This window comes from Choristoneura fumiferana, chromosome 14, assembly GCF_025370935.1.
Source record: "Choristoneura fumiferana chromosome 14, NRCan_CFum_1, whole genome shotgun sequence".
NCBI lineage: Eukaryota > Metazoa > Arthropoda > Insecta > Lepidoptera > Tortricidae > Choristoneura > Choristoneura fumiferana.
In genome coordinates, this window is record NC_133485.1 from 4,146,628 (window position 1) to 4,268,523 (window position 121,896).

Here is a 121,896-nt window from a genome sequence, read left to right on the forward strand (position 1 = left end):
TGGTTCGGATAAACCTCTGTTGAGAAGAATCCGGCAAGAAACTCAACGCGGTATATACCGGGTGTGGCCTGTAATACGAGCAAATAATTAAAACATAGATCATACTCGTCAAACTGAACAACATTAGTTCAGCGACTTTTAAAAATAATGGAGTCTTTAGATTTTCCTTTTTTCATACAAATTAAATACTGCTATCAATGTACGCCATCCTAGAATACAACTGACGTCGCCTGTCACCATGCAAAGCATTTTGCTTTACATTGCTTCTTCGAATAAACTTTAAAATTAAAAAAATAATTATTTTTAAAAGTCGCTGAACTAATGTTGTTCAGTTTGAGGAGTATGATCTATGTTTTAATTATTTGCTCATATTACAGGCCACACCCGGTACCTACCTATATATTTTTTAACAGATTTACAACCTTGTTTAAAGATTACAAGTATTTAGCACAACGAATTTTTTTTAACACCGTACATTCTGTAGCAGTATGCCTTTAATATTCAAAACTGTCTAGGCATAAAAAATATCCCACAAAAGTAATAAAAATGGCCAACATTAAATTATCTAAATAAAATGTAACTTCGCTAAGATATACGACTATACTTGACTTATGTTGCATTTGTAAACTTTTAGATCTGGCTCGTAGAAGAGGGACTTAACTGGTTTAAGTGATAACAGTCACCAGCATTAATATCTGCCACAGCGGAGCGTGAAAAAATATCTGAAACGTCCTTCCGGCCCTAGAAATAGCTGAGTCGTATCAGATATTTATGCACGCTTGTTGTGTCAGATATTGGTGCTGGTGACTGTACCTAGGTATGGTGTAAATGATTCTCCTCTCGATTCTGTACGAACTACATACGGGTTTATAATCATTAAATGTGTAGTACAACAATAATTCTTGTGTGACTATGAGTAAATAAATAACATTGAATTAACGCGCGAGTGATACTTCGGGTGTTGCAAGCGTTCCTAGGCGGCGGTAATTGCTTAACATCAGGCGGGCCGCATGCCTGTTTTCCACCGACGTGGTATAAAATGAAATAAAAACTTGTATATCGTATACAGCGTGTATTTTTGATACTACCCGAAACTTTAAGGGCAGTTAGTAAAGGCCCTAATAATCACATTTTACTATGTTTTAGTATAAAAATTAGACTTTTATTTTCCTTACAAAATTAATTAGCATAGCACGCAATGTATCACTACGCGATACTACTTTGTTTTTATTCAAAACGTCGCACTTGTTGACGTGACAGCTGTCACAGAACGCTTCTCTCTCGTATCAAATTATTGTACGCATTACATTGCTGCTCGAAAATATTTCAAAAATTAATTACGCCCTGGTAGTTAATTATAAATTAACAATTTGCTTTGATATTGGTTCACAGCACTTAAATCTTCGTCTGGTTATAGTTTGAGGTAGTATCAAAAATACACGCTGTATATGCGCGTACGCATCAAAGTCGCGGGCAACAGCACAACAATCACGCCGACGCTGACGATGTAGTAGAATATACCAGTGCCATCTACGAAGACTTTGATTTTGTCAAAATTAGACATTATATACATTGTAATAAGAACCATGGCACGCGTCATCGTGAATGACTCTACCTATAAAAGTATTGAAATAACTTTTGCTAACCTCTACCTAACTCTATCCTCCGAAATGACATTTCATATTAAACAAGACCGCGTGATCCTGAATGATTTGTAGAAAGTAAACTATTATAACCCAAATTATTAACCGAATCCCCCATAATAAATGACAATAAGCTCCAATATATCACTTGCAATCAAAGTTCGATTAGCATTGTGCCGCGGGGTTGTGTGCAGTTCGCACGGCGCACGCGCAGGGTGACCATTTAAAGTAGTCGTTCGGAACCTAGGGCATAGTAGGGTACCCTGATATTGGTAAAACCAGGATTTTTGGCCACTCAAGCAGAGGATCGTGAGTTCAAATCCGGACTCACGCCTTTGAGTTTTTGGAAATTCATATTCATTCATTCATGTCATATTACCACGATCGATACGATATCGATGCAAGTTGAATTAAAAGATTAAAATTAAAAAGTTTATACACACACAAATAGTAATAGGTAATAGATAATTGAATAGGTGGAATGCATCTATTATGTCAAAAAGAAAATGAATAGTAATAAAGCATATATTTTTATTTCTCTACTCAATAGGTGTTAAACAGTATGTATAATGCCCTGGCAATTTAATTATTTGAATTGTTGTTATCAAATTGCTATCTGATATTCGTCATTTTTCATAATGCCCGGGGATTATTTATAATGACCGATTTATCACTTAACATATACATTTGTGGGCCAGATTTTTTGCCGTTTCGTAAGTATATTTTTCGCAAAGGTACACACATCGAGAAGCCTTGGGAAATGAAATGAAATTATTTATTTTGCTGGAACATCACAGGTGTTACTTTGTTACATATTCGGTGTGGGATACTCATTATTCCTTGACAAATTTGATCTTTTGACTCGGTAGTAATAAGCTTGTATTGAAAGGGTCAAAGCTGTCTAGGGATAAAAAATATCTGACAATCAAAACATTTCTGACGCAGGATAAAACTAGTAGGTATCTACATATATATATAGTAGTTAGGTTTAATTTATGTTGCAATGCCCTACTACATGACCCTCAAATAATGCAACAGCACCTAGGTAGTTTTGTATGTAGAGTGGGCCAAATTTTGTGCCGCTGGGTATATTTTTAATTTTTGTTTATGATCATAGTACGTACCTATGAAAGCAATGATTAAATGATCACAAAAATCCACGACAAAAACCAATATTCTAGCCCCGTAATGTCAATATTAAATTTCTGTAAGGGCTTGTTTACACCCTAATCATAATCAGTGTAGTGTGAACGAGCGTTTGATGTATCCGGCACGTGACTGAGTAATCAATCGACGCCTTTTTATTAGTTGCACACACTTACATACTTGGCTCGAGTGCGTAGGTACCTAATGAAACTTATTGGCTGTACCTACTAACAACGTATCTATAAACAACTAATGTTTACCCGCGGTTCGCACGCGTAATCCAGTAGATCCAGCAGTAAAAAAAATATCCCCTCCGGTAAATATTAAAATAGAGATACTAACAAGCTTTCGCATTTTATCATATTATCAGAACTAGCCTGTAAACAATTATGGCAACCCTAAATTATTAGTTATGTGACAACATGACAACGCTCAGCTTACTATTTAAATGGATTTTGATGTCATTACGCGTAACTTAAATAAATAATAATTAATAATTTTACTTTGGTTATCTATACCTATAAATACTCGTATAAAGTATCGAAATATTCACACAAAGAAAAAAGCAAGAAACAAAAGACCTAACACTCAATATAGTTACCTCCTTCGACACAGCAAAGTCAAGTGAGAACTGTGAATAGTCCGTAACTACACATTACCTCCTTTGCCGACTACAAACAGCTGTCTGCCTTAATCTCACTTGTACGGCGCTCAAAGTCTACTTGAAAATGTGTAAGGCACTATTTTCATATGAGTGTAACGTAGCCTCAAAATTGTGGCATTTGTGAGCCCGAAAATACACCCTACTAATGCCTTAATATATATACCGACAAGTACCGCACTGGGCCCGCGTGGGAACTACTGCCCAAGCTCTCTCATTCTGAGAGGAGGCCTGTGCCCAGCAGTGGGACGTATGTAGGCTGGGATGATGATGATGATGATGATGACGCGCCGACAAAGTACCGGCGTCCGACACGTCTTCCAAACCGATACCGAGCGCACAGAAAGCATTCAAGAGCGGCACCGACAACAAGGTACCTTTCTTACTAAACTTTAAGGGATGTTTTAAGTCATAAAAAAATGTTTTAAAAACTTGTGTCTCTGTCAAATTAAAATTTAGACCCTGCTTATATAAAGAGTAAAAAAAAGAAAAAATGATTTTTTTCGACATTTTACTTTAAACGCGATTATCTCGGAAACTAGAACCAACAACAAGGTACCTTTTCCCAGATAACGCCACATATATATATATATATTAAACCTGTTAGCGACGTGCTCATTAGGGTCCTTGTCCTTGATTTAGTTTTAAGTTTTTTGTATTAAAACATATGGCAGGTAGGTTACGGGCAGTCGTCCTCATCCGACCGCGCGCGACACACACGTACTTACGCCCTTTCTTATTTGTAAGTGGTGGTGGTTATTTCGCGATTAAAAGTTAAAGATTAAGATTAAAATTCTAGTTTTCTCGAATTCTATCTGCGTGTTTTTGTTACGGAACATCTACATCCCGAACAAAACCAATGAGGGCTATCGCGTATGAATTCGCCGCTAGAGGCGCTAGCGTAGCGTGAGGTCTCCGAAATGTCAAATCTCATAGTTTTTGGGTGAGCTACGCGAGTTTATTTATAATGAGAATAATTTTGTGAATATTTTACAATATCTGAAATTAATTATGGCAAATATGCGTTCCGGGGCAATGAATGTCTGTGTTTTGAGACAGTTTTGTCTTTCGAAAACCTTTGTCCTCCCTTTTTTCCGAACAAAACGGGGACTACGGAACACTGTGGCATGCTCGATATTTTTTGGTACGGTTTTAAGGTGTATTACATATGATTTTAATCTAAACTTTGTTTTCACGCCCGTAATAACAGACTTTGAAAGCCATACTTAAAAACCTCACGCAACAGTGCGCCCTAGTGAGACAAAAAACGATAGCCCTCATAAAGCTACTAAAATAAAACTTAAGTTAAACATTGACCAATAATGCCACTATTAAATAGCGTGCTTAGCCCTAATATGCCTTATTAGGGATAAGGTCGCCTTTGTACTGTATTTTTATTTTTTACTAGCTGTTACTCGCGGATCCGTCCGTGTAGAATTCGTTTATCGCTATCACGCGGGAACTTTGCAATATTTTAGGATAAAAACTATTCATGTCCGTCTCTGGGACTCAAACTATCTGTATACCTTATTTCATCTGAATCAGTGCAGCGGTTTAGACAGGAAGAGTTAACAAACAAACAGACTTACAGACGCATTTAAAACATTAGTGGGATATTAGTGGGAAGTGCAATAAAGAGTTTACTTACATACTTATTATTTGCGGTCCACAATTTTCCAGACCGACTGTATAGCCACGTTGTAGTAGTAGGTACTCGTAGTAGAGATCAGGTTTATTTGCGCTTATATTGTGTGGACACAATACTCGGGGAGATCATGTCACCGACTGTACTGTTTGCCGTGCGCTTACGTAAGTTATGTACTATTTTAGATAGGAAGTTGAAAAGAATCTTAGGGTCGAGTAGCAGTTATGTACTAACTGCTTCTCGACTCTACGATTCTTTTACTTTTTAATACAACAACAAGTTTATAAAAGCCAAAAAAAGTATATTTCCGAGTGAGGATCCTTGTGGAATACCTATACTTATTAGGGATGGGCCGAATATTCGTTTCATATTCGGTTATCGGCATATTCGGCAGATTTACCGAATATTCGTATTCGGCAATATTATTAGGCTAAATCACCGAATGTTCGGCAAAGTGGTACTCAAAATTTTTACTGTGTTAAGCCATTGTATGAGTTGAGTGTTAAGTGTGTTATTTTTATGAGGTACAGTGAGGCTTTATGTTTTTGTTGACACTGTAGGTTTATTTCCAATAACAGCAGATAAAAAAGATGATTATTAACAAAAATCTAAATAAGAGTAACACTTTTATAATAAAATATATATATTTCTTTTTAAATAGCCCATATAGAGTCCCACTCCTGGTCAAAGGCCTCCCCTTTCTTCTTCCACTCGTCTCTGGCTTAATATAATATTTATATATTATATTAATATAATCGATCAGGTCTTTATTGTGAGAAATTAAGCAAGTTTTTTTTTGTTTTAATAAAGAGTTAAATTAAATTGATTGAATTAAAACATTTAAAAAATGAAAAATGAATCATATTTCTAGTTTCTATGGCAAAATATTCGCAATCAAATGACAGTTTTTGTATGAGAAATCTGTCATTTGATTGCGATCGCGAGCGCCAGAAACGTTTGGCAATACGGTCTCAGGTTTGATTTAACCTCCGTGCGAATATCAAGGTGCCTCTTGAATCCGCCATCGATTTCCATACATAAAGCAAATCGTCTAAAACTATAAGCAACTTCCCTTGTTTGGTGAAAGGCTCTAACCTGCCTGAGCGGGACGGCAAACAGGGGGCGCTTTGTGCTTTGGGGAAAAGTAATTTTGGTCAGGAATTATTTTAAAACTCAATGCTAGGAACCAGAGACGTTTTAAGTTGTTTACTTAAAGATTTATAGGTACACTAGTGTTTAAAATGAACTAAAAGAATTTCCTTGCTCACCCGCGACCTTACGATAGCTAAGCTTATGCAACTTCACTGTAATGATGAGCTCGAGTTGAGTTCGAAACGCATCAGTGTAGTGTGATAGATGGGTTTGTGTAATTTGTGTGTGTTCTTACAGTGTAGAGGTGGAGGAACTGCATGAACACACATATTTTGCATAAGCTTAGCTATCGTAAGGTCGCGGGTGAGCAAGGAAATTCTTTTAGTTCATTGATATGGATTTCCGCAAAATAACGCCTGATTCAATAAATTAATAGTGTTTAAATTACAAAAATAAAACGTCTCAACTCACGATTTGAACTTACTAAGCTGTTGCTTTAGACTGTCCGCGTAGAATTCGCTAATCGCTACCCCGTGGGAACTATGCAATTTTCCGGGATAAAAACTATCCTATGTCCTTTGCCGGAACTCAAATTAGCTATATACCGAATTTCATCTTAAGTTTTCACGTGATGCGCGGTCAAATAAACAGAAAAACAGGCAAAAATTCTAAAAATTGTTGGAATGTGTTTTGTTATCGATTCTAATTATCTCTAGCCAACTTTTTTCGAATAATCTTTCATTTAGGTACAGATTTTCGACCCTCTTCAGCTTTATTATATTATGTAGGTATAGAATAGATATACCTACGTCAGGAATAGTCTGTCCATGAAAAAACATTGTATTATCTACCTACACCTAGAAAAATAAATTTCAAATGTAATTCCGCACATGAATTTCCAAATACTCAGAGGTGCGAGCCGGGGTTTGAACCCACAACAATTTGCTTGAGAGGCGATAGGTCAAACAACTAGGCTACCACGGCTAACCTATAAAATTCGTGAGAATTTATTCAAATACGAAAGATTAAGTAGGTAAGTTATATTAGTATAATATTTCGTACTTAAGTAATCTTTCGTATTTCGCAGTGTTTACTCGGAATTGCGCACGCGTAAATTATTAGATCCAGCATAGTAGTTGAATTGGAATTACAAGCTTTTACTAAAAAAAACTTTTTTGAACATTACGCGTGTTGCAGCAGCAACAACAGCAATAGTCGAGCTAAACTCGATTTAAGACGTGAGCTATCCGGATTTATTTCATTAAATAATATGTTAAGTACTAAATTACTGCGGGGATTCCTAATAATTTTCTTGTTAGTTTTGTGACTTTTTTTCATACAGTTTATATGGTTCTTTACGAAATAGACACAAAAATTGGGACATTTTCTTTCTTTGTCAAAATCAATAGTGCTCGTGATTCAGAGTAACGAGAACCCAGAATTACCTAATTCTGAAAAAAAAATTGCGCCATTTAAAGTGAATTTTCACTTTTTCACTTTTTTTTTGGGCATTTGCCCAAAGAGTATCATGTTTCTTTTTCAACCTGTTTACGGCGTATTTATTAATTCTAAAATCGTCCAACGTTTGCCTATTTCTAATTCGCGCCCCTCCCTTTGTATCCTAGAGCCCCACGGCACTCATTCAAATCGTATTTGTAGTTTTTAGTTTGCAAAGTCAACAGTTTCGCCGTTCATTTGTTTGAGCAGCGCGTTGACAGAAATTTGCCCAAAGGGGATATGATAAACGCCTTTGATTTAAGGATGGATCACGCCGCAGGGTTTACATTAAAAAAATCAACCACTTGACGCTAGTAGATAACACGCACATTAAAACTTTGTTACATTTTTGAATTCAATCTAAATAATTTTTCACGACACTGCTCGAAAATGTGGCCATAGATAACCTAAATCCAGTGGGAACACCCAAATACCTACTCCGAAATATTCAATTCCGAATTTTCTACTTCCGATTTTCAAAACTCCGATTTTCACAATTCCTAAGGCATATAAATCCGATTACTTAAAAACACGAAATTTACTTTTTCGATTTGCAAACAATTTTTTAAATCCGATTTTTAAAACTCCGAAGAATGAAAAACACGAAATGTTATTGGCCCGAAGTACAGTATTCCAATTATCAAATTTCATTGCTAATTCGGAAATATGACATTCGGAAAAATAAACTTCCTGGTTTTAATAATCGGAATCTTGAATTTCGAACCTCGAACTAATATCAATCAATTTAGATAATTGAACTGCATAGGTTAGGTTAGGTTAGAATTGCGCCTTAACTGCGCGGATTGATGAAAATGAATAACAGTTATTACTTTTTTAGACTAATCTAACCTCCATAGCTTACGTTTAGAAGTCGGGATTTATTATTCGGAATTTTGAAAATCGGTATTTTAGTAATCGGACAGATGACATTTCGGATTATTATTGAGTCGGACTTCTTATTGTTCGGTGTATTAAAAATCGGAATTTTGAAAATCATAATTTTAAACCTTCGATATTTTTAATTTTCGGATTTATAAAAATCGAATTTATAAAGAATCGGAATAGTCATATTGCAAGTTTTATAACATTCCGAATTATAAAAATCGGTATTTTGAAGTTCGTGACTACAACTTTCGGAATTTCGTTTTTCGTGTTTCGTGTTTATGTAGTGTGTCCCAAATCCAGTACCATGTACATTTAACTGCTGACTCATTTATGGCTCTTTATCTGGCTTTTTATCGCCAACCAAAGTAAGAAAAAGTAATGAATTACTCAATGCCTTTTTTGAGTGTCCTTTAAAAATGCGGTAGTGTCTTCCACCCAATCACACAGTGTTCACGGTGTTTTCGCCCAAACAATCGGTCGTTTTACGAAACGGCTGGCTGAGTCGATTGGGGGTTTGCTCACTCGAGCGTTGCGAGCCCCACCGGCAAAATATTTATTTCATTACTCCTATTCATTGGCTCTAATCTGTGCTGCGGTGGTTTTGGGGAATCGGCCGGCTTGGGAAATGACTGGGATTATAAAATTCCTTAGCCTGAATCTTAGAGTCTTCCCTCTTGCGGCTGACGTGGTTCAGAATCGGTAGACAGAAATATAACGTATTTTTAAACAGAAACGTTAACCGACTTCAAATGGAAGCAACTTTTGTTTTTTTGCACGACTCAAATTTATGTATTCCTAAAGTCAGCAATAAGTTGTTAAAAACGAACACAAGTGTAATAAATGATTTACATGTCTACATTTTATTTTTATTTATACCTATCACATGGAACACCTCTCATTTACACATTATCGAATGAAATATAAATGCAAATTTTCACACAAACAAATTTATACTTCATACTGATACCCTTTATGTTGACCTTTCAAGTAAGTATTGTAACGCTTTGGTTTCTACGTGCAACCACGCAACTTATAAAAAGTCACATCCTATAATTTTTTTAACAAAAAAACAGTCAAAACAAGAAATGACCGACTGTCCTAATTCCTAACTTCCAGCAACTAGACAGCAGGAACAGATCATAGCTTACTTGGCGGGGCGTCACATTTAAGGGTAGGATTTTTTCGACCCCCATGGCGACATTATCACACCCTATCACCACAACCGACCTTGTTTTACTAGCAATAAGGCACAGAGTTCATTGAGCACAATTTGTCAACGTTGCTTCAATGCAAAGCACTATAGGGGATAATGCCACGTTTAAAGTAGGTAGTCTATTGTCAACTCGCTCATGGAGAAGTGAACTTTAACTTGAGTTTTTAGGGTAGTTTTTAGGTTGTCTGGTTGTATAGTTTAGTGATGTCAAATAAGGGGTAAGTGAGATTCATTTAATTCGTCTAGATTGTCAGTGGAACTCTTAATTTTCATTGTAATATGGGGGTGTCTCCGACTTAGGGATGTGTGATTAAACATCTGCAAGGATGGGACAAGATAAAACGCTTGGCACTTACGGAAGGGCGGATAAGTGTTTGGACATGCATTTGATTTATATTAGACTAGCTTTCGCCCGCGACTTCGTACGCGTAGATAATAATGTAAAGTCGCGTATCTATCCACTATAGAGGCAGCCTCGGGCCGAGCGGCTGCCTCGCTCGGAAGCCGCGCAAGTGGAGACACTGCCTCGACCAGCAGGGCTACTACGAAACTCGAAACTCGAAGTTCGTATCATACCGTCCCTCTCGCTCTCGTATTAAATAGTATAAGTGTCAGAGGGACCGCACGACAGTGCTGAGGCGCGTCGCGACACGAGGCAAATTCGTCGCCGCGATCCGAGCCATATTTTGTCGGTTTTTTTTGCCGTGCTCAAAGGAGCCTCAGTCCGAGCCGTGTATTTGATGGAGAAGGGCGTGTCTGGCTCGCACGTTGCGGAACAAGACGAGGCCTGTTGCCTCGGCTTGATCCGCAACGTGCCTCGAGCTTATGCATCAGAGCGAGCATCCTCAAATTGAGGCTGTTTGCTTCAAGTCGAGGCAGCTCGGCCTGAGGCTGCTCTGATGGATACGCAGCTTAAGTAATACTTACTACCTTGGTTTTTTAATGGGTTATTACTTTTTTAATGGGTTATTTAATGCTAGCATGGTAGCAGATAAATGAGGTAAAAAGTTTGTAAGTACTTAGTTCATTTATAATTGTAAGCTTACAGCGAGATAAAAGTGAACTCTAAACACATCCAAGCCGTTCTTTCTCCATGTCAAACATGTCTCTAGAACATTGACACAGACGGACACCATTATGTATACATAGAAGGGATAAAACCCTCTTCTGTCCCCTGAGATCTAATAAACCCGCACCGGACATTCAAACAATTTACAGAGGATATAAGTACGTGCGTGTAGGCATATGTGACGGTATCGACTGACTTTATAGTATACCTTTTTAACCCGCGCGTTATGGGCAATTACAATGCAAATATTTTTGGTCTTACAAAAATACATATACAATTTTACTCACAAATGTGATGAAAAACATTGCATGTCGCCCGGGCGGTAGGTACTGGAATTACGAAAATCGACTAATTTAAGTTCTCAGTCTTCGACTTCGGGCTGCTAATAGACTCTCGTTCGTAATTCCTTATTTACCGCCCTTAAGACACACTATTATTGCACAGTAGGTTTTTACGCATTATCTTGAAATTGAAAATACCACAGCATGTTTAAATTATAGTGCACCGACCAAATGTAAAATGTATTTTATTTTATTTTTTGTGACAATTTCAATTCTACAATAGTGCATTATGATAGTGCTTCAACCGCGGATTCAATAAGCGTCGAATCGCATGTGTTCAAGTGCATCCACTCTCGCGCACCCGTCATAATATGGAGATGGAGTGTATGCCGGCTGCCATACAAATAGAATACAAATGTAATTAAAAATATTAAAGAACGTATACGAACGGTGATCAAGGTAGTAGGAGTAGAATCTGTACTAAAAGTGTCAATGAATATTAAAAAACTTTTCATTCACAATTGGGCCTCATTAACTTGTAAAATTAAATTGACTTCTTGAGAAACAAATTCCAGTGCTGTTAAATGTATCACCAGGTCTTCCTTACATATTTGATTTAAAAAGAAAAAGATGCTTTCAAAAATAATACATTATTCCATTAAATTTGTATGACCGAGCGGTTTTAAAATCCTGGTCTTAACAATCCAAAAATTCATACAGTTATACAAAATCCGACTTAAGGTCATAGTATTAACAGCTCTAACGAACGCACAAGTTCAAGAGCCTTATTGACGATTGATATGGAAAATTCATGGGGGCAGCCCAGCGGGTGATTTGTTCCTTTTTGTGTGTCGAAGCGAGTCAATGAATAGAAAGCAAACTTGGTAGCAAACTGAAACTTGCATCATAGAGGCAAATTCATATCTACAGCGTATTTTTATACAAATTGTCTATATTTGTTGGTTTTAGTTCTATGAAGTAATATTGCAATAAATTTCAAAATCAAAATCTTAATTAATATTATTGTACTAGCTTTTGCCCGCGGCTTCGCCTGCGTAGGATTCGGTGAACGCGCGCTGCCAGTTCCCTCAGGAACTGTGCATTTTTCCGGGATAAAAAGTAGCCTATGTCGCTCTCTGGCCCATAAACTATCTCTATGCCAAAAATCACGTCACTCCGTTGCTCCGTTTCAACGTGAAAGACGGACAAACATACAAACACACACACTTTCGCATTTATAATATTAAGTATGGATTTATGTTAAAAATTTAATTGAGGTACAAATTATAATAGAGCAAGCGTTACATTACATACATATTTTTGAAAGATAAGACACATACTGACGTAAACAATAAACGTTTTGAGCGTAATTCTACGGATCTGTTCGCTCCGAGATGCGACGTTACTTTTTTCATTGCATCATCATCACAGCCTATATACGTCCCACTTAAACCGTAGTTCTCACGCGGGTCCCGTGCATACTGGGAACTTCATTAAAGTAGCTTCATTAAAAATGAGATAAAATAAAATCAGTAAAACGGGCTGAGTCAAGTCACATTACTTCGCATCGCGTCTCAGTATGAACAAACCCTTATTCTCTTTTTAGGGCTGTGACATCAAGCGTTAACGCTTGTAGGCATCTTCTATCAGCGCAAATCTCATTCGTATCTGCATTTAACTATTCTATAAAAATCGTGCTTCAAACAGTTCGGCTTACAAACCTATTGTAAAAATTAACCAATGCGTGTTTTATTTTGCGTAAGCAATTGAGCATGTGACGAGGATGTTTTTTTGTGTAATTTCTGTTTGTTGAATTGAATTCAATGAAACTTTTTGTCATCGGTAAATAGAAATCTTCTAATTACCCTTGCTTCTCCGCTAAAACCGTTAGTATTAAGTGTATTTCATTGATATGGGCCTCCGTAAAGTAACACCCGAATCAATCAATTGAAATAAACCATAGAAATTCCATTGAAATTCCAAAATTTTAGAAAACTTCCGTGTGAGTTCCCAAAAGTTATGTCGTGGGAAGTATTCATTGACATTGTACTAAAAAAACCGTTTCAATATTAAAAACTTAAAGATTTGTAAAAATGCCTGGTATAATCAACTAAAGACCAAAAGGCCGGCAGCTATCTCTCCCAAAGAAATAGCATAGAACTATTCAATGAGGAAACGCTGCCAGCCCTTTTTGGTACAATGCCACGGGCATTTCTATATTTCATTTAATTTTAAGGAACTAAATGTTATTTTACTCTTTATTTATGTAATTTCTTCTTTGTTATTTAATCCAATATTTTATATTTTGATATCAATTTAAATGTTATTTACTTTACTTATCTCAGCGGATCGCATTTGCGGCCAGCGTCATGGCAACCCTGCCACAGGCAGATCGTTTAGACAGGTTTTTCTTGTCATAATTTTATTGATAGGTGCATATTTAGTTAAATTGTGTTAGGTTCGGTTTTTTTTGTTACCTATATAAAATGTGTTAATTGTCAATTAAATATAAATATTTCTTTGTTGTTTGTCCGAAATCAACTAAATTTAACTTGCTGTTACTTTTTATAGAAAGATACCTATTGTAAAAGTCACAGTCGTGTCCGATTTTCATTCAAACGGCAAAAAAAGAAAGTACGGAAGCGTGAGCTTGTGAAATCAAGTATCGATATAAATAGTCGAGGATCTTTGGTAGAGTAGACAATTTTATCGAGCGTTATGGCTATTGTGACAGGGATTATATCGGTTTAGAAACTACAATACAATAAAAGCTTGACACACTGTCCCAGTTTGGGAATATTTGTACAATGTTTTTGTCGTATAAAAAACTGGTTCGTGCGAATCGGACTCGTGTATTGAAAGTTCCGTGTAAATTTAAAAGCTAAAATAAAATAAGTTTGTGTTTCATAGTAAGTACACTATATCGGGTGGGCCAATTAACAGGAGGAAATGATTAAAACGTAGATCTTACTTGTCAAACTGAACGATACCTTCGGCGACTTTTAAAAATAATAAGTTTTTTTTATTTCTATTACACGTAAAGTTTATTCGAAGAAGCAATGTACAGCAACATTTTTGATGTTTGTAACCTAAGTTTGTAAGTAACCTTAGATTATTTTGTAACGTAACAAGCCACGTCTCTTGGGCTCTAGGATGGCGTACAATGATAACTATTTAATTTGTATGAAAAATTAACGTCGTCGTTCTGTTTGAAGAGTATGATCTATGTTTAATTATTTGCTCCTGTCAAAGGACTCACCCGGTATAGCAGTTCAGAGAGGTAAATAATAATAATAATAATAGGTGACTGCTATGTGGGATGTTGACTCGACGATCATTGTCCCGATAGTCGTTTCGGCAAACGGCCTAATAGCGAAGAGTCTCGACCAACATCTCAAGAGACTCTCGCTAGATGGCTGGATCAAGGGCCAGATACAAAAGGCGGTACTTCTGGACACGGCACGCATCGTCCGGAGGTTCCTCACTCTGCGGCCCTGACCACCGGTAGCTTGGGCCCTGCCCCGTTACCGGCGGCAAACTAGGTTAGGTTTTTATAATATTTTTATTTTGTATGTACTTTTCTGTATTTTACTTCTTATAACTATTATAAAAACCTAATCCTTAGAATAAAAAAAGAAATAAAGATAATAATAATAAAAATCTTTATTCAATAAGACAAAATTGCACAAGATAGGAATGAACAATTACAAAGAAAAAGACAACTTAGGTTAAACATAGCACAATTAAATAAGTTGAATCCTGACTCACAAACTAGGCAAGGCCCGTTTCTTGCAAGTCAGTGTCCGTCACGTATGCGAGCTAATAGAGTAAACTAGCGGCCAGTGTCTTAGTCGATGCATGTGGAAAATCTCGACGTCTGTAAGTACTTAGTAGTTTTCAGTTTAGATTGTATTTAAGTTTTAGTGTTTAAGTGTAGGTTTTTATAATATTTTTATTGTAAACATTACGTAAATAAATACGGCCTACCAAAATAGAGCCGAGCCAATCTAACTCTGCAGAGAATAGTATGGTAACACTGCAAATGTAACGCATATTATGTACGTGATTTGACGTTAAAATACAGTGTTGCCAAATTATTCCGTTGCAGACTTAGCTTGGCCAGAATCTAAAGGTTTATGCGAGTTTTCAGCTTATTATCTTTCATTCCGAGAAGAAACTCCTATATGGCTGAGTGTTAGCAGAATGATTCTATAATTAATTACTTTTATTATAATGAGTAAAGGTTTTTCTTTTCTTTTCAAGGTAGTTCCGGAACCCTATGAACATAATGATAGACATTTTCCAATTGTGTAAGATTGTTGTTAATGTATTGAATCTGTCAGTGGGTGGTACTTAATGGCAGTAATGTATGGAAATTTAAAATGTAGCCAAGTGCGAAGTTAAAGATAAGTAATGCTCACGCAACTGAATATCTTTGATATAACTATTTGAGTAGATAGGCATCTACATTAAAATAGAACTGTTTCGTTTTTAAAAATTTAAGAGAATTAATCATACATTTTAATTTAGAACTTTCTACTATGGATCAAGAGTCAAGTGGTTTTATAGTGCGTGCCTGCGTGATAACTAAATAAAAATAATCTAAAAGAATACGGTATTTGACTATTTTGTATATGTTTTATAAATTAAAACTACACAATGCCTGTTATCGAATAGAAAAACAATTTTTAAGCTACCTTTACAAATAACAAAGTTATACAGGTTTGAAATTCAAGATTAGATAGAGAAAGACATACTAGCATGTGACGTCACACGCCAGTACCGCCATACTTGCTGCATAGAGAAAAGCGTTTGAGAAAGAGACAGGTATATAGATTTTTCAAAAAATCACTATAAATCCAATTTTCAACCGATTTAAATTTTCTCTTCGCTAAACACTATCTGTATATCTATATTTTCATAATAATATCGTCGCTTCGGAGGTAAAGATACTAAAGCGACACTTTGGGCCAAATTGAGTTATATATACCATCGGAATCAGCGAATTTTTCTGCATCGATCTATCTGGGTTTCGGGACGATCAGAGGACTTTTTTGGCGCTTTAGCCCCTGAAAAATCAGTGAAATTTGGGACACTTATTACTAATCCGACGCTTAAATTGAGTATTTTCTCTTTAGTGCTTTTACCTGTTTTAGTTTCTAAACGATTATATTGTTAAGTCATTTGTAATTTTTCACCTTTAAATACATTTGGCGTTTTAGTACTCTGTGCATATCAAGAAATATGATTCTTCGTCGCTTTAGTAAATTGTTCCAGTCTATTCTGAAGTTTTGGATGCGTTTAGTATTTTGGTTAAACTGATAAGAATATATTTAAGTCGTTTGAGTATTTAGTACAAAACAGTTAACAGAATTTGTGGTGTATTAGCGTCATTACAACATAGCAAAAGAAAGAAAATATTTAAATTAGTAAAAAAACATAATATTAAAGGATTATGTTTGGTCCAATAAGTCAATAATCTGTAATTTTATTGTCAAAAAAGAAGTGTTTATGTGTTTTTCTTTTACGAAAAATCAATTATATTGGTCAGTTAGTAAAAGTAGCCACGATATTTTCATACGAATTGTAGATATCATGCCAAAGTAATCTGGACTTTAATCTTAGGAATTTAAGTTACAATCACTTTACCAAGGATAGGTAAGGTACTATGCGCGTATTTTATATCAACGCAATAATAGAGCGTGTTGGAAACAAAACCTATAATAATTGATTGTGATTACGAAAGGTAAGTTTGTAAATGAATAATTATTTTGATTATGTGCACTAACTCTATTGACTGTTATTAGAGTTAGGTACGAAGGAACATGATAAAAAGGTAACCTTATTGTGAGACTTCTATGTATCGGAAATAGGGTATGATATAGAGATATGATGAATTGACATCTAGCTATTCTAAACGTCCAGGCTTTACTATATAAAAACAAATCTGCTGTGATCTAATTTGAAATAAAACATGCAACTTAAGAACTATATTAAAAAAAACAGACAGACAAGCAACTGTACGACGGTTCTTGAGGCTACGTAGCCTGTTCCTGATCAGCGGACTGTCACCGAAGAGTCTTCGGGCCCGGCGCTCCACCGCGGAATGCGGCTAATACTTGGCGAAACCGTCCCAAAGGCGACAGCAGTGTTCCATACAGGACCTTACTTGCGTTTTGTAAAGAGTAAAAAGCTGCTCTGGTGTGAAATACCGTTTCACCTTATATAGGACACTAAGTTTTTTAGCAGCTGTTTTCGCTCTGGACTCAATAGCCGCACCGAAGTTGAGACTAGATTGAAGGTCTAACCCAAGAACCTCAAGGTGGTATGTATGTATGTATGTATGTAAACTCTTTATTGTACAAAAAGAAAATTAACAAAATACAACTGACAAACTTTAAGATACTTGTACAAAGACGGACTTATCCCTTTTTTAGTGGTCTTTAGTTAGTAAGGATACCCTCCTCTGAACAGTAGGAGCCAAAGTGAACGGTCTCCGCTTAGCGGTAAACAGATACGCCTGTGTCTTGGCAGCACTGAACTGGACCAAGTTGGCCGAGCCCCAGTCGGACATGGCCTTCGAGGTCGAATTCGTCCGCTGTATCATAACCTCCCTGAGTGCCCGATCTTAACACCGCTGGCCCAGGCCCGGCCGTTAGAAAGGTACCTCTCTGCAATTTTGCGTCATCTGCGTACCCAAACACATCGGGTATGAGCAAATCGTTGATGTGCAGCAATAATAGAGTTGCAGATAGGACCAATCCCTGAGGCACCCCGGCATTGATTGCCATGAGATCAGATGAGCATTCGTCAATGACGACTCGTTTAGATCGGTTCCGCAGGAAATCAGAGATCCATGAGCATAGGACCGGAGGAATCCTGCTAAGAAGGCCTCTGTGCCAGACCCTATCGAATGCTTTGGAATAGAGACACAGCAAGAGCTTCACCATGCTTCTCAACAGGTTCACACCAAATGTGAGTAGCATATACCAGAAGGTCCCCTGTGGACCCATTTCGGCGGAACCCATATTGGCGGTCACTGAGGAGATCGTTACCTTCTAGATATACCTACCAGGAACTTAGCATTCAATACACGCTCCATTACCTTACATAGTATGGAGGTGATTGCGATAGGCCGATAGTTCGACGGGTCGGCACGACTGCCCTTTTTGGGTAGATACTGGCTGCACATTAGCAATCGTCCACGATACCGGGACCTGCCCCAACTTGAGGAAGAGCCTGAACAGACGTGTCAAAACCGGAGACAGTTCCGGAGCACAGGTGTTTAAAACAATTCCAGGTATAGTTTATTCCTAGTTTTTTTCACGTCCAGAGAACGCAGCGTTCTTAAAACCTCCATTTGGTGAATTTTGACCTCCTGCTTAAACGTACCACAGTGAGAAATGGAGGGAGGCGCTACACTACCATCATCAAGACGCAAATTTTCCGCAAACAGAGAGACAAACAGGTTTGCCTTCTCCGCTGCAGTGTGAGCTAGCGACTTATCCGACTTCAGCAGTGGTGGCAGTGACGGACGACAGAAATTGTACTCCACCGATTTGGCTAAGGACGAAAACGCTTAAGGAATGTATTTTCTTTCTTTCTTTTCTTTTTCTTTACTCTCAGAGGGGTAGGAAGCAAATTTGGCACCGATACAACCAACATGGAGGAATCGCGCTTTCCGTATGACCTTTTTGCAGGACATGGCAGCTTTGTTAAAGAGCTGTTTCTTAACGTGTACATCCGGTCCGGAGCTTTGCGACATCGAGCATCAGCCCACAGTAAGTTAGCAAATAGAGTGCTTAATAGCTTCAGCTTGAGCGCACTCAGCGTTAAACCATGGGCGAGATTTGCCACCAGTGGATACGTCAGAGAAAGGAATGAAATATTCCATACTCTGACGCAACACATCGGTAACAGCTTCTGCGCAGCTCGACGAATCGTTACTGGGAAAGCAAGTTTTCTGCCATGGATAGGAAGCAAAGAAATGACGCATCTCATCCCAATCTGCTTACTTGTATCGCCATACTCGCCGAGTACCGATTAAGCAATCGGTAGGAGAGTACTGCGACACAAATTTCACCAGACAATGGTCAGAAGTACCCAAAGGGGAAGACACCGACACATTGTACCTGTCTGGATCAGTCGTCAGCAGTGGGTCCAAGCATTTAGGCGTGTGCAAGGCAACATCCGGTATGCGAGTCGGTTGCTTAACCAGCTGGGCGAGATCTAGCTCTTCCTGCATGGTCCAAAGTCCCCCAAAAAAACCAACTACGCAAGCGGATACCGTTGCTGAACCACAAACCGTGCCGTAACACTGAAGTGATCAAAGACCCTGGTCGTCTCCAAGTCACCGCTGTGCGACCGATAGATCAGAGCGTAAACCGTTTGTTCAACACCAGTGTCCATCAGTAGCCAAAGAATGGAAAAGCTAGGATCCTCAAGGTTGCGGAGACGCTGAGTACAGATGTCATCACGAACGTCTAAGCAGACCCCAGCACGTGGCTTAAAAGTATGCTCCAGGCTGTACCCTGGGTAGTGTGGGTAGTCGGTGGGCAAGAGATTACCACCGCCCATATACATCTGCAACACCAGGGGTATTGCAGACGCGTTGCCAACCTAGAGGCCTAAGATGGGATACCTCACATGCCAGTAATTTTCACCAGAAGAAGGAGATGAGAAAGACAAAAGTGAACAGGTTAGAAAAGACGGCAGTTGACAAATAAATGATTATGATTATGATTATGATTATGAACAGACACAGTGCTGCTCATCCAGCAGCACACGAAAATGAGCCACAACACAAGGAGCTTGGTCTGGTGACTGCGGGGTCGCCCGAACCCCCCAAAGACTGCTTTCGGGTCCCCTCCACGGTCGCCAACCGGTAATACAGCACATCTTCGGGATTTTTCGCAAGTTAACGGGGCAGCCTTTCAAAGTTGGCGAAACCTCTACTTGGGCCCCCTACTAACTGCGGTCGGCCAGCGGAGCACCGTGCTTCGGATTCCGCTACCCTCCACGAACAGGCACCCGGTGCAGCAAACTGACGGCACCGAAACCGGTTTGCACGCAAGTCCCTGTCCAGACCCGTCCCTCCACATGGCTACTCCTAAGACCGTTTGGCAGAACTTAGTTAGGTGGGTGGTGACAAACCGCGGCCGAAGCCTACCACCAGAATGAGGTTGTTCATTTGGCGCTACCTAGGGGACACGTGTGGGTAACTAGAGCTAAAGCCCACGGACGCGAACAGCTTTATCCCCCAATAGTTGACGATAGGCAGATAACACGCTAACAAGAACCAATGTCAAATAAAACTTAAAAGTTTCTACGAGATCCTGTTTTTCCTTTGAATTTAGTAATATTGATTAAAGTCTGCAGGGCTAACTACGAAACTCGAAACTCAGAGTTCGTGTCGTGCGGTCCACTTACACTATTTAATAACAGAGCGAGAGGGACAGTACGATACGAACTTCGAGTTTCGAGTTTCGTAGTAGCCCTGCAGACGGTCCATTAGTGATCATTCGTTAAAGTAATCTAAAAATTAGTATGTTGTATATTAAAACATTCAACTTGCAAGTCTATTAAGTATTTGTAATGTTTTATGATTATCATTTAATGGTGCTTAAGCATTATGCAGTTGTAAAATAGTTTGATTATTGGTGAATAAGCATTAAACACAGTTTGATAAGAAATTGATTAACGCCATTAAGTAAATTGAAGATAAAAAAACTAGAATAAATATCCCGTTAGTCATCTGAAATTATGATATACATAACCAATTCTTACGTTTAGTCCTTTTACCTTATTGCGTTGTCTCAAAAAGTTGGAGACGAATGACTAAAGCGCCACCTATCTCCTGAACTATTGTACTTAGGTCAAAATTATACATTTCAGTTCATAGTATGGTGAATTGACTTTCATACAGTCTTAGAAATTCTAAAATGTGTTCACAAAGAAAAGAGTTATGAATTTTTTTCGTCAAAAAAAAACTTTAAATCGCTCTCCTGTAAAGTTGGTCAAATGTCGCTTTAGTATCTTTACCTCCGAAGCGACGATATTAAGATATGGCAAAATCAAGAGTTGTCAAATACCGTATTGCGGAAGAACCTTTGCACATCGCCTGATGTAATGTCACGTTTAAAAATAAATCAAGATAATTTATAATTGTAATAATAAAGACAATTAGATTTAATTAAACAATAGATATGTTGCACAAACACAAACGCTATCAGAGATCGCAGATCTGTGCAAACTATGCTAATTTTGTTATTGTACTTGTTACAATGTTGATGATTACTTTACGATTTATTTAAGAGAGATTGTGTTTTAAACCAATATTAGTATAGCAAATAGAGGAGAAAACTTTACCTCTGTTATCTAAGAAAGTTGGATTGGATCATGCTGTTACAGGCACGTATGTATGGTTACGTTGAGAAGTTCACATCGATCATTTATTTTTCTATGTTTTGTCATGCATGAGTGCCAAAGTTTTTTTTTATTCGACTGGATGGAAAACGAGCAAGTGGGTCTCCTGATGGTAAGTCTCCAGGGGTATTGCAGATGCGTTGCCAACCTAGAGGCCTAAGATAGAATACCTTAAGTGCCAGTAATTTCACCGGCTGTCTCACTCTCCACGCCGAAACACAATAGTGCAAGCACTGCTGCATCACGGCAGGATTAGCGAGCAAGATGGTGGTAGCAATCCGGGCGGACCTTATATAACAATTGTGAACAATTATTGGATTCTAAGAAAAAAGAGTTATGACAAACATTACATTCGGACTTCCAATAAGTACATATGCGAGCCGATATGGACCCCACAAAACCATTAACGAATCTATATTCACTAATGATAAATTATTCTAAACTAGAGTTTTCCTATTAATATTAGGTACCTATAAATGCGAAAGTTTGTGAGTATTTGTGTTTTTGCTGCTCCTTCACTCTAAAACTGCTGGACATTTAGAATAATAAACAGGTGCCTTTTTATCCAGGTATTTCCATCAGACCCATGTAAAGAAAGCAAACAATCAAATAAACAAACAAACAGGCTTATAATTTTTCACATTTATCATCATCAACTCAGCCTATATATGACCCACTGCTGGGCACAGGCCTCCTCTCAGAACAAGAGGGCTTGGGCTATAGTTCCCACGCGGGCCCAGTGCGGATTGGGAACTTCACACGCAACATTGAATTGCCTCGCAGGTTTGTGCTGGTTTCCTCGCGATGTTTTCTTTCACCGCAAAGCTCGTGGTAAACTTTAAATGTAATTCCGCACATGAATTTCGAAAACTCAGAGGTGCAAGCCGGGGTTTGAACCCACGATCCTCTGCTTGAGAGGCGATAGGTCAAACCACTAGGCCACCACGGCTTTTTATTATATATTTATATTAATATTTATCATATTAGTGGGATATATAGCGGCTGCTGCAACACGCGCACATGTCGAGCTAAACTCGATTTAAGACGTGAGTTATCCAGGTCATTATATTTAATATGAGTGAGTCTCACGGTAGTTTCATGTACAAAACACTGTTAATGTTATAATAATATAGTAACATACATTCGTACTCGTAATACCAAGTAATACTTTAATACTGTTCTTTTAACTGTCTGTATAAATTGCTGTCAGAAATCCATTGTTTGCTGAAACAGTCCCAGTTTGACGCTTATCAAAACGCAGCGACGTGTCACAACGTTTTTAAATGAGCCCAAAAAACTGTTTGTCTAACATAAATTACTCCCATTGGGTACAACCGAGCATAGAAGTGTAAAGAAGAACTACGGTGTTTCAGGATCAGAATCATTTAAAATAGAATAAGTATCGAATGTGTTAGAATCTTCTTGTCCAGTGACCAGTGCATCGAGCCTGTATGCAGGCGTGCAAATTATTAACATATTTAACTGTTTTACTAATAAGCATATTTTAACGAAACAAGACACTTTTCATATTTGATATGATAATCAAATCTATAGGGCTCGATTCTCATATCAAAGACAAGTACAGATGAATGATAAAATATACCTAACCAAGTCCCAAAAGCTGTATTATCAATCTAGTCACTAACTAATTAAGTTTTTAGATATACAGGACACCCCACGTCTATACTACGTAGAGGGAAAGTTTTTTTTAAATATTGTAGATAGGCAAGCATATCAAACTAATATGTCACTCTATTGCTACCTTCGTTACTTGTTCGCCTAATATTCTGGTTTTGGTCTGAACATCGGACCAATTTTCTTTTTGCAATGTTTGATCACACGTAATATTATGACCACTATAGAAGTAAACGTATATATACACAGGTGTGGCAATCAGCTCCGGCTCCAGCCCTTGATCAAGGTAGAATGAGACTGTCTACACCGGTTCCTCGGCTCTCAAAAGGCGTCATCATAATTTTGTTTTGCAGTGGAAACCGGAAAATTGCGCCCCTTGCCATCTGGCTCCTAAAGAGACCTCCTGTAATACCCCAGGGCCAGCGCTGGTGGCCATTGCCTTTCCGTAAACTGTTACTTTATGCAATGATCACAGAGCGGGTAGAGCAGAAAAAACATAGTAAAAGAAGACAAGTAGGCTCACTATGAACAAAAGTACATCGCGTGGCTTAAATGTGAGCGCGCCGGTTGGCGCTGGTACGCACGTATGTATGTATACAGTCACCATCACCATTCCGGTGAATTTATAAATATTATTTTGAAATTTAGTTTAATAATAATAATAATATAACGGCATAGAATCTGTCTGGTTTCTCTGGACACAGACATTAGACAATTTTAAGTTAACTTTCGTACTAAAATTATTTGCCGGTAGGTAATTAATCTAAAATAGACGTTGACAATCTTAAGCGTCCGCGCCGGAGTAGGCTTCTAAAGGGTCGGAGTGGAGATAGGAGGAGCATAGTCTGGCCGCAGGAATGGAAAGATCTGGAAGAAAAAGAGCTGGATGTTATAATCATGCTTTCGAGTTTAGGAACTTCGGCATCATATCGCACGCAATGCAGTATACAAAGGTCATCAGCGCTAGCTAGCTACTCGTGCATCGTAGTGAATCATCTCTTCAATCACCTACTAGGTGGCGCTAGGCGCAAAGAAAATTGCAAATAAATAATAGTGTAGGGACCACTACTATTTGTTTCCTACTTTTCTTTACGACGGTACCTCCACCAAATAAACAAAGGTATGTTTGTTCATCTAAACCTGAAGTTGATGTTTGCTCGCATCAAGTCTATCTTGTTGCGAAATGAGATTTTATTATTGTGAAATTGTTTTATTGATATTTGTAAGTTTGTAACTATTTGCGTGGTTTAGGTTAGGTTATTTTTACCGGGCCCGGTATCTGTCTGTCTGTAATCAAATCTCGGGAATCGAATTTGGCCCAAAGGTAGACTTAGACGTATGTAGTTAGAATAACAATGCTAGTAAGAGTGTGCAACAACAAGAAGGATACACACGCAAGCTTTCGCATCTATAATCTTATTTAGCAGGGTTGTCGGCGTCGAAGTTCCCTGGACCACCCATAAACCATGCTCGTGACGTAATTCGCGTCTCCTTATCACTGATAATCGTAATCCCGGGCTTTGCTCCCGGAGGTCTGGAGTCGTTTGTTTTACTTTACCTCACACGATGGTGTTCCGAGAGCAAAACTGTTCCATTACTGCTCAAAAGAAAAGGCTTGAGTTTCACTGGTAAAATGGAAAAAAAATAACCGACCATATAAAAACTATTAAAATAATTTTCTACCAGTCTGAAGTCGGTAGGTACCTCATTTTAATAGTTTTTATATAGTCGGTTAAATTTTTTGTTTAAATTTTTTTTTCACTCTTTTTCGTGTAAAAGATCTAAGATACAATAGTTTAATGTCGACTGCTCGTCACCTTTTACGATAAATTGCTTTTTTCGATGCAGAGACGTTCATTATTGAGGAGTCCTGGTGCTTCACCACCCGATACATTTCACCATATGCATTACGATGAGCTTAAATTGCTTAGCAACTGTGTTAAAGTAATTGAAATTCAACCCGCGAAGTACTTGTTATTGAGTAGTCGCTCCGATGGTCTAATGTGGTCTTCATCATCAGTTCCACTTCACCAAATGATGATTTTCAAGAGCAAATGCACGAGTTACTACTAAATATATCCAAATTACCATAGGTGTCCCTACAATATTTGAAGAGTTCCCTCGATTTCCTTAGGATCCAATCATCAGATCCTAGGTCCTCCTAAATTCCTCTAGCAATGAAAAAATATATTTTGAAATCGGTTCATAAATGACGGAGTTCTGAGGAAACACACATAAAAAAAGTACAACCGAATAGATAACTTCCTCCTTTTTGAAGTCGGTTAAAAAGGAGCTGAGTTATGCAAGAAGAATCGAACCTTGAATTTAAAGCGTCAGAGACAGCCTGTACCTAGATATTTTTACGTCTTGGTTACATAAGTACGTAAACCTATTTATGAACTTGACTGTAGTACAGTCACCAGCACCAATATCTAACACAATAAGCGTGCATAAATATCCGATACGACTCTATTTCTGGGACCAAAAGGACGAGTTAGATATTTTTGCACGCTCCGCTGTGGCAGATATTAATGCTGGTGACTGTACCACCCACCTTCTTCTTTTGTGAGGTATTATTTCTTGACAAATTTTGTCTCCCCCTGTCAACGGACACTATGCTTTTGATTGCTGGTTTTGTATGAAATCAGTGATGAGTCCTTAAGCCCTATAAAATACGTAAAAGCAATTTTTGTTTTCATTTGGTGACGATTAAATATATCTTTTGACAAGTTTAATGTAAATTCTTCTGAGCTGACGTCTTCACAGATAAGTAATTTATGATGCTAGTTATAATAAAATGAGTGATAAAGATAAATAAACTAAACTCAGCGGCACAAAATTTGGCCCCCTATACATACAGTAGACATTAGTAAAGATTGTCATTTTACTACTTTGACATTTCGCGATTTGGACCACCCGAGACTTGGACGTGGCACGACTTAGACGCTGTAAGACATGGACCTCTTACGATGTGGACGCAATTTCGACACTGGACATTTTACGACTTTGACGTAAGACGCCGGAGGGAAAATTACCTACCTATTGCTTGACACCTATTGTCCTTCAAATGAAGGACAAATTTTTTACCGCTCAGTATTATATTTTTTATATTAGGTATTAAGGATTTATTAAATTATATATTACATCAACATAAAAAAGGTATATTAGGTACAATAAAATTAAATAAGCTAAAAGTATAATAAATCTAAAAATGGACCCTGCGGCATGGTACCAAAGATGCTGGCAGCATTTCCCCGCTGGATCGCAAGACTGATGCGTTGAGCGAGGCAACTGCCAGCTCTTCAGTCTCCTGTGGTATCTCTGAGTCTCTTTGATAGATCTTTGAAGAGACTCAGAGCGCCAGGGCCCCACGGACCAAGGGTCTCGACGCTGAAAGGTACAAAATCATAAGGATTAAGTTTTCATTGATGAAAAAAAAATCGAAAGTTCTGTCTTATTATTTTATATTTTATATCTTAGAAATTAGTTAGTTACACAAATATATACTACAATTATGAAGTATATAATTACAAGTATTTTGGCGGGTGGTTCAGGAAACCAAAGTAGGTGTTTACCTACTTAAACTACGCTAGATATTGCATTATACCTACTTAAAAAATACAATTAAGAAATATTTACACTGCGGACCTACTTTGTACATGGAATGACTAGATTTTATTATTAAGTTATTTAGGCAACAAACTAATATAACAAAAATAGGCACCTTTTTGATTTATCTGTGACAAATAATTTATTTGAAGTGTTCAGAAAATTAATAACAAAATAATGACAGAATTATTTACAGTTAACGACACAAATGATATTTGTCATAAATACAATATTATATATGTTAATTTTTGGATGACACGGACGCGTAACAAAATAATTTTGTCAGTAGATTAATGATAATGAAATAGCTATACTTATGCACTCTTTTTTAAAAGATTGTAGCTTTTTGTAGAGCTCGTTGAAAATGTTCCTGTCATTTTATTGGACGGTCTACTTCTTTGTTACAGGTTATTGAACACAGCCCTACACCGACTAATTAAAATAAATAAATCCCTAAACCGACCTGTGCCACATTCTTAATAGGTATTAAATAGGTCACACGAAACATACCCGTCTTGACAAATTATTTTACAAACACTAAAGAACACTTCATGAGTCTTTAAAGTCAATTCACTGGCGAGGACGAAAGCCGACGGTTCTAGAACGGATTGGGTATCCCGCCGAAGAATGCTCATCTCCAGTCGTCGGGGGGGACGTTGCCTTGGTAGAGGGGGGAGAAGGCACTCCGTCGGGGTTCGGGAGAATCCTCCTGTGACCCTATAATAGACTCGATGGAAAACCCGTTGCGGGACCGCTTGCCTCGTGGCTCGGTCATCTCTGACACTCGCGGCGGAAGAGGAACTGGTCGAAGAGTCGCTGGGGGCGGCCGTGGTAGCGACAACAGCGGCGTCGGCGGAAGATAGCACGGCAAAGGCAACAGCGGAGCGTACGCCTCCCTCGCCAGCATAGCGACTACAGCGTGAGCGTGCTGCAGGGATGGCGCCGGACGCTTGTATCTCTTCCGCCGCCGCAAAAAACTTCCATTATCAAACATGTCCTCCGCCATAGGATCCAGTGTCCAATAATTTCCTTTTCCCGGATTCCCCGGCTCCCGCGGTATTTTGATGAAACAATCGTTCAAACTTAGGTTATGCCTGATAGAGTTTTGCCAGGCCGGGAACTTCTCACGGTAGTAAGGGAACCTAGTCATAATAAACTCACAGATGCCGCTCAGCGTCAGTTTCTTATGCGGTGACTGAAGGATTGCCATTGTGATGAGTGCTATGTAAGAGTACGGTGGCTTGATGAGTTGCGTCGATGATTTCTGCTTGGATTTCTTCGGCGAAGATGGTTTGGATTCGCTCGGGCTGGAGGCGTCGTACCGCTCGGAATCGCTGGACGGCGGCGGCAAGTCTGGAGTGTCCTCGTCTACGGAAACGTAGGTGTCATCTTGAGGGTATTCCTCGCGGTCGTCGCGGAGGTAGTGGGGTAGATAAAGGCGCGGTGGTGGCCGTAGGTCCAAGGGTAGGTCGCCTTCGATGATCATGTCGCGGTAGGGGCCTAAGTCGCAGTCCTCCATGCTCGGCACATGTCAGAAGTGCGTGTGGGCGCGAGGCGCGGCGCCGACTGCGGCCGGGCCCGGCGCTCCGGCTCCGCCCCGGGCCGCCCAACCTCCCCCCCCCTCGTTTACGTTCCAGTAAACACAACAATTGTCATTATTATTCCTGCGGGTCGCGCTTTGTGCATGAAATTTCAGGCCGTTGGCTAATAATAATTATTAGACCGCTCGCTTATCGATTCTTTGTAGCGGTGTCGCTATTTGTTTAAGTTTGAACGATTTATTTATTAATTGCGGTTTTGTATTTTATAGTTTGTTGGGTAAAGTTTTTATTTGTTTGAAATAGGTATTTGTAGGTATTTCTAATTGGGTAGTAGACTTAGTCTCACGTAAATTTATCAAGTAGAGCAGCTAAACGAAATGTACAATTTGTAAACTCAATTTGAGATAAATTATCGTTAGTCACTATTTACGAACCTATCTACCTATCTATAAAAATCTGTCATATAAGCTTTACACAATAACCTGAAAAGCAGCCCAAAGCTCAAAGAACGAGTGCCAAAGTAATATCATAAAATATAAAAAGATCCAACAAAACGAGCAAAGGAAACTGTTTACAGAGACATGTATGCGACGCGATCCTTTAATCCGGAGCTAAAGGACTCGAGATGTATTGAAAAAAATCTCATAAAGCGAATTCTAGCACTCCATTCAGGTAGACGTCTTCAAATAAGACGCGCGTAAAAAATATTCGCCGACGAAACGCCTCGACAATGCGCGCGAGGCTCCAGAAAACCCCGTATATGTTTCCTACCAAAACATTTACCCCTAGGGCGATGAGGGAAAAGCTACGCGCGGGAGCGAGTAAACTAACGCGACAGAGCGAGACAAAACACCCGACGAACCAATCGGTAAGAGGATTGGCATGGGCGGGGCCCCCCAAAGCTAACATGTCAGGGCGTGGCATAAGATCCCATTATTGTCTGGCAAGGCAAATAATATTTTGCACAATGTACACATTGGGTAAAGGGGGGATTTGGGGGGTTGCTAATTTATTCTCAACTTCGGTTACGGGTTGTTTTTCAGCTTTGCGAGCCTGTTATTTAAATTGGACGTCGTGAGTTATTTGTATGTAGCCTTCTGAAGCTATTGTCTCTTTAATGAAGGAATTTGTCGTTTGTCGCTTGGGATTTTCAGCGATTGTTACGGTTAACTGAGTGTATGTAGGTAGAGGTAGCTTTTTGTTGGGAAGAACAAAGGGTTGGCTACTGTTTGTTAACTCGTGGAACTATAGGTAGGTACAGGCAGTTATGGTTTAAGAAGCTTTATCCGTTACGTAGAGCCAATGATATTAAATACGATTTTAAGTCACATATTTACATTATTTTTAAAAGTTTTTTTTATATTTTACTTGTGATGTTTGTGTTCTGATAATTAGGTAAAATCTTGAAAGTCGGAAAAATCATTTTTTTTTATTAGGTACCTGTGAAAGTTTAGTTTAGGGCACATTTTCTGTATTTAAACGACAAATGGTAGAGCCGTCGCAAATTGGCATTTGCACTTATATAAAACCATGTTTTATTTAGGTATTTAAAGCGTGTTTTAGGGTTCCGTGCCTACCTCAAAAGGAGAAAAAGGAACACTTATAGGATTAACTCGTTGTCTGTACCTGTGTCCGTCTGTTTGTCACAGCAAATTTGCTCCGTAAGCATTGGATCAGTTGGGTTCATATTTGGTACACATAAACACATAATATATTTAAATCGGTGGAAACCAAAGACGTAACGTAACCGGTGTAACGTAAATAAATGAATTTCAAACGTAAGGACCAATTTTGGGAGGTAAATATCTTGCATAAACCATTTTACTCATTTTGTTAAAGACTATAATAAAATAATATTGCAACTCTATTATACCTACTTCATTTTATTAAAAATTAAAATAAGATTTCGAATAACGTTAAATAGATAATGACAAAAAAATACTGTGCAAGAAAATTATAATAAAGAATAGAGGGCGATTTATTATCTGTAGAGGTCAATCAAGCACCGCAATGTAATGCAACTTGCACGATTTTTCTTGCAGGTCTAAACAGGGCTTTAGCCCTAGGTAAGGACGGGAAGAATACGCCACAATTCCTAATCTAATATTATTATATAAAATTCTCGTGACACGTGTTTGTAACCAAAGTCCTCCGAAACGGCTTGACCGATTTTTATGAAATGTTTTCTGTAACTTATACTATACTTCTACCGTAAAAAATATAAAAAAAATATCAAAGTAAAAAGACTGTGCTAAAATGTCACCTTATCGTCCTGTACAATTTTATTCCCACTCTAAAGCGAATCTTTGAGGCGTGGGATCTTCAGTCACCCCCTCCGGGTAGTTAGTGCAAGTGGTCGCACTCTTTGTTGTTTTGTCTCTTTCTGACACTAGGATAGGAAAACGAGAAAAAAGTTTTATCTGTTTTTGATAACTTCCACAGATAATTTTAGTTCATTGTGTAACGAGGTTTGTTACAACTCGTTTCTTCCTAACTCTTTGTACTGTCTGGTTTAGCACACATTCTAAAAAATAATATTTACTTAAATTCAAATTTCCTTTTCTAAATTCCACACCTCTTCGATTTACCTCCGAGCTAAACAGATACCTGTCTTTTTGCCCTGGATCCTTTAATTTTCCTAAAACCCCTTAACTAGCTCATTACTACACCTATATGAAGGAAGGTTTATTTCCTTCCACAGTTTGAAATAGTTGTGCAGTGCGTTAGTGAAGTTTCATTAACTTGTGATACTGCTGAACTTCAGTAATTCTGATTTGTATAAAATAAAGATCTGGGCACGGAAACGTAAGTTGATTAACTATGTATTTTTATAATTGTTGATACAGTGTCAAAGCATACCTGTTTAGATATTTAAGTCCGCGTCTGTTTGTCCGCAGGTGCCCTTTTATTATTATCCTAAATATTCTTCATTCCATCACCAACTCCCTGGTCACTACTGCGTTACAATTGATAAAAACATAGAGTAATTTAATATATGGGAAACAGAACGCCCTCCACCAACATCTCACCTCGCTCAACACCTCGTTGAGTTTCTTGCCGGATTCTTCTCAGCAGAGGTTTTTCCGAACCGGTGGTAGTTTTTTTTTGACATTCATAAGTGCTTGTTATAGCCTAAATTGAATAAAGATATTGACTGATTGAATAAAGACTGACTTTGACTTTGACATCCACCAATGGGTCAAGGTGGATGCAGGCCGCTTCCAACCGAAGCAACTGGAAGTCCATGGGGGGGGCCTATCTCCAACAGTGGACGTCCTACGGCTGATAGGGGGTAGTAGTACGAGCGTTTGAACCGCTATCAGTTTCCTGTCGCATATATTGATGAAACTCATTTCATACCGTAAGCAAGAAATTTTAATGAATTGTTATTGTACCGTATGCACACCATAAAATAAAATAATAAAATTTTCTATTCTACCTGACTTCTTCACTATAACTGACAGCGATTGAAATGCTCGTAGAACTCCCCGTATGATAAAAAAAAGAAAAAAAAGACCTTATTTCAGATCACAAAAATCCATATTCTTTTAATCTAGTGTTAGTCGATAATGAGATGATGATGATGAGAACGCCCTCTACGATAAGTTATAATTTTCCTTGTATATTTGTATACTTATTTACTAGCATCCTGAATGTTTCAAATTTTTTCCACCCAACAGTTTAGATTTTAGAGGGGGACGCTCGATTTTAATGAAAATTTGCATTAAAGTTGCAACAGAAAACAGAAAAATAAGACCATGCAATGGGAATCGAACCCATCCAACGATACTTCACACTATAGGGTTACTCGAGAAATAAAATCACCCCACTTTACGTGGGAGGTAATTTTTTTTATTTATTTTTTTACCACTTTATCGATGTGACTGATAGTTAGGTATATTCATATCAAACTATATTTTTCTAGTATTAACGGTTTTTGAGCTTAGCCGCGGACGGACAGACATGGCGAAACTATAAGGGTTCCAAGTTGACTATGGAACCCTAAAAACTGTACCTATCAGAAATATTCGGCCATTTTTACAGAAAAGTGTCTAGAAAATGAGATGGTTGAAACGCTTGAATAATGATCCATAAATTCCCTGTTTTTTTTTCTTCAGATGCCTCTAACGCACTTTCTATTCAATTAAGGCATTTGTAGTATCACAACAACTGAACTTTGCGTAAAATAAAGTCGTGTGTGATTTAAATGTGTCAAGTTCTGGCACAAATCCTTCAGAACAACCCACAGGTAATCCGTGGTACGCGTAAACATTTCAACAAGATAAGTTGTTAAGCCAGCTGTACGGGGATTATCCGCCAGCTACTAGAAAGGCCAGTACTTGATATAGATAGGCTAACCAAGTTTACTCGCAATGGATGTTTAGGTGCAACTACAGAGGTATGAGCTGATATTAAGTGTCACCTGTCCTGCTTATAGTGGTCGGATTCACTTGGTGTAAATGAGTAGATTGGATGACAAGCGTTAGGCTAGAAAAACTCACTTCGCGAAACGTTCACTTTCTCTAAAAGTGCACTTTCTGCTAAATGTACACCCAAAAGGTACATTTTCCCAATTGGAGCGCTTTTTCTAAAGGTGCACTATTTCAAAAAGTGCTAAAATTGCTAAAGTGCCCTTATAACTTTTGAACCTATTGTGAAGGTTTGGCAACTACGGTACCTTATGTAGCGAGCTGCTGCTGTTGCACTGATTTTAGATTGAATAAAATGCACTGATTCGAAGGAAAACTGAATTTATTGAACAAACATTGAAAAAATGCGCTTTCGACTTTATTAAATTTAGAGATTTAACTAAAGATTGTTTATAATTTCAAAAGTGAACCTTCTGAGAAAATGTATCTTCTGAGAATGTGCTCTATCTGAGAAAATGCACTTTCCGAAAAAGTGCACCTTCTGAGAAAGTAAACCTATTGGGAAGTGCACTTTTAGAGACAGTGTACGTTTCGGTAATGACAATCCAAGCACGGACAACATTAAAATACAGCCAGCAAACAAAAGCTTATACCTACTACATCTTAAAAATACCATTTTGTGGTAAGGCTATTTTTCATTTTTTTTTTATCTCATTGAAATTAAATAAATTTGAATAAGCAAGCAAAGTTTCGCTTCTTTGCCGTATCCTATTGAGGATTTCCCTCCTGAATAGAGACGATCCTGGCTGGACCATTAAAATGGCCACAAACAAAGCTTGTATCTTAAAAATACCATTTTGTGGTAAGCTCATTGAAATTAAATAAATTTGAATAATCAAGCAAAGCCCCTATTATTTCCCTCCTGCCACTAGCCATATTACAGATTTACATAAGTACGCCAATATTCAACTCTATCCGGCCACTGTAAATAAGTTTTTGGTAAAAAAATCATTTTTAATACAAGCTTTTTTTGCTGGCTGTTCTTCTTATCGACTTTACTTGCATTGTCACCCAAAATACATTTGCATACCAATTATCAAGTCGATGCCATTAACCGTTGTAGAGTTCCGTCCTGCGGAGACGATCGCCTAGCCGGACTATAGGTAGGATGTCACTACCAGATTATTGTATTGTCACGCAAATTACACATAAGTATGCCAAATTTCAAGGCAATCCGACTACTGGAAGTTGGTCGAATACATGTCGAATATAACTTGCAAGATTTGACTACAGACAGACAGAGACAACGGGACAGGTGAAAACTAAATTTAGGCTTCTAATAGTATTAGTAGGGGAGACCGGGGACAAAAGTAACAGCGGGTTGAAAGTAACAACGGCTTTGTAGAGTTATGCAGTAATCAAAATACCACATGCAGTCGTCCAGAGCTAGAAAATGTCATTTCTCTGCTTGTAACCACATATCAATCCTATATATCTCAACCTCAAGTAAAATTACAGGTACCTACTAACATGATTTTGCACCCCTGAAGTAAAGTTTTAAGACTAATCTATTTGGCGCTTATTTATCATAAGTGCGATAATATCAACATGACTACTACTTATTGTAATTCTTTATATTTTTCTGCTTATAGAGTCTTTTAGTTTTTTTGCTAAGGACGTATGAAATGAGAAATCTGGGATGGGTACAAAAGTAACATAACGCCTGGGTTCGACCAAAAAAATCTGACAAATTGCATTGAGATCATAAGGTACGCCAAAAATCATTAACTTACACTCAATTCTCCCTCTAAATGTTCACAGGGATCGAGTTTAAATGGCGGCTAGGATTATGAAAAGTAGAAAGCATTTATATGCAGAAAAAATTAAGTATCTAAACTTACATGAAACAGAAAGAAGTGGTCATAGGTTATGCAGATCACTTCAGTAAAGTGATGTTTTATGGGTTTTACTTTCAATTCTAACCATGTTACTTTCGTCCTACCAGAAAAGTAACAATCGTCAATTATTTTTCAAAGCCTTGTAACTAAAAAAATCGATCTCTATTAAAAAAAAATACGCAGAGATTTTTTTTACTACTTTTTTTTTCAATATACTTAATCTCCCTCTCTCTCAAAATAATGCTTTTAGACCGTTAAAAAAATATTTTGGCTGCCGAAATGTTCCTGTACAGCCGCCTTCATTTCTTCATCACTGCCAAATCGCTTTCCCCTTAAATCTTTCTTCAAATTGCTGAATAGAAAATAATCGCTAGGGGCCAGATCTGGACTGTAGGGTGGATGATCAATTTCCTCGAAGCCAATTTCCTTCAGAGCAAGCTTGGCAACGAGCGGTGTGAACGGGGGCGTTTTCTTGTCTTGCATAAACAAAATGTCTTTGCTCAGTTTGCCCCTTCGTTTCTTGACTATGGCTTGTTGTCGCACCTTTCTTAATAGCTTTGCATAATAAACTGCATTTATTGTAGAGCCTTTTGTCAAATAGTCTATTAAAAGAATGCCTTCGCAATCCCAAAACACGGTGGCCATTAGCTGTTTAAAGACAGTAAAGTAGTTAAAAGCCGACACAAAAATAGAAACTTTAATAAGTACTAGCGCCATCTAACCATATCGTTGCTCTTCCTACGCAGCATGAAACTCAAGCAACATGAAACCTGTTGCAGTAAACGTCAGCAGATGGCACTAAAATCAAGTAGTGTAGCGCCCTCTAGTTATTTTCTTAAACAACTGTAGGAAGTCGTAATGGCTCGTCATTACGTGACGCGCTCATAATGAAGGTGGTACTGGTAGGTTGTAACTTACATAAGGTTTACGCGTGCTAGTTTAGTTTCTTGTCGTTAGATGGCGTTTTTCGTAGATATGTAGTATAGGTAGTGCCACGAGAGTTGAAGTTAATGATTTACACACGCAACTACCAACATTATGTCATGTAATTACACCAGAATTTTGACATTTACTCATTCATTTAATTCATTCTCCTTTAGTTATTTTTGTAGCTGTGTATGTAGTCATAATCATTCACTTAAAACTCTCATGGCAGAATGTAGGTTTTTTTCTTTAAATGACTTATTTTTCTAACAAATATTTTCTATGAGCTACCCGGACCGGAGAAAGTAGAACCATTTAGTACCTACCTACTTACTCGTCTAAGTAATGATTGATTTGTTACAACCATCCTTAAATTTTAATTTTATTTTTAACTGCGTTCATCCATACTAATATTATAAATGCGAAAGTGTGTTTATATGTTTGTGTGTTTGTCCGTCTTTCACGCCGTAACGGAGCGACGGGTCGACGTGATTTTTAGCATAGAGATAGGGGCCCGAGAGTGACATAGGCTACTTTTTATCCCGGAAAAATGCACAATTCCCGAGGGAACAGCGCGCGATACCGAATACCACGCGGGCGGAGCCGCGGGCAAAAGCTAGTAAACTCATAAATTTACCATTCCACACAGGTGTCATCAATAGCTACCGAATACCTCACATTACTACAGAGTCGGCATTCCTTTATCATTGTTAAAAATATCAAAAAAGAGTAAAAAAAAAAAAAACAGATTAGAGGGGTCCTTTGTCGCGTCCGAGCTTCATCGGTTTCATTCATACCACTGATGTACGTTATGCTAGCCGAGATTTATGTGCTCGTAGAGGTTGTGAGAACTCTCCCATTTTAGTTTGTACTTTGACTTTGTGTTAATTAAACCTCTGCGATATAAAAGCATAATTTTGCATGATTAATTTACGTGATATCGAATCACGGTTTTTTTTTTACTTACAGCTTTTTTCCGGTTTCACTTTATCAACAAACATTTACATTACCTAGCAGGAAGGTACAGGTCAAATTCAAATTCAAAATTCAAATGATTTATTCAGTAAATAGGCCGCAATGGGCACTTTTACACGTCATTTTTTAAACTACCAGCGCTTTCTAAGAAGAATGCGCCGCAAGAAACTTGGCAGAAAGTCATTTTTTCATAATAATATAATTACAAATAAAATACTTAAAACTCTATTATACAATTAAAGAAAAAAAATACAAATAATAATAATAATAAAAACACAGGGATGTATGGGGTCCCTTAGTTACAACACTAAACACTAACTATATCTACGTTCAGTGGAAGTGTAGAATGCGTCCACCGTCATAATTTTTAAAATAGTAGGGTAGGGTAGGCATCTAATTATTTAATATCTAGTTAGACAAGTAGGTTAAGTACTATACAAGTCCTAAGGTCTGTTGCTGTTCAGGTGTTGCACATTAAGGATCTCAATTGTTATGCTTGGCTATACGTCAAAAACTATTCGTTTACACGTTCGACATTTTTTAATGTCGTATGTTTAATGCGCAAGTTGTCTTCGCGTGGTTTCTGGAATTTTGCTATCAAGTTGCAAAAACTACAATCACCGTACAACGTGAAGAAGAAGAATATATTTATCTGTTATTTAACTGACATTGGCCCAAGCCTTAAGGCCGCCATTGAGGGGAATAATAATAATAATAATTCGTTGCTAAATTTCACGATGCTCAGTTATGTTCATGTGAGATGGGAGTTAGTAAAATAAGGTGTTTAGCCAAAACTAACAAATTTATTAAGCTAAATCAAACAAATCGTTTCGGGTGCTGGAACAACGTATTTTTGCTTATCTGTTATATTTGCAAAAGAATCCACAATGTTTACAAAAGAATCCAAGGTAAACCTTCACAGGTTTTCAATCACAAAATTTTATTTCATACCTACACAATTAACGATATTATGTTTAAACATGTATTTTGTTTTGTCATTTTGTTTCTATTTAATGAGTTATTCAGTCGGCTGAGTTTAAAAGTGTAGTGAACTCCATAAAGGCAGCGCGACGTTTCGTTCGCTCGCACTTACTCGACACACGCAGTCTGCGCGCGCATGCGTTTAGTGGTTGACGTATAGTCTGTCAAAAGTTCGAACCGATCGCACGGCTCGCGACGATTTCGTAACGATTTGTGCTAGTGAATATTATTATTTACCTTCTTTATTTAATTAAAATATACTTGTAATGGATTCAAATGAGCGTAAAGCAAATTCACGGAGCCACTCAATAACCATGAATCGTGATTCGAAGTTTATTTTGCGAAAAATCGTGATGGATTTCGTGATACTTTTTTGCAGTAAGTTTTTAATTTATTTTTCCTTAATTTGCGATACCTCAAAGCAACATAGTCGAATATCAGTATTGATAATTGTTATAAATTTGATTTTAATAAGCTTTTTCCGTGAAATTGAAGACATTAGTTGATGATTGAAAACGTCGTTATGTATCTAAACTCTGGTTAATTGAATAACAACTTTGTCGTTTAAACTAAAAGGTCGATTATCTGTATTGCGTAATAAAAGGTAAACTTTGTTTATTTGTTTGTAGTGGGGTATTTCTGAACAAGATTTTTTGAAATTTGGTTCACTATTATTTACCGTTTACAAAAATTCTTTCTATTATTATCACACAATTTAAAAATTAGAATATTTTTTTTTATCCTGAGAAAATGCAAAGTTCCCACGGGATGTAGACAAAGTTTTAGGAACAGCTAGTTATTTTATTTTACAAACCCATTCGTTGTTATGTATTTCTTATACTGTATATTCTCTTACACACAAAACACAAAAATATTATTAATTATAATATTATTATTATAATGTACCTACTTAACAAGTAACCTGCCATTTAAAATTTTAATGTACAAAACTGCCATTCATGTCATCTTCATACTTATAAATTTTAATTTAATACCTACTCAATATTTTTTCATTTTGATTTGTTAAAAACAAAGTCTTTTAGACACCTACCTTGATACCTTTATCAAAATAAATATTAACATAAACAATTACACTTTCCGCAAATATTGTATGCGAAGCACTTATCACATTACGTTAGCTCTGCACTAACATTGCACACATTGGTGCGTTGCCACACAGAGGGTGCTTATGTTCAACTGCACCCATTCATTGACTGACCCTGTCCATACATTCCAAGAAATGTATCATTGTTGATGTTGCTATCAAATGAAGTTTGTACTTAAAGAATTACAAAATTAAACGGTTTTAACTCACGGTTATAAGTCAGAAACGGTTGTAAACATTTTTGACTTATAATCTTGTCATCAGCATCAGCCTAAAGCAGTTCACTGCTGGACATAGGCCTCTTCCATTGCGCGCCACAACACTCTGTTCTCAGCCCGCCAGCAACCCTCTTAAGGGTGTCCGTCCACCGTGCCTCAGGACACCCTTAATCATGTTAAATTAAATATAATTTTGTAACAGACAAGAACTTGAGGCTCTTTTGTAAACTAAAATAGAAATATTATGACTTTTTGTCAGATTAAAATGGAAAAATAAGTGAATGTATAGGCCTTTCTGGGGCCCCCTGTGCTGGGGGCACTAGGCACTGTAGGCACGGGCCCCGTGTGCTCTTATGGTAAAGACAGTATTGATTAAGCCACTTTTATGTGTACATTTTTGTATCGACAACTTCTTCTTCTCACTAGTTAGTCAGGGTTTCTTAAACTGTTTGCAGTCACAGACCACTTTCACAATTTAAACAATTCCACGGACCCTTGTCAAAAAATGTTTTTGCAAATTTCCTAGTAAATAGGTTTACAGACTGACCCTTTATACAAACTCTCATCTATGGACTGACCTACTGTGGGACCCCTGATACACAGCTACGGACCCCTAAGGGCTCTTTGGACCCCACTTTAAGAAACCCTGAGTTAGGTAAAAACATATGCATACCTTGTCTTATAAATGGATACCCTATTATTTTCCTTTACTGATAAATTAAAAAAACATTAACACAGTAAGAAACGTTAACAGATAATTTGAAAAGGCCATGTTTTACAACATTTAATACTTATTAAACACTGTTAATTGTTTAACAAGTTGTTACTGCGCTTTACACATGAGTTAACTAACACTTGCGAAAATTGTATTTAAATGTTAAAATTTGCTGTATCTTAATTTTGATCAATACACATAGAAACATTGAGGCAAAGGAAACAAGTATGTAGTTAAATAATAAGTTATTAAATATGTATGAAAATTACAAAAGTGTCAAAGAGTGTTTGTGGATAATATCATTTCGACCTGTGAAAGCAATTTTTTTTTAATAATTTTCCTTCTATGACATGTAGCATAGCATCTACAAATAGAATAATTTCAGGCATCATGGTGAACCTATTGTAGTTATTACACAATGCTTTTCTTTTTGTCAATAGAAATCTAGTCAAAGGTGTCACTGTCTGTAATGCAAGTATTGTACCTAGTATTTTTTGCATAACAAACCCAATCTCAGAAAAGACCTTTGTTGTCAGTCAACCAATGCACCTGCCCAAAAAAGTGTAAGGTAGATAACACAGGCCATAGATAACCACCCGTGAATCCCTTAAAGACAACACCTACATTATCTTAAAGAACGGAACTTTAGGCTTTCCAAGTTTCCAAATAGACTTATTTCCGCTTTATAAAAATTCTCGGTCAAATTGAAACTCTAACGCCACTTCATAAGGAAGGTGTGTCTTGTGACTCTTTGGAAACTTTGGGATTATAATTTAGAACATGGGTTTCCAAACTTTTTCATTTCCCGGCACGGCGCCAATAACTCGCTTGTCACCGGGTTGCCCAATTGTTCTTCTTGCCAATTACGATAAATATTTCCAAATTTACTAACGGCAAGGTGAGGCCTATGTCCAACAGTGGACGTCCTACTGCCGATATGATGGTGAACAGCGAGGTGTTGCATTTAAAGACACCTAATTCACTCTTTTCTCATTTTCTGACGAAAATATTCACTCCACGGCACTCGTGAGGCATAATTTGGTCTTTGCTTCCACATTACGTAACGTTGTAAACTCTCCGATTGGCGTGTTGCCGGTCACAACATCAACAGTCGCTTTATCATGCCGCCTCACGTTTACGTCGGTCGGCTCTAAAATAACTAGAGGCTGCGTGCAGTTTCCATAGGAGGCGTACAGGGGAGTGATTCAACTGTCTAAATTACTAAATGCACCTCTTCCGCGGACACAGAGTTGTCGCTATGCACGGCAGACCACCATAACTTGACCCGTTCCCTTGTAGGGATTTTACAAACTCGGGTGTCTCCTTGACATTGAAAGAAAGAAAGAAAGAAAATACATTTATTCGGAACAGTGACAGAATAATTACATAAAAGTAAGACAAAGAAAACAGTGTTACTGTTCACGAAACGGACCCACCTCAGCATAATGCCGGCTCAAGAGCTGGCGCTGGTCTTCCGGTGGGACCGTGAGGCCGTCATTGCACGCTGCACGTTCACTCATTGGCCAATGTCAAGACACCTGAGGGGCTACTACGAAACTCGCAAATCGAAGTTCGTATCGCACCGTTCCTTTCACTCGCGTATTAAATGATAAATAAATGATGAATGATATAAGCGTCAGCGGGACGGCAACATACGAAGTTCGAGTTTTGCACTTCGTGGTATAGGGCCTGATTTATTATAATGCCTACGAGCGATCGGGTCTTACATACTTAGCTTCGGATCGGACGCCGTGTACGGGCAGACGCTGTAGGTAGGCCTGCGGCGTGAATCAGTAACCAATGCCGGGTCTCCCCAAACCTATCGATGTGTAACCGGTTCTAGCCGAACAAAAAACTCTTTATGTCCACGCAATAAGAGCGAAAAAGACGTCGATCGGCTCGGCCGACCCGTAACTACGTTTGCCGACGGGAAGACGCCTTTTTCGCTCTTATTGCATGGATATAAAGCGTTTTTTGGTCGGCTTAAGCCGATTCCGCGTCGATAGATGTGGGGAGACCCTAAGGAGAATATCAGAAAGCCTCGCGGCAATATGGGGCTCATGCCGCACAGTTTGAGAATCCCTGACTTAGAGTAAGACGTTATCAGTAGACAAGGTATAGTACAAATTACAGTGTGGCTTTTGTTTAGATTTTGTTACTGCAGGTTTTATGTACTATTTGGGTGGGCGTCAGGCGCCGAGGTAATAAATTGTCTTGAATTTTAGAGAGCTTTATAGAGCAAGCTTAATTTTCACTCATTATTTCTAATGCTTCATGCAGTTTAACACTGATGATAATGTATATTATATTACTTAGCAATGGCGTGGCGCCGTGACAACTCGATTCCCATCGGGTTGCCTGCATTTTTAACGTGCGTCAGTGATGTGATGACAAGTATGACAAAAGTTTTAATTTCTTCGGCTGTACCTAATTCACGCTTCTCTATTTTTCCTGGTACCTAGTCTAATGTCAAAATTTCACTCCACGCTCGCTACTGCACATTTTAGTATCTCGTACTACTGTAGTGTGGTAGCGGAGTAGAAAGGTAGTTCATTGATATTGATACATTATGCAACAACATAACGCCTTAATTCTACAATATTTCTGCAGTTTATGACTCAGTACTAGCTTCTGCCTGCCACTTCGTCTTTCGTTGTCTTTATCTGTCCGGGAAACGGCTGTATCTGAAAAATATTTTCCTATCAGTTTGTGAAGCATTTCCGTCGATTGCTACAATTATTCACGAGTATGGATGATTATATTAATCACCGGAAATATTCTAGAAACTGATAGCTAAATACAAGGTGTCTCAGAACAATAAATATGTCAATAGATTGTTGAATTAATTTGACTGTACGAACAGCCATGTAAACTTGGTCGGATTTTTTTAAATCCAAAATGAAGTCACCTCATTGACGTCGTACAAAATAAAATGTGTATGTGTTTAGTAAAACTGAACCATGTGCTGAAATATAGGTACTGGATGAATTTGAATACATAATAAAATAATGTAAAACCTATAATATAATATCATACCTAGGCAGGTACGGGCTTTCTTTAACCCCTCTTCGTCAGCGATTGGTGGAGTGTATCATTTATGTTAAACAACCCGGGGATTACCTAAAACAACCGTGTGATAAATGGGTACCTATCACCATCAGCCAAATAAGTGGTTTACTTATCAATTTTTAAACAAGTTCCTATTAAATGAATATGTCGCTAAAGTCGAACTTTCAAGTTGACAGACACGTCTGTTGGCATTATTGTTTTATGACATGCAAAAAACGATTATCAATTTTAGGGTTGGTAGACCATATATTTGGCTGATGATACGTAATAATTTGCCTATTGCAAGGTCCATGGGCGGCGGTGATCACTTACCATCAGGCGACCCGCCTGCTCATTTTCCAGCTGTATGTTAAAAAAAAAAACTTCGTAGGCCACACCACGCAGTTTGTGTACACAACCGTTCCCTTCCCATACTTGTCATCACTGAATTTAAAAAAAACTGGATACCCGGTGGAAATCGAGTTACCTGCGCCTTAGTAACTAGAAGGCCGGACTACTGGCTTTACACGTCTGTTCAATTTCACAATTACAGGTTTCAAATAACCAACGTAGCTTTAGCGCGAAATAGCGCCTTTTACTTTTTACGTCTTGTGCTATTGAAATTGAGAGAGGTCCGGTCGACCATGAAAACCAAATAGGTGCAAGCTTTGTGCATAGCTACTTGTACCTATAGAGACCACTGTTAATACCTGCTCTCAAGGAGGTTAAGCCATTGAGAATAATAGGTACCTATGTTAGTTGAAGTCTAGTACTTATGTTTCGCCCTGCTTCCTTTGTTTTAAGACCTGGATTTCAACTATTGTGCTTCGCGGCACGACTAATCATTGACCACCGAGTGTTGCCAGTGATGACTTATGAATCTGAAGTGTGGTTGCTCACTATTGATCTCAGAGGGCAATGGAGAGCTATGCTCGGAGTTATGCCCAATATCGAATCAGATATGAGTTAATTCGTCAAAACACCAAAGCAACGGGCATAGTCTCAAGAATTCGCAAACTTAAGCAGCAGTTGGTGTAGAACATTGCTCGAAGAACTGATGGCCGTATGTGTTCCGTTCCGAGACGAATGTGTTCTTGAGTAGCAACCACGTGCCGTGCGTATGCTTTCTACAGGGTAGACTAAGAGAGGCCGTGCTAAGGTCGGAGGAGTCAATTGGATGTGGGTTACCTTTACAGGGGTGTTTAATTTAATGAAACAGGCGTTACTTTGCGGAGGTCCATATTATCATGAACTGGAACAATTACTTTGCTCACCCGCGACCTTATGATAGCTACTAGAGGTGAGACGTACTAGGCAAAACGTGGACTGAGTCTTGCGAGTACGCGCCCACAAAAAGATTAGATCCAAGGACTAGGTCCACGAGTATCTACGAGTACTTAACTCAATTGACTCATTGCGTAAACAAAATGACTTCCGTAAATGCGCTGCTCCCGTGATTGCGTACACCGTACTAGTTTTAGTAGTTTTACGAATATCGAACTACCGAAAAGACATAAAAAAAACTGGACCTTTTTGTGTTCATGCTAAAAGTGTTATTTGAATGGTTGTTCTCAAGTTGGCGGAACGTTGTCAGCCGCCGTACTCCTAAATGCTCGTACGCTAAAATAATCGCGGGCGGGAACGCGTACTCACGCGTCCAAACCAAAACCTATTCCAGTATACGTCTCACCTCTATAATAGCTACGTTTACGCAAGAAATGTATGTTCATGCAGTTCCTTCACCTTCACACTCCGATGTCAGATGTGGGTGTTTAGTCAGTCTTATCCAACCAACTGCTGGAATATTTCACATTAGAGGGAAGCTAGTTAAATCGTTTGAGCTTTGTCCAGGTGGGATGCCCCCTAGCCTGTCCTATCCTAAATCCCGCAAGTCGTGTCAGCAGGATGTGAACGCGAGGTACACTAGGCCGCCAAACAAAGTGGCAGGTAATTGCGCTGTCAAAACATCCGACGCACCGCGACCTGTCAGATTAACCGTATCCGCTAAGGAGGCATACAAACCTGACAGGGATTAAATGTAGGTGTGGGTGTGAGAGATTAAAGGTTTTTTTTCGTTGTGTGATGTGAAAAATTAAATTGAAAAGCTCAAACTGACTGTCAAAAGAAGGCATTATAAGTTATGAGCAAAAGTCACGACGTGAGGGGTGAGATCGAAACTATCGTGTTACATCGCAAATATTTGAAAAAGCTAGCGGTGCCGATCGCATCGTTTGTTATTGCGGATTAATAGACTGTAATATAAATTTAATTTAAGGCTAATCATGGCATGCGGCGCTGATCAATCGCTGGTCAGTTTCGTTATATAAAAAATGTTATTATAAATATAAGTACAGTTGAACCATTTTGTTCGTAGCCTACCGTAGAACGTTCTTACAATAAGTGTCATAGTGATTTTCCTTGCTATGAAACATTTTTACAAGCTTTTATTTAGTTTCACCTGTCCCGTTGTCTGTCTTTAGTCAATTCTTGCAAGTTAGATTCGACCAGCTTCCAGTAGTCGGATTGACTTGAACTTTTGCCATACTTATGTAAATTGCGTGACAATACAATAATCTGGTAGTGACATCCTGGTAGTCCGGCCAGGATCATCTCCGCAGGACGGAACTCCTCAACAGTTAATGGCATCGACTTTAAATTTGGTATTCAAATGTAGTTTGGGTGACAATGCAAGTAAAGTTGTCAAAAAGTAGTCAACAAAAAACCTTGCATTTAAAATTTTTTTTTTACCAAAAACTTATTATGTATGTACAGTATATACTTACATACTTATTATCATCCATCATTCTTTCATTATGTGATCCAAGATGGGCATTGTCGTATTGCATCGAAAATCGTTGGGAGCTGAAACAACAGTAAGTTTAGACTTTTTTTAAATAATAAACTATTGGAGGAAAAAATATCACATCACAGAACTTATGCCATTAATGACTGTGATATTATAGAAAATATGAAATTTGATAAAGATTCGGTTAATCTTTTCTCGTTTAAATGGGTAGGGATGTTTAACGAGTTAAGTGCGGCGGCTTTGTTATCTTTATTATTCAAGCATGTTGCGTATGACAATTAACGACAAAATGTCTCTTCAGGCTAACGGCACAGAGTACAAACGGACACAGAGACTTACTAGTACGTCTATTGTCTAACTCAGCAGTTCATAACCTTTTTGGTTGGCGGCCAAAGTGCAAATAGGTTTTTGCCCGCGACTATTACTACTTCAAAGAAAAATATTAAAAAAGAAGGACAAATATTTTTTACGATATGTTTTATTCAGAGAATGACCGCGATCCATCCCAATAAGCTCGCGACCCGAGTTTGGATCGCGACCCGAAGTTAAGAAACGCTGATCTAACTAAAAGGCCCTATAATAATAATAATACCTATGTACGACTACCTTCGGATAACATTGCGATCCATATTTGGTAATTATGTAGTAGCAAAAATTATTTTTTATAAATCCACGTTGATGGTTTATCGGCGTAATTATATGTTTTCTTTTTTCCGCTACAAACATAAACATCGAGACTGCATGGAATGAAAAATATCTCATGCCAGTTTTTTTTAAGTAAACACCTCTCAACTTTATCTATCAAACCGACAGGTCTAAAATTAAAACTCTTAGTTTAAATGCTGAAGCACTTGTGTTTTTTAAAAAAAAAGTTCGCTTCTTTATTCTTTTTCTACTCTGTGACGAGTAGGTAATTCCTCGGGCGGCATAGACTAAAGAATAATTACCGGCGCAGCGCAGGCGCCATTCCCACGTGTACAATATTTGTACACATTATCACTCGTATCCTGCCCTCTAGTACTGGTTTTTACAACAGCTTAGAGTTTACGTTAAAAAGTTTCAATACGAGATTTTTTGCTGACTGTACTTGCATTGTCACCCAACCTAGGTAATGCATTTTAAGTCAAAATCCGACTACTTCAAGTGGGTTAAATTCGACTCGCGAAATTTGATTCATACACGAAAACATACTAATACGGTAAGTTAAATAAAAACTTTTAAATTAAGTGTATTTAAATGTGTCCATGTAGATATAGGAAAATATGCCTGAACAGCTTTATCCCGTGGCTTCACTTTTTTGGGATTTCCGAAAGTTTATATTTTGTACACCTTTAAGTCAAATGCAAGTGTAGCTCCTGTGATTTATTTTAGGCCGTGCCTGATCTGTCAGTCCGTCGCGTTGCTCTTTAAAAAATACAATATACAATACAATAACTCTTTATTGCACACCAACACATAGTAAGCAGTACAGAAAACACAGGTATGTATATGGATTTACCCAAGGTAATCAATAGGCGGCCTTATAGCTTCAGAGCGATCTTTTCCAGGCAACCTTTTCAATACAGAAAGGAAGGAATAAGTACATTTTCGCAGTTGGTGCAATATTATGTATTTTTATGTGTACCTATAATATACTATACAATATGTAATTAATCTTGAATCATTTAGCGTGTGGTGCACCAAGTTGCTACAATGATAACTGGAAATTAGACAGCTATTTTGACATTTGTTACTGTTAAAGTTATTCGAATACATTTGTGTCTTATTAATAAACACTTGAAACGCTAGACGTTGTCTTTGAAAGCATTAATGTTATAGCCATTTAACCATAATTCTCTATCCATTTGATATTAGAGCCACTATTCTTTTGTGTTACATACCAAAAGAAAAACTCTTGGATATTTGCCAACATCGATATGTTTTGTATCCCTACATTCGTCGCCGGAACAGGATGGGCCTGGCATAATAAATGCATTAAAATTTAAATTCGCGATATCGGGACAAAATTAGCTCTAGCATGACACAATGGCCGCATTCTAGTATCATTAAATTGTCGTTACCATGCCACGTCCTAAAAGGTTGGAACTTACCATTGAGCTGACTTTAAAAAACATTGAGAGTGCCAATAGATATATCACTAATTGTGCGCTTCAATAGTAAATTCAAGTAGTCTCTAAGGACTTAGATGAACTGATGAGTAGTGATTACGTTTCGAATGATAAATATATCAGATAAAAAAGTATGTGCTAGTATGTAGTATAGTGGCGGTAACAGTAAATTTCTGATTCATTTATGATAAAAACTCCAATCCATTAAACAATAAGACAATTTGAATTATAATCTAGCTACTTAGAAATTTAACCCAGTAGTTATATAACTATGAAATTCTTTACACAAAATATAATTACCTATCAGGTAAGGAACAATGGGGTTATTGTCGCAATTTTCTCCGTTAGATGTTTAATGTTTGTGAACCAGAATCGATTAAACAATCACAATATCCTAAGGAAGTCGCTAGTCCTAGTAAACTAAGCTAGCGATACGAAACACGATCCATCCACATTCGAGATTACAAATAAGCTCAATGCAATTGATCTATCATGATACTACCGACAACCACTATACGCTTTTACTTCAATTTCTCAAGGGACTCACGCAATGTCCCAAAAACACGCATCGGGGTGTTGGAGTTTCGAATTTTAATAAGATTATAAGCGAAATAACTTAGCACAATTGATAAGAAGAGTTTGAAAATGTTAACTTGGTGTTTTCCTAGCCGTATTGTTGGAGCCCTGGTCGCAGACTGCTAGATTTGTATACGGATTTTGAGATAAGTGAGTAGACAGATTTGTGGTAGACATTTGTTTGAGTACTGTTTAAGAGGATCCGTGCGTACATAGGTTTGCCACTCTGTGGCAGGACTGGCAGGGGTTCCGGTGGTATGGTTGGAGGACATGTCATGTCCCTCTTGGCACGAGTCGTTACTCATCTAAATCGTATGACTGTTGTGTTGTTTTTATAATTAAGGCCTTTTGGAACTGACATGTTCATTACGTTAGATCAAAGTTCCATAATAAATTAAGATAAAAAAAAATCTTAACTTCAGTCAGTAAGCATCTGAAATGACCCCACACTGTGTAAATTCTACATTTTGCCTAGAAGAGGAGCTCTGCTAACACTAAATATTCCTAAATACCTACAAACTTATACGGAACCCTCGGTACGCGAATCAGACTCCCACTTGTCAGGTTTCTTTTCGGTAAACCATCGGTTACTTATAATTGGTCATTGCTTCCTACCATCCTGACTTTATTGCTCTAAACGTATTTCCTGCGCACGATCATTTTGTCGAGTATCAGGTGCTTTTGTTTGACCCTGCACTGATCGATCATACATAGTTTTCATGCACGCGAGTCAGATTGTTCTCAATTGGACTCTACCGGAGAAGAATAAACGATGCCATCCTGTTTCAGGAATGTAGGCGAATGCTTGTTAAACTCAACAAACTTCATTTAAACTGTCTGGATCCCAATCAGCGTTAACTCAATGTTCAGAGTTATATTTAAAACTTTAACTGTATGCAGACTATATACATCAAAAGGCACTATAAATCGTCTAATGACGATAGCTAGATGTAAAAAAGCTGCCGACGTTACTTCAATTTCACACTCGATCGATAGCCCTGAAGCAAAAAACACCTTCCGATTGCCGCTTTACTAACTACCTGTGATCATGCCTTTGCTATGAGAAAATTGGCGTAGCGTACGTAATTCTGAACTGGCTACCAACGAGCTTCGTGGTGCATTACTGACGTATCATTATGGTTAGTACATCTATTGTTAGTGCATTTTTCACTGTAATTCACAGTGATGGTTTGACGTTAATATGATCGGAGGAAGCACAAAATTGATGCGTCCGTGCAAGCTTAATTGTGATGAGTGGAGAAATTGGAGATCAGAATTGCATGCTCTCAACGCTGGTGGTGTTAATTTTAGACTGACATAAAATAGGTAGACACAGGAAAAACCTTATTGTAGAAATGAAATAGAACATACTACCACTTAATCGATAATTGCACAACTTAAAATGACGTATGCTTAAGCATTATTTAAGTACATTAGGGCTATCGTTCTAAAATAGAATAGTCTTAGGGTGTATTTTGGGTAAGGATGGTATCCGTATCCATTGTCTAATGATGGAGCAGTCCGGCAGGCACTGGAACTCTAAGACTGAACAACTTAACCTAGCTGTGATTAGTTTTGTTAAATTGAGGTTTAGGGTTTATTATGATCAAAGGTAATTTCTGTGTTCCGAAAATGGAGCATTTAGGCAGTTACCATGAAGGTTTGGTTTTAAGTTTATAAAATATATTTATTTATTGTCATCTCTTAAATTGGTAGGTATTATTTGGGAAAGACTTATTTTAACTTCCCACTCACGAAAGACTATTAAGATTCTTGATTTATTTCCTAGATTTAAATATGTTTACTTTTGCATAGCGTAAAGCTTTTCTAAAATCGTTGTTGATTATTTTCATATCATTGAACCAACATTGAACGCAACCAGCTTGACGTTGTCAACTCCTGTCATAAAACCACCAGTGTAATGAACCAGGAAGAGCCATAAATTTCATAGCAGTTTTAATTGTCACTTCTGATTAAAGGAGGTGTCCAAAACAAATAAATTACCTTGCAAGCTCTATCTCACACTAATGAAATAAAATCATATGAAGCCGCCCGTGTTTCTCCAGATAAGAAATAATAATTAACCCCTGCTGAAGATTTATTACTTCTTAATGCTACACCCACGCGATTTGAAGTTATCGGGTTATCGCAATCATATCTCAACCCTCGACAGGTACCATAAGATCTGATCTTTCAATTCCAAAGCCACGATGAAACGAACCTTATGACTTTTGAAGTAAGATACCCACGGGAAATGGTAATGAATTTAGATGCCTTGTAAGGGTGCTTAAATTTGCTGTGCCGTCTCTCGTATGATGTATGGGTTCAGGCGGTGGAATAAATGAATGAGTATTAATAAATCGCGGCGCTTTGTTGCTGTCTAGAATTGAGTTGCGGAATGAATTTAAACACCAGTTAATTTCCTCGATAGTTAGACCATTTACCGCTCGGTACTTTATCTGCCCAGAACCTATAGCTTCAGTGAATTTTTGGGAATAAATAAAAATATCTTATGTCCTTAACTGAAGTCCCATCAAACACCAAAATACATTATTTTTGGCGTGAAAATATAACGGACAGGCAAAGCTGCCTGTCACATTTTTATTAGTGGTTAGAAGTAGACAGAGATGCACTAAACTTGAATCTAAGCGGATTAATTTACGATCAAGTGTCTGTTGGTGCGCCATGTAAGTTCCTTGCGTGTTGATGGATTCAATTGACTGCTGTTTAAGAGTCTTGTTGATATAATGAATGATCGAGGCCCAGTCGTGTATCTCCGTTTTTCGTCTAATGCCACATGAGTAGTGGAAACGGCCTATAGTAATAAATAAGAAGACATTGCACTTTCTGAACACGATCCCAGAAACTTTTAACGATGGGAGTCCTGTCTTTTTTAATAAAGCCAGAACAAAGCCTGGGCAAACAATAGCGCAGAATACTGGCGATATCTGTAGTATCATTGTTATAATTAATGACTGGGCTGATACTGGCACGCCTTCACCGCCTCCGCAAAGCGCTCACAATAAAGCCATGCAGCCCATTGAAATCATTGAAAGTAGAAAACACTCAGAAGAAATAAAAATGCTATTGAAGATTATGAACATGGAAAGACTTTTAAAGAAGCGACTGATTCTGTTATCTGTCAAAAAAAAAACAAAGGAAATGTTAATACTTACAGCAAAATTTGTTCGTAGTGATAGGAATTTAAATCACGCACTATGCCCTTTGCATATTTGGCAACCACCCATCCAACCAAATAAATATTGTTTTTATTCTAACAGACCTATTTGTTTTTTAAACGGTGATAACGGTGCGCTTAGCAACACTAACACTGTTATAAATATATAATCACGTTGAAGTTTATCCTCAGCGCGGCCGCATGTAAATAATGACTCATTAACGCATTGACCAATGTCAATGTCGCGCACCCACTTGTGATTGTAGTAAATTTTTATGATACCCGTAAACCACGGTGAAACCTGACCGTTAACTATTGTAAGATATTTTAATTGGTTCTTCTATAATATTGAATTGTCCACGGTTACCTGTGGTCACTTATGTTTTTATTGTTTTTATGAGCATGGAAGAGTACAGTTTCCATCGAATCGATTCTTTTTATATCAACTGCTAATAACCATAAACTATTTGTATTTATTTTGTGTTTAGTTTGGAGTTGTCTTTATTTAGATTTGTATGTTTCCCGAAAACGTGTTCCAGGTTCCTAATGTTTCTCTTGTTTAGAGATTCCGCAGAATTCAAACTTTTTGTTGGCCGTCTGTTTATATAATTAGCTGGGTTGTATTTTTAGTGCGCGCATAGTTCACCGCCAATTTAGTTTGAAAGCAATTATGTAGCCCTTCAAACATATTTGTTGGTCGATTGTTATCGTTGTAATGTCTTTAGTTGCATATATCTTCATACAGATTAAAAATCCAATTAAACTATAGAGCGGTAAAAAAAATGTAGGTGGCGGGGGCTCTCATATTCTATTTGTGTACATTTATGGCATCATCCGCATATTTTCAAGCTATTAAACTTTCTCACATTTCCATATTCTTTGTGCCCGGTACTAATTTCCTAACTCTTCCCTGTTAAAGTGCATCCTCTACAATTTCAACGTTGTCTTTAACAACTGCCTATAAGAGCATATAGCTAAGAAAAGATTTACGACAGTTTTTACTGTAGTGTGAATGGAAATGTCGAATTAAAGCTATTCTATGTGAAGCTGCGTGATATTTACGACTGCTTCTAGCTGGAGGCTTAAAGGATTGTATCGGGACAAGTAATAAATAGAAGAATTTAAAATTGAAGTGCATCTTGTTGAAGCTAATTGGTCGTATATTCAGACCGCCTTTTCATTATGCTCCTTTCACGAGAGTAAATAGGCTATTACTGGTACTCTTGTTTTCAAATAAGACGTAACACGCGAAGTTCTCTACACGCTACTAGTGCAGAATATAGGTTCAATATTTTACCAAGTACGCTTCAAACCATGTTTTTAATGATCGGCAAAAAAAAAGAAAATAAATGCATCCATTTCATTTCGATTAATATGAATGAGGCAAAAAGAAAACATTTATGAAGACAGATGTGAGTAAAGAAATTAGCGGCCAATAGCAATCAGCGAGGCGGTGCGGACTTCAGTTTGATTAATCGTTTTGTTTTAATAAAGCAATTACAAAGAAATTCCACTGACCCTATAGTCCTTGTTGTATAATAAAACACTAGAGCCACCAACAGTAGTCATATTTTCTTACCTAGTACTATTGTTCGTGCAAAGAAAGTGAATCTAAATCCATGAACTTGACAAACGCGTTCTTAATAAGCTGAATAAGGTAGTATACATAATTTGTTACTGACTTCACGAACCAGAAAAAGTAGTTTTAGCGCCTCTCTCGTGCTCTGCTGCAGTAAAAACATTAAAATTTCCGAGAAAGCCTGATCAGAGAGATAAAGTGTCTCACGTGTGATCGATTTGAGTGAGATTTCTCTGTAATGAGATGTTAGAAATGGCCATAAACAGCTTACCCACTTTGGGGTTAGATTGTCTGGATTTCATTAAAGTTTTGTCGTGAGCAGCAGAGCGTTGAACACTACTTTAACATTATTTAAATTGTTTGGTTTTATTACCATTATTACGTATTTTAGGTTATTCTGTGTCTTATCTGTGGCTGTAACTCTAATTTGTAATAGACCACAAACTGTTACATGTGACGTTTTTATTTTCGATACATGTCCCATCTTCCGCTTAATTTATTTTCATGTAGAATATTGTAATAATATTATCGGTTCGGGAAGAGAAAGCGACAAATTCTTTTCCTACTTAATCGCTAAGAGGCTAAATCAAGACTAATCCTATTACGGTTAGATTTAAATATTTTACAATAAAACTATTTACATTTACGAGTACTGATAACGTGTCTTCATTGTCATTTTAATGTATGTTAAACCGTCAAAGTGGGCTGCAGGTTTTGTTCGGTTTATTTGCTTAAAGACGGCCAAGACTTAATTCTTGTATATAGCGTTGGACCGTTGCTAAAGACCATTGCCTTCCATTTTTGTTTTTAGTCATTTCGCGCTCACGCTTTTCGTTTCATAGCTTTCGTCATGGGTTGGCGATTTTACGTCAAAAAGGAGAATTATTACTTTAGTTTACCTGTTTTACTGCACCAGCAAATTACTTAATGAAAACAATAGCCATTACGATTGTGACGAAGGTATTAATTTGTTTAACCATTGTATTGTAATCAAACTACGTCACCAAAAGACCGTGTAGTCATGTCTGTCTACCGTCAACATGCACCGTCACACATTTACATCTTTTATTTCTTTGCCTTTCTTTACTTGTACACTTTACGCTCTATAAGCTAACAAATTAACTTCCCTGCTTCTCTTAATTAGTGTTGTTGTATAATTATAGTCTTACATGATCTTTATGTTACCGTAAAACAAATGTTGTGGGTTCAGTTTTCGTCCCGCTGGGCTCGGATCGGGGTCAATGTGCGACTGGCTCCATTTAACGGCCAGCCGGGAATATTACATATCGGTTACGAGTTTTAATGTCGAAAATAATGAATGCCTCAGAAACAATATGTGTATCTGTTACGATGTTATTGTAGTCATACACTGCGAGATTCTTAGGATATACAATACATTCTAGTTTTTAATGGATTTATTTTTACCTGTCTTTTGTCACATTGCAAAATTTCAAATCAGAAAAACTAAATCCGACTATAAAGTTTCCATCTAAATTTTTTTTTTATTCGACTGGATGGAAAACGAGCAAGTGGGTCTCCTGATGATAAGAGATCACCACCAGGGGTATTGCAGATGCGTTGCCAACCTAGAGGCCTAAGATGGGATACCTCAAGTGCCAGTAATACCACGCACGAGCTGTTTCTGTGTGACCTTCTTTCCAATTCCAATATTGTAAAATCACAAAGCCTGACAAGGACAGTCGTCATTTCATTCACAGTAAAACCGTTCTTCGGTGAATCCAAATTCGAATGGTACAACCACGTGTATTAATCTGCCACAACCGACCGTGCAAAATTATCTGATATGTCTTACAGGCTCTAGAAATAGAGTCGTATTAGATATTGTCGCACGCTTTATTGAGTCAGATATTGGTGCTGATGACTGTACGACACTATCTTAAAAATCCGTCATAGAATCGCCTTATTATGTCAACTATTGTACGTTAGCTCCTATTCTATAAGCATGACAGGTGACAGATGACGCTGGCAATTCAGTCAAAATTTCGTAGCCAATTCTAAGCCCGGCTAAACATTGTTATTTCTGCTCACTCAGCAATGTATATCAAGTCAAGTCACTTGTCGTTTGTTGTTTATGAGAACATCTTGTCACGTATCAATACTTCTTCGGATCTGGGGAATCCGTTATGGACTGCAGTTTATCTACATTTAGGCCTCTTGTACCGGAAAATTTCGTTTCCAGGATGCTAGCTAACATACCGGTATCAGTCAGACCAGAATAATGATAACGAATGAATCTATGTTAATAATTATGAGTACTTATAAAAGATTATGTTTAAACCATCGGAATCTACATATAGCGACAAAGTAACCCCAAACCATTTTAAATTCTATTCTATTCCAACTTCAAACACTTAGATTAAATTACATTCTGCATTTAATCCATTAAAATCTTTGAAAAACCTGTCCTAACGTAATGACATACAGCATTTTTCCAGCATCATTTACTGCCAACAGGTTCTTTTTTGAAGAATATTTTATGCCCTAGCATGTAGTATAATTATGTAGTTATCACCAAAACTCCATTCAGGAAATGACTACCGCTTAAAAAATAGTCTCAAAATATTTACAATCAGAATGTAGCGTCTACCCACGAACTTGACCCTCGGTTCACCTTGATTTGTCATCACTACCTTGTAGTTGTAGACAGCCGTAGCCGTCCTACGCTCAGTTTCCTGATGCGAGGTCACCTCTCAATTCCTTAGAAATTTCTAGAAATATACTTAATTCAACAAATTAATGGGCTATAATATAATAACAGTGCTTGCATCTATGTCTCAAAACTTGCTGAAAAGGAATCAGGGTTTCAAAGTTTATTCCTGATCTCACTACTTACGCATACGTAGTAACCCACTTATGTTAACAGTGAGTTCATTCATGCATCAATGTTTTTATTTGAACTCTGCCACACAAACTCTGCACATTCACATTGTCGTCTGATCACATCCAGTATGTAAAGTATTCACGAATTCGTTAGTAAATCAGTAAGCTAGAAAATATCCACTGACATTTACGTGACCTTTTGCTTCACGTTGAGAAGTTACGTTTGGTTTGACATCAAAAACATATTCTTTATGATTTGTATTTATGGTCTTACTTATTTGTGTGGGTTTTAGTGTTGAATTATTGATAACGCACTGTAAGGTCGTCGGTATTGAAAGTGATTTTGTAACACTGAATTAAACTAAATCACAAGTTGCAATTGATACTTTGAAATATAATTCTTATTGTAAGACTTGGTTTACAACTTCGATTTTCACAGACTTTAAAATCGCTACTGTTTTCACTAATACATGTTTGACCCTAACACAAAAAACTTGATCTCCTAAAATTACTGTTTTTGTTTGGAATTGGCGTATATAATACAAAAAATCAGCAACTGTATAAGTTGTTTGTTTGTTGTTTTTATTCAGTTAGTAAAATACCGGGTTCAGTTTTGACACTCATAATCTCACTGACTAGTCTGATACAGTTAAGATGATACGGACGTTGTCTCCCGTCATATTTTATCATTCACACGACTAATGAGACGGCAGTAGTTACAGTTTTACTTGCATACCCTTCAATTAGTAACCATTGTAGTTTTGTACTATTTTCTTCAATACTTTTACCATTATTTAAACAACTGGAACTAGGTGTTCTCGTGTGAACACTAACTTCGCGCCATCATGCAAACACGCATCGCGTCGAGTACCGCATGCGCATACATTATGCATTCATATTTGCATTACCATCTCGGATGCGCTATTTGACGACCTTACGCAAGTTTTTTAACCAGCCAGTAGCTATTTGTTCAAAAATATGTCACATTCAAACTTTCACCGTTCCTCCTAACCTAACCTTTTAAAAGAGAAATGTGTGTAGGATGATTCGAAACGGATTATCTTACGTCCTCTGTAAAGTTTGTTGTACGACGACAATCGATTAATGTTTGTATTTCACACAACGCCTTCTTCCTTCATTTGATCAGATGTTCTTATTGTGATCTACAATATTAATTTTAGATTCATTTCATTAAATGGCCGTTAAGTAGAAACTTGCGCGTTATAAAATCATTTTTATTTCTTCCTCAGTACATAATAGGTATAATTACCTACTTCAATTTTTCATCCTTTGCTCGCTCGTTTTGTTTCTCTCGTCTTTTCTCTATTTCTTTCTTGCCTATTTGCAACTGTATGAAACAAAAAAAAATACACGCTGCTAAAGATATCCTTCCAAATGTTTTACAAACTGGCTCAATAGGTGGGCTCTTGGTGTTTTTCGTACTCTGATATTTTACGGAGTCAATGACCGCCTTACGACGTACCGCAACTATGGATCATGAAGTTGTTGATTTTATATTCCAGTTAAATAATTTTACGATAATTTCGCAGATATGGGAAACAATTTAACAAACGTTTTACCCACCTGCCAAAGAAACGTGTTTATTTTGCAATGAAAAGATAATTGAAAAGAAGCTTGTTGTAAGTAGCAGCCGATTTTTAGATTGCAAAAGGAGCGTTTTATATTGAATCTATGCAGGATTACAGAAGCGCAGCTTTTACAAACGATTAAATTTCTAATTTAATAACGAAACTAACACCAACCGTCAAACCACGAACTGACCCAAAAGCAAGATCTCAAATTCCACACTCGAGAATTAAGCAAGGTGTTAAGCTACCTGGTGTTTACGCTTGCTACCTCAGATTACCGCGTAATCCAAGATTATAGACCTTACGCAACAGGTCATTGGCCTAATTTGTTAAGACACTGTCGACGATGATTCATCACTGTTTATGGTTGTCTACTTGAGTGATGCTCCTGCGCAGGGTCGAACTGTGTGAAGTAACAGTACGCACGCTGTAAGTGCATGAGGCATGACAATAAACATCGGAGCGAGTTTAATTATTTATTTATGTTGTAAAAAGGTAAGAGAATCGGCAGCTGCTACTTATCTCCTAATGACTAAATATGCCAAGTTAGGTAATGCTTTCTTCTACTTTTAGGGTTCAGTTATCAATATTCCAAAAACGGAACCTTTTACAACCGGAACCAACAACCTAACTAACTATGTATATTAGAATAAAGCCAGTAAAATGGTAATATAAAAAAACACCTTAAGTTAGGATGTTTTTTTTTTCTTGTCTGTCCCATGGTTTGAACTGGCGTTGAATTTTGTTAATATTAGCCCTCCAAGCTAAAAGGTTGGTTTTAAATACCTATGTGAAAGAAAAAACGGCAGTAGTAGGTATAAGTATATAACGACTTAAAGGAAAACAATCACATTTTTATTAGGATAGCCTAACGAGTAACGGTCGACCAAAACTTTTTGTTGAATTGAATTTTGGCCGTATATTCGTGAATCCTACACTACACGTGGCCCGGCACACACTTGACCGGTGTTTAATCAAATATAACTATAGCTGCTACGTTTCCATTTCAGCTGCCAAGCGTGCCTTCACAATTAACAGTTAGCTGTGTTCTTAATTGCTGCAATTGTATAACAATGAATGCATTGGCGCTTTTATCACCCACCTTTGATTACTGATAAAAGGTAGCAGTTGGTAGCAGTGATTTCTTTATCAAGTAAAGTAACGAGTTCTACTCAATACCTACAATCCCGCTTGTTCAGTTTTCGAACTGCTTTGGTGACACTATCGTTTTACTTGAAAGATCAACAGAACCAGACCTTGATTGACTTTGAGTGATTCAATCAAGAAAGTTTAGTTTGAGTGTTGAGCCTACACTTTTATTAACCAAGTCCTTATTTGATTTTATAAATACTAATATCTGAAACAGTTTACAATCTTGAAGCACATTTCCACAAATTAGCAACGAGCAAGATGTTTCGTAATGTTCTTGAAAGGGTTTCGTTTATTTCTTCAAAAAATTATGAACCGCGTCTATGCATTAAAAATTACCCCAATCCACAGTTGTTTGTAAAGGCGGTCGTTACTCGATAATGGTACGGTCATAAAACTTGTGTTTGTTTGTACTACCAAGATCAATAGCAAAGGGCCCTTCTATGGATTAACTATAAATAACTACCGATATGTAGACGTCCTACACAATTTTAAGGAAGTTAACATTTGGGTCGACTCCAAAAAGATATCACATTCTTTTATATGTTTCGGAGTGTGCTTTACGTAATTTGCTTAGCCTAATTCAAGCGTAACCTTCTACTAAAAAGATCTATTAACTAGTATATCTATATCTAAGAACGTTCAATGGATTTTTTTTATTACATCTGTTTCTATTATGCACATGCAGAAGCTGTACTATTGTTGTTACCAGTTCAGTTCAGAACGTTTTTATTTCTCGTTCCCCATTGGTACCTGCTGTTTTTTGTCAGCCCATCTTTCTGTTTGGAGAAGAAACAGCCCGTGAAACAATAGTTAATTTGGTCTCAATAGGGTTGCATACGTCGGACCAATTTAAATTCCATCTTGACGAGTTTGGTGTATTTTAATGGCTTCCATAGTTTTTTGACGCCATGACACTTTGATTATGGGATTTTTGATTTATTAACTACTTTTTAGATGTGTTATGATGTGAGTGATCACAACCAATTAGGCTTCTTCGAGGTTTTGTTAACGAAATTTTTGACTGATGCTTGTTTTTTTTATATTTAACCGAAGGCTCTATTTGATGATCACCATTATTATTTACTCATATCTACATGTAATTGGTCTCAAAATTTCTTATCGTTTATACCAATATTGTTAGCTGTACCAACATTCTTAGTATTACAGGATCTGTACGTACAATCTTCCTAAAAGTTTTCATCTTTGTTACAGTTGGCTTTTGCATCCTCGTGTTCTACTTATGGGGCTTACCTTACCAACGAGGGTTCTTCTGCGATGATGACTCCTTAAGGCATCCCTACAAAGACTCCACTGTGACTAACATTATGCTGTACGTCGTTGGCTTAGGCCTTCCTATATTAACGGTAAGATATTTGGAATTTTTAATAATTTATACATATGTATTTTTAGAGATACTTTTCTTTCTATTTTAAAATTTTCTAATTCCCTGCGTGGTGTAAATATATCTCAAAAGATCTACTTCAATAACTAATTACGAAACAATATTTGGAAAATCACCCGCAAAGAATGATCCACTTTTGCCTTGTCGTTGACCGTGTAAAAGTTTGCAATGTTGTGTGTGAGTGATAATGATAACGTAAACATCAGGTTTACGATCTTTTGTAAACATTATCGGTTAGGGGACATCGATTATCCGTTTGCCCGTCCGTTTTTCACTATACGAATTCTTATCACGCCTTTATTTACTTAAAACTCCCATGTCAACAGAACTCATATGATTAGATTCTATAAGTTCTCGATAATAGCTAAGTAATATTTCAAATATTTTTCATCTTCAAATAAACGTGACGAATGTGCCGATTTTTTCCTGTTGTTCGAAATATTACTATTCGCAAGGCGTGGTGTGGTGAGGTGAATTGATAATATGATAAATAATTCATACACCTGCCGTCAGGTGTTCTATTTCTTCAATAAATGTCTTACCTTTAACATCAAATAACAAAACATCACCTGATGAGTGATGACATAAATTAACATAATTCACTCCTATCAGTGACATAATCAAGACGTCGAATTGCCTTTTAACTTTACGTAAAGCCAGTAAAACTTTGAATGGACTCAAAAAATCGAGATTCGAATCGAATTATTCTCCAGACTGGAACACGTGTGATGTGTTCCCACGAAGCTGCTCATTCTTATCGATCCAATATAAAGTGGATAATTTATTGCAATGCAATGCAATTGAGACGTCAGAAGAATTGCGATTGGCCTTAGTAACTGCGAACATAAACAGACTTGTTACAGCTACTTGTCAAGACCTAGATAATTTCTTGTTCTGACGTCGTTATTACCTAGCTTCTGTAATTATCTGTACGTATAATAAATGTGGTTAATTCTTGCCCATTAACAAGATTACAAGAAGTACAACAAAAGCTCTACTAATTATTCTGTAAATAATTGCTTCTGTCTCACTAAACAGTTACTTCAAATCCCATCTATCCTACTCTTTCAGTAAATAATTATGTTCTGTCTCAGTGAGCTTCAAACGGGATACTCGTTAGAGCTTTTCATTTGATCTATCTTCACCGGTATGACCGGTATCCGTTTCACTTTTTTTATATTCATCACGTTACGCTTAAGTTTGTAGACTATCGATTAAACGGGTGCTTCATTGAATTCCTCGATCGATATCGTAACGTGATCTATATTAGCGTTCGTTTTTTTAACGCTTTATAGTTTCTTTCTCGTTTTGCTCTTCGAGTTTCAGTTTTATCCTTATTCCATCTATATTCGTTTTAATAGTAGCCGTATCGTGTATCTTTTGGCACCGTTTTTTTATGAGTTGCCAGTCATTTTCTCCTTTTACAGACAATCCGCGTTTATGATTCTAATCTCACGACCAGTAGTGGGTAAATTCTTTCTCAAATCTCCAGTCTAAAGTGCCTTTAATTGTTTTTAATTAATTAGAAACGGCTAACGTTTTATGAAGTAGCTTAGTGCCGTCATTAGACAAATCACAAATGTTACGCTTTCGTGGTTGTCACCACGGTCGTATGTAGTTTCTTTCCACGAGGTGATTCCCTTAATTGTTTGGCGTGTGCTTTCCTTCTTAATTGTCTTTTGTACGCTCCTGTCTATCGCCTGTTGAAACTTATCATGTTTTGTTTCATGTGGAAGGTTAAAGTTAAAAAAAGATAGTGTGATCAGCTCAGAACTTACATTTTTTAAATGTACTTAACTTAAAATTGCGTAATAGGTATGGTTTTTCTATCGTGCGTGATTTGTTAACTTTCATTCAATAGTGTTTACAAAAAATGTATTCTTGGCATTTTGCCGGGCAGTATAAGTATGTACATGCTATACTCGACTGTTGCTAATTTTGATAACTAGTTTACGTAACGGCATTTTTATCGAGTGTTGTGTATTTTTAATATTAATTTTTTTTTTATTATTGAACTGAGACATTTTATTTGTGGAACTGTAACTGCTTGCTTAATCTTCAAACGCGTGTATCGTTGTTGTTTTTAATATAATAAAGATAATAGGTCTTACTTTTCCTTGTTTCTGTGAAATCGTATGTTTAATTATCATTCTTAGCGTAAATTTGTGTAGTTACAAGCAAAGACATAACAAGAATTTTAAAGGGCACTTATAGATAAAAAACGATGCCTCCATTTGCGAGTTTATCGTTATCTCACAAGAAATATGCAATTTCCCAAAATAAAAATAAACATTTCCTATGTCGTTCCAAAGTTTTGCAGGTGGTAGGACTGTGTGCAAGGTCCGCCCGGATTGCTACCACCATCTTGCTCGCTAATCCTGCCGTGAAGCAGCAGTGCTTGCACTGTTATGTTTCGGCGTGGAGAGTAAGACAGCCGGTGAAATTACTGGCACTTGAGGTATCCCATCTTAGGCCTCTAGGTTGGCAACGCATCTGCAATACCCCTGGTGTTGCAGATGTTTATGGGCAGTGGTGATCTCTTACCATCAGGAGACCCAGTTGCTCGTTTTCCACCCAGTCGAATAAAAAAAAAAAAAAGTCAAACTAACTAAATACCAAATTTCATGGTTCAACTACACAAACAGACAGACACTTTTGTATTTATAATATTAGTTTGGATATGGAGCATACACTTAGTCAGTCCCATTCATTTTTCATTGATGATAGTAAGGTAAGTTCAATTTACCAGAATCGTTATTTCCTAGTAGCAAAATTTCCATTCGCATTTTTTCCAATCACTTTTCTTTCCCAAAATGCTTTATAAATTGGAAAGTAACTATGTCTGTTTGTTACTACGTACATTTGGTGATATTTGGGATGGGGGTAGTTGTTTGAGACCCTAGAAACAACATAGGGTAGTTTCTAAAATTACATAGGATAGTGCGATAAAATAATTCTTCGTAGGAGTCACGGGTAACAGCTAGTAAACAAATGAATTATCATCCATTTTTAGGGTCCCGTACTTAGTTTTATTTAAACATTTTTCGATTACCTACCTACATTTTGCACTTTTACTCTTAATCATAAAATGACTGTGTGCTAAAAATAGCACAGACATACCACTTAGAGATATATATACATTCTCTACTTTTGTGGAATAGCAAGTACTCGGAAGTAACCATGTCATTGCCATTGTTCTAAATATAGACGGCGCATGCGGGCGTTTCAATGTTTTTCTATATTTATCAAATGAAATGTTAAAATTCGCTTCAAATTTATCCCAGACGCATCAGTTTTATGGTAGAGCTCGTAGGTATCTCTCTAGACTCTAGAGTTAATTCTGTATAGAGCTCATTTCAAATAAGTATAAGAAAGATAAGAAAAAAATACCTGAATAAAAATACTTTGAATAAATGTTTATTTAGGACTCTGTTAAGTAAATACTGTGTAGATTCAAGCGTTACTTTTAAGGAGGTACCATAATGTTTAAAATAAAATGGATAAACTTGATTTGCTCCTCTTAATGGCTCAAGTTATGTAAAATAGCTGCGCTTGCGTTGAGTAATAGTAGTCATGCAGTTAATTTTCTCGTTCTCCATCCGTTTGCAAAATAAAAATAAACATGGCAAACACAACTGCATTATCTACTGGAAATTTATGAGCCGGTCACGATTTTGAATGGGTCCAGTCCAGACTACTGAACTTTAAGTTAGGTAGGTACTGAGTTCTACTCTACTAAACTTGTTTAGGGTTCCGGAGCCAAAATGCCAAAAACGGAACCCTTATAGTTTCGCCATGTCTGTCTGTCTCTCTGTCCGTCCGTCCGCCTCTTTGATCAGGGACTATCAATGCTAGAAAGCTGTTATTTTGCACGGATATATATGTAAACTATGCCGACAAAATGGTGCAATAAAAAATAAAATAATATATTTTTTTATTGTAAGTACCTTCCAAGACTTAAAGAGGGGGTGATTTTTTTTCTCTCATCCAACCCTATAGTGTGGGGTATCGATGGATAGGTCTTTTAAAACCATTAGGGGTTTGCAAAGACGATTTTTCTATTCAGTGATTTGTTTGCGAAATATTCAACTTTAAAGTGCAAATTTTCATTAAAATCGAGCGTCCCCCCCCCCTCTACAATCTAAACCGGTGGGTGAAAATATTTGAAAAAATTCAGTATGGTAGTAAGTATATCAAACTTACAAGGAAAACTATAACGGTTAAGTTTTCTTGAGAATTATTAGTAGTTTAAGAGTAAATAGCAGCTTAAGGTATAAAATATACCTAAACTTGGAATATTCCGTACAAAATACGAAATCCTTAGAAAAATATTACTCAATTTTTTCGTAATGGCTACGGAACCTTAATTCGGGCGTGTCCGACACGCTCTTGGCCGTTTTTTTTTAATATCTCAATTTTGCCGCAGAAATTGTATTGTACTGATTATATACCATCGACAACATAAACACATACAGACACATATAGACAGACATAAACTAGGTACTCGCTTCATGAACTTATAGCAAGGAAATGATTTCGGTCATACATAACTGAAGTAAGGCAGCAATGGTTATTGTCTGTGCATCGATAAAACGACGTCTGGGCGCCGCATATTAGACTGATTGCAAGGAAACAGTTCTGGCGTCCACCTGAGGTAGGGCGGTGATGTTTAAAGCGGAAATAGCTCTCACTGATCTTCTGCATACAATCGAACAAAGGCACAGCTCCCAGCGCGTTCCATTTTCGCCCCTTTTCTTCAAACTTTGCTAAGAAAACATCGTTAGATTTAAAATTCAAATAACTAATTTTATGATCATCTAAATACCTTTAAACATATATACGGGTTTTAGCCTAGTTTGGTCACTGATGGATAATGTTAAAAAGTAGTAATATTTCTTATTGTCAATAAACGATTTTGTATTTTTTTTTTCGGGATGACAAATCGATCTAGCTTGGTCTTATTTCTGGAAAAACGTTTACTATCGATTTTTAGCCCGAGCAAAGCTCGGTCACCCAGGTACTAATATATTACATTAAAACCTCGTTAGAAGGCTCGCTGGATGCTCGCTAAAATACTTCTGATTATTTTGTGAGCTTTTACTTGTAGGTAATGTAACATTCGCTAGAATGCTCATTACAAGTGAATGCACAAATTTCATGAGCATCTAGATTTAGATTCGTGGCGTGATCAAAGAGTAGTATAATATACGGGGAAAAGAGAGCCCTCTCTCGTCTCATTCATGCAGACTGTTTTGAAGCGCCGTCTGCATTTCCTAACTAGTACCATTGATGTATATATCCATCCATACGTATAGCTATTAATAGTCACAGGTATTCTTTTACTTTACTGGATTTGCTTCCCAGCTCAAACCACATAAAAACTAAAAACAGGGCTGCAAAGAGAAGTGAGACCGCTTGAATTCAGTCTTCTTAAGTTTAAACCAGCCTCAATTTTCCGTTTGCAGCACTGTCTTTACTTTTTATGTGGACGATGTGCACGAGTTTCGATTGCAACGTAGCCATCTTGTTCCTTGTTGAGCGCGAATAGACGCCTGGCCTGACATAGAGGGTTGCTACACAAAAAATATTTGTAACGACTGAGCGGATACAATTATGTGACTTTTATATTAGAAATTACAATACGATTGTCAATTTCGAAAATAAAGTTCATTTTTGCGGTAATTATCAACGACAAAATATTTTTTAATAAATAAAATTTTGTGATCTCAAGCTTTCAGTGACATCTATCTGAAACAAACGACAACAATCTGTTTTATTTTAGGTTAGATAAAGGAGATGGCGGCGCTATCGACATGAATTAGTACGGTATAGGCGACTGTCCCCCCCTGGGCGTGATCCTAGATGTGATTAAAGGTGACAATGACGTCTTACAACCAACTTGTGCGTAATTTGAATGTACTGACGTGTATTGTGATTAGATGAAGGAAGGATTACGCTTGATAATTAATTACGCTCTATACCCTACTCTTCATCATAGATTAATTTACAAGCACCATTAATATTTGAAGATGTTTTAGCACGAGTATTATCTTATCTCTAATTCTGCTAATGGAATAGTAGGTACGTGATAGTACAAAAAACAGACTGCAATTAACGATGATGTTGCTTATCTCAAGGCTACCGATAAAATCTGATTTTTATTAGAAATTGATAAGAAAATATGCGGCATAGATCATACAATTTTCTACCAGATTCAAATGAACATTTTCTTAACCATTATTTCTACTTTATGTCACTTTATTTTATTACCGCTTCATTACTTACGGTTTCAGAATACGTAATATCTTTTATAGCCAGACTGCGCTCGTCTCTCTTAGCTTACAGAAATAGATCTCGTAAGTTATGTTGGCAACCAGTATCTTAATCCTTTCTTGTCTTAGCTTTATATGTATTAAGAAGGACAAGGATATTCTGTGACATCGACATTATATCTATTAATAGAATCTTTCCGACTTCGAGTAATTTCAAAGTGAGTATGATGTTCATTTGGTATGGCAGGAACTGTGTTTAGTTTCTATTAATGGCTATCTCTCTAAAGATAATAAGGGAAGTCTCTTGCACGGCCAGTTGTTCTACCAACTGGGCTGGATATTATGTTCGATGTTATAATAGAACTTTAAAGATTGTTTTCTAAATCATACCAAAACTAGAATTAAAATTGTACTTACTCAATTTGAAATACGAGCAGAGTAGCAGAAAATTACGCCTCTTATTCATTTTGTCAACTAGGAATAATATTGCAGGTGTAGTTTTGTAGCAATATCCATATGTTAACTACCTTGAAATTATAATTGAGTTGTATATGATTTGAAAAATAGGTACTTACTGTTCCTTGTGACTCCACGTGCTTCTATATCTTCACTAACTAACCAGAGCAGTTAATAATTCCGAGATAGTTATGTTTTTACTTAATTGGCTCATAAAATCAGTTAAATTCCAATAAGGTTAATGTACCGATAAACTGCTAGATTCTTTTGCTAATAGATCATCGGTGTAATCTTATTTGCTCTCTTAGGCGTATCATGCACTGACATGCATCTATCACCAGCTAAATTTGCATTTTAGTGCACATCGTTCTACTTAGCATTGCATGATAGGTGCCTATTCGATCCGACCGCTAAATCAGGAGCACAATAAATTCTAGTATCCGTGTCGTAAAGAAAGCGTATCTCTTATCTCTTTTCCACGATTGGTCCATTGCTTCTCTGGTATTTATAGTAAAAACACCGCGGGTCGATGCATTACGCACGACTACAGTTTATGCAATTCTCTCGCTAAGATAATTTGCATAAGAATAATTAATCAATACACGCTCTTGGTTAATTGCTGGCCATTTGTCTTATGCTCTGCTATATAAACAGCTAGTATCTATTATTGCTTATGACTTATTGCTTTTAAAACTGTCGGATGTATGGATTGTTTTTTTTTTATTTTATAATTTCTCAAGATTCAAGTTGTATTGTATTCTGCAAGGGAACACTCTTGTTATCAAGTGATCATCACTGTCAAGTGGTATATCAAATTCCGTATATGTGACGTAATGTGATTCCTGTATTCATTAGTCAGCTTCATACGCGTGGGTTTTCTTTTCACAGTACATGTATTGCTACTAGCAGTAGCTTGGAATAGTCAAATTATATTCTTTTGGAATTCTTTAAATCTTAATTTTTCTCTTGTTATTACAGTTATTATAGTAGCACTAGGTTCATTATAGGTTTCGGCTCTTTCAACTTTTTTTATGTGTCTATTTTTGTCTGGTGCCTGATAACCTTCGTTCAAATGTTAACTTAATTAGCTTTTATTACAAATGTTGGTCCTGTAGTCTGTTCTGTGGTGTACTGTAGTTATACACAAAAATTCAGATTTGGAGAATTTGGCGTCTCAATTTAATATTCTGTAGTTCGAATGTAGATGTATAAACGTTTAATGTGTCACACTTGATAAGAAGCAATGATGTACTACTTCCAGTAACATTGATTTTCGATGTGTAATTCTCTACTCTATTTTTAGACAGTAAGTTGTTCATTATTATCTTTAATAATAAGTTCACAGACATCTATTTCTGATAGGATAAAATTTCTGATTATTATTATGATTCAGCGATTGCTTTCAGCTTATTTTAGTATGTATGTATGTATGTAAACTCTCTATTGTACAAAATAAGTAAACAAACACAGATGACAAACAATGAAATATATGTACAAAGGCGAACTTATCCCTTTAAGGGATCTCTACCAGTCAACCTTTGAGTGTTTGTTTAGTTTACAGAAATGTGATGTATGTATGAAATATTATAATTTTACGATTTAAGCATGTTCCCGTATCACACATCGAACTAGGACTTATGGATTATGTTCTTAGTTCTTTGATTTGAATGGACTAGTGAGAGTTTTTTGTTTTTCGTCGTCGACAACAATTACTATTATTATTATCAATATTATCATCTTTAGACACGTCTATAAAATAATGTGTTCTCAACTAAAGATCTCAACAGTACATAACTCACCTTCTGTGTGCTACTAGTACTAATAAAATTTCTCTAAGATCACAATATTCTCCGTAATAACTTGTTTTGATATGATAACGCCACACCTATTGAAGCGATAGAATGATTTACGACACAAGGTATAGCAAAAAGTTAAATCATCAATAAATTGCTTATACTATCTGATTTACAGCTTCGAATTCCCGTTCATCGAACCGATCGAAGTCTTGTATACAAGCCTCTAAATCATTATGAAATATGATAGTCACTAGAATTTTTCTAGATTTCATTACTTTCTTCTGCGTCGTCACTCTTCGACTCATTACTGCCACGCCACTTCATTACTTCCTGTCAGGTGTGATTATGATCAAACACAAGCTACTTTTCAACATATGGTTTTTTATTAATTCAAAATATTTCAACATGCGATTGTATAATTTCTGAAGCAAAATTTATTCCTTTGACGCCCTACACTGAACATCGACCAATGCATGGACAGCAATGGCAATAAAAAAAAACTGAAAAAACTTTTGCAAGGGTGGGGTGTTTAGTCAAATTTACCCAACCACCTGCTGAAATATAACGTGTAAATTTTAAAAAACGTATAAAAATATGTTGTACAGCCGAAATCAAACATAAATCTTTACACTTTAATACTATGTCACTGTATGCCTTCTGACAATTTTATACAAAAGTTGAAACAAGAAGTGATAAAATGTAAAGATATCTTTACATGCCGGAACCTATAAATAATATTCGTAAATCGGAACCCATTAATGACGGAGAGGTCTTGATCTACCTCTTTTCCACTGACAATATAGTTAATCAGAGCGATATATTGATGTGCATAGCTTTGTATCAATTGCAGACAGACATCACGAAACGCAATGAGTGCGGAACGAGCGACAACTAGACATACACACGTTTAACTTCCTCTGGAGAAGTAATAATTTAAATCAATTTCAACATAAGAAGTTTTTCAATTTTATGACACCTTTTTATACAGTCGTATCTTAACTTGTTCTATTACTATTTTAACAGCAATTTGACGTTGAATCGTAGGCGTTCTCATATCTATTGTGAGCTGTACATTGTGTATCTTCTAAAATTCTTTTCCCATAACTTTAGTCGAATGAGCGTGTAAATTCAAAAATATGCAGTTAAAACTGACGCATGGAAATGTTTACTAACACAATGAATCATGACTGTGTACACAACCAGTCAGTACATTTAAACGTGCCTCTAACTGAATCCTATTGACTCTTGTTATTATCATGATTATTAAGTCAATTCTATGCTGAGAATACCTGCATCGTCATTTTCCTTGGTGTATGTAAATAAGATTTTGCATTTGTCTCTTTGGCTTCTTGTGTATTTGTTTTATTAACATTCCTTTTCTCTTTGATACCATCATCGACATATATCCGCGTCAGTACTTAATCACGAAAAACTTTTTCACGAAAACTTTTTCACGAACGACTTTATCACGAAAAACTTTATCACGAATGAACTTTATCACGAAAAGACCATATCACGAAAACTATTTCACGAAAACTTTTTCACGAACGACTTTATCACGAAAACTAAATCACGAATAGACTATATCACGAATAGACTTTATCACGAAAAAACTTTATCACGAAAACTATATCACGAATAGACTTTATCACGAATAGACTTTATCACGAAAAATGTTTGAAACTTCTTCACGCTGAAACGGCTGGAGGGATTTGGATGAAATTTGGCAAAAAGTTAGTTTATAATCTGGATTAAAACATAGGATACTTTTTATTCCGATATTCCCACGGGATAGGGATAAAATTTCGAAATAACAACCGCTGGGCTCAGAGTCAAGAAATTTGGTATGAAGGTAGCTGGATGTCTAGAATAACACATACGCTAGTATTTATCCGGACAATCCCACGGGATAGATTTGTAACTAATGGACCCCATACATCTCTGTATTATTATTATTATTTTGTAATATTTACTTTAATTGAATACTGTAGTTTTTAAGTATTTTGCGGTTTTCACAAGTTTCTTGCGGCGCCTTCTTCTTGGCAATGATGGTCTTTCTGAAAGCGCTGCTTGATTTGTACGAGCGAGCGAAGCGAGCGAGCAAGACGGTTCGGAGCAGAAGCGACTCGGATAGGTTAGGTTCAGAAGGCTAAGGCGGGAGCGAAGCGGAGCGTAGCTCCCGCCTTAGCCTTCGATGTTAGGTTTTTTTTTATAGCAGCCCGGATAATAAAGGAAATAGATACATTAGTAACAGAAAAAAGCAATTTTAATCAATAATCGCAATTTAAGTTGTCAATAACACTATTTAGTATGGATTATGTATTTAGATATTAAGTAAGTATTACATAAAGAAAACGGATGAACTAAAACAATTACCTACTTTTGCTCACCTGCAACCTTTATGATAGCTACGTTTATGCAAGAAATGTGTGTTCATGCAGTTCCTCCAACTTCACACTGTAAGAACACACACAAATCCATCTAACTCAAGCAGAGCTCATCTTCAAATTCAAATTAATTTATTTGCGAAACAGCAATTCATAGCTAAATATAGAACAAAAATTGGTCAAGTGCGAGTCGATTTTTCTAGTGTTAAAAACAATAGGCAAACATAGTGATGACAGTGCGGATTTGACGAGCGCTTTATTAAAGTTGGCTTCATTGAGGTCACTAATTGTACTATCGAACTTTTATAAAACATCATTAAAAACGCAAACCTAAAAGTAGGTAAATATTCAAACGATATAGCTAGCCGCTGCTAGGCGACTCGGCCGCCGACAGACAGACAGACAGACAGCGGAGTCTCAGTAATTGGGTCCCCGTTGGCACCCTTTAGGTACGGAAAAAAGAAGAAGGCAATAGGAAAACTGCAATGATGTCTCAAAAACCGTTGTTTTCACTTAAAAAAAATTGAAAAATGCGTGTTTTTGCAGGCGGATGGAAAGATCAGCAAAGTAGGTAGGCTTTACAAGTTAACGAGTAAGTCTTCGAATACGTTTTTTCTACTCGTGTAGGTACTTTAATCCGCACATTATAATTTCACAAACAAAATAACGAAGGCGCTTTTTAGGGCTGATTTAAAAGTCTATTGTCTCTGGTACTGGCTACTAATTATGCGCTAATTCACTGAATTTTTAAACTAATTTCAAACTAATTTTAACTCACCTACCTATACAATACAATTACTCTTTATTGTACAACAGAAATAGTAAGCTATACAGAAAACAGGTACAATGAGAGAAAAAAGTAATAGGCAGTCTTATCGCTTAAGAGCGGTCTCTTCATGGCAACCTTATTTCAGAATATTAAAACGCAACAAAAATACACCTACACATACATATATCGTACAATATAATACACCTCTAAAATGAATATAGGCGTGAGATAAACAGCCACATATAAATCCATACTAATATTATAAATGTGAAAGTGTGTGTGTTTGTATGTTTGATGATTGAAGATTTTATCCCTATCCCGTGGGAATATCGGGATAAAAAGTAACTTATTCCAGAGGTCCAGCTACCTACATACTAAATTTCAGGGCTCTACGCCCAGCGGTTGTTATTTTGGGATTTTATCCCTGGGTATCCCGTGGGAAAATCGGGTCAAAAAGTTATCTGTGTTATTCCAGACGTCCAACTATCTACATACCAAATTTCATGTATCTAAGCCTAGCGGTTGTTATTTCAAAATTTTATCCCTATCCCGTGGGAATATCGGAGTGAAAAATAACCTATGTGTTATTCCAGAGGTCCAGCTACCTACATATCAAATTTCATGGCTCGAACCCAGTGGTTGTTTTTTCGAGATTTTATCCCTGGGTATCCCGTGGGAATATCGGGTCAAAAGTTATCTACGTGTTATTCCAGACGTCCAACTATCTACATACCAAATTTCATGTATCTAAGCCTAGCGGTTGTTATTTCGAAATTTTATCCCTATCCCGTAGGAATATCGGAGTAAAAAATAACCTATGTGTTATTCTAAAGGTCCAGCTACCTACATACCAAATTTCATGGCTCTAAGCCCAGTGGTTGTTATTTTGAGATTTTATCCCTGGGTATCCCGTGGGAATATCGGGTCAAAAAGTTATCTACGTGTTATTCCAGATGTCCAACTATCTACATACCAAATTTCATGTATCTAAGCCTAGCGGTTGTTATTTCAAAATTTTATCCCTATCCCGTGGGAATGTCGGGATAAAAAGTATCCTATGTTTTAATCCAAATTATAAACTAACTTTTTGCCAAATTTCATCCAAATCCCTCCAGCCGTTTCAGCGTGAAGAAGTTTCAAACATTTTTCGTGATAAAGTCTATTCGTGGTAAAGTCTTTTCGTGATATAGTCTGTTCGTGATTAAGTTTTCGTGGTAAAGTTTTTTCGTGATATAGTCTGTTCGTGGTAAAGTCTTTTCGTGATATAGTCTGTTCGTGATTAAGTTTTCGTGATAAAGTCTTTAGTGGTAAAGTTTTCGTGAAAAAGTCTTTAGTGGTAAAGTCTATTCGTGATAAAGTTTTTCGTGATAAAGTTTTCGTGATAAAGTCGTTCGTGAAAAAGTTTTTCGTGAAATAATACTAGCGCCCATATATCAGCTAACCATGAAACTGAAATTTTCTCAATTTCTGTGAAAAAGTAGATTTTGCAAATGTCATCGATCCAGTGGTATATTATGCGTTGCGCGTGCGACCCGACCCTGTGCTGTGCTGATACGGCTAACAAGGCCATTGCAAATTGCAACACACGCGTATATGACAATTATCCTACTTGTAACGTGGCTTATATTTAGGTCAAAAACGCTATTTCATCTCTAGGTTGGCAACACATTTGCAATTCTGGGGGGCTACTACGAAATTCGAAAATCGAGTTTCTTATCGTACCGTCCCGCTGACGCTTATATTATTTAATACGTGAGTGAGAGGGACGGTACGACACGAACTTCGATTTTCGAATTTCGCAGTAGCCTTCCTTCATAGGATGTAAGTGAACTTCATCGATTTCAGAAATGATGGCTGACTTAAATTATTTCTTGGCCATCTTCAAACACAAGTTATTTTATCGTGTATGCAGCAATTTTGGTAATTTCCCGTATTTTTTTGATTTCGTAAATCTGTACGGTGGCATGATAAAAGTGATAAAAGCTGCATATAAAAAAATACATTGATATTAGTACAAATAATTAAGATAATAAACGTAGTTTATGAAATCCATTTATAGTCAGATAGCGATAAATATAACAGGTGTGAATAAGGTCATGCATTTTTTCGCAGAAGATAACTTACTAGACTTAGCTGCTTCCTATATTATCTTATTCTGTTAGTCTCCAATTTTTGAGCTACATCTGTTAGTCAATAATTTGATTTATTTTTGGCTTAAGGAAATAAAAACACGCAAATGCGTCTCTCTGAAATTGATGTAAATTAATTGCTGCCGTTAAACTCTGTGATTGGCTTTAACGACGTGAACAATCTAACGTGAAATAACTGCCCGCGTGAGCCTATACAGCTGGCGGATATGAGGTACAAAATTAATTTTTATTGTGTTATGTCACTTATGGTTCCCATTGTTTATTAGTCAGTAATTAACCATTGATTTATGCAGCTGTATGTTTGAAGGATGGTGGGATATTTCACGTTTTAGTTGTGCAAAGCCTCTCTTAAGTTAAAGCTTCATTTAGACGGCGCGAGAACTTGTATCGTGCTTGTATTGTTAGGCACACTTCTTTAAAAGCAACACTTTCGCAAAACGTGCAGTACACTTCAGATAGTGCACTTTTTAGGAGATCATTTTCTATATACATCACATTCTATGATGTACATCTTCTATACTGCCGTGTCATAAAATGTAGACTTTTAACCGACTTCAAAAAGGAGGAGGAGGTTTTTTTGTGATTGTTACGCGATAACTCCGCCAATTGTGGGCCGAATTTCAAAATTCTTTTTTAGTTCAAAAGGACATACTTCCGAGGTGGTCCCATTGACACCAAGTCAGAAATCTTAGAGAAATCGAAGGCCCTCGAATTTTTAAAGCACACCTATAGCGATTTTGGCATTTTTAACATCAAGTAACATTCAGAAAGTATCATTTGGTGAACTGGACCCTGATAAAGAAGACCGTAGATACCGGTACTCTATTATAAAATGATATAACTATACTGTGTTTGAGCTTAATGGAATCGTTGTGAGATGCACTTTGGCTACAAATCACTAAAAACTATGAAAAACAATTTTTATCAAAAAATGTACCTAACCGACTTCAAAAACCTTGAAAATAATTTTCTACTAGTTTGAAGTCGGTGCTTCTGTCCTTGGTGCAATTTTTTTGTTATGGAAATTGTTTTTTTTTTTGGGACGAGCTTAAGTCGAAACATGAATCAAAATATCAATAAAATAATTATCAGTCGATCATTGCTAAGACTATTAATCTTTCCGAAAGTGCTGGTAGTAGAGGGATAAATAAAGAGACATGTGAAAGATCCCGTTCCGGCTTGTTTATTCATCTCCATCACCACCACTTCCACGATGAAACACAGAGTTAACGTTTTAATTTTGATTTTGTTGTCCAGATGTGCCTTACCGAATGGTTGCGACTGCGGGACTACAAGAGCGGTCGCCCTCGGGAGATCTTCGGCAAGGAGATACCCGCTTGGGTCTGGGAGGCTTATCAGGTCATAGGCGTGTTCCTCTTCGGCGTCGCCTGTCAGCAACTCACCACCGACATCGCCAAATACACCATCGGGAGGTTGCGGCCGCATTTCTTTGATGTAAGTAACCGTTCGAATGAAATAATTTGAGGGATGTTTTCAGCTGTAGACACAAGTAGATAAAAAGAAGAATAAGAGAGTAGTATTTCTATTGTATTAGGCTACTGATGGCATTACGTTTTACAATGAAATATTTTGAAGGTGATCTTGGAGAGAACAGTACAATACAATACAAGCCTTGACGAGTAAGCTATTATAATGGGATTGTAACTAAAAGGTCGATCTCGAAGTATTGAGACTTATGTGATAACTGAATAAAGAAAACATTCAAATTCGGGAAATAGTTCTAAAATTAGGTAAAACATAGCTATGGTAGGTATCCGTTATTTTATTTACCCCCTGTTTCACCATCCACTGATTAAATTTATCTGACGGATAAATGTGATGCCGTCTCTGTTTGTTTTGTTCGAATAGACGGAGACGGCATCACATTTATCCCTCAAATAAAATTAATCAATGGGTGGTGAAGCAGCCCCTTAGTGTCGTAAAGTTTTTATTTTGACTTTGAGACAAATATTACGACTAAAGCCGCCTATACGTGAAAAAAAGTTAATTAATACAATACGCCCATCTTCCAAAAATAGTGCTATTTTTGCGTGTAAGTTTTGTTTCAAAGAAAAAGTATATAGTTTAGTACGCAATACGCTACAATTTTTTATGTTCTTGTTTAACACAGGAACAAACAAGATACCAATGAAGTTTGTCCATTAAGACAATCTAGACGTAAAAATAAGATTCCAGATAACGTTCCAGCTATCATAATACAGCGTTACGATTATCATTGAGCAAACTAGACGAAAACCAATAAAGAAACAATTACGCAACGTGCAAATAATCACGTGATTAGTTTTGCATTGGCTACAGTGGGAAGGTTTCCCTTTGTTTTACTGTGATAACATTCAACGTGCATAGAAATTACGTGAAGATTTTCACGTATACCCGTTTCTATTAAGTTATAAAGTATCGCTTTGTAATTAGAATTTGCAAAACATCATTGTAATAAAGCATCTTTTTTTATTGTTGAAATGTAGGTATCTAATCTACATATTGTTTATTAACTTTTTTAATAGATTTTGTAGCTCATAATAAATATGTTAAAATTTTGCATGTCTATGAGGCAGATCATAGTGTAGTTATATAATATAACTGGCTAATTGTGTTCTTGCAATAAAAATATTTAATTTGATTTCGGATAATAATTAACAGTTTAAATTTGACGACGTAGTAGAATTATAGTTCTTAATTACCCCCAGGGTACGAGACTTTTGATTAAACGGCGATTGTGTTTGGGAACATCATCAACGACATCTGAGTTTGATTCCATCGACTGAAATTTTGTTAGAAACATTTTGAACTATTCGTTTCTTAGCCTTCTGGTATTAAAATTCAGGGTTTTTACCTGTGCCGTTTCCTTCATCTTGTAATATCAGACTCGCAATATCAACGATATCATATTGCTTGTTCCTTTCATTTTCCTTAATCAATTCATCCGGGTTATCCAATGTTCCTTGTTCTTTTTTTTGTTGAATAAGTATTCTGACCTCAGGTCAGTTAAGGTCGTTTTGAGATGTCGTCATTATTATGCATTTTAGTTGCATTTGTACCTATGCTGTGCAGTTCGCAAGACTCGATTGACCTCTCTCTACATTAAATGTAATTGAATCTAATTGTCTTGACCTATTCCTGGTATCACGTCATTGGTAAACTTAAGTATTATAATCTCTGATATTTAATCTTAAATATTATAATAAATAATGTATTATAATGTCACTAATGTAAGTAATGTTGCTCCAATACTAGTCCTGGTGTGTTTGTCAGCTGCAAATTCTTTGCATTTTTATTAATGCAATCAGACCTTTTTTTGGCATGTAACTGGAATGATCTTTTTATGTGATGACTAATACCTAAGGTACTAATAATCTTCTAATACCTTAAACATTAAAAAACAAAAATTTTGTTGTGTGACACACACTTTCGGATTTTCCGTTAAGTCGTATCGTTAGCGAAACGAATAATTTAAAAAGATAATTAGGTAATTATATCATATATAATCTGCGTGTGTCCATCGATGCAAATTTTGGCAAGTCCATGTATGGATTCCGAAGTTTTTAGTAACTTAAAGAGAGCGATGTTTTTTTTAATGTTGGAGGAAATCATACATATTTTTTTAAGAAGGTCTCAAATCACCATACCTACCCGCTAAATATTGTTATACGTTGTCATGGCCTGGTGTCATTAATTTATCTATTCCATATCCTCCAATGTATTTTTAAGTAAATAAACGTAACATGCTCACAAAACAACCAAGAAACATGCCTCAAACTCCAAAAAAGCTTTTCCCTCCCGGTTTGAAAGGCCTAAAGCTGTCTTTTTCTTGTGGCGTGATTTTAGGCCAGAAAATATACCTTAATCCCCTTTTTACACCTAATTTTCGGCCCGTTAATTAACTTATCTACGTTTTTATACATAACATCATTGATATCCCCGAGATGCTTTGTGTGTTTAAGGATAGGTATTTCCAGCCAAGGATACGAGCCCGTTAATCTTTAGAGAGCGGTGCAAAACAAGAGCTATATTTACACGGACTATGTTAAGGTTTTAGGTGACGTTTTAGCGTCTGGGTGGCTCGTCTCGACCATCATTGTAAACTGTGACACACGGCTCAACATTTTACACATAGTCGCAAAGATAATAGATATTAAGTTCTTTAAAATTAATCTGAAATATTTCAGAAAGTGGTGGAGTTAGGTTGACAGAACACCGTAGTAGTTGTTTTTTTTTTTTTTTTTTTTTATAGTAGGTACTTAGTTGATAAAAGTTCCATAAGTTGATCGGTCTACATAATAGTGTACTGCATCAAAAGCTGCACTAAGAAGTGTCATACTTATCTTTCCTACTTAGATTCTTTGTCTTTTATTCATATTTCGATATGTGGCCATTGAAATTTGTAACTTTACGCCATCTTACGTTTGGTTTTTACGACCGCCGTTTCGTCAGCCGGTTTGCTTATAATCAAAATCATCACAAAAATCTCTTACCTGAATGAACTCAATATACTGTACGTTGGCTTGCATGTAAATAAATAGCATTAACCTACTAATTGTCATAAATCTAGATCAGATTCTGAACACAGGCGTTGCCTATTGGTTGTTGCTGTACTACACGTCATGCCCTATTTTTAAAATATTGGCGATAAAAGGTTAATAGCTCTAAAGGATATTAATGATTCTGTCAAAACCGCGGGCGCAGTCGTTAACCGTACGTCCCCACAGCAAAGAGGTGCAGCCGGTATAAATAATGTACGGCGATACACTTCGCCGCCTTCCATCTTGTAGTTTTGACTTATTAGTCCAACGGTAGCCTCAACATATGGTAGTTATACAGTATTTTTATTTCGTTTTTAACAAGTAAATGTTTTATTACTTAAAACGTAACATGACGAATATTTTAGACGAGGTATTTTTAGATCCCAAGTTTTATGATTTTAAGTCGCCTATAAAATGTACCTATCAACTATTTCGATTCTCAGCCGATGTCTGCTTTGTATTGAAACAATTTAAATTATATCGCCGTTAAGTTACCAGGGGAGCATGTCATTACGAGTTTAAAGGGTTGGTTCGAACAAAGGTGTGTTCAGTTCTGGTGAACGCTTGGCTAGTGGCCCGCGACCGCCAATTCAGTTTGCATTCTGCATGAACTGTGTCCTTGATGTTTGTATTCAAAGCATCAACATTTCCTTTTATAATTTCATTTATATTATTCAAATTCCCTTCGTTATCCATACAGTACAATTAAGAAACTTCATTGATCTCGGTATCGTATTATTATTTTTCATATCTGTCACGTACTGGCCATCTGTTCCATGAAGCCCTTTTAAACCGCTTGATGCGTGAACAAGTAGCACTGTTTGCTTTTTACCGCTTCAAAAATATACTGCTTATAGTAAACCGGCATTTCTGTATTGTCATCTCTACCAACACTTCTTTTAAATAAGTTCACTCGTTTGTATTTTAAAAGCGCTTTCGAGTGTATTTACGTGACAATGAGTAAGTTTTGAAATTAGTCTTGTCATTGCGATCATTTGCGTTTTATTTATGTCAAGCGGATGAATTGTAGAATCAGTGCGTCGGCGAACAATGTGTTTTATAATGTAGAAAAAATATTCAGGAATAACTTTAGCCTAATTTCATTTTTGTTAAACGTATTTCAGATTTCTCATTGTCATGTTCCTTATACTTACAGTATCTGATCTTGTTTCCTGTGGAGTGTCATCTCAAGTATTCTCATCCTTTTGTAATCATTTTGGCTCGTTTCGTTCCTTTGCATCGCTTTGCGACCGGATACGATCAACTGTCTTGTGTCTTCCAATTCTTTTTATTTCGTCTTTATCCCGTCCAGCGCCGCGCGGCTTGTAAGTGATTTAGTCTTTCTGTTTTATTATCGCAAACTTATTTTCGGAAGACTGTTACAAATTACATGACGTTGAAATGTTTATAATGTCCAAGTTCATTTGTTTCTTTATGCGATTTCAGGAAGATGGGATTTTGTGTTATATTCAAACTGACAGTTTAAATACAGTAAAGGTACTGCAGTAGATATGTAAATACTGCTCAATGGCGGCCTAATTTTTTTTTCATTTTAACTGACGTTAGTATTAAGCGTTAAACTTCTTAGTATTTACGAGTAAGTATGTGATAAAATAAATTACGATTTCTACATCTTCTGCGATTGTATTTTTTTTTTTGGGTAAACTGCCATAAACTTGTCCTGCTACAACCTTGCTATATGCCGTTATTTTGTAGTCGTCAAAGATGCTACTGGAGTTTTATTATGAAAAAAGGTAGTTGGTCGAGCTTACTTGCTGAGTTTTTCTGCTTCTATTTTTTCCCGGCCGCAAATCAAAATCAGAATCAGAAAATGTTTCAATATTTTATGAAACATTATACAATTTTTTACATACTTAACGCTAAAATTACTTTTTTATCACTACACTTGAACTGTAGGTTATCTTTTTCTTGTATCCAATATTTTTAATCGTCAGCAATGGTGCTAGCGAGGCAAAGGTCACTTTTATCATCCACTGATACACACTTTGGCTTGTGATGGTCAACCGTGATATTAAATCTGTTATCGAAGGTTTATACGTCATTTTACGATTTCGGTGACCTGATTTATTCGTCAGTGTCACGTAGTTCCAAGTGATGTAATTATTTTAATAGTGTTTTAAAATTAGCACTTACACGTGTTACGTTATTTTAGCACTGTGGTTAGGTTTCACGAATATAATCTTCTATTGCTTCTAAAAGACAAACATTATTAAAATGTGGTGCTAGATAGATTTGAGGTGTTGTAGTACGTCTAGACGTATTTTATGCTGGAGGTAGACATCAATTATCTTTAATGAGGTCCCGATATTACGGCGTTAGTATTCAGGCGTTCAGTACTTAAAACGTCACCTTTTCACGTACACGCCAACGCCTCTGGCGACAAAATGATAGCACTAAATTGACAATGTGTCAAACGTGACTGAAAAAGTCTGTCCGCCATTTGACGGATGTAAGTACTGTCTTAGTATTACATTGCTATTTTGAAGTGACCACCATAAACTGTTGAGCGATGTAATGCAACTTGCGCAATTTTCTTACAGGTCTTAACTGGGCTTTATAGACGTCCATGTTTGTGTTATGTCAGAGTTCTTCAGCTAGCTACCAATAGCGCTTGTTACCATACATGCAAAGACCATAGAGTTCACCTATATTGGTACTAATACTCTTTGGGTCCGTTTGACGTTTGCTCGTGAATGGTTAAAAAACTAACGCCATTTATAAAAAAGAGCCAATCGCAAGCAAACGTCACACGTCAAATGGACCTCACGATACTAACGCCATCTAGCGATATTTCATCTTTGTGAAAACCCTCATTGCAGATTCACTGCAACCGCGCTGACCACCCTTACATTTCAGTTGCATCTGGCTTGCAGTGTGCATGCTGTTTTTAACCCCCAACGCAAAAAGAGGGGTGTTATAAGTTTGACCGCTATTGTGTCTGCGTGTCTGTCTGTGGCTCCGTAGCTCTTAAACGGGATGACCGATTTGAACGCGGTTTTTTCATTTGATAGAAGGTTTTCTAGTGATGGTTCTTTGACATGTTTGATTAAATTTTTTTTTTGGTTTATTTGTGTAAATTTAGCTGCATATGCGCGTCTTCTGTGTTAGTGAATAAATAAAAATAAAATAAAAATACTTTATTTCAGATCAGACCAAACAAAAGTCTATAGTTTTTTGTTGTAGTTTTTGTTTTTGCGTCTTCTTTCTTTCTTTCAAAATCAATTAATCCGTTTTTGATATATTGAACTTTGAAGTGACAATGTCGGGGGTTTTCCAACTTTTTATTGGTTAGGTTAGTGCTGACTTCATTGGAACTGCAATCAGAAATGTATGAGCAATTGGCAGTTAATTGCCCTTGGAATATCTATAACAGCTCTTAATAATTAATTACCAATTGACTGCAGGTACCTATATATTATTATGAAACGGTTATTAGGAATATTTTGAAGTTTATCTTGCTTCTACAATCTACAAACGACTTCTCATAATAGCTTAAATCATGTCTTAATCTCGACGTGGTGTACAATTTCTCAATTAACATTTTTCTAAAAGGCTTTTCCGTCGCGGGGTCATCGACATGTAGATCGGATTTATTGCGCATACGCATTAGCGGCGTGTTACAAACGACCAATTAGCGCTATCGGCAGTGACGATTGAAACGCCTACCAAATGTGATTCCGGCGCCAAACGGAGACTGAAGCGGTAGCGATGAGCGATTGCTGGCTCGTGATTAAGAAATAGAGTAGATCGATCGTTTATCCCCGCATGATATTCTACTAATATTACAAATATGAGAAAAAACGGCACATAAATAGTTCACAACCCAGATTAAGACACAGCGTACTGTCGTACCGGAAAATTGAATTGTTCCTACGAGATAGTAATAAGCGAATTCTTCGCAGACAGTCCTGGGCAACAGCTAGTTTCGCAACAGAACCAAAGTGTTTTATTATTGCAATGATGTAAGTACATGAGTGAGATACTACATTACATCTGCTGTTTGTTTCGCTTTTTAATGCTACTTACTCGTATTATGTATCGATTAGAAAGCATATTGATGTGTTAAATCTAATCGATACATAACTTAGTTTTTATTTCACAGATCATCTACAAGTTCTAAGTATCAATACTATCTTATTTTATTAATTTATCTCCCTCCCTTCTGTTAAGATTAGTTTCCAGATGCGCAGTTAAGTAGGTAGTCCTACTTAACTGCGTCTTATGCCTTATCTAAACTGCGTATAATTCTGATATGCAATAATTTCATTTGATAAATCGCTACCGCTTATAACTCGTGTCGAAACAGTCCAAACTGATATATTTGTTTTGTACCTAATGAAATTGAATTGAAAGAGGCAAGATTGAACGGTGAACCAAATTCTGTATCAATGGTGCTTCGTTATACCCACAATCTGTGACTTGTCGTGCTGTGCCTTTTTATTTACACAACGCCTATGAAAATATTGTTGTCTCTTAGATTTCTGTCAAATGATTTTCACTCTGGTGCTTAACTACCTTTGACTATTTACTTGAATTACTTTGCTACTTGTTACTTCGCTTTGATTGCGAATTGCGGAGTAGTAAGGTGAGAAAGGTTGCAGTTCATTCAGGAGCTCCGCAAAGTAACACCTGAATTACTCAATGACATGTATTGGCTATTTGTAGTCAACCTAAGAGATCAATAAGGTCTAGTATTGATCTGAGTTACGTAACTTTTACTACCGAGTTCGCAAGCAATCTCTGGTATAAAATTGTTTCATGATTTATAGAACAATTTTATTTGTTTTTCAGTTAAATCTGTTTCATTGTAGCATTGTTTCTTTGGAAACGCTTTTGAATATTATGGCTTCTCATTGCAGTGAACCTTTTGAAGTCGCCTATGCCGTTGACCTCGAGGTACAGTCGTAAAAATATTTATTGTCGTTAACTTTAAAGCAATTTCTCTTTTATTGTTCACGCACAAAGCGGCTCCTAGTTTTTAATGTAACAATTGTTTTTGTTGTAAAATAACTACTGGAGTAAACTTTTTATGATTCAAATTTTTGTTGAATCTGCTTATTGCAGGTCGTAACATTTTTTGGGGATGGTTGAAAAAAACGCGACAGTATTTTTAACATCTTTGTTATATAAGTTACTTATAGTGACTTGAAATGAACGAAATGAACATATTTAATTAAAATACCACAAACGGGACTTATCTATCACGCTAAACACACGAGTAGTATTTACCTCGACGTTTCGACTACATTACTAGTAGAGTAAGCTGCCACGGCCACTGCAATGTGGTCGAAACGTCTTGGTAAATATAACTCGTGTGTTTGGCGTGATAAGTTCAGTTTACTTTTGGTATTTTAATTATGAGTGAACATCACGAAAGTTTTTAACATTATATGAATGTATTTGTTAGACAAGCGGGAGCTGGGAATGTTCTGTTTTTTTTTTAATTATTTTCGCAAATATACAGATTTTTTTTTATAAGCTATCTGCCATACTGCTTCACACATCGCTAGCTACTGCTAACCTTTGTTATACTCGTATTTGTCATCTGGAATCGTGTTGTTACGGCGCCAAACTACTACAAGCTAGACTTAATAAAACATTATTCTAGTTTTCCCTGAAACGATCTAGCTGCAAACTGCACAACACTAACCAAACAAACGAAATATTATTTAAGAGAAATACCTAATTAATCATTGCCACCGAAAGTTTATGTGAAAGGTTATTTTCGTGTGTTTTCCTGCTTATTTTATCATATCATTAACGTCTGTGACGGACGTTAATTGGCTTATAAAAGAGTGTAATCGTGTATCTTCGTTTTGAAAATTTAATTCTGGCGGTAAATTAAACCAGCTGGTTTGGTAGGAAACACAGATGGTCACTTCACTGGTAACGAGTAAATATGAAGTTACATTTTTGAAAACCAGCAAAATTGAGTGTAACACCAACCCTGTTGAAAATATAGACCTGAACATTTTTCTGAGATTCTTTTTCGTAACTTAATACTTGCAAATATGTATTAACCTTGTTTAAAATAAAACTAAGCGATCGTTATAAAAAGTTACTCCCATCAAATATTTTCAATATTAACAACAATAATACAACTTAGACTAACAGTTTACAGCTTATTTATGACCTTCCAAATCAATACGCGTAACAACATTTCTCTCATTTATTTTATAACAGTCCATTCTCCGTCACCCAATCAATTACACACCATCCATAGAAACGCCATCGTTCCCTTTCACACTTATTTCAATTTCGACAGTTACCCCAACTAAATGTTCCATATTAATTAAAACTTATGACGCATCACCGTTGCCCCTACGAAAGTCGACACACGGCACCGCACCAGTAATACGTTGATTTGTTGCTCGCCCCTCTATTCTACCATGACCTGTGCCATCCATTGTATCCTGATCTACAACAGCTTTATTAAATCCTCCATCCAAGCAAGTCACATGGTTCTTTGTTGTTTGGTATCGCAAGTCTTTACAATTCATCTGTCCACATGAATGAATGCCGAGCTTCATCCTATCTCTTTTTCTCCTTTTGTTAACCAAGTGTTGGAAGGTAGCGGATTAGTAGCTACAAGGTTAAAGTGTTTTTTGTTAGGCTTATAAATCTAATCGATGTCGCTAGGTTATTCGTCTGTGAAATCATCTTATTATTTACGGTTTGGTCATTTCCCACATGAGAATATCTCCATGCACGTGCATATAAATAAAGGCGTCTTCAAGTCCCATAATTGTCATGTCAGCCCGTTCTTTTATATTATCTTGAGACATAAAAGCCACGAAACTCAATTCAAGTGCGTTGGTTAAAACAAAACGTCAACCAACAGCTGGTCCCTTTTGATTGAGTGATTGTTGGGTTCGGTTTCATTTTATTAAAAGCAATTGATCGTGATTACACACTCTGTGAGGAAGTCAAATAAAGCATCGAAGATAAGTAAAGCAATAAAAATGCATCAATAATACTGCAAGGCTAAATTATGTGCTGTTTACGAGAGATTGTTGCACTAGCAAGTTATTTTGTATAAACTTCTCTAAGTCTTCGATTTTCATTATTGTTTTACTAGCTTTTGCCCGCGGCTTCGCCTGCGTGGAATTCGGTTATCGCGCGCTGTTCCCTCGGGAACTGTGCATTTTTTCCGGGATAAAAAGTAGCCTATGTCACTCTCGGGCCCATAAACATCTCTATGCCAAAAATCACGTCGATCCGTCGCTCCGTTACGGCGTGAAAGACGGACAAACATACACACAAACACACACACTTTCGCATTTATAATATTAGTATGGATAAGTATAAGTATGGATATGGATTAATTCGTGTTTGTTTGGATCCACTTCCAGCAGTCGGAGTGACTTGAAATTTGGTATATACCTACATTAGGTTCGATGACAATGCAGGTGTAGTCGCCAATCTGATTCTATCTATTTTATTTACATTAAACAAAGGATTATATTACATTCTTACTAATATTATAAATGCGAAAAGCGATTTAAATATGAAATTAGTTATGAAAAGGGTTTGAGAACCTGGCAAGGACATAGCATCGTTTTATCCCGGAAAATTGCGTATAACGGTAAACAAAGTCTTCGCAGCCGAAGTCGCGGGGATGAGCTAATACAAATATAATTGTCGAAGGACCTAACAGCAATCAGTATGGATTTACAGCTGTCCAGCCAATAGTGTTAAGTGTGATCTGTCGGCACCGCGGCCTAATTGCCTGCGACACTGCTGGCTGCTGCACTAACTGTTGACAAAGCGGTGCCTCGCAAACATAACAAATGGACGTGTTTGTACAGTGATCCGATTTTTAGATGAACTTGCCTTACTTTTTTTGTTTCACTCCGAGCTATTGTTTTTATTGACCACATACGCCAAAACTTGTAACTCGACATTGTTCAAGAACAACCCTAGGTACACTGTACGTATTGCTTAGAAGCAGAGCTCTGCTAACATAATTTTCTTATAGATACGGCCATTTATAGCGTATACTTTGACATACCTATTTAAAAAATGTAGGTAAGTATGTAATACAGCTATTGCCCGCGACCCCGTCTGCTTATTATTTTTTCCGGGATAAAACTACCCTATGTCCTTCCCAGGGTCTCATACCTACTAGCTCCAAACCAAATTTAACCTAGATCGGTTCAGCGGTCAACCTGAAGATGTAAAAGGCAGACAGATAGATACACCGACAGAGTTATCTACTTTCGCATTTATAATATTGTCTTTTTCTGTCGAAACATTGTTCAGGAAGAGATAGCTCTGGACCGATTAGGCCTCTTAGTGCTTACCTTGTAATTTTCTCTCTATTTACCTACCTGTTTTCCTTATCCCTTCCTGAGTCAATGTATGTATTGTATTGTAATGCAAGACCGGTGGATGCAAGTGGCGAGATGTCGTTCGTTGTGGCGTTCTAAGGGCAGGCCTTTGTTCAGAAGTGGATGTCTTCCAACTGATGATGGTGACGATGATGATGATGTACTGTATGTACAGAATCCTCGGTGCACGAGTCCGACTCGCACTTAGTCGGTTTTTGTGATATGCTAAGGACCTAAAAGCATATTCTTAGACAAAACAAATGATCTCACAGACACTGTTATCAACTGTTTTTCTACTGGAAGGTTTTAAGTCACGCTGCGGTGTCATTAGGGACCAAGAGCCCGCGACAGCCAGACCTACGTTATTGTATAAAGGCTGAATTTTTTATAAGTACAGGTATTTATTTATCGTCTGGAGATTACACACTGGTTAAAACATTTTAATATAATTCTGAAAAAAATGTAAGTGTATAAATTGGGTTTTATACTATAACGAATTTGAGACAGGGCTTCAAATACCGGTAAAAAGTTGGTAACGTTTTAACGTTAAATCGTAATTAACGTTAAAGGATTTACCGTTACTTTTACATTTTTTACCGGTATAAAAAAATATCGTTATAAGCTGTTCACATAAAGTTAACGTTAATTTAAAAATATCGTTAAAAGATTACTTCTCACTTTTACATTATAGCGGCGTCCCTGGTCATCATTCTGCTAAATCAGAACATTTGTTTATGCTATTAAATCTACTCAACACGATATGTATGTGCTTGTATATAATTCGTATCACAAAATAATTAAGAATTGCTATTTTTTACGGATTATATTATGATGCATTCACGATTATAATTTTGATCCCGACATTTTGAGTCCATTTCAAGTCTCAAGGTCACGGAAAAACTAAAAACAAAAATTACCGATTGAAGTAATGATACTTTTTTAACGTTATAATATTGTGAATTGGGTAACGTTAACAAGCCCTGATTTGAGATGATTTTTTATCTTAAGACGTGATATTTAATACCAAATTTCATAGTTGAGGTTTGTTTTTACCTGTGTTAGTACCGTATATAAAAACACTTTCAGCCTTTATACAATAACTAAGGCCTGGCTGTCGCGGGCTCTTGCTCTATTTAGTGACCAGCGTTTCTCTTTATACGGCAAACTACACGCAATAACGATAATAAGCGCATTTACTTGCAAATTATAACAAAGGTTTTGCAGGAAACGGCAGACGTCGCTGGAATAATAAAAGAGCTGATTAAACAGTAATCTGTTATGATAAGATAATATTAGTATGATGCCACCATGAATCTAAATTCAAAGCACTGTTTTACAATATTCTAGGATATAGCGAATTTCAAACTATACTTACAGGGTGAAATGTTTTACGCGATACAAGTTTTGTATTTCTAGCTCAGTTATGCTGGCTCATTTTGTAAAACGTAAAATCAGCGGATATCGGCGTCTCATTCTTGGAGCTATAGCATACGGGACATAATTCGACCGCGGCTCCGCTTCAACGATTCCGCCATACAGATGTGAATTCTCAATTTCGTAGTAGCATCCCTAATCTTGCATATACCTACCTATATTGAACAGAGAAAATGCTTACCGCGCCGCTGTCCGCCCCGCTACCTGCTGCCATCCAGTTCGTGGCGTACTCTAACTTATGTAATAAAATCGTGTACCTACGTTCTAAAACTTGTTAATCCCTTAGTGCCAATGCATATTTGTTCAGCAAAGGACGTGAAATTACTGAGCAAACACGCCTTAGCGATGTTTGCGGTAAGGCTGTTTAACCTTTTCATGAGCGGTTTTACGCAATGGAACATGATTAAAGCGAAATCCTTCGAGTGTTACGCAGCTTGGAGCATTTTCTTCTTATTATTAAAAGTTAGAAACGGAGACATTGGCTTAACCCATATATGCCCAGTGAGTCGTTTTTGAACCGTGCAAAAAACCCGCGAATTTGTAAACGAAAACGCTTATCTGTCACGTCTGGCGAATGAAAGATATTGTAGACTAAAAATAGTTCTGGGCATATATGGGTTAAAAAGGTAGAAGGTTGCACAAACATCTTTGGATTCGTTATCAAATGTGTGAGAGTTCTTGATATTTACCTTCTTTAAAAAGTCTCTGCTCATTTTACTTTACTGGCGTAAACTGCTAACATAGTTGAATTATTCGTATTAAGTTCCGCTACCTTCTTAAGATTCCGCTACATTAATTACAAATAAAGTACGTACACACCTATTTTAACATAGATGACATGATAATTAGAGGCCATCCATAAAGACCCCCCCCCCCCATCCCCCACACGAATTGCCATCAAAATTGCAAGTACTTTATGGATGACCCCTTAGATATCATGGTAATTTCAGATAACCTCTATTTTTCCGCTATCGTGATTTATTTATAACCTTTGCGTCATATCATAATACGAAAATCAGCAGTATCGACACCCACTATCGAATATAATGTATATGACATCCATCATGTATGTTTTGGATAGAAACACGTGTGTACCAAGTTTTGCTCAACATGCATGCTTGAAATGGAACGTGCAGGAAAGGCTCAAATAACTTTGCTTACAATAGAAATGTAGGTTACATCGTCAGGTAACAATGCAGAATTTGCTTATATTTTAACAGTATTGTTATGTAGGCTAACAATACAATACAACGACTCTTTATTTAACACCATCACATAGTCAGCTGTATGTATATAGAGAGAGATTTAAGGTAAGCAATATGCGGCCTTATCGCTTCAGAGCGATCTTCAAGGCAATCTTTACAACTAACTTTTTAAGCGAACCTTCTTATACGTTCTCATTATTTCTCTTTATTTAATCCAACATGCGTTTTATTCTTGTAACAGTCTTGTAACTCATTCAGTTCATTCGTGCCAGCTCTTGCGAATTGACCTATACGCGATTTAGTGTCTCCGACTGTACCTGCCATGTGACCTTGTTTCATGAAAGGCAGAGGATACCTTTTACAATATTTTAATGTTGTGTTCCTTAAAGTAATTTATCAATCTAGGTACATAAGATAACACTGCAGACGCGTACAATTCGTTGTGTTCGTATATTTACAAACAACATCTTTTTTCACTTATACATTTTTAAAGCTTCATTTCCATTCAAGTACCGTTCTCTCATTTTGTATTCCTAACAAAAACAACTGAGGAAACATCATCTGAGTAACGAAATGTCAAGCAGTGGGTGGTTTGTAATCGTGTATTGAAATTACACTCTCATATTGTCACTGAGACCGATAATTTTGATTGTTGTAGTTCCATACTAGTTCTGATCATCAATGAAGCCATATCGACTAGTTTATTCAACGCGTATTGTCTGTGTGTACGTCATGGCTGTCTCTTAAGGCTTGATATATGTTGGTTTGTTTTTTATGCGTTTTCTTTTTCAAAACACATTTGATTGCCGTTTATTTAGTTTTGTTTATCTAAATAATTCGTTATCTTCAATACACCGTCAAAATTTTGGTGCTTTCACTACCTTGAAATTAATTTCTGGACACTTAGTATGGATCTTCTACTAACTATTAAAATCAATATTTACCACCTTCCTCATTACTTCACTTAGTTTCTGCACAACGAAGCATCACAATCACAAGTATCATGTTCCACACAATTAGTACTAAATCTGCTTTACCCATGACGCCTTCTCTCATAACTATAGCTTCACTTATTTACTACTCTTCGTCGTAACTAAAGAGTTTTAGTTGAGTTCTTTATTCTGCGTTTCCTGAATCCACAATGTACACTCTCTTTAATTTCATTTTACTGTTTAAGGTCAACATTTTCTTGTAGACTAAATGACCTGGAATCCTGGAATCTTCATTCGATGCATGTTTGAAATTCATAACATGTGTAGTAAAGGCGAGTAGTTGGAACTTGGAAGGGCCAAGGTGGCAAAATGCAATTCTTGTATAATCGGAGGCGGGATTTTTCCTATACAATATAACTTTAATATGCACATAATTGAGTATGTAAGTAATAAGATGAGACGAATAACTTTGCACCTAATTTAATATATACCTAGTGAGCTTTATAATTTATCATTTAACGACAATCGTCAAGAATCAAGAGACCACACTCAGCAGAAAGCAATTTCGTTGGTGTAAACTGTAAAATAAACAATAAATGTGCCGGTGTTATTAGACCACCTTACGCGTCGCCGAGTGATTTGCATTTACGATCATGTTCTTATATCCATCCAGACAACATGATCTCAGGAATATTCTGTAATTGGATTTATCTTACTGAGATCTGGAACCAGTTTTATTTCTCGCCTGCCTATTAGATGTCGCTCGGGGAGTTTAGTTTATGGTCGGTTCTTGCTATCTTGTAAGGAAGACAGCAAGTATCTCGAGTAAAGTGCAGCTATAGAATAAACGGGCCATTTCACCAACCCACTTGAATTGTTCTGTCTCTACGCTTTATTATAAATGCCACAACATTTTTACAGTCCGTCGCGCTTGTCGGCAAATGGGATCAGGCGTTTTATTTCTCTTGATATTATTTGCTTATAATTGCGGTTCTTACTTCCAGTTTTATGATCTGGATAATTACTTGGTAGTTTGCTGATTCTGTTTGCGAAAATGAAGCCTCTGGTTATGAATACAATTTCTTTGAATTATATTCATTTATCTAATCGCGATAGTCTTTTAACCTTTTGTAGGTGTAACATTTTCTTTTAACCTCCACTAATAGTATATGCATTCAAACCTAAAGGAAACCTTTCCTGCGGGAATAGAGCCTATAATTCCCTGTCATCCTTATCATATCTCTAATTCAGTTTGACACGGTCCGGCACGAGTTTAATAACAGGATCCGATAGGATCGCAATCTTTACCATGTACCGACTATCTCATATCTGGGATTCTTAACAGCGAGGTGCCTCGGTGAATCAATTTAACATGGCCATACTCTACCGGACTATGGGTTACGGAATCTGATATAAAATCAGGTGTTGGAAATCTTCGGATTTTAAAGGTAACACTGAACACCTTTGTTGTGGTCTAGGAAAATACATCAAATATTTGTAAAATAAAAAAAAATGGTAAGATCCGGTAAATTTCAACTGTGAGTGAAACTACGAACGGATGCTACTTAGATGAGACATTATCCAAGTTTATACTTCTCAAACGGGAATATTAAATCGTTCGGAATGCTCTTACTCTATTGACTGCAATCAATTTGCCAATGTCAAGCAATTTGTTTGAAACTGACTTGATTTGTTTGTGCGCTTTCGCAGTAGGTAGGTACTATACTGTTCCCGTACAAATAAATTATGTTACCCGTCATTGCACGCCATTAGATTCATGCTGCGTGCCCTCTTCGTGACCAATGGCCAATAAACTCTGGAGTGTTGCTTTGAATTTTAAAGCTTACCACCGAATTGTTCGCTGTGTGTGACCACATCACGAGTTGGGAATTATTCCAGTGGCGCTTGACTTTCTTTGTTGAAAATGTACAGTGGCTGCTAATTACTTTGTGAATGCGATGTGTCATCTACATACACGAAGATTCAGATGGAGTCCTATTATTTGGAGTTTGAAACATGGTAAATTATGGCGCGCAAGAGCTTCGTTGGAAGTTTAGACATTTAGCCATTTAATGCCTGCATCGCAGTTGATTCAGAATTTCAGATGCAAAGTGCTTCTGCGCAGTAAAATTTTAAGTGTCCATATGGTTTATGGAATATAATTTACTGTAATAAAGAGGGGCTGTATCATTATCTCCTACTGTGCCTTATACTCAACACCCTGGAATTAACTTCATTTATATCTTACACCTCGCCTTTAAACACGAATTTAATGCCCTATGGGCTTATATTACCTCACGCTAATATAAGGCTGTAATACATACTATATTACCCGTACTAACTTCATCGACAACGTAAACTAGTATATCAAGCGATAAGTGACAGTTATGTTATAAAGATACTATTCAAAAAGCGAAAGTTAAATAGAGACTCGTTAGCATATACATAGTATCAATAACGCATGACTTTATGCTCTCCACGACGTTGGTCACGATTGATGGTTAGAATAGATTACAAAGATATGGAAGTTGATAAAATAACCAATTACTACGTGATAGATTGTTGTGTATGACTTAATTAGAAGTCCCTCCGTATTTTGGACGTTAATTTATTTATTTATTTCATACACGAGCAACTATCATTACAGGTTATATATAACGTGACGTGAACTTTTCATCCAGCTATAGTTAAGTAATCCTTTCTTTTCTCATTGCTTTCACTTGGCATATGTAGAGTTCTTTAAGCTGAAAGTAAGTAATGTACGGGGCAGTTATGAAGGTGAGAAATAGTTTTTACTTTAGTTTTTTCCTTCGTTGCTTCTTTATGATACTTACCTCTATCTTTGCCATTTTCATCATTTTTTTTCACGCACATCACATTCAAGCCATGAACTCAACTTGGCGTAGCCTTAACTTCAGAGCCGATTGCTCAAAATTTATCGCCGCATCTTTGGCACAAGCTCCCGCCCTACGGCGCCACCTACTCGTTGCCTTAATCACTAAATTACCCAACCGCTTTAGTATGCGAAACTTGAAAAATAAATACTTTACCCCGTTCGCGAGACTGCATAACCCGCAATTTCGTATGATTAACCTGAAACGTGCAAAAAGTTTGCAAAACGAGTTCGAAAGTGAACGGGCTACTTGATTGGATGATTGACGTAGCCTTTTATAGTATAGAAATTAATTCAGTACACGTTGATAATGGTATGTTATCGATACTGTAAACAGAATTATGGATGCTTGTTAAGGTATAACTGATGCGTCGTAGAATTTGCGTCCGTCAACCTTTAGGTCTTTACCTACTGTTCTTACATTTACTATGGGAAATTGCCTCCTCAAGCAAGTCTTAATTTTTTTTCTTTTACTATAAAACAAGGAATGGGTGATTTCTCAAAACAAAACCGGAGTTGTCCTTCAGAGTTTAAAGTATCTTTATGGATAATCTGTTTCTGTTTATTTTTTTCTAAGATTTAACGCTTGTAAATGTAACAAATAAATGTTTTTTTTTTTGTTAATATAGAAACATTTTTTGACAAACCCTGCAACGATTGATGCACTCTGATATTTTGACCCAAGATCAAGTATGACAGTAAAGCTGAGCAACTGATATTATGAGCACTATCGATAGCTAATAATTAACTATTACATGGCATAACAAATAAAAGTCAATTTGTGAAAAAAAGGTAAGTACTATGTATGTACCATCAGCCAAATAAGGTGGTCTTTAAATTCTTAAACAAGTTCCTATCAAATGAATATGACCCTAAAGTCGAACTTTCAAGTTGACAGACACGTCTTTTGGCATTATTGGTTTATGACAGTGGTTCCTAACCTTTTTAATATTTTTATGCCCTTCTTTATCCATATGACCTTCTGGGAAAACTGAATTTACCCCGCTTAAAATTTAATAAATAGATACAACGCAAGCAAATAGAAATATCGTTATTAATCACAATAATACTTTGAACTTTTAAAACCAATCTTAGGTACAAAGTTTATTTTTTTTAAAGAATGGAATAAGTAAAAATAACAGCTAGAAAGAGATGCCACCTGCGGCAGGTAAATACTTACTGAGCTGCAATCTATAATTTTTAATATTTAACTAGGTATTTAATTAGATTAGGTCTTAATTATTAATTTCTTTAATACCGCCAGAGAATAGTTGATTTACCCCCGCGGGGGTAATTACCGAAGGTTCCGAACCACTGTTTTATGACATGCAAACGATTATCAACTTTAGGGTGGTGACCACATATTTGGCTGGTGGCATATCATAAGTCTAATAGCTAGCTAAAGTGGTTGTCTTCAATTTTTAGCAGATAAAGTAATGCAATGCTATTGCGAAAACTATGAGTTGATACCTCTATGAATGTTCCTTATGCTTAGCCACAGAATAACTTATAGTACTACGTGCTTAAATAGCTAGAGACTAATTATGTTACTACAGCTAAAAGCATTATATTATGTTATTTCAACTCAACTCATACAGACACGCTCGGTCATTTCCATCCCATCAGTTTCCCTTCAGATTCGCTTCGTCCTTTTTAAAAGCTGACATATTAGCATGAAACAAAAAAGCCACAAACTTTCTTTTTTCCGTCGGCGAAAATGCCAATGCTTTATAAGCCCCTGTTACGCGTGTGCCCTGATGAGTATTCCAATTTTGGCGGACTGTAAATATAGGTTTGTGTTATTGTAACTGCCGTTCTCGGGCGGAGTAAATGTCAAATGTTTCAGCCGCGAGGCGCGACGCGATCAGTCAAGGTGGATTGTTTTTAAGTGCAAAAATATTAATTAGCCGACAATTTACGGGTTGTAACGGGCGTTTTGTAATGGATAAGTGGAAGGAGTATTCCGAGAGCGGATACTACAAGTAGGTACAAGATATTATTATGATTTTTTACAAATGAGTTATTACGTTTTTGATATTTCTTGCGAGCCTTATTCGTTGCAAGTTAACAACATTTGTAAGTTGTGGTTTCATAATTTGCAAAATACTTCCTGGTATCCAATCGAGCTGAAATTTGATATATACATACGTACTTATGTAGACCCGGTGACAATCCAATGATATGGAAGTAAATTCTGGTGTACCGGTCAGGATTGTCTCCGCAGGACGGAACTCATCGGCTTGAAATTTGGTACGGACGAGTAGGAGTTTTTTAACTGAATATCAGGTAACAATACAATTTATAACCTCTGGATTTATCTAGTATTTTATCACGATTGCAACAAAATTATATTAAGATTGTACAGAGTAATATCCGAATAGGTTTTCGCTCTTACCATCCATCATGATTTTCTCGATAACACTTTGCATATAAAACCTTGGCGCGTCTGTTGTCAACTTTTCGAGTTGGTTTTATTGACTTTGTGATTATACCGTGAAGTTATAAATATAAACGGTTTTATATTTATTACGGTTTTATGCATATTAACTGCCATGCGCCTTAGGTATCGATTCAAGGAAAAAAATATAAGATTGAAAGGACTAAATTTACTACTTATGACGGGTTAGTGAGCATTGGCAATAATAGGTAGGTATATGCGTCAATAATATAAGTCACTAGCGTTTTCTGTGTGATGATCTGTGTGTTAAGTAAGATGCGACGATTGGTGATGAATGTACCTTTAGCATAGGAACGTTGGAAGAATTCACCACACAGTTGTACATATTTATTTACAAGGTGCTCGTGAGCATTGCGAGAGATTTCAATCACGAATTCCTGAGGCTATAAGGAGTAATAAATGTTACATGAACTCGGGTCGAAATATGCTTAGTTTTTGAGATATTTCCATTTTTATGCAAAAAAGTTTCTATGAAAGGGGTGGAGGTGCTGGGATTATGTATTTATTATGTATGAAAAAATTAAAAAGTAAAAAAGCATACTTCAACCTAGGTTCATTTAACAATTATTACTCCATATAACCTCAGGAATACGCGATTGAAATCTCTCGAAATGCTCACGAGTACCTTGTATTTCTTTATCATCCGTGCCTATATACGTCCCACTGCTGGGCACTGGCCTCTTCTCAAAGTAAGACAGCTTGGGCCGCAATTCTCACGCGAGCCTAGTACGAATTGGGAATTTCTCACACACCCTTGAATTGTTTCGCAGGAAACCTGCACTCCTCACGATATTTTTCTTTGGCGTGAAGTTTGTGGTAAATTTCAAATGTACCCTGGATTTGAACCCACGATCCTCTGCTCTAAACTACAGTCTAACTTACAATTGTATGTTTCTCCTTCAGGTATGCCGCCCGAACGTGGACTGCGACGCGGCAGTGAACAAATGGCGGTACATCACCGATTTTAAATGCCTCGGTGATAACGAAAAGCTGCTCAAAGAGATGCGGTTGTCATTTCCCAGTGGGCACTCCTCCTTCTCTGCTTACACCATGCTTTATTTTGCCGTAAGTTTAACAATAAGTATACTTATTTTGAAATAGGTATTACTAGCCGTTACCCGGGACTCCGTCCGCGTAGAATTTGTTTATCGCTATCCCGCGGGAACTATGCAATTTTTCGGGAAATAAACCCTACCCTATGTCCTTCTCTGGGACTCAAACTATCTGTATGCCGAATTTCATCTAAATCGGTTCAGTGGTTTAGACGTGATGAAGTAAAGAACATCCAAACATCCAAACCTCCAAACATCTTCACAAACTTTCACATTTATAATATTAGTAGGATTATCTCGGCCTATAGTATATATACTATACGGTATTTGACAACTCCTGAATTTGCCATATCTGAAGTCGAGCAAAAAAGCGGCACAGCCGTACCATCCTATATATACTCATAGGTATTATATGAAAATATAGATATACATACAGTGTTTAGCGAAGACAAAAATTAAAACTGTTGAAGAGGATTTAAGGTGATTTGTCTCGTTTTAAAACGCTTTTCTCTATGCAGGAAGTATGGTGCTACTTGTATGTCTTTCGCTGCCTAATTTTGAATTGCAGACCATCAAAACACTGTTACACTCATATGTTGATAAAGATAGGTAGCTATGTAGCTTAAAACTTGTTTTTCTGATCGATGCACGCTGCATTGTTAAGCTTTATTTTATACCTAGAATAAATAAAAAATAGTCAAATATCGTATTGGGCCCAGGACTCTAGAATTGTCAGGGTTTGGGCAGTTTCCCACGCAGGCCCCGTGTGGATTGGAAAATTCAAACACGGCATTGAATTGCAGGCATGTCCGGGTTTTTTCACGATGTTGTCTTTCACCGCATAGCTCGTGGTAAATGTCAAATCGACAGCGAAGTACCAATACCTCCTAACTGAATGACCTTTGACATGCGATTGATGACCTTAGCACCCCCTAGCTAAACCTTGAGTGAGACTTGGATTTCAACCCGGACTCCTCTGCTTGAGAGTCTATAAGTCAAAACATTAGGTTACACGGTTTTTGAATACGGTTTGTGTCTTTGAAATTACTGTGAGACTCACTCATATTTAATGAAATAACCGGAGGATTACTAATTAGCCCGAAACATGTCGCGCTAAACTTGATTTAAGACGTTATCCGGTTTTTTCTTTATTTAATCGTCCTTATTTTATCTATCTGTAATTGATTTCACAATAATTTTAAAATAACTGATGAGCTAATGCCTATTTTGATGATGTGATTTAATTAACGAAAATATCTTGTCACGTGTAGGTGATAACATATCTATTTTGAAGTAGGTATCTATTAGGTAGAGAGATAGTATGTATGAGGGGCGCTACACAAGTGTGAGGCCTTTTAGCGAAGCTATATTCGGCTATTGTAGGTTTCTCTTTTGCCAATAATAGGACACAAGGATCATTCATCTCATCAATAATGAGTAATGACCGTTACGTCTGTTACTGTCTGTTAGTGTGAAACTAATAAGGGGCCATCCATAAAGTACGTCACACCAATTTCGAATATTTTATTTGGTACGCCAGTACTTGTACTATTATCAATTCCGTGCCCCAGGCTTTTAGCAGACGAAGTTGTGCCTTGAAGCTATCTAAAAACAATCAATCTCTCTCTTTCACTCCAGTTCTACATCCACAAGCGTTTCACCTGGCGCGGCTCGAAGCTCCTCCGGCACGGGTTGCAGTTCGTGCTGGTTATGCTGGCCTGGTACACTGTGATGACGCGGGTGTCAGACTACAAGCACCACTGGAGCGACGTGATGGCCGGCTTCAGTGTGGGGCTGCTGTATGCTGTCATTGTGGTCAGTGGAGATGTTTTCTTCTTTTTTTTTAAGACAAGCCATACAGGGTTGTGGAGGTCAGGGACGGGAGGACTTTAACAAGTAGTGGGACATCTCGTAACTTAGTAAAAAATATGTATACTTTATGGTTGATTATCACAAGGTAAATCTATTTTTCGATATTTTTTCGAAAACGATAAAGCAATTCATGATTTACCTGTTTTCAGATTTGTTTAAATTGTTTGCTTTGTGTGACAAGGTGATAGGCATCCTTAATATGAGCATCCTCAGACCGACCAATTTTTTTTTGTCTGTAAAAAAGTGCGAGCAGGTGAAGTTACCGAACAAACAAAAGCTAGTCACTAACGCCATCTACCAAATTCTTCATTTACTAAGCGTGTTTAGTCACCGTCGTCAAATAGATGGAAGTAGTGTGTACAAAAGAGAGAGGCTTGAAACCGAGTTCCTTTTTTTATAACTAACTAGCTTTTGCCCGCGGCTCTGCCCGCGTGGTATTCGGTTATCGCGCGCTGTTCCCTCGGGAGCTGTGCATTTTTCCGGGATAAAAAGTAGCCTATGTCACTCTCGGGCCCATAAACTATCTCTATGCCAAAAATCACGTCGATCCGTCGCTCCGTTACGGCGTGAATGACGGACAAACACACAAACACACTTTCGCATTTATAATATTAGTATGGATTAAATACTAAGTATTACATTATTGCGTTAAAGTCTAATTCATGTTCGCTTTATATTCCAGTTCACATTCGTCTCAAACCTCCGTAAGACGCCGCGCATACGCCAGCCAATCAATCACCACGATTCCGAACTGCACGCCACCAATGGCAACGGCACCGGTTGGCGCGTTTGACAATCCGACCAATCAGAGCCCGGCACTAGTGCCGCGGTCGATGTATGACCAACTGTCATCTCGCATGAATATTGAAGTAGGCAGCTATTATTGAGGTAAGCGCCATCTATTTGTGAAACTCGGAACTGCTTTGTGTTGCTGGTGACTTTAGCTAAACTGAGCTGGCGCAAAATGCCTTGTTGTTGTAACTGTTGTTTCAAATTGATAGAATTATCGACTGGTTAATACCGTAATCTTTAGTTTCAATAGTAATTTACCCGCTAAACTGTTGAGCTATTGACTTAGTGACAGTGTAAAAGTATAATTCTAGATGTCGCTAGCGGACCTTGAAATATTTTAATATTGATTCTTAGTTAAATTATACCATTTCTTTACGAGTCATTAAAACGAGGTATAGTAAAAAAAAACTGAAATGTACCTTAAAATAAAGTGCACTTTAGAGAAATACTTGAATATTTGCATTGAAAATAAATACAAGTACAATCTTAATTCAACTGCAGATTTTCTAAAATAGTATTATGTAGGAACTTTGTCATAGTCGATGGATATTTTCTTGCTTGCATTTAAGCCTTGTTTCGGTGAAGTCCAATGAATTTTGCAGTCTTTCGAATTATGATACGAGATTGACAATGTACTCAGAAATATTGTTGAAAGGAATATCGTAGTTACACTTAATATTTTAGTGCAATGTGTTATTTATATATTTATGCACTATTTATTTGCCTTTTAAGAGAGGCGTCTAAAATAAAAGTACAATTATTAGTTAAGTCATATTTAGCATAGTTTGTAAATATTTTAACCAAGTTTGGTACGAATTAGAAAGTTTTATTGAACTGCATTTATATTTGGTTGAAAATTAAAAAATATATGTGTAAAGCTCATTTATTTACGATATTATATGGATGTAGTCTAAGAAAATGCCTTTAAGTCTCGAAGACTGGAAGGACGTATTTTAATACTGTGATATAGAAATGTAAATATTGCAGACCATGATTATTTCATGTATGAAAAGAGTTTTTAATGATTTCCTCAATCATTAAACTTGTATAAGGTGAATTCACTTTTAATTAGCGTAAGGACTGGTTTGAAAGAGTTTTTGTTTACTTGACTTGTGCAGCTCCCTCTAGCGGTGTAATTTTATATGATTTTCTGTCCTTCATATCCTCCTGTCTTTTTGCTTTTTTACTCACTTCTTTTCTATAATAACATATAGCTATTAAATTCTTTAATTTAAACATAATAACTTGCCGCTAAATAAAAGTGGATGTGCTTTTGATAGACCCATTCTATTTTTTCCAATCTTCTAAAGATACATACAATTTTAATAGTTTGTAGTTAAACATGTAACACTTTTACTAGTTTTAGATCTTGACCATTTCTAACGATGGACGTACAGCACGCCATGCAGTGGCCTTATAGATAAACGAAAAAAAAAATAGATGAAGTTCAACTTTGTATATATTTTCATAGTTAAGTTTGGTTAATTTTATTATACTTTTAAGATGAATTATTTATGTAGGTGCTAATTTTAAGTATATTTTATTTTATTCTTTGGACGTTACGTGTGTGGCTATCGATTGTGACTAACAGGAATAAACCGACGGAACTTATGTTTGTTCAATCTTCGTCTTTGCAAGCTGCAATGTTTCTATGTAAGTTAGTTGGCGCCGCTTTAAATCCTGCAAAACAAATCACCATCCAATTAACCTATTTCTGCTGATCAGATTGCGTTGAAATGTTTATTGAATAGATTGTCAGCAAAAAGCAACTTATATATGTTTTTATAATACTGCAAGTACAGATCTATTGTATAATGTTTTTCCATCGTATTTTGTTGGATAAGTTCATATTTTTCTTGCTTTCTCATTTAGCTTCAGTAAGCTAGTTGAGAAAGCAAGATAATTTTTTTTTTATTCGACTGGATGGCAAACGAGCAAGTGGATCTCCTGATGGTAAGAGATCACCACCGCCCATAAACATCTGCAACACCAGGGGTATTGCAGATGCGTTGCCAACCTAGAGGCCTATGATCGGATACCTCAAGTGCCAGTAATTTCACCGGCTGTCTTACTCTCCACGCCGAAACACAACAGTGCAAGCACTGCTGCTTCACGGCAGGATTAGCGAGCAAGATGGTGGTAGCAATCCGGGCGGACCTTGCACAAGGTCCTACCACCTGCAAAAAACTTAAGAACTTTTCCGACAAAACATGATGGCAAAACATTATTCACTACATTTGTACATGATTTATTTCAGAGATGGCGCTAGTAAACTTGTATTTTTTGCTAACGAAAATTCGATGTCAGTCACGAGCGATAGTGCTGCCATCTACTGTCTGTGGTTTTCACTGTGTTTCACCCGCTCTTTTGTTTGCATGGGCGGTCGCTAGAAAGATACTTTTGGATAAAACTAACGTTAAGACAAATGTTAATTCGTAGTCATCATCCATGCAAACTTTTGAGTGGGCAAACTAAGATCTCCAGTCGTCACTGGAAATCGGTATGAATTTGAACTCGTTGTATATTTGAAAGAGGAATGTTTATATAGCTTAATAATGCTTCCTTCTTTGGCAGCATTTCTATTTATAAGACGGTAAGAACTGCTTATTTTGAATTTACACTACCAAACAAAATAATAAACGAAAAATAATTACCTATTACGCTATAATTTTATTTTTTACCCTATGTGTTACCTTCGTACATTTAGTAAACACTGGTTTGAAATTAAATGTCAGATATGAAACCGGTTCATATTATTAAGACATGCTAACATATCCATTGTCTAACGATGTCAGAGAATGTTTAGATATTTTTGAAGGACTCGGCTCAGTCATCAGCAAGAGTTGCCAGTAGTCAGCTAAACTACCTGACAAGGCTTATCAGAACAAAGCCAGATCATTACCAGTATGCACATGCGTAGCTCGATTCTGTAGTTTCTAGCACAGCGCCATCTTGTATCTAGAACTAGTTGTTTTTAGGTGAAGCGTCACCCATTTTTTTTTACAGGATAGCAATATTTGTTTGGTATTTTATTGCAATTAATTATTATTCTGGATAACCGGATGGTAAGAGAGCCTGACTGCAAGGCTTAGGTCCCAGGTTTGTTCCCCACCCGGGCAAGTGTTTGTATGAAAAATACAAATGTTTGTTTTGAGTCTTGGGGGTTCAATAATGTATTTAAGTACGGTTATCTATAACACATCCTTGTCAATTGATGTTAACTGTCAAGTGATATAAATTTATGATTTATGACGTGAAAAAAAATCTTTGAATTTTAATTTCAAAAACAGATGGCAGTAGTAGTTCTATTATTCTGTAGGCATAAGACAGTGACCCAATTTTCTTTGGAGAACCCAAGCAATTACTTAACTTGACAGCAGAGGCAGTAAGGCAACCTGACCTTGGACTTTCACGAAAAAAAAAACAAATATTAAAAATACCCTCTTTTGTTTTGGCAAGTCCAGTTCAACGAAATCTGCGTGTACGAGGATATAATAGCGGTATTCAAGGTGAACGTTGATTAGTCACCATTCAGCATATCGCTATCAGTTGAGTGCATTGGCCCGGCGAGGCGGTCGTGCGGTGCGTCAAAAACATAATATTACTGTGGTCATAGTATAATCTTCATGAGATGGCACAGGACAAGTTGATATGGAAGATTGTACTCGACTTTGCTATCCTGCTGTGTGGTGAGTACCGTGTTATTCCGCTTACATTAAAGCATGCGTGTTTTGCAACATATGGATCGGTTACATTACCTTTAAATGGATAAAGTGCCTACAGTCGTCATAAGCATGACTTTTTTAAATTTCAGTTTGTATTTGTAAATAAAATGGTACGGTTATTGGAATTGGGAAATGGAGAACTGTGAAATAGATAGGTACGGAAGTGTAGTTTATTATAGTATAAAGTAGCATTTTCTCAGTAAAGTTGTTTATAATTTTTTGATTTAACATAAATACATGTCAACAAAAAAAGTAAACATATTTTACGGTGCGTACCGTCATAGATAGAGTAGGTACGATCTAGTCACTAAAAATAAGTAAACCCCCTTTTTCTATAATTGTTAACTTCGCTAACGAGTGTTCATTGTACCTTGACATTTATTTTTTGACAGCGCAGACTACCTACACATAAGTATACAGTAATAATACTTGCCACTATGAGATTTTTTTTTGTATTGACTTATCGTCAGAAGTTATTTAAAAGCTTCCAAAACCTTACTAAGAGTAAACAATAGTAGGTAATAAACGAATGAAATAAACAAACACTATCGTAAATACTTCTTTACCTCCCTTTTTATCTATTGATAAGTGAGATCATGAAATTTTAATATCAATATGAATTTAATACTATGAAATCCAGTTTGTGAAAATAGTAAAGATAATAAGATAATAATGGCATATGCATTAAACTATATCACGGAGGGTTCCGTAATCTATATACTTAATCCTCACGCTGGCTTCAGTCCTTCCTTATTCTTTTTAGTTTACATAATTTATTTTCTACTAAGTTTTCGCCCCTGCTTCGTACCTATACTAATACAGAAAATGGGATCAAATCTTCCTTCCCTCTTCTATATAGCATCTTCTATCTCACTCACTCACTTTTTATGTAAGGATTTTTTAACACATTTTGTTACTTTTTCGTGTAATTTTTCAAACATTTTCTTTCATACAAACCTTGCATAAAATCCATTTCGGACCTAATATTTTATAATATTGTAATGTATATTGTTTGCCCAACTGCAAATTAATCAGCGTTTCAACTCGACCTAATTGCGCCTGAAGTGCCACTTTGCTGTCTTTATCTTTCTATAACACTCTAAAATCACTCTCTGGTGTGTTCCCACTAATTCTATTGACAGTACTATAATAGGGTTCTATAATAGTACTGGCAATGGAACTAGTACTATAATAGGGTTCTATAATAGTACTGGCAATGGAGCTAGTACTATAATAGGGTTCTATAATAGTACTGGCAATGGAACTAGTACTATAATAGAGTTCTATAATATAGTACTGGAAATGGAACTAGTGGGAACACACCTCAAATCTGGCCCTCAAATTTACGCAGTAATAGGTAATTTTGTAGGTAGAGTGGGCCAAATGTAGTGCTGCTGAGTCGTTTGATATAGTTTGATAGGTAAGGGCCTGCTCACATCTAACGACGCGGAATCGACTTAAGCCGACCAAAAAACGCTTAATGTCCACGCAATAAGGCGTCTTCCCGTCGGTAAAAGTCGTTTCGCGTCGGCCAACCCGAACGACGTCTTTTTCGCTCTTATGGCGTGGACACAGAGTGGTTTTTGATCGGCTGAAGCCGGTTCCGCGTCGATAGGTGTACCCTTATACGATGCTATTTTTGACCCCCGATTCAAAAAGAGGGATGTTATAAGTTTGACCGCTGTGTGTCTGTGTGTCTATCTGTGGCACCGTAGCTCTTGAACGGGTGGACCGATTTGAATGCGCTTTTTTATATGAAATCAGTTTTGTTCTTAGACATGTTTCATCAAAATTTGTGTAGCCGTTTTTGAGATATTGAAATTTGAAGTCACAAAGTCGGGGATTTTCCAACTTTCTGTTGGTTAGGTTAGGTTATCATTAATTCTCCTTATTTAAATTATAACCTAACCTAACTAATTTAGTAAAGTTGAAATACCCTCGATATTGTCATTTCAAAGTCCAATTAATAACTCAAAATGGCTGAGCCGATTGTAATGAAACGTAGTTAAGAACCACCGCAAAGAACTTTCACGTAATATAAAACCGTATCGAAATCGGTCCATCCGTTTGAGAGCTACGATGCCACAGACAGACTTTGGCGTCAAACTAATAACACCCTTCTTTGTGCGACGGGGGTGAAAAATAAGCTGTCTTACTGACTGACCTCAAGGCACAAACGAACTAAAAGCTTAAAAATTTTGTACAAGAGCCACCAGGCGTTCTATGTAGGCAGTAAGCACTAATTACCGATTTTTCGGAATTCCCTATTTATAGGAAATTCTGCTAGAGAGGGGAGAAACCACGGATATAAACTTAGTAACATTCTTGGCCACAATGTTCTAATCTTATATATTTATCTAGTTATTTTAATATGTTTGTAGCTGGCGAAGCTGTTTTGCTGGAGCTAAAATTCGAAAACACGTCCTTTCCAAAGATAAAACCAGGCCAGAGACATAGGTACCAACATACCTATGTAGCAAATTTCATCAAAATCGTTAGAGCTGTTTCTGAGATCCTCGAAATAAATAAATAAGAGTAGCTCGATTAGATAGATTAACCGAATAACTTCTAACTCCTACTTAACTTAAGTATCGCAAAAACTTGTAATTGGAAAGATGTTAATCATGGTTTAATTAAGCATTCTAATTGTTTATTTATCATTATTCTTCGATTGTAAATCCTTGGCAATACCTATTTGATTAATTAGGGGTCAGTGGACCGTGGAAATCGGTCAAGTAAGAGTAGAACTAACGAAGGGTATCGTGAATAAAAATCAAGCAAAATCACTCACTCACATAATGTAAAGCTAGGATCCCGTGACAGAGGGATGGACAAACGGGAGAGCTTAGTAAAGTTATAGAATTTCATATTAGTTGATTGGGACCCCTAACATGTTTCATTTTATTCTATTGTTATTATTTTTTTATTGTAAGTAGCGGCAATAGAAACACACTTTATGTATCAGCTGTCTGTTTAATACGGCACTTGAGATACAACTCTGTGACTTTTAGTCTTCGGGTATGGAACCCCAAAAAATTAAGTTTCTAAGTTCACACAATCGACAGATACAACTTTTTAAAAGGGAATTATCATTCGATGACATTAACCGTTGAAGAGTTTCGTCCTGTGGAGACGATGCTGGCCGGACTACCAGGATGTATTGTATTGTCACCAGATTTACATAAGTTTACCAAATTCCAAATAAATTTAAACGAACAGGGAAAGTTAAATAAAGGCTTGTAAAAGCGTGGGAATCATAACTTATACATACCACGTACTTCCGGTACATAGAATTGTGAAGGTAATTTTCGAGGAGTCCATTTGGCCTACGAAATAAATCATGTCAACATAAGTAAGTACTCCTCGTTATGTATGTATACATATTATGTACCTATACAAGCTTTCCGGAATAACGAACGTTGTAGGAACTTCAATGAGTGAGCTTTTAACTGAAACGTAACATTCACTAATTGAGAATGCTCATTTCATTACAAATAGGTAAATGGTAAGTTTATCAGCCTGCATCGCGTTGCTAGTTTTGGAATAAAACACTGGTTTGTAATTTTAATAAATGTAACTCTACCACTGTACTTATATTGGCGCACCTAATTGCACTGATATCGGCTTATTATTGCCCCCGATAATACTTCGTTTCAAAGCCTAATCACGCGATATCTTTTCATTTGAGAATATTTAGATAACAAACTCTATAAACGCTTATCATGAGCAGATATATAGATAGAAAATACGGAAGTTTGTATTGACATGTTACGCGATATGTATGTACTTATCGTTTAATATTTATGCCAATAAAAGTAGGTACCTAGGATAATGGGGAATGGGTGAAAATTTTAGAAACGCTTGAAACTTTTTATATCAATAGGAATAACCTTTTTAATTAACAGAAAAAATATCAGATTTTTAAGTAGCATCAATTAATTTAAAAAAATGAATGATTTTTCTTTACCGCCAAATTACGACAGTCCGGTCGGGGACGGGTTGTTCCATAGTCCAGAATAAAAAACATTAAAAAAGAATAACCCATAGAAGCTCATGTCAGTTTCTATGGGCGTGTACATGAAAAACAGGTCGGTATTTCCATGTCAGTATTATTCGGCCCGGTAAATTGTGTCACCTGTCAAAACGATCGAGTCAAAGACACAAATTCTTTTTTAATGTTTTTTATTCTGGACTACGGAACAACCCGTAACCGACCGGTCTGTCGTAATTTGGCGGTAACGAAAACTTTCATTTTTTTAAATTAATTGATGCTACTTAAAAATCTGATATTTTTTCTGTTAATTAGAAAGGTTATTCCTATTGATATAAAGAGTTTCAAGGGTTTCTAAATTTTAAAGACATTCCCCATTATCTGCTAAAAAGACTACCGGGGAGCGTCGCGCATTGTAGGTGAATATCGACTATCAATGGCGCACTCATAAAGGTAAACTGCTCCAAGTCCAAAGCAAGGTCATTTTTTTTCCAACAAAAAAAAGCTGGCAATCTTTACATGGCACATTCCTCACATTAACACATTTATGTATTCGCTATTTTACAGTGGGTGCTCCGCTCCTAGCCTTCGTGATTTGGGGGGAGGCTCCAAAGGTCGGGTTCTTCGAAGATGACCGCTCCCTCCGTCTCCCGTACAAGGAGGAGACTATATCTGAAACATGGCTGGCCGCTGTGGGGTTCGCTTTCATGGTGGCAACGGTAAGTAGATGTCGTTTTATTCACATAATTTGCCTAAGGCCATTGCGCGGCTGAGACGCTCGCCATCCAGTAATTAACTGGTACCACAAGGACAACACTCTCGAATAGAGAAAACTCTCGGTTTTAGCGCGCCGTCTCTTTCTCAAGCGATAGGTAGTCAAAAGAGGGCCGGAGCGCTTAAACTGCGCGGTTAGCCGCATAGTCCCCGTAAGCATTCCGATGGTGGCGGCTGCGACCGACAACCGCGACACACGATCGCTACCTTATCACGCGACCCTTCGCTTAGTATGAATTAATAAAAAGCGCTGACAGATGCAAGTGACAGCGTCGCGCGATTCAGTTCATACTAAACAGTGAGTCGCGTGACCCGGTCGCGATCGCGTGTCACAAAAATTGGAACCTTAGGGCCCTCGCCCACGGCGACTTTTTGTAGCGATGCTGACGCGCGTTTTGTAAATGCTCGACAGCGTCGCTACTAACGCGCGTTAGTCGCATTGGCAACACGCTACAGAAGCTATGCCAACGCGAACGCGCGACAGCATCGCTACAAAAAGTCGCCGTGGGCCGAGTACTGCCTTTTCGCAACGTAACGTTTGGCAACCTGTTTCATTTCGCAACTTTTCATTTCGCAAACTCTAAAACTGTAAATATTTCAGGATTTATTTCAGGGCCATCGTGTAGAACCCTTTAAGTTAGGTTTGGTTAGTTTTATAAAAATCCTGAAATATTCACAGTTTCAGGAATATCAAACAGTTGGAAAATGAAAAGTTGCGAAATGAAACAGGTTGCCAAATTTTATTCGCCGAAACATTAGTATACCGCCGTGGGCGAGCGGCCTTACCTTTAGACTACGCTTACATGAAAGTGAAATAAAGAAGTTCAGAAACTGACAATGATATTAGCAGACGCCGCTTTACCTATGGTGCTGGGTGTGCGTTGCACTCAGGCGCAGCGGTGTTAGAAGCGCCGGCCGCGGCACTTTCAATGAACCTGTGCCAGTGTTATGACACCTTTGCAAACAGGCGCTACATGGGCTAGCGACTCCTCGGGACATTAGTTGAAATCCACCCCTCGCCTCGCTCCCATTATATCGTGATGACGTGATTGGTCAATTACGGTGATTTTCCACCGGCGAGGCGAGAATTGAAATTTGTATGCATTATCGCGCGCCCGCCGCCTCGTCTCGTCTCGTCTCGCCTCGCCGGTGGAAAATCACCTTTACGCACGTCTCTGCTCCTTTCCACGTAGTGAAAATCTAGCCTTGCTCTAAAATGTTTACTCAACAAACATCCACACTAATCTCTCAAGTAAATTATTAGTCATGACTCATGAGCAATGTTTTACAATTTTCAGACAAGCAGTAGCTTCCGTCACCAAATTAAACCAACATACTGAAACACTAAAAAGATTTGCAATGTTGACTTAATCATTAGAAATACAGGTTTATTTGCACATTTTGAAGCACGTAGCATCCGTGCATAGTTGCACGCATGTTACCTTAAATAAGATAAGCAAGGTATCTAAACTATCTTCTAGCTATCACCTACCTCTATGCTGGGCGTCCCAAGACTATGCCACATGGAGGGAAAGTATCTCAAATATTGTAAATAGACAATTTGACTAACAGGAAACTTCATTTTGATTTTAAAAACAATTTTAACTGCATTCAAAGGTTTTTAGATAATCGCCTGTCTGAACCGGTCTGTGCTGCGACGGTTACGGACGTATGTACCTATGTACTATGTATGTACCTATGTACTCGTAGGTACGGTAGTACTATTACTTATTCTGTGGTACTGTGTAGTGAGCGGAGATCCTATGAGAGTGATAGAATTTAATTGACTCACTTTTAAGCATACTTTGGTTGACTTTAGGAGCTTTTATAATCTTTTATTTATCTTGCAATATACCGGTACGTTTACTTACTCAGATAGACTGGTACATAAATAAGTAAGTTGGCATGCAAAGTAAATTACACCCATTTGTAGTTGTTGTTGTATACACTAACAATACATGGATCTACTCAGTTATCCGAAAAAATTTTTTTGTTTATATTTGGCATGGATATCTATAGAGATGGAATGACATTGCAAACACAGTAAAATAAATACAGTTACCAAATATACCTATGATGATGATGATGATGATGAAATACCTATGCGTTTATCAAAAAGGTTTTCTTAAAAAAAATGTCCATGGTCTAAAGCCCAGTTTAGAGCTGCGATTTAAATGTCATACAAGTAGCATTACATTGCTACGTTCGATTGACTACTTCAAACTCGTTCCTTGTATACCTCGCAATGTAATACAACTTGCACATTTTTTCTTGCAGGTCTAAATTGAGCTTAACCTACTAACTTCAAGAACTTGCATGTCAAGTGTTATCAACCTTTATAAAACGACTATTGAATGCCATTGATTGCTAAAGAATTGTATTTATTATTGCTTGTTAATAATTAAGTAGATTGTAATGGGTATGTTAATCTGTCCTAGATATTAGGGTATGCGAAACAAATCAAAAGGGCGTTCAATTTAATCCATTACTTTCCTACTAAGCCTTTACTTTACCCTTTACACACTACTTCACTCGCTTGAACCAAGGTCTGGCAATTAAAACAGAACAATTCACACCAACTGACCTAGACCCAATGTAAGCATATCAGTTATGCTCCATAAATTATGGGTTCTTGGCAACATACTTGTAAAGGTAGATACTTACATACTTAAATACGCGTTAAACATCCAAACAGTGCTCCTGTTTTTGTATTGTACCTACGAATACCTACTCGAGAACAAACATTCGCTGCCTCACACGCACGCACCCACGTACACTTACATACCGACAAAAACTTTCACACGGCTTGTACCAAGTGCTTCCATTGTATTCTTTTAACCCCTTAAATTCTGAATAAAACATTGATCAGTTGCTTCGCCATCGTCAAAATTAATAAATCCCTTGAAACGATCTTGAAGCACGTGTACCTAACCGGTTTTTCCTCATCCGAATAAGTTGAAGAATCTTATCATTCACGCCACCCGTCCGCATATTCATCCGCAGTGCCGCTTCCGTTCTTTGTTTTCTGCGGTTTTCCTCTTCATGTTTGATGGCAAGCCAAGCCGCCTCTTTGTTTTTGATCAAATTAAGATTCAGTACAAGTACAGTCCAACTGACTTCAAAATTCGGCTGTGGTTTTTTTAGTGAACATCATTTCTAAAGGATTTTAAAAAATATTTTTCCCTTCTCATTCTCGCAAACTTCGCATCTATTTATGCTGGATCTAGGCAACATAAAATGACTTTCTGCTCATAGGTGCCAACAGCCACTAACAAAAATAGTAGCTGTACAACAAGAGCATAAAACGAGCCATTTTACCCGAGGCGTTCATATAGCCACCCGAGCCGGTACGGCGTGGGTAGATATACACGTTGAGGGGAAAATGAGTTTTACACTCTGCTTTTCACTTCGATGGCGAGGAAATTAAATAGCAACAGTGGAAATAATTGTTCACTTACTAGGTACCATCAGCCAAATAAGTGGTCTATCAATTTTTAAACAAGTTCCTATCAAATTAATATGTCGCTAAAGTCGAACTTTCAAGTTGACAGACACGTCTATTGGCATTATGACATGCAAAAGATTATCAACTTTAGGGTGGTAGACCACATATTTGGCTGATGGTACCTTTTAGTTTTAATGCTTTGCTACATAATTATAAATTTTTAGTTTTGATTGATTTTTAGTTTTACATAAAATAAAAATTATTAAAATATTAATTATAGAAACTTTTTTGTTTGTGGCTTGTTGACACCCGATTACCTTGGTCTTAGACGAAGATTTTACTTTATGCACTAGAGCATAAAAAGTAATTTTACCTACTTATGTCGCCAAGATCCTGCTTAAACACCAACTTTACTTTTTGAGTAGTGAAAAGTTTCTTTTTTAATTTTTATTTAATTCATTTTCTGAAAATCAGAGTCAACTCGAACTTTTCACGCAAGCTCAAAGAACTCAAGCTTTTCACTTCTGTACCTGCTCTTTTTATGCTCTTATTGTACCTCTACAATCTATAAATTTTTTGGGAGGGTAACATTCCGCTTAGCCTCAGTAAAATCTGAAAAGTAAAATATCGCTCTTGAGTTTTATGTCTGAAATCAATTTTCTTTGTGAGCTGAATATAAACGGGATTCTTTGAATACTTATTGTAGTTACTTAGGTATTATTTTCTCAATAATCTAAGCTGTTGTAACAAAACGATAAAAATCGTGCAATACCATGCTTGGTTATTAAACATTAATAATATATTTATTACTTAGTTCATCACGACTACAACAATCCCTCATCGTAAACAAAAAGATTCACTTGGACTCCTTATTTGCGCATAAAATGGTGATAGAAAAGAAATATGAATTCGCGCAGTCAAAACTGAACTTTTGTTGCTCTTGGCCACCTACCTACCTACACCTACCTTGGCGACCTATGAATATATGTAGGTATAGAGAGTAGGCACCTTTCCCCCTGCGAACGGAGAAGTATTTTGTTTTAATTATTAAGAGCATAAGGCAGCGTTTCCACCAGAGATGCGCGAGGACGCGTTGCGAGGAATGTTTGTCCTGAACCAACAGAAGGCTCCATTTACCTATCCTCGCTCCGCTGAGCTGTTTCCACTAGAGGTAAATGAAGCGTTCCTAATTGGTTCACAACTATCACATACCTCGCACCAGATCGTCGTACATACATTTTCTCGTGGAAATGCAGCCTAAATGAGGCACATCCCGTGTTCTATTTTCAAACGCAAAATGAAAATTTTATTAATATTGATAGCTGATCATATCAGGATCACTGACGGTTCACGCTGCCATCGAGAACTATACTTACGCCATATTAAGGGTCTTTGCATACCGCGTTTTTTGAAAGCGCCGTTGTATCGATACAAACACGATACGCACACGAATTGTATGGCTTTTCTATGGAAAGGAAAATCGCGTTTCTAAAACGCAATCCGACGGCGTGCAATATAGTATCATTTTGTCTAAAAAAACAGCTGGTCTAAGTAGTAACTGGTCTAAGAAGCAGCTGGTCTAAGTAGCAACTGGTCTAAGTAGCAAGTGGTCTAAACACCAACTGTTCCTAACCTGTTTTTTGTCCAAATCTTGATAAAAACCCGGGTTAGGTTAGAGTTGCGTCAAGGCGCGAAGCGTCTCAGCCACGCGAAATAGGAGCTTCGCAAAGCGAAACTTCGTTGAATTTGAGTCCAAGAAGTTTAAACCACTTGCTACTTAGACCAGTTCCTTCTTAAACTACTTGCTACTTAGACCAGCTGATTTTTTAGATGAAATGATTATTACGTGTATAGGCCCTAAAGCGTAGTTTTTAGCTCTACTCGCTCCTCGCTACGCAGCTGTCGTACTGAGTGACTAAATAGGCCTTGAACTCTCGTTCAAACCATCATACTCTCACCTTCCTTCACAGGTAGTAATAATAGAGTTCGTCCGCGACAGAAAAGGCAGGAGCGTTGGTGAAAAGTTCCTCTGCGGCTCTCTGATCCCTGGTTGGCTTTGGGAGAGCTACATCACCATCGGAGTGTTCACCTTCGGAGCTGCTTGCCAACAGCTCACCGCTGAGGTGACGAAGTATGTCACCGGCAGGCTGAGGCCGCACTTCTACGCTGTAAGACAATCCATACTCCATGCTATTTTTCTGTCTTTGTCTGTCTATTACCTCTTCTCACTCAAACTGCTGAACTAATAGAGGTAATCGACAGACAGACAGAAATTAAATTAGAAGGTAAATAATTTTAAAATTGTATTGCCTATATTTATTTTAACAGTTATGCGGTCTGCATATTAGCGCGGTGGTTAACCTCAGAATGGAGTTTTAAGGCCACGGATCGCTTTGTCATATACTTTGTTTACTTTGTCCTTTGTGTGTACCGTTGAGAATGCCGCGCGTGTCATCTTGTATACTTGGTAACGGTAATACGAGTACTTGTAATAAAGTATTATCAACAAAGTATATTAGAAAATTAAAATAGACTTATATACTTATGCTACACACGGCACAATGGAAGGTATAGGACGATTCGCAAAAGCTGGTACGAATGAATTGAACGAAAGTACCTACCTAATGTCACTTTTCCTAAGAGTCATTTTACAGGGGCTTATCCATACATCCATACTTAATATTATAAATGCGAAAGTGTGTGTGTGTTTGTATGTTTGTCCGTCTTTCAAGTCGAGACGGAGCCACGGATCGACGTGATTTTTAGCATAGAGATAGTTTATGGGCCAGAAAGTGACATAGGCTACTTTTTATCCTAGTTTTCGAGGGAATAGCGCGCGATAACCGAAATCCACGCGGGCGGAGCCACGGGCAAAAGCTAGTTAATATATATTATAGAGTTTTATTTAATTTATAGCCGGTTTTGTTTTCACACTGATACCGCAAGTCGCGAAATTACTAGCGAAAAAATGCGAAGAATCATGCTCAGTTGGGACCATTTCATAACAATTTGTCTCGGTTTCTGTTTTTAAACTTTAATGTCAAGAATAAATGATCTTCTTTCTTTCTTTTAAATTCAGAAATTTAGATGTTCTGCTGCACTTTCCATCATTCACGCACGGCGTCTGTGTGCAAACAAGATTACATACGCTTATTTTTATACATTGCACTTGGATGATTGTGAGACGAGATAGTCTATATATTAAATCAACTGCATTAATCATTTTGTTATGCACACATCATATTATCTATCATTCACTCATTAAATTCATTCGTGCGAGCTTTTGTGAATCGAACTATAAATAAAATATAGGTCGATTCACAAAAGCTCGCACGAATGAATTGAACGAATGAATAAGTAGTTCATAGTCGATTCTTCAGTAATTCATTTCCAACTTCCAGGTATGCAGGCCAGTGTACGACACGTCCCTCCCCGCGAACTCTCAGGGGTACATCCAGGAGTACACGTGCAGCAACACTGAAATCAGCGAGAACCGGATATCCCAGATGCGGCTGTCCTTTCCCAGTGCTCATGCCAGCTTCGCTATGTACGTCGCTGTGTTCTGGATCGTAAGTTTTTCAATTACGAAAACAGTATTTTTTATTTAAAGGTTACCGTCCGCACCGGCGTCGCATAGGGTATCGTCATCTTGGCCTGCATGTAGCTGGAAAAGGTAAAGGGATTTTGATTCAGGACCTTTTTTGAAAAGTGTTCCCGTGTAAAGCCGGAGTGGGTCGTTTAAGATATAATCCGAGGTGTCATTCCGGAATTAAACCCACCACCACTATTTAGGTCAAAGTACTAAGCCTAAGCCCAAGGTTTTTTTAATTTTCTATGAGGTCCAAGATAACTAATTTGGCTTAGTAGAATGAGGTGACATACACAGTGCTGACTGACGTTTGCGATAGCATTCATCATCTCTTTCTACCCTCATCCTATACCGTGTGGTACAAAGAAAAAATTAAAACGATTGTGAGTCCAAGTGCGTTAGGCAATAAGGCATCAGGTCTTTGTGAAGGCTTTAGTACTTTAAGAGCAACAATTGATAATTAACAACAAGATTGTTAATGATAATAAATAGTTTGAAACATAACTGATAAAAAACCAAGTACTTTTTCCAGTAAAAATGTAAACTGATATCGATTTCATTTATCTCCCTGTTAGTTGGAAGCTTGATTCATTTCAGTTATGTCTTTTGTGATTAAAAACATGATTTCTTTGTATCTTTTTAAACAGAATATTTAAACCACACACTTCTGTTGTATTGACTCGAAACTTGGTAATTATGCGTTTCATTTCATTTCATTTAATCTGATGATGATGATAGAGCTGGAAGCTAGACGATGGAACTTCATCACAGAAGAACGCATCCTAGCGCGTTTGGATTTGTTAGAATAGTCAGGATGTATTTTAACTACTGAGTTGAAGTCGATCTGTCATCGATCGATTGGTGTAGTAACACCCTAACAGCCCAGGCGTTCTGAGGCCTGTGCCCAGCCGTACATTTGAAATATACCAAGAGATTTCATACATCCACGACTCCCTGGTATTACAAGTGCCCACTTACCATCATGACTTCCATGCTTGCCATCTTATGTCAATAAAAACCTGACGCCGTATTGTCCAACGCGCTGATGATCACGAAAGTCAGCATCTCTTTCCTCGTCTTATACCGTGCGACAGAAAGAAATGGTGAAAAAAATAGTGATTCCAAAGGTGTTAGACAGTAAGGCTGTTCTATTCCGAATTTCCAGTTGTACATCCAGATAAAAGGCAAATGGCGGGGTTCCAAGCTCCTCCGTCACGGCATGCAGCTGGCTGTGTTCCTGGCTGCCTGGTACGTGGGGCTGTCCCGAGTTGTGGAACACTTCCACCATTGGGAGGACACCGCCTTCGGGTTCTTCATAGGCATCGTTTATGGTGTGCTTGTGGTAAGTAATGAGGGTTTCCACAGAGGCGGAATATCGCTAGATGGCGTTAGTATCGTGAGGTCCGTCTGACGTTTGCTTGCGATTGGCTCATTTAGTTATTTTTCATCACACTTGCTCGTAAACAGTGTTGAAACATGCAGGCTACCTTGATTGCAACCCCCCAAATAAAACCCTCGACCTGAATGTGCTTGTCATGAAACCCGTGGTCGGTAAATGAGTCATTGCCCGTACTAATTTTCTTGTCATGAAGCCCAAGGTCGGTCAAGGAGTTTGTTACTGCATGGCGTGCAGGAGCGCGGCGCGCGCAGGCGGGGCACATGCACATGCTGTGGGGAAAGGGGGGCGCGGAGCTGGCGCTGCCAAGAGCGTAGTCAGCGGTATCGGCAATTATTGAAAAAAAAAATAGTTTTTCTTTTACAAATATACAATTTTACTCGCAAATGTGATGAAAAACATTGTATGTCGCACGGGCGGTACTAGAATTACGAACATCGACTCATTAAAGCCCTCAGTCTTCGATTTCGGGCTTCTAATAGACTCTCGTTCGTAATTCCTTGTTTACCGCCCTTAAGACACAATGTACTATAACCAATCAGGAGCAAACGTCAAACGTCAAATGATCCTCACAATACTAACTTTATCTAGCGATATTTCGCCTCTGTGAAAACCCTCATTGTGAGCGTATAGTTAATTTTTATATTTGCCTTGCCTTATGAATAGGCTCAGAATTGTTTAGCGAGCTGCGGAGAGAGCTATTCTCAGGGTTTATCTACGGGATCGATTCAGAAATGAGGAGGTACTCGTACATATTGAAGAACAAGGGTCACCGACCGACTTAGCCAAGCAAATAAGCTCGTTGAAGTGGCAATGGGCAGGCCATATAGTACGGAGAACAGATGGGCCTGAAAAGTTCTAGAGAGAGAGAGAGAGAGAGAGAGAGAGAGAGAGAGAGAACACGCCATGGGAGATTCTTCATAGATAATGATTATGGTGTGCTTAGTGGTAGTACTCATGAGTCTGAAGGATATACCACAAAAGAAAGATTTTTCCGGACTCCAGGCAGATGTTATACCTAGGGACCGAAAACAGAAGAAAACTGGACTTTTTTATTTATGCATCCAAGTTGAGAAATATTGATAGCGCGATGTGGAATGTAATAGTTTCTCTAATCGATGACTAGATGGTGCTAAAGGCTGCTACAAGTCTATATAAGGTGTCTGAAAAGGCAAATGGTGAGATTCCAAGCTCCTTCGCCACGGCATACGGCTGTCTGTGTTTCATCTTTACTCTTATTACTTTACTTATATATTTCCAGATACCCTTCATCCTGAAGCCAAAGAGATACGTCCCCAGTGCTTGGCAAGACTCAGCTCCTCAAGAAAACATGCTGCCGCGGCCGGTCCTCGCCCGATGACGGTCTCCGCGCCAAAGGTTCAAACTGCTCGTCGTAGTGCACTTCATCATCATGACGATACTTAAGAAGTAGGATCATCAGGTTCAACGAGATACGTAGCAAGTCGTAGCAAGAAAGAATAATGGGCAAAATATATGACGGTCATTTCATAATATCCAATCCAATTTAGTCAGAAAATTTTATAGGACTGAAATATAATTAGTTAGTGAAAAATATATTATGCGAAATAACCATTATGTATTTTGTCTATTATTCATTTTAAACGTTATGCATTTTGACACGTTCCCGGTTCAACGAGAGTAAGGGTCATTGACAGATCGCCATCGTACTTGATGAGAGTTCCGTGCATTTCGTGTCTTATGTATCCGTGTAGTATTGTCTTTATAATTTTGTAATTTAACGGATATCTTACATAACACAATGTAAGCCGTGTTTGTTTTTTACGGTGTTTTATTGCAACTTCTTTCAACATCTGATAAATAACTGTTACAACAGTGTTTTTCTTTATTCTAAAGAAATTAACCGTTGCAGCTGTGTATAGCAAAGAATATGTTAGACCGATGATACACATGTAAGCCAACACATTATGCCATTTGTAATTAGGTCAATTAGGAGAATCCCCATATGGATGTATGCAATCAAACTCCGATAAATGATAGTCCCGGCAAGTTGTCCTAGCTGTGCAGCGCATACATTATATACTAATGTATCTGTCTGACATATAACAAGTAAATAATACTAATATTAGAATAAAGAGGTTTGAAATGACTGTGACTGTGTGTCAGTGCGACAGGATGTAGTACAGTCACCTGCATTAATATCTGCCGCAGCGGAGCGTGCAAAAATGTTTGACACGTCCTAAGAAAAATACTCGAGTCCAAAATAAGGCGAACTAAATTGACAACTGAAAATGTTACCACACATAGCAAAAAAAAATAGGCATAGGAATACTTATGTCGATACAAATTCATCGATATAACATAACCTTGTGTTGACGCGGAATTAAAATGTTTGTCACTTTTGGACTTTATAAGTACTTGGTAGCTTTAGGCGTGAATAGATCCAAGCAAGCCGATGGCAGTTAAGTCGAATGACATATGAAATGTCAATAAAACAAAATGGCGGATGGCGCCCTTACCGATGTTCAATATTTTTTTCGAAATCGTTCAAATAAAAGATTTATTTTATTATTATTTCGTATTGAGTTTTTTTCTAACATCGATATTAAGTTTTTCTTAATATCGATATTACAGCACTGGTGAAACTGTGGCAACATTAAATGTTGTGTGACACAAACAAATTTTGTGTGAAATGAAAATATCAAGGTGGTTCGCCTAATTCTGGACCTGAGTTTAGTCTTATCAGATATCAACGCTTTGTTGCGTCAGATAATGGTGCTGATGAGATGACCCGTACAAATAGGGTATGAGAGCCATTTCGACCTCTTTCTTTTTTGTTCTATTCGTTGGCTAGAAGTGATTAATGAACAAGTAAGCCTTTTCTTTTTCACGGATAGTGATTCAGTGTTAGCGAAAAAGAGACGGCAATATTTAGTGTAAACTGTTCAATTTCAGTGGCGTTCGGTTTAGTCACCTATACAATACCTAGGCAACATACTCTTAATAGAATCAGTATAAATATGTATGATGAGATGAATAAAATGTGTGTCTGTACCCTTTATAAATATTGTAGGTACTTATCTACTTCATTCTCGTTGTAACTTATCTGAAATCAAAACCCAGTGTCAATTTTAACAAGTAGTATTGGATAATATCTAAATGACGCAAAAGTGACGCGAAAACTAGATTTCGTATCTAACTCTACATACTTAATACACGTTAGGTATGATAAAGTGCATTAGGTATGACAATGTTCGTGTCGTTTTTATAATACTTATTCCAATGTTATAGAATATGAAGTGAACAAACGTGGCATTTGATATGTTAGAATTACAAGTATACTTTCGTAAAGAAAAATGTATCTTCATTTAGTTTGAACTTTCTGGCGCATATCAGTATTTAGTATTCAAGTTTATATTAAACGCCATCAAACGTTACTTTCAAGGGTTTTTGAGAAGTTTCCTGACGTTTCCTGCTCGGCTACTACGAAACTCGAAACTCGTAGTTCCTATCGTACCGTCCCTCTCGCTCTAGTATTAAATAGCATAAGTGTAAGAGGGACCGCACGACACGAACTTCGAGTTTCGTAGTAGCCCTGCTGAGAAGTTACGTGAGGCGTTCGTGGAGAGTTGAGATCGAGCCGCATTTGATCCGATTATGCAAGAGAGATAGAGACATTCTCCTTTTTTATTTACTAAAAATGATCCTGAGGACTTACAGCATTGGCCAAGGCGTCCAACAGGATCAATACCTTAACAATAACATTAAATAGTACAATAGGCTAAGAATAATAAAAAATACACAAGATTAATTAAAAAATAAAATAAATTAAAGGTAAACCAAAAATATATGACTATTGTCAAGAGGGCGCTATTGTTCTTATTTATATGGCAATAGTTGATTATATCGGAACAATGCTTTCTTTTTTCTTTGGCGACCTAAAACCTGAGGAGAAACGACCTTCTTTCGTAATTAGCGTAATCGGTGACTCCGATATAGGTATCTAGAAAGTTTATTAATAACTATAATTACTGCTTATTTTTACCAGACTACAATGACATCTTGACTTGTCTACAACGTTTACCTGTTAGCTCTGATGTTAATTTGAAAAGGTTTTGTAGCGAAATAGTTTCATTCCCCAAGCGTTTTTTTTTTCAGTAGTTTATTATATAAACATTACTTACAATGATCCGTTGTTGACTACGAATCGTTTTGGGCATTTTTTGTTATTGTTCAAAGAAACCGCCAGTGACACTGACAATCATTAAAATTATTGCCAGTGTAAGAAATTAGTTCCAATGAAATTCCGCAACATCGTATGTCACTGTTTTCCGCGAAAAATGAATTGAATTAGTAAAATCAGCGAATACACTAATAAATTTATACGAAAGCTTATCTCTATGATAATGAATGAGGTAAAATGTGTTACTCTACTAAAATATGGCTCAATTATGCAGAGGACTCGATAGTGAACGATATATAAATCGCTTTTCAAAAGAAATTCCGTAGCGTATGGTGGCGTTTATTATAATTCATTATTATCATTTAAATTCCTCTTTATAGTTTTTTATGCTTGTTAAATGTCTGTGAGTCTATGGTCACAAAAACTACAAGAAATGGCCAGATGTGTTACGGTCACAAGAAATAACAAAATGTGTTATGTGTGTGTTCCACATTTGTGTGACGGCTTTGTTTTGGTTATGAAGATGATGGAATTTGACAGTCTGACATGTGTGTAGAAGTATGCTGTATAGTCAAGGTCAAAAATATACGTACTTGTTACCACGACGTCAAAAACATTCATACACTGGTTGCCACCAAACATAGCGTCGACGTTATGATATAGATATTTATGACCTCGACTGTACGTATATACCTCGCCTCCACTAACAGCGGCGGAAAGGCGACTCCGGCCAGTTGCTTTGTGATTTAGGTACTTAAATGCATGGTCTAAGGCTATATATAACTATAAAATATTGTTCGGCTTAGTGTACCTATTTTTAAGAATTTTGTATCCGTCCATAATAATTAAGATAACGCAATTAACACATTGATGGACACTACTTTCAATTAATCGTTGTTAAGCCTATTTGGACGCCTATAGGCGTACAGTCCATCAACGTGTTAAGTATTTATGTGTGTAAAACTGTATTGTAAAGGCTAGAAAATATTGTCAACTTATGAATTGCTCCTTTGGTATTCTCTAAACAATTAGGTTAGGTTAGATTGAAAAGATCCCTTTTAGGGATAAGTTTGCCTTGTACTCTTTTGTTGTGTTGTTTTCTTTTTGTGTTTTATGTACAATAAACTATTTACATACATACATACAATTTTCGTCCGCGGATCCAGCGCTATTTGTAACTTTTGCTCATATAGACCAAGAGCCCGGGGCAGCCAGATCTTCGCTGTATTATACAGGCTTAAAGTTTTATTTATTTATGGTACTAACATAGGTAAGAACGACCCCAACTATATTTTTATAGTATTATAACGAAGGTCTGGCTCGAACAGGCATTATACGGATTCAGGTAACTTAACATTAGTAAATGTCAACGTCAACCCACAAGGAACATTGAAACACCTGATTCCGTCCGAGCAAAAAATCAAAATGAGCAACGTAGTTAAATTTTAGTTTATGTCAAACGTGTGACGGTTATGTTATGAAGAAACTGACGCCTAAGCATAATTTCTATTCCTTGTTGCTGTACTCTTAATAACCAAACCCATATTTTGCTAGTAATTTTGATATTTTGATGTACTTATTTATTTTGTGGTGACTAGTCAATAATTGTTTCGTTATACAAAGTGTTAATTAATGCACTGAAGATTT

The 121,896-nt window shown here is 37.1% G+C and overlaps 3 protein-coding genes across 3 annotated transcripts; 2 read left to right on the forward strand and 1 right to left on the reverse strand.

Annotated features, from left to right (window-relative positions):
* Positions 1 to 26,659: 26,659 nt before the first annotated feature.
* On the reverse strand, positions 26,660 to 28,363 carry LOC141434638 (forkhead box protein D5-like). Its single transcript, XM_074097059.1, has one exon. It carries the CDS (start codon positions 28,318 to 28,320, stop codon positions 27,433 to 27,435), a length of 888 nt encoding a protein of 295 aa, XP_073953160.1. The 5' UTR covers positions 28,321 to 28,363; the 3' UTR covers positions 26,660 to 27,432.
* A 9,219-nt stretch (positions 28,364 to 37,582) lies between these two features.
* Positions 37,583 to 101,827, forward strand: LOC141434758 (putative phosphatidate phosphatase). Its single transcript, XM_074097193.1, has 6 exons — positions 37,583 to 37,868; positions 59,618 to 59,769; positions 74,895 to 75,092; positions 96,355 to 96,516; positions 98,142 to 98,318; positions 99,058 to 101,827. Exons 1-6 carry the CDS (start codon positions 37,757 to 37,759, stop codon positions 99,166 to 99,168), a joined length of 912 nt encoding a protein of 303 aa, XP_073953294.1. The 5' UTR covers positions 37,583 to 37,756; the 3' UTR covers positions 99,169 to 101,827.
* An 828-nt stretch (positions 101,828 to 102,655) lies between these two features.
* Positions 102,656 to 120,200, forward strand: LOC141434759 (putative phosphatidate phosphatase). The gene is made up of 6 exons (XM_074097194.1): positions 102,656 to 102,856; positions 107,451 to 107,602; positions 113,073 to 113,270; positions 114,504 to 114,671; positions 115,857 to 116,033; positions 117,349 to 120,200. Exons 1-6 carry the CDS (start codon positions 102,799 to 102,801, stop codon positions 117,445 to 117,447), a joined length of 852 nt encoding a protein of 283 aa, XP_073953295.1. The 5' UTR covers positions 102,656 to 102,798; the 3' UTR covers positions 117,448 to 120,200.
* The last annotated feature ends 1,696 nt before the right edge of the window (positions 120,201 to 121,896 follow it).

Excerpts from the sequence above, each read along its gene's own strand:
- LOC141434758 (XM_074097193.1), top strand. The coding sequence starts at position 37,757 with ATGGATTCAAATGAGCGTAAAGCAAATTCACGGAGCCACTCAATAACC. Across the intron at positions 37,869-59,617 it reads TTTCGTGATACTTTTTTGCA|TTGGCTTTTGCATCCTCGTG; the intron begins GTAAGTTTTTAA and ends TCTTTGTTACAG. Across the intron at positions 96,517-98,141 it reads ACACCATGCTTTATTTTGCC|TTCTACATCCACAAGCGTTT; the intron begins GTAAGTTTAACA and ends CTTTCACTCCAG.
- LOC141434638 (XM_074097059.1), bottom strand. The coding sequence starts at position 28,320 with ATGGAGGACTGCGACTTAGGCCCCTACCGCGACATGATCATCGAAGGC.
- LOC141434759 (XM_074097194.1), top strand. The coding sequence starts at position 102,799 with ATGGCACAGGACAAGTTGATATGGAAGATTGTACTCGACTTTGCTATC. Across the intron at positions 102,857-107,450 it reads CTTTGCTATCCTGCTGTGTG|TGGGTGCTCCGCTCCTAGCC; the intron begins GTGAGTACCGTG and ends GCTATTTTACAG. Across the intron at positions 113,271-114,503 it reads TGAGGCCGCACTTCTACGCT|GTATGCAGGCCAGTGTACGA; the intron begins GTAAGACAATCC and ends TCCAACTTCCAG.